General features: G+C 36.5%; 1 protein-coding gene across 9 annotated transcripts; it reads right to left on the bottom strand.

Moving 5' to 3' along the window:
• Positions 1–31,646: 31,646 nt before the first annotated feature.
• Positions 31,647–128,700, bottom strand: TANK (TRAF family member associated NFKB activator). Of its 9 annotated transcripts, none has more exons than XM_036857755.1 (8): positions 128,504–128,700; positions 86,389–86,536; positions 65,894–66,002; positions 64,651–64,769; positions 42,864–42,940; positions 42,103–42,218; positions 35,969–36,549; positions 31,647–32,507 (listed from the first exon to the last, which is right to left on the bottom strand). In XM_036857755.1, exons 2-8 carry the CDS (start codon positions 86,485–86,487, stop codon positions 32,331–32,333), a joined length of 1,278 nt encoding a protein of 425 aa, XP_036713650.1. In that variant the 5' UTR covers positions 86,488–86,536; positions 128,504–128,700; the 3' UTR covers positions 31,647–32,330. The 9 variants fall into 9 exon arrangements, with proteins under 9 accessions (XP_036713650.1, XP_036713646.1, XP_036713648.1 ...); XM_036857751.1 differs by having other exon boundaries at positions 65,894–66,005; positions 128,609–128,667; XM_036857753.1 differs by having other exon boundaries at positions 65,894–66,005; positions 128,504–128,522.
• Positions 128,701–144,179: the final 15,479 nt, after the last annotated feature.

The raw sequence follows: 144,179 nt of genomic DNA, 5'->3' as shown, positions 1-144,179 counted from the left end.
TCTGAATATAAAATTAAGAAACAGACATGTGAGATATTTTAGATGTAGAAGTTAGTAGGTTTTTGTACTCCTCAATATCTAGTCAATCAAGACATGTGAATGAAGCAAAAAAAGCAACCTTGTATTTGTGGAGACAAGCATTATTGAGGCTATTATAAAATTTCTGGTGAACTTTAAATCTCGTGATGAAATTTTAGCATTAGTGAGTGAGTGGTAAGGTAAATTAAGTGAACAGGTAAATATTTATGTAAATATAACATGACATAGCCATTACCCTAACACAACAAGAATCTAGTGTATAGTAGAAGTATCTTTATTTTTTTCATGTTAAAAAAATTGTGACCTGGTTCTATATCATAATATTAGTCTAATGACACTTCAGTGACCCTAACCTTAACATAATAACAGACCACCAGGTACCACAACCCCCCCCCCCTCAAATTACGTGACATTACCAAGCACTAGACACTTGAAACATAGAGAGTAGTGAGTGTGATATAAATAAATTTAAATATAACTATTTTTTAGTATGTATTATATTTCTAGCACTGTGCTAGGCCTGATCATATAGGTTATTTCATTTAATCCTCAATTGTATATATCTTCTACAGATGAAGCAATTGTAATTTATTCCTGACTTCTTCGTTTTCCTGTTCTCAATTATATATGCTCCAGCGGAAGTAAGCATTACCATCACTAGAATTATTAATGCTAAGGCTGTGTAAGTACTTGAAGAGATTAAGGCATCAAATGGGTGCTTGAACTGGATGAATTTAAAATTCATCCAACCCTAAGATTCTATAAATTTATGTAATACTGCTCTGTTTTAGCCTTAAAAACCATACAGCAGGGTTAAAAAACAGCAGGATAGTACAAATACGAGGAATCAACCATGTTCTGATGTTCATAGATAGGCCATATTCATGGCAATCTGTCCAGGAGAGTTTGGAGCTGATTATGCATACAAAATTAATCGTTTGTCCTTAATCGTCCACATCATAGTAAAACAATCACGTAATACATAAAACATGAGAAAGAATTGGTTAGAAAGGACTCCCCCACCCCAATGTTTTAAGCAGTCAGCTTTATACTCTCACCTACAGAATGAGCAGAGGTTAGAACATTCTAATTCTATTTCTCTGTAGGACACCAAAAATAGAAGCAGTTTGCATTGAAATAGTACTGTGACTAAGCCTAGCCTCACTGTTGCATGTTTCTAATTGCATGCACTTCAAGGTTTGAATTTTTTTAGAAATCTATTAAAAGTTAGGAAAGTAGGCCCTACAGTATGACTTATAGTTTACTTTTAAATATTTCAACTACTTAAAATTCATTAGTATTTAAGGCAGTGTTATTTTTTCACTTCTTTTAACTTCATTCCTTTTCATTTTTATAAATAGTCATACAGATAAGTTATATGCTTATGTGCATGGGCTTTAAAAAAATAACCTGGAAAAAAAAGATGGCCAGTTGTAAAAAATATAGAATAGGGACCAAAGAATATTTGATAAACTTTGTCTTACTTTAATATTATCTTTTGGCTATTTTACATGATAATTTGTGTTTGAATAAACTCCAATGGCAAAGAATTCTTAAGTGTTTGCTACAATGAATGGGGACGAAAAGTTTGGTTTTCCTGCTTTCATATATGTTTATATCTTTTCTGCAGTAAAATTGCTTTTTTGTTGGGCAAGTAGATTCTTAAGAGTCAGTCCCTAATTTCTAATTAGAGTCAATTTTAACCTCTACTTTTTTATTGTGGTAAAATACACATAACATAAAATTCACCATTTTAGCCATTTTTAAGTGTACAGTTCAGTAGCATTAAGTACATTCACGTTGTTGAACAGTCATCACCACCATCCATCTTCATCCGCCCATCCTGTTTTTTTTTTTAACCCTTATTGCTACAGATGCAGAATTGGACCATTGCTGCAGTTTTTCTGACCCCCATTTTCCCTTCCTTAGCTGGCTTCCACAAGATAAATTTGCCAAAGGCCTTCTAACCTAAAGGCTGCGTTTGTTTGTATTTACTATCAACAGATACTAGTAGCATGAGGTAGCTAAGGAAAGTGATTGCGTTAGCAAGTAGATGGGCCAACACAAATTATGAGGAGTAATAAGAATGTTTACAGGCTCCAAGATGTTTTGAACTTTCTGTAAAATTACAATCGTATATTTGAAATAAAGAATTTTTTAAAAAACTATAAAACTAAAAGCTCAAGTTTAAAGCTATGAAATCCTGTAGCACAGACTTTTCCCTCCAGAATATGAAATACAGCTCACAAGATATGAAATTATATGATATTGGGGATAAAATCTGTGAAAATGTCAATGCTTTGTACATTAATTATTTGTATATCTGAACATATTACCATAGATATTGAACCTCCAAAATAGCTTCATACAGCTGTTCTCAAAACATATGTGTAAGATAAGGCCAAACTCACTCTTCCAGTATATCTATTCATTCTATAATTTAGTTTTCAATTGAGCCTGAACATATATCAGGTGAAAATAAGATGATCCAGATCTGTCAGTATTGGTGTATATGTAGATGGTTCCTCTATTATAATTTGTGGAATGCTTGCAAGCGCTCTTGGTGAGCATTCTCACATGGAGAGAGATAAGAAAGATACACGATGGCAAAGGTCAGTCAAGTTGTGCAGTTTCGTGAAGTGATCAAGTACAATAAGTTTTAAACAAACAAGGCAAATTGTTGGCTTATTCAAAGGTGAGGTGCTATAGTACAGTATTTGAGTGCAAATTATTTGATATCTTAAAAGCTATTTCTTGTTATTTCTTTTCAGTCTAAAGTGACTGACAACACTTCTGAAATCACTTGCTACCATTTGAGTGGCATTTCATTAAAAATCCCAAGCTAGGATCCCTCTTATTCCTTTATTAAGTACTGCAGTCTACATCAAAACTGTCTACAACCATGAGTTGCTTGTGTTTATGTCTTTGCATTAACTCCCTTTCGATTATATTGAGAAAATCACTTTTGTTTTTCAATTACTTATTAGATTCCAAAAGAAACAGTTGTCAGAAATAAGCTTACAGTGGCGGATGGCTGCCTCAATAGGTGTAAAATCAGATTTTGTAATTTTTATTTAAGAAAAGGGACCTGCCATGCTATCCACTGTTCCTTTGCTTACCGAGTTTTGGTAGTGATGGTATACCTAATACCAAAGAGAAAATTTTGCTTTTTAAAAAACAAGATAGTGTACTTTACCAAGCATATCATGAGCTACCTTGACATTTTTCAGGAAATGAGCTTTTTTAAGCCTTCCTTCTTTATATGTCTTAATTTTCTCCCTGAAAGGATACGATCATCTCTTCATCCCACAAGTAAATCTATTTCAGAATCAAAGTGCACAGCAGAGAGCCAATGATTGAACATATTTAGTGTAAAAATGGAGACATGACAAAGACTGCAGAGAAAACTAAAGGTCCACCAATGCAAGTAGATGTTATGCTAAAATAAAGTTTATAATTTTGGGTCTTTTTACCCTTTACATTTCTCTTAAGGTCAACTTCTGCACTTCAAAATCAATGACTAAAGTAGCATAAGCAAGAACAGTAGGTAGATATGTTGTCTGATAGGGTTATGTTGCTGCCAATACTCATTTGAGGTAAAAGAACCACTGCTGATTTGCAAGTATGAAAACGAGGCCACAGAAGGCATTTAGGTTCTTGCTTAAACCCATCAAACCTTGCAATGAAATTGCCACGTGGAAGATTTTGATGCAAATAATGACTACAGAAGTATAGTGCTTGCAAATACTCAGAAGCGAATTTAAAATTACGAAAGGCAAAGAATGAACGGCCTGGCTTTGAAAACAAAACTGTTGCGTTGAAGTGTAGCCAACTAGGCAAAAACAAATGGTTGCTGGAGACCCCGTCAAGTGGATAAGTTATTTTGGGTGTACCTGCGGAGGGACAAAGATGAGAGAAGCCATTTCAGAGCAGTTCTGCTTTCTGCCTCTTTTGTTCTTGCCAGGGTGCCCATTTTTAAAGTGTTCAAACAAAGAACCACAAACCGCCAGTCACACCATAATACCAGCTTGTGTTTACATTTTCAGCTCTCCGGATCGTGATCCTATTCAGTGCACACAGAGCGAGTGCTCGTGTACACGCGCCCGTCCGCCATCAGGAGGACTGAAAATGTAAACACAAGCTGGTATTTTGGTGTGATCACGCTAATATGGCGGCTTGCGAGGTCAAGGGGTGGAAGGTGAATTATGGATCCAGAATTTCCTTGCTTTTGTCAGTTTAAGTCAGGCTGCTTACGTAGTAGCTGCTTTTCCAACTTGAATAACTCGGCTCCTTTAAAGAAATGAAGACCTACCTTAAATAATTAGAGGGACTGCACTGGAGAACTGTCTTCCCAGGAAAGTAGTGGAAGTGCCATTCCTCAGAACCTATAAAATTAGACCATGAAAGGCGTGTAACAGTCTAGTTCAGAACGTAACCGTGTGTTGGTCACGGCAAAAAGTGTTGGGTAAAATAATCCAATGTCTCCTAGAGAACGGCCTTGAGGACACGGGGAGGGGGAAGGGTAAGCTGGGACGAAGTGAGAGAGTGGCATGGACGTATACACACTACCAAATGTAAAATAGATAGCTAGTGGGAAGCAGCCGCATAGCACAGGGAGATCAGCTCGGTGCTTTGCGACCACCTAGAGGGGTGGGAAAAGGAGGGTGGGAGGGAGATGCAAGAGGGAGGGGATATGGGGCTATAAGTATGCATATAGCTGATTCACTTTGTTATACAGCAGAAACTAACACAACATTGTGAAGCAATTATACTCCAATAAAGATGTTAAAAAAAAATAATCCAATACCTCAATAGGACTTCATATCTCAAAAGAAAACCATTTAGGTGGCTTGTTTTACTGTGAGAAGTTCACTTAACCAAGAAGATTGGGGGGGAAAAGTTGTTTAATTGTTCAGTGTACCCTATAGAGAAATGGACCAAGTTTGAGATGTAACTCAGCATACTTTTCCCACCTTATTCTTGAACAAAAATTTATTTTTGCCATTCAGTTACAGGTAGATAATATATCCTTAACCAAAATTATGCTAGATGGGATCTTCAAGATTATTTGGATTTTGAAGTACTACAGAAGTATCGTCAGTACAAAAAATATCAGAAGGGTATCCCAACTCACCCCAACAAGGACAAGAAGAAAGATCATTAAGAGCAGATTTGTTGGAGCTCAATTCCTATAGAAACATATGCTAGCTAATAAATAGATAAAATTATTTTTATAGTCTCATTAATTTCTTCATACAGGTACAGGGAAATATAATCCTTTCAGTCTGTTATGTTTTTTTAAAGTATAAAATTACTAAAATCATCAATGTTAGAAAGATGAATGGTGGTTTCAATACATGGGATGCATTTATCTTGCTCTTGGCTCTTTTGAGTGAAGGTTACATGAGGACTGGTTATATTTTTAGTAAAACAATTTAAAATTTCCATTCCAGCTGACAACAGACATTTCTTTCAATGTGTATTATTTAGATTTGTGTGAAAAATAGTCCTAAAGTAGAATTCAGTTATCAAACTGTGTTTGTTTGTTGTCTATGTCTGTTGTGCATGTTTGTTGTTCTGTGTACAGAAATGGAAAACAGAAAATTTTCTTCTTTATATGTGAAGTTATTTCCAGTTTATTAGAAACAAAACTTTGAAAAAGAGCTCAAAGAAGGGAAATTTTTCATCTTAAGGTGAACAGGCCAATAATAATAATTGTATATAATAATTTTCTATATATTCAATATATATTTTTTAGTTGTTCCATAAGGAACAATCATTCCTGTGACAACACTGCAATTTCTAGAAGTAAAAAGTTCAGGTAGTCCTTTGGTCCATTATAATCTTAAAGCTTTCCATAAGCATGAAATTATCAGCCAACCGTATGTTGAGATATGTGGAGTTCCCTTCTCTTAAAACCCATTTCTGATTAATGCATAACAATTGTCCACTTCCTCCTTTCGTGTGCATGTGTTCATATGTAATAATATATGTAATGGATGTATATAAATAGCTATATAATAAGCAAACCTATAAAAATAACTAGAATAACTAAATAATCCATACTAGCTTATTTTAAGTAAATTCATTTTGGGCTTATCTTGTCTATCCTGTTACACCATCAACTGTTTCAAAATCTGAACTACATTTAAATGAAGGTTGTAGTTCCCACAGTATCATTTATTCTGCTGGCCTCAGTCAGTAATGATTAAAAATGGAGGTGGAAGGAGGTAAGAAAATAGGATGTAAGGAGAGGCCAACGTCCTGAAGGACTGTAAAGACCTCAGTAGGATTTTCCATATTTTTAGAAGTCATTAACATATCTCTTATTACTTGGTCTACAACAACATCTTCAGTTTTCCATTGATTGTAGACAACTGTTTTTTTTTTTTGGCCGTGCCTCACGGCAAGTGGGAACACCAGACAGAGAATTCCCGACATACAACTCTTTTAGGAGGAGAGGAGAGAGAATTAGATTTAAAGAATAAAGAAAATAATATGAATGATGAAAAACAAACAAAAAGCCACACTATTTCTTGCTGTATTTTCCTGCTTTAAGGGTTTTACCTGCCTCTTTCTTCCTTGGAATATTTTAATAGAAAAATGTATGAAAGTAGCTTATTTTCTACTTATTTAGTTAAAATTCTTCTCTTCTTGATAAAATGGGTGGCTACTTCTTAATTTGAATAGTTAGAGCAGAAGAGGGTAGCCATCATTAGATTTTGTATCATTTTACTACCTTAATGCCTTTTAATTTGAAAAACAGTGATAAGTTTTATGAAATGATTATTTGGCTAGTGGTTCTTCTACTGACTAGATCAGATTCTGTAGAGGCTAAGGGGACAGGTGATGCCTAAATTTGCTTCTTAATAATCTTATGTTAGAAGTCAGCTCAAAAGATCATTGAATGAGACAATCTCAGGCCTCAATCATGAAAAAATTTTCATCTTTTCAAGAAAGAAATCTGTTCAGATTAAGTTAGGCTTCAGAGAAAATAATGAGAGACTTGGTTTAGATATTAGAAGTTTTAAAAAGTGGAGATCAAAACCTGTAGCTGAAATCTAAGTGAGAGTTTACATAGAGCAAGCATAAGTTTAAGCATTTATAACGTTTAAAAAGTTTACCTTCTTTCAAAGGCAATTTCTCATTATATGTGAGAATTTCTCTTCCTTTTCATTATTTAAAATATTTCTCATATGATAATACAGAAATAGGAAAATAATTTTATAACAAAACATTAGATTGTATACAAGTATATGTAAAAGTAGAGAATAAGAAATGACAAGCGATAAGTAATGCTTTTGTATTTGAATTACAAAGGCATGGACAAGACTTAGTCTCAGCAATAAATACCATGTGTGAGGCAAATAAATAGGAAATAATATATCACAACGGAACATACATTAATAAATACTAATACCTAGTGGGATTAAAGCAATGTAAGATAGACTTAAAGAAAAATATTAATCTAGTCAGATATTAATCAATATAAGACAATCAGATAAAATCCTAACATGGGATGTATCTACTCGTTCAAAGAACTATTTAAGAACTATTCTATCTTTAAGTCTTGGTAGAAATGATCAGCTGCATCTCCCTAGAAGTTTACCAGGAGGGACCAACACTCCAGGTTCACAGTGGTCTCAACACCACATGTATGAATAGTATCCATTGTATTAAATAGAAATTTGTTATTTTGCCTCTAAACAAAGAGGGGGACATAATCTGTACAAGGCATTTTCTAGGCATATCTTGATTTATTTCTCTTTTTTATTTTTAAGAGATTTTTCTTTGTTTACTCTTTGTAGCCTTGTAATGGGTGGGATGTGTGAAAAGAGGAATGGCAGAAAAGACAGAGCTGTAGAGAATAATTATAAATACATCATACTTTAACCATTGTTTAAGAAGGAAAAGTTTCTTTGTATAAAAAAGTATTGTTTAAAAAAAATCACAGGTTTTATTTAATTATTGAATATACAAGTGCATGCTCGTTGTTAAAATTTAAAACAATGTACCAATACATTAGAGTAAAAAGTGAAAGCACTTCTCAGCACCTTTAAAACTTACCATTTTATTATCACTATACCTCCCTATCCCAGAGGGAAATAAGATTAAAAGTGTGGTGTCTATCATTTCAGAACATATTCTTATGCATTTGCATCACATAAATTGTTTGGAGAGTTTTATTTGTTTGGTTTTTTAACTCTCAACAATACATCTTGTAGATTTTTCCATGTACTTATATATAGATATACCTCCTTCTTTTAAAACTGCTGTGTAGTGTTCCAAAGTAAAGATGTACCCCCAATTTATTTAACCCTGCCAACGATGCACTTTCAGGTTCTTTCAAGTATTTTCTATAGAAAACAATGATTCAGTGAGTAGCCTTGTATACCTATCTTTGTGGCTATGCTTGAGTATTTTATAAGATAGATTCACAGAACTGGAAACGCTGGATCAAATGCATGTGTATTAAATTTTGATAAACACTGCCAATTGTTGACCATAATGAATGAAAATGCCAGCTAAACACTTTGAAACGGTAGCTTTAAAAACAACAAAGTTGTGTAGACGTTCAAAGAACCAAAGGGCCAGTTTTGACTATTATATTACATCGTTAGTTCATCCAAGCAACAAATATGTATTGAGTGCTGCCATACCTCAGGTGCAGGCTAGTGGCGGGACAGTAAGTTACAAGGCAGAATAAACATTATCTTCACCCTTAAGATCACAGTCAGTTCTGACAGTGGAGTCCTATGATGCAATTTTCCCTTTGTCTTACAAAAAAGGAATGAATGTTTGAATAAAATAGAAAATAATATAAAACTAAATTGATTTTTCAAATTGAAGTAGGCATCCTACATTATTTCCAACTTATGCATATATACATATGCATTGGCAATCTATGACCAAGAGAGAAAGGTTATCACTTTTGAACATACTGTCCTCCAAATGGGTTGATCTCTCTAGATCAAATGCAAAGAAAACTTTAAGGGATATTCAAAACTAACACAGACATCAACACACTTTGACAGCCTATTAGTTATGCAAATATGAAGTTATCAATAGTTGGAAAAATGCAGTGAAAAAAAACATGGAACCCACTGGAAGACTTTCAAGGACTGAAGGTTGTTTAATCAGACAGAGATGAGTAAAGTGGTAAAACATGAAAGCAGGCCTTCACTTGGGCCAGAATAAAATCATGGCAAATAATATCAGTAGTTTGGAAAGAATATTTTTAAAAAATTGAGCAAGATTAACTGACCCATTTATAATATGCAAATGCACTGCTTTCTTACACAAGGGTTGCACCACTGAGCTGAGACCTGGGAATAAACTAATATGCTTTCCATGTACATATACACGTTTCTCAGAATCATTGGCATATGATTAAATGAAAACAAAACAACTTTACTTCATTCTTGCTTTCTACCAAAACACATTTCTTATGATTGGATCTAAATTAATTGACAGGTTTGTGTTATAGTTTTGAAAAATGACATTTATTCTTCCTTAAAAATTCTCATCTCATATATATCACACACACACACACACACACACACACACACACAAGAAACAGTCAGTGCCTCATAAGACTAAAAGCAAAGGATGTTTCAGCTCCTCCCAATCGTCTTTTTACTGGGAATTTGTTGGGTTTTATATTACATGCCCCTTTTTAAATGCTTTGAAGATGCCCCCTTTCAAAATTCCGTATTTCAGAATTAGCAAATAACATTTAAGAGGGCATTTTATTTTCAAAACTTGGGTCTTTGGAGGACAACTTTGAATATATGGCTCTAAGCCTCAAAGTGATGCTTAAAAGTACATTTAAAACCATTAAATACATTTCTATGTTATAATCAAGAATGAATGGGTATAGTTTTAGCAGCATTTTATTGGATGCTTGTGTATAATAGCCCAAAATGATCCACATAGCATAACTGATGTATTTCTAATATACTCATTGCTATTTATTAAGAGGAAATAAGAGTAAATTAGACAACTGTGCTATTTTGTTTTATGTTCAAAATGTACATAAATGTGTCAGTTTATTGCTATGATGAAACCATATAATAAATATTTGCGTTAATTCATTAATGAATAATACAGATTAAAGTGTTAGGCAACTTGGGACTTCCCTGGTGGTCCAGTGGTTGAGACTCCGCGCTTCCAGTGCAGGGGGCACGGGTTCGATTCCTGGACGGGGAACTAAGATCCCACATGCCGTGCCATGTGGCCAAAAAAAAAAACCGAAAACAACAAAAACCTCTCAAATGACGTCTTGCTTTAAAAAAAAATCTTTCTCTTTAAAAAAAAAAAAGTGTTAGGCAACTTGAGATAAATTCATAGGCTCACACTGTCAGAAGAGTTCATTTGGTTTGTCACTGACCTTCGAATGACAGTTTTAACCAGACTGATAATTGCTTATTCTCTTACTTATAAAATAGAATATTTGTCTTTCCAGAAATAGAAATTTTTAAATCTTTCTTGGTATTTATCTGTAGTGTTTCCTTGACCTAACGAACAATACTTCCTTATAAAAGTCACATAAAACTGTCTGTTTTAATAAACATCTTTTTCTTATTTAGACATGAAGAACCCCTGCTCAGCATCTTTTCTCTGAAAATAAATCTTACAGTTGAATACCAAGCAAGTCACACCTTAGCCTTTTAAGACTGACTAATGGCAATTCCTTAGCTTTCCTGAAGGACCTGAATTAGATCTTCAGCTATTTTTTTTTGTTGTTATTCTTTTGACTCTCATAAATTTCTCCACATACTTTAAAAATGTGATTCAAAACAGGAAGTAATTTTCAAACAAAAGTATAAGTAATATTTGACAATAGGAGAAACTGTCCCTTGCTTATTTAAGATTATTTAGGAAATCATAAAAATTATGTTTGCTTTATCCCACATTGTTGACTATTTGTACTTTGTTGATTAACCTTAAAGTTCTTTCTTCTGTCCTTTTTGCCTAGACACTGTTGTATAATCATATACTGCACTGAACATTTATGGCCATTTGCTTCTTCTGAGTATCATTTGTTATATGATCATTATCCTAAATTCAATTTTATTTTTTCAGGATACTAACCACCACAATTAATTTAATATCATTTGAAAATTTGTGCAGTATAGTTTTGACTTTTTAGAATAAACAGAAAATACGTTGATTATTATGGGTCCCAAGAATAACCCCTCAGCCCTCTCTTGGTAAGGTCCTGAAACAACTTGCTCATCATTCTAAAAGTAGTATGATTGAGAAGATATTTTCCACAGTTATTAATGAGATGAATATATGTGATGGAATCAAAAGTCTGTTTATTCATTTGGAAAAAAATGGTAGAGAACAGTCAGAAAAATCCTGTAAAAGAAAGAGTGATGGGATAGGAGCTATTATGCTTTTCCACATATTAAAGTATCTTGCAGAGCTATAGTAAGTATACTGTGAAGAAGCAGATATACATTTTTTGAATTACCAGATGCCAGGTGCAATGTGTTTGACATTTATTGTCTATATCATTGAATCTTCACATTAACCACATTTTAACAGTGAGGAACCAGAGACTTAAAAAACATAACTAGCCCAATCCGGTAGATAGTATCATTTGTTTACAAGTCATCATTTTCCCCCAAGTTCTTGAGCTGTGAAGGCAATATACTTTCCTTTTCTACTCACTTAAAGCTTGGCCAGGTGATTTTTCTCAGACCAATGGAGTGTGGATGGAAAAGAGAATGTGCTGAGTTGAGATTTAAGAAGTGTGGCTGAGTTTTCACCAGCCTTCTTGAACTCCTGCCACTTAATCATGGGAAGAAAATGTTCTAGCGAGCTGTTGCTACTTCAGCTCAAAAAAAGAGGCACGTGAAAGTCATAAACCTGACTTGGAGCCAAGCAAAGTCCATTTGTGTCCAGCAGAACAATGCAATGTCACAGTTGGCCCAGATACCCATGAGAGAGGAATAAATGTTTGTTGTTGTAAGCCATAGAGATTTGGGGGAGTGTTTGTTACACAGCACTATTGCAGCAAAGCCCGAACAATATTCTCAGAATCTCACTAATACAGATCATGCTAATACAGATGAATAAAACAGAAGATAAAATCTGGACCTAGATTACAATATATCCAAGAACTTAGTGGAGAAAATGTAGGTTGCTCAAAAATGGTGTGGAAATATTAACTAACCATTTGGGAAAAAATATGGTTAGATCTCTACTTACATCTTGGAGAAGAAAGTCTAGATAGGTTAAAAATACAAGTGCAAAATATGAAAACATAAATATAGTTAGAGTAAAACACAGGAGAATTTTTTCTTACTAATGTTGTCATAGGAAATGTCTTTGATACCAAAGACATTGAATTCAGTGATACCTTGTAAATTTGATTACTTAAAAAAACTTTGGCAAAAATGACACAAACAAGGTAAAAAGACTAAAGACATACTGAAAGAAATACATTTCACAAACAAAAGATTAATATGTTCAATCTTTAAGGAACTAACTACTTACAAGTCAAAACAGTGAGATACATATACTCCAGAAGCAAAAGAGGAATCAGATAAGATAGTTAATTCACAAATATAGAAATAATAATAGACCATAAAACATATGAAAACACGATAAAATAGACCATAAATATATGAGAAAATGATAAACCTCATTGCTAATCAAATTCTGGAAATTAAAAGAACAATGAAATACCATTCCCCACCTATCAGATTATAAAAGATTTTTAAAATAATAATAACACTCAGTATTGGGAAGGATTGAGATAAAATCACTATGACTTTCTGGAGGAAAGAGAGGCAGTATGAAATCAAAAGTCTTAAAATTATGCAGACTCGTTGATCTAGTATTTCTGTTTCTTAAGGAAATAATGTGTCAAATGTAAAAAGATGTTTTAGAATGTTCATTGTAAAATACTGAAAACTTAACGTTGCTCAATAGAGGATTGATCAAATAAATTATGGAACGTCATGAAATAAAATACACATTTCAATGGTAACCACTGAGAATTATGAAGATCTGCATTTATGGACATTAAAAGGCAGCAGAGATTATACATTAAAAGAAAAAAAGAGGCTATAATACAGTAGGTATAGTGTGGTCTCATTTATAAATATATGAAATATATATGAATAGAATTAATTCTTGAAGAGTAGGCAAAATATTGACAGTAGTTTTCTTCTGGATGATAGGGTTATGGTTGATCTTCAAAAAAAGAAAGTATTTTTTCTATGATATTTGAATGTTTTTTACAATGAGAATATTAAATATTTATAGTCAGGAATAACAGGAATAAAATACTATACTTTTGAAAAGAAAAAATATAAAAAATAGCAGTATCTTCTACTACAAATATGGCAAAAAGTCTACAGGACTCAAAATAGGTCATATCTATTGTTTCTTCCTTGTCTAGGTTCTCATAAATTATTCCTAGAAATCCTATCTATACTCTAATAATCATTTTTGTTCATTACTCCTTTGCATTTCTTTCCAGAAAATGACAGGTATTATATTCTGCAGTCATTTATATTTCAAGGGATTCTTCATAATTGGTATTTTCTCAAGCCATGTTTCTATGACTCAAAAAATCATATAAATGAAAACAATTATATTAAGTAAAATTAGAATATTTCTACCTAAACCAATAATTTTAGCCTGAACTTGAACTGACTAATTACTTTAGGATTATTTTTAAAGTCAAGAAAATTAAAAATCAACCATTTCTTTCATTTAAAGAAAAAACAATTAGAAAATAGTCTTCCATGAGACAAATTAACTTTACAGTGGCAATTATGCAATATTATTTATGAAACATATCTTTATATTTCTATATATCAATCAATAGTTATAGATACATAATTTACATATAGTTATAGATATATAACTAATAAACTACAGGGCTAAACTAATAAACTACAGGGCTTGTGTAGTACCCATCTGAAGAAAATTACAACTAAATTAACTACAGGGCTTGTGTAGTACTCATCTGAAGAAAATTACAAAACTTTTACTGAGGAACATAAAATTTTTTGAAAAGTGTTCTTATATGGGAAAATGACGATATTATAAGGATGTCCGACTTCATTTATAAATTTAATGTATTATAATTCTGTTTAGAATTTCAGGTAAATTTTTGAATACAAACTGCTTAAAAAAGACTACTTTATAGTAAAAAACAAAAGTTCCGCTTTCCCACAGTGTCCATTCCCATTCGTCAAAGGTAATCACTGTTAACAATTCTTTTGTCTATTCTTCCAGAAATGTTGTACGTATCTATAAGGCATGTACTCACATACACATGGGCATGCAGACACACTTCTAGGCTCTTTCTTACTTTTTTTTTAATTCTAGGAGGGATAATACTATATACACTGTTCTACAACTTGCTTTTTTCACTTAATATATCCTGGGCATTTTTCCATAGCAAAACATATGTTCTCAAGTGAATTTTTTAACTTAATAAAGTAATTCTGAAGGATATAAAGAATAAATAGGCAAGGATGACAAAGAAAACTTTCGGGGAAAAAAAACCAAACTACTTAAGAGGGATCTGCAATTCCAGATGTAAAAATGTATAAAATATTGTGGAAATTCCCTGGCGGTCCAGTGGTTAAGGCTCTGTGCTTTCACTGTCATAGGCGTGGGTTCCATCCCTGGTCGGGGAACTAAGATCCTACAAGCTGCACGGTGTGGCCAAAAATAAATAAATAAATAAAATAAAGAAACATACTATTAAATACATCCACAGCACAATGTGGTCCCTCAGATAAAATAATCAAACAATACATACACACACACACACACACACACACACACACACACACACATACACACACATACACAAACAGTATGGTAAATTTAAAAAAATAAAATAAAATAAAATATTGTGATAAAAGTGGAAGATAATCAGTGGAGCAGAAATTAATCTAAGGATTGGACCCTAGAACATAAAAGCTTTCATCTTGATTCAAAAAGTCTTTTTAAATCAATAGATATCCAGAGACAATTTCTTAACAACTGGAAAAAAATGATCAAATGCTAACTTCACATGATAAACTAAAATAAATTGCAGATTGATTAAGCATTAAATGCATGAAATGAAAACAAAAAACAAAACAGAAATAAAACAAAGTAATCAAATGTTTCAGAGAAAAATATAAGTGAATAATCTTTGTGAGGAATATTATTTAAATGTAATAAGCAAGGATAGAAATTTTAATAAAAACATTTGAATGAGAATTTTAAAATAAAGTCAGTAACAAAATATGATATTAGCTTAGAAAACTACTTGTAAAATGTATGGAACAGGGTCAGTGTATCCTTATTATATGAAGAGCTATCATAAATTAATTTAAAAATATAAACATCCCAAGAGAACAAAAAATGGATGAGGTTTAGGAAAAAGCAAGCCGTAATGAAACAATATAAATGGCAAATAAACATATAAAATATATTAAATTTTTCAAGTAACCAAAGTAACAAAAACTAAAAGAACAAAATGTTTTTCAAACATTGAATTAAAGAAGATTAAAAACCTGGTAACATTTAGTGCTGGTGAAGGTATGGATAAGTGGACACTCTCATACATTTCCATTTTGAAGGACACTTTGAACTTAAGTATCAAAACTTGTAAAAAAAAAAAAAAACAAACTTTTTGACCCTGAAATTCTTCTTTGGGAAATTTATCTGTAGGAAATAATTATAGATGTATGCAAGTATTGTCTACAGACATGTTCATCATAGCATTGTTTATAATGCAGGAAAATTAGAAACCGCCAAGTACAGTGTCTGAGAACTTAGATAAATTATGGTGCACTAGACAGGCATTCAAAAAAACTGCTGACAAATATTTAATGACGTGGGAAAATATTTATGATATATTTTAAGTGAAAAGTGTAGCTCATGTATCCTAGTTATGTTAAACATATGTTAGTGCATAGGAAAATATGCAGTAAGGATATACTCTAAAAAATTAACAGTGGTTCTCTCTCTAACTGGCTAAGTTATGGGTGATTTTATTTCACTATATTAATTTTCCATAATTTCCAAAATAAACACTTATTAGTTTTATAATCAGAAGTAATGTTACAAAAATAAGATACGTTAAACAATTATTGAAGATGTAGACATTGAAATTTATGTTTTTCCTCAAGATACTGGTGGTTTTGGGTTGCTTTGTGTTGTTTAGGCATGATCCGAGTCCAGCTTCTAGGCATTTCATTGAAAAAAAAAATCAAATAAATCATTATAATAAAATTATATGTTGATTTTGTAAAAAATAGGAATCTTTTTTTCAGAGGTAAAATATATTTTCAAATTAGTATAATTAAAAGAATTCAATTAGCATTATATGCCTTTAAATAAAGATTAAATGGCTCTCCCTCAAATTATATTATGTAATTCAGCTTCATTTTTTAACTAGTGGGAACACAAATAAGTATAATTTTATAATTTGACAGTAGCAGATTTTTTAAATAAAAAATTTCTGAATATTTTTCCATATACTATCGCTAGAGAACAAGTCATACCATAAAATATGGCAAATAACTTCTAGGAAAAGTCTTCATTTGTTCTTTCTAGAAATTGCTGACAACTGATTTTGTGACAAGCATATGTACATATATTATACTGAAAATAAAATTAATGTAAACTTAATGAAATATTGAAATTATGAAGGGCAAAGCACTTGATAGTTAAAACTTCATAGTTAAAACGACCCATTCTTGCTCATATACCCTTTCATTTTCTATTTATGTTAATAAAACAAACTTTGCACAGTCCTCAAATGGCAAATTAATATAGACTCCCAAATAGCAAATACTGTGCATGATCTTCTTTTAGGATCTGATTTTTAGGTATGACTAATTTGACTGGCAGTATGATAAGCAACAACCTGAATGACAGGTAAATAGGAGGGGGTAAATTCCAAGCACTGTCTGAATGAGAAGTGCAACTCATTTTCCATATCCCAGACGCCTTTTTAACACATCAATGCATTCTCCATCTGAAAACTGGTGTTGGTCCCAAAGGAGAAAACACTGCCCTCCAGTGGTCTTCACTGGAAAAATGGAAATAGTTTCAGGTACCATGACTGCAGCATTTATGTAAAACATTGTGAGTATTTATCAAGTCTCATCTCTGGCTATATTTCTTAAGCTGAAGCCTATGTCTACAACCGAGCATAAGGACAAAACATCCAAAGTAAATTCTAATATATAGGTAGTTACTCTAGTTAAATAGAAATATTAACTAGGAGGAATGATTATGGCATATGATCGCCAAAGCTGACCATTTATTTGACTATCACAATTGGATTATGTTAGCCACCTATAGCTTCTCACTTCCCAGATAAGGGAGAAGAGATTTCATCTCTATGTTTGCCTTGTTGGCCAATTTTTTAGCTAAAAGACATTTAAAATTGTACAGCAGGCAGAACCCCAGGGGACCGAACAGTGTTCCAACATCCTTAAAGGCTTCCCATCACTTGAAAAACCAAATTCTTCCTCCTGTTTCTTAAACTAACCAAACTAGGCAAAAGCAATTTTAAAAAGTCTTTGTGTCTAGCATTGGAACTTTCTCGTATTTCACACCATTATATAAATGTCACTCTAACCTATATGTATCACAAATGCTACGCTAAATTAGGGCCAAATTTGCAACCTAGTTTAACTGGGTTTCCTCTTTTTGCAAATGCAGTTTTTGTGTCTGCATTTAGTAATGCATACAAAACTGTCCGTGTAGCTAACTGCTTCGAATTGCTAAATTTGAGGATGGATGTGTAGATCGCCTGAGTCTTTATGCATGTGCCAAAGCAATCCTGTTCCTAGTCATATAAAGACTTCCCAATCAGATGGACCTTGACTACACTGCTAAATTCTTGAACTACTTCATTGACTCTCTTTGATTTAGTAAAGGAAAAATGGAATTTTAAGAGGGGAGAGATGGTTTTCTAACCTCCATGCCTCTATCCTTCAGACATCAGAATAGAAGTGCCTTACATGATGAGAGTGCAGACGTCAGGGTTCCACGGCCATAGGGGCTCATCCACTACTAGCTATTTGATTTAAACTTAGCCTCATTTTCCTCATCAGTAAAATAATAATGCTTGTCTCATAAGGTGGTTATTACGATTGAATGAGGGAACGTATGTGAAGTACCTAGCACAGAGAACCAAGAAATTATTATTATTCTATCACCATCATTTCCTAGACTATTAATCCAATGGCCAAGTAGATTACCTAGAGGCATGATTTCCTAAAAATATTATTCTTTTAGCACGTTGAGTAAAGGCTCCTCATTCAATTTATTATAGAGTCCTCCAGATAAATTCTTCAAAACAAATACCCTGTGCTAAGATAAAATATTTTAGCATCATAGTGTTCAAATATAGCACCTTTAAATATGAATCAAGTTTTTCTTCCTTTCACTCCCACAAAAGGTGGTGTCTATTATATATTCACCTGGATTCACAAAGTGCTTTAGAGTTAAAAAAAAAAAGTCAAACGTAAAAATTATAATTATTATGAAGGTGGTATAGGAATTAGACATATCTGGGTATATTGTAGTGAATTATAAAGTTTCTGGGCTTGAGAATATAGAGTTCCACAACCACACCTGTTCTGGTTATTTAACTCAACTGAGAAAATATACACTTCAGAAAGAAATATTGCTTTCTTTCAGAGATTAATGCACTTTCCTTTAAGATGGAGAAAAACCTACAGACACATTTTAATAAGACTTCTCACTGGCTGTTGTAAAGAGTTTTTACTGAGCCGTGGTCCCACATCTCCCTCTCCTCCCACTGTGCACACCTGCAGCATTAGAAAACAGGATTTCTAGCTGGAGAAATTACTTGAGTGCTCTCCTCACTGTACATGACATCTCACCAATCATCTCATGATGCTCTGTCATACAACATAGAATTTTGATTAATCAATATAGCTCTTATAATGAAAATTGTTTATGATTTAAAATAGTAGGATATATTGAATGGAGAATACAGTGATTTAATAAATATTTTATATCTATCAAACTCAGAAAATTTTGAGATGAAGTTTCGTTTAAAGATGGAGCAAAGTAAGTACAGCTAGATATTGCAGTAGTGTATATGTGTTACACTGAAGCCCATATATAAGCTTGATCTGTATGTCAATAAATGCAAAGAAAATAAACTTTGGTTAAAACAGTTATAGCTAATCTAAATTAATCTCAAAATTCGACAATGAAACATATGAATTTGTGACAAACATCTTGAATTTTAAAAAATGCATCATATTTGTAACAGTATCAAAATAATCTAAAGTCAGAACACTTCTTCTGGGTATAATTATATAATTATTATAATTCTCTACCTTAACAGATGACAATTTTAGAAAACTCTAAGTACAGTTTCTAGTATATGTACTAAAATAAAATGTAACAGATAGACAAATCATCATAGTATAAGTAACACATTCAAATTTAGTAATTTATTTTCCAGGTGGAAACCAGGCTTCTTGGAAGACTTCAAACTATGCCAAATGGTCTGATTTTACCATAGAGGTACGCACTAAAGGACTAAATTTACTTCTGTGTAATTTTTGTTAACTACATTTTACATGCAAATGTCTATACAACCATGTTAATGAAGTTATGGAGAAGGAAAGAAAGTTGGCATTTCCATTGTTCTGTTTTATTCAAAAGCAACTTGTCAATTGACTATATATCATTTTAAACCAGTTTTCATTTAGTCATAAGAAAACAGAAAAGTCTAAGAATGCATTCTAACTGGATCACAAGTCAAGAAAAAATAATACTTATGAATAGAATTTAGGCTTGATAATTTTTCTCCTATACCTTATAATCTCCAGAACACAGGATACTTTTATTGGAATCAGACCAAAAAATTTCTGTTAATCATAAACATTTAGAAAAGTGCAATCTACCGACCCAGAGGAAAGGAGTTTTGTGCTTCTTATTAAGGGCTAAAAATTTCCTGTACCTCAAATGGGATTGGTTGTTTAATTGACTGTTATCCAAAATTTTTTTCCAAGTAGTATAAACAAACATATTTAAATTCTACATGAGTGAAGTTCCTATTAAAAATTTGATATTCAAACTTCCAAGCCCATATTGGCAATGAAAATGTACAGTATCCTTCTAACTGGAACGTTAATAATCCAAAACTTGCCTCAAATTATAAAAGAAGTGTTTCTAGGGTGTAAGAAAAAGAATGTTTTTAAGCTAAAGGCACACTTGATTTGCAATAAAACTGAAAGTACTAATGCCAGAAGCATAGGTGATAGAAGGAGAAAAAGGCAGAAATAATGGTCGCAATTCTGCGTTTATGGTAAATGTTACAGCTAGGACTGATACAATCTCACCCTGAGACATCTTGAAAATAAAGCAAAATAAAACCTACTTCACCCTTACACACTGAAGGGAATCAGGATCCTGACCCAAATTTCAAACTCCCGGAACTTGGAAATATCTGTAAGACCCCCAACACCAACATTTCTGAAACCTGCCACATCCCAGAAAGAGGCAGATCTTCAACCATGGAAATATGACTATTAAGAATTCACAGATTATCTGAAACATTTGCTAATCACCCCACCCCCGTGCTAGAGAGAAAGACTCAAAGCACTGGGAAAAGCCTGCTGTGAAAACGCCAGGCCCTTCTTGGGGTTTAGGTTGTCAACCTATTCCCAGCCACAGCTATTATATGACTGTATCAGGGGAAACAGAGTACTTGTGTGTGAGAATTGGGGTGCAGTGGGGGGACCAGAATGTTAAGAAATTTAACAAATTCATACGATTTTTTTTTTCTTTAAACATTTGAGAGTGTTGTGTTTATACATGCTGGGCAACATAAACCATAAATCTTGCTGGATTTCTGCAAACTGCTGCGTGAAGCCCACAAACGGCATTCCTGTCAATGGGAGGAAGAGACAGACAGAAATCAAGACACAGACAGGCAGCACCCCCAGGACGTGAAGTCTGCTCCTACTGCAAGCTGTAGTGGAAAGAGATGATGACATCCAGAACAAAATGTCTTTTCCATGAGGATGCTAAAGCTCTTGCTTTGTGTTCTCTGGGCAGAGAAAGAATGATCAGTGGAAAGGGCTTCATTTCCACCCTTTTTGGAATCAAAATATAAGGGGTTTTAGTTATTTTTAAACTTCTTCCTTTAGAGTCTATTGTTATGTTCCATGAAACAGACAAAACTCAGCAAGACACAAAGACTTGATCTGTAGGAGAAAAGGTAATGCAGAGCAAGTCCTCTCCAGAGGGTAATTAATCCTTAGTCATTCATCCTAGAAGCCCCAGTTACAGTTAAGGTTAATGTTCAGGTAGCTTCTTTCTATTTTCTTTAAAAAATTTTTTAAACATTTTTTTTTTTTTTTTTTTTGCAGAATGTTATACTATTAATTGCCAATTTGCATATGTGTGCAGCTGCTGTTTTGGCTCTGAACTCAATCCGATAAGCTTGCTGGAGGTATCGCAGAGCACTTGGCAGCTTTCCTATTTGAAAAGAAAGCCTCTCCCCACTACAGAACAGCTGATCGTCTATCAGCGATAGACCCTGATGGCGTGAATTACAATTACACTACTTTTCACACTAAATCTGGGTGATAGCTACTTGGAAAGAAGTTTCATCATTTTTTACCACAAACTGGAAAAAGAATTACATGGTCATGCTGTGCTTTTAAAGGCAGTTTGGTTCACTTTTGTCTATTTAACACCTAATTCCAAGAAGTCCATAGGCATCCAGAGATCTGAATGGCGCGTAATGAATTCACTGTTTAGATGGAAGATTTAAAAAATCTACCTCAAATTACATTTATTAACAAGGCGACCAGGAAGTGTTAAAGTTGTTAGACGCTTCATTTATTAAATAATTTGTGGGTATTTTCAGTTGTCATATCTAGAGTCATGGGGTTTGCTTATTTTTTTTTAATTAGCAATCCAAAACAATGCTACTGCAATTTAACAATTCATCACATAATCTTGGGCTCTTCAGTTCTGCTGTTAATGTTAGATAATTCAGATGGTTATTTTGATCTGTTTATAAATGATTGGGGTTGCACTGTGCTGTGAGGGGGCTGCAGCAGCCGAGGCAAGTCTTTCTCATCCTCCTTGCATTGCTCAGGGTAGCTGAGGGACCTTCCCCAAATGCGTTTGGGGAGTTTAGCATCTAGCAGGAGGAAACCAGGGATAGGGGCAGGGGACACTAAAATAACTGGATTTCTTATCATTACTAAACTTCTTTATTAATTTACATTCCCTGTCTGCTTGGAAAACTGAGGAAAGACCTCTTTGCCAAAGTGCGTCTTATCAGATGCAAAGTGCATGTCTCTCATTGCCTGGGAGGTCAGAAAGTACCTTCTTCCCTCTTCTTGCCAGAACAACCCAATCATCGGAAAATATAAGAAGCCCCCAAACATCCCTCTTCTTCTCAGTCTCCCCTCAAATCTCTTCCCCTCCCATCTGACATTTAACTCCATTTGTTTAAAGCAAACGCCCGCCCGCCCCCCAAAAAAGGAGTTAAACCCGCCTCAAGCAGCAGAAGTGGGGCACACTCATCCTGACGTCGTGAACCTAAGAGAAAAATAGATTTTGTTTTCCTTTTTTAGTCGCTCGCTTTATTAGATTTCTCACTCTCACAGATTATCCGAAGACTACCCATTGATTGATCGCCCGTAGAGCTGCATTTGGTGTAAAGAAAAAACTCACAGCTTTATTGGCTCCCAGGAGACAAAACAAACAGAACAAGATATTCATATTAATGCAAACAATGCAACAAATGAGGGGAAGAAACGCCCGGCTGAAGCGAGGCGTCGAGCGGCCGACCGGGCCGGGAAGGGCGGGGCGGGGGGGCCGAGGGTTCCGGCCTCCCCGGCGCCGGGCGCCCCCAGCCGTCGGTGCCCGCGTCGCCCGCCGCCCACAGGGGCCACGGGTCCAGGCGCCCGGCTCCAGGCCTCGAGGGCCCGCGCAGGCCCCGGGCGGCGAGAGAAGGCCTCCAGGCCGGGCCTCCGGAAGGGCCTGCGCGGGCCCTCACCCCTTCCCGGGGCGGGGCTGGAAGGACCTAGCGCTCCTGGCTCCTCTCCCTTCCCTTCTTCCCGACGCTTCCGGGGGCCCAATTCCCGAGTCTCAGTTTCCCTTGGCACCTGGGTCAGAGGTTGGAGTGAAGAATTCCCGCTGCGCCTCCTCGCCCACCTGGGCAGCCTGGAAGCAGAGGTTAGCAAGACTCCGGAGAACCCAGGGGGAGGGAGAAAGGCAGGCAATACGCGCCCTCTCTCCATTTGAAGAGCTCACATTATGTTGGAGGAGACTAGATCAACACACACACGTTTCGACACAACGCAAAACATTGTATAATCAAAAGCGAGGAGAGCAGTGTGTACAGCAAAGACTGAGAGCTATTTAAGAGGCACCGAGACTCTCCTTGTGGAATGAGAAAGGAAGAAAGAAAATTCCGGGCACAATAGGGGTATTTGCTCTACCCCTAATTCCCTACCCCCGACCATGCACAAAAAAGCAAAAAAGTACGGGAAAATCTGTTAGGTAAGACTTGACTTCATATCTTTTTAGTCAACAAGATATTACAAATAGGGGTGCATAGGGCATACTTACGGTAAAAAAATTATTTGTTGTTTATCTAAAATTCAGATTTAACTGGGCATCCTGTATTTTTATTTGCTAAACCGGGCAATCTTAACTAAAAAATACTTTACTGAGGAAAACTGTACGAGAAGCAAGGCTCTTTCTCCGATGTGTCTTAATCAGAATATTTGGGACATTTTTAATGGGACTTTGCCTTAGAGAGGAAATGAGTCATCCCCACAGCACACTTTCCCAAGCACATGGCGGGGTGGAAGAGGATGAAATGACTGAAACACTTGGAAACGTCCTTATATTTTGGAGGAAGTGGCAGAGTTTTTTGACTTTTGTTGACTCTTATCGGGACAATGGACCAGTGTCCCTTCCCTGAGGCTGGCTCCTTTCCAGGCCAGTCCAGGGTACCATAGCACCGTCTAGAAGTGGAGTGTCACTTACAATGGCACTCCCATATTGGGATCGTGTATTTTTTTCTAACTCTTACTATAGAGCCACATTACTCCTTGGTATTAATTGTATTTCGAAAGAAACTAAGTTGGGACTTGACAACTTTAAAGACGGCAGGGTGGAGCAAAATCTGCTTTGAAATTTATCAAGCACTCTAACCTACAAGTAGATCTTATCCAGGCCTTGCCTCGTAGATGCTGAAGGAAAAGACTTTCAAAATGCCAGTGGTAAAACCTCAGGATATTGCAGTGAGTGTGTGTGTGTGTGTGAGAGAGAGAGAGAATGTGTGTGTAAGTGTGTCACAAAGCTGCTTAGCAGAGGAAGCCTGCTGCTTGCATTTCTTCCTCAGTTCTGGTTGGAGAGAGCTTTTTCAAGGAAGCTTTATCACCCTTACTGATACTTCGGATTCCTAGTGAGCTTGCCTTCCTTTTAAGCCAGTTGCTTGAAGTTGTATGAATACACCCACACAGGATGCCCCTTTCTTGCTGGCGATTAGTGCTATTTAACAACTGCAAACGGAGAAACTATTTGTCTAATGAGAGCTGTTTTCAGTGTTGATTCACCAACACTCTAGGGAAGACAGTGTAAAGCTGAGACCTCCTGGTGAGTCTCGGGTCCATCGAGACAAGTGAAGGCCACCTCTTGAAGAAAATGAAGTCTCTGTTTGCTTCAGAGAATGTTTTAGTTCCAGATTAATAGTTTTAGAAAATATATAGGCTCACTTCCAGTTCATACTGGTTTACTTTTTTTTTTTTCTTTCCCATACAAACTATAACCTTTGATTTAGAATTTGGATTATTAAACGGTTAGCATTGTGGTCTGGGTGTCACGGTGAGGTTTTAACCCCATGCTTTAGAGGTACAAATCCTTTTTACCTTCTCTCCTACCTCAGATTGTGTCTCACGCTGCAAAATACATTCCAACACTTGCTGTTTGTTCATTGGAGCAGGCATGAGGTATCTCAACACTCAGTTCGCTAAGATGCTTCTTCTCCCAGCAGACACATTCTGGGGCCCTGTGTTAGGGTGGTGATAAATTGATAATCCCCCGGATAGTACACCCTATCCCATGGTCAGGGAATGTCAGGCTCCCTACTGTCTCTGTGGTTTAGCATAATGGTTAGTATCTTTGTGTACAAAAGATTCCAGATACAAGGTAATTTAAGCGTCCTATGAAGTCAAGTACAAAGCCAATGAAAAAGTATATCTTTTTTGAGGTAAAGGATTATTATGGGAAAAATAGTGGATTGAAATGCAGGAGAGCTTGAGTTGGGTTCTAGCTTTCTGAGTGGGTTTGAAGGACTCATTCATTCTCTTTAGACACAGCTTTGTTTTGCTGTTTTCTGGGTTGGTTTTTTTTCTTTTGGTCCACATAAAAAGAAAGTTGGATTAGGCAATCTATAAGATTTTATTTCTAAAACAATTATTGCTTGAATTAATAAGCAATAACTCATCTTTTGTACACTGTTTCCAAAAGATATAAGCAAGATATTTTAAAAATTTATTCATGATATAGCCCTAAACAACAAAGGAAGCATGGGCAGACTCCAGGTTATCCGGGCATTCCAGATCCCAAGGGGATATTCAAATGAGGGAGACCAGTTCAACATCAAGGGCTTGCATAATCAGGTGCAAATACTCTGGAAAAGTGTGAGTGACTTAAAGACAAACAACCCTGTACAGACAGGACAAAGGGATAACCTGTTTGAGAACTTATACTTCAGTCCTATTTGGGAACCTTGACCTCAGAAAGAAGAGAACTGCAATAAAGCAAAAGCTAAAGTTATTTACTAAATATATGCATCATCATCATTCCGAATATTCTAGTGCTCACTGCACTTTAAGTGTATGAATTCACTCTGAGACTGGAGGAGATTAGCAATCTAATTGTAACTGGTTCTAGAAACGACCTAAGAGACTTGCTTCCTTATATATTGTCAGTGTCATTAGGTGAAGTGTCTTTTAATTTGAGGCCCTCCTTGAACTGTAAGCTCCAACAAGCTTTTGCTAAACAGACTTCATTCACATTCTGAATCAGGTTTTTGTCTCACACATATTAACTTTTACAAAACAGAAAGAAACAATAGAGCTTATTAGGAAAAACTTGTTTTGAATAGTAAATTAAGCATAATGGAAATAGGCACATGTTTTAGCACGGTTCCCCCCGCCCCTTTTTACCAATTGAACATTTACATCTTTTTCAAAGTGCTGTGATTTCCCCCTTAAGTCTTAAGCTGGCACCACACACTTTCAATAAATGAGTCTTAACATCACTTGTATTTACTGAGAGTAATCATTGTAATACTGTGGATTCCAAATGCACAGCCTTCCGTAAAAAGAGTTTTAAGTAGTCACCCCTAAACTCTATTAATCAAGTCATTGTGGCATTCTAAGAATACAAAGAACTACCTAATTTCAAAGACAGTGTAAAATCAACTGTCAGTTTTGACTAGTTTCAAATGATGCCCCGTTCTTGAGACTGGACACCTGTACATTCAGAGGTACACCTGACTATATGGTTTGTTATTGAGAGATATGTCCCAGGTGGAAGCACTTTCAAAGCCAATATATTTTCTTTATAACTGGTGTCAAATTGATGTATATATTAAAAAATCTTGGAAAATGATCTCAAAAAGGAAGTAACAGCCCAATGAGCCATATGTTCAGGGAACCTAACAGGTTTCCATTGGGACCAAATTTCACTTCACCTTTTTGTCCTTATGTGCAAATAAAAACTTATCTGTAAATACACCATTAAAACAATCATGCAAATTTGTGAAGTCTATAGACTGAGAAGAAATTACACTAAATCCATAATAACCAAGTTGTTGGAAGGTAAAGGATTTGATTATATATTAGAAATACATAACACAACATGGAATTGAACTAAATTTATTTGAACTTTATAGGTTTACCGCATCAGAGAGAGACACTTTGCTTACACAGAATTGGTTAATGGAGAAAAGGCTGAGGAATAGTTAATAAATTGCTTAATTTTGATGCTGATGGAGCATCTGAATCTCCAAGTTTACATTAAGAAATGTAAAGTTAATTTTTTTTTCTGTTAGATAGGTTGATATTTAACAGACTGAGATGCCAGGGAATTTTCCAAATGCCAGATAATACTCTAGCACTAAAAAGTCTGTGATGTACTAAGGGCAGAGAGGCCTACTTAGTGGTTTTCCCAAGAGTGGAAACCAAAAAGCATTAACATTTATTTACCCACAATTCTTTATACAACTCTTTTTAAGAATTTTCAATTTTAAAACTTTTAAACATTCTGTATGATTTCCGTAGATCCTAACAATTTTGCATTCAGCTATTGTATTGGTATACCTGGGCATATTCTAAAAGGAAAAATTATTCACTCTGTGTGTTTGTGTAGTTTTTCATAGGACTAGGTCAGGGATGAAGATAGAAAATGCCAAAATTTACTCAGGTCATTTTATTTTTTGTGTTGTACTTTTGTTATGAAACATTTCAAACAGAGAAGGGTAGAGAGAGTAATATAAATGAAACAGTCATATATATATGACAGTTTTATCAAACTTTCACATTTTATATTGATTTTTTTAAACAAACAATTGTGTGTGAAGTTATGCAATGGTAAAGGTCAGCAGAACAAAAATGATTATCGTTCAACTGCTTTCCTTTTCCATGTCTGGCTTGAGGGAAGGAAGTTTTATTATGTTAATTTAGACACCTGGTTAACTAAATAGTACGGAACACATTAGAAGGAATTGCATTCTCCTTCAGTCCAAATTCCTACCAGTTCTCTGTAGCTGTGTTTCACTTAACCTACGTAAGCCATAAGAACGTCAATGTTTCAATGTTTTTTAATCTCTAAGGGTAGTTTATGTAAATCTGTAGTAGTAAAAACGTACGAGCTAAAGTGTATTTTAAGCAAAAGCTCAACAATCAGCTTTTAAATTCAAAAAGTAGACAGAACCTCAGGTCCTGGACCTGCCTCAACAGGTATAAGGAGACCTTTTCCAGCAGAGACTCAGGTTCTGGTGGATTATCTGTCCAGGGGCAGCCACGGCCCTGCGGTTTTGACCAGCTTTCCCAAGGCCAGAACGCGGAGCGGAACATTCAGGCGGGGAGCTGTGCTGCCGGAGATGCCCCGGCCCGGTCCTGCCTCTGGTCACCGCGGCGGAGGGCGCGGGTGGCCGGTTTCTCAAAGGCTTTCTGTCCCCCGCAACGACTGAATGGTATGATCTCCGGGGGTCCGGAAGCCCCTTAGTCTAGTCTTGGGGTCAGGAGGTCAAGCCTTGGAAGCACAACGAACGCTCAGGCCCTGTATTCGTCTTCCTCTCGGTGCTTACTAAACCGTGTAAGTCCAGTTGGGGCCTGGCTGGCGAGGGGAGGTTGCTGGGGTCTGCGGGGCTCGACCCGTGAGACTCTGCCGGCGGTGACCTCGCCCGCGGCCGGCGAGACTGTTCGGGGCGGCGGCGGCGGCGCTGGGGCCGAGTCGGCGGGCCTGCCGTCGGTCCGGGGGACCTTTTCCGCCTTCCTGGCTCCGACTCTCTTCCCACCCCTCGCCCTTCCTGACTTCGCCTGGCTTCCCACTCGCTGCCCACCGCGTTCAATTCACCAGCAGAAAGCGGTGGGCGCGAGAATGCAGGCTCCCCGGCCTCTCCTCCAAGACCCACTCTCAAGAGGCGCGCGGGGAGCGGGCCGGCCCTCGGAGCACCGCGCGGGGCAGCGCTCGCCAGCGGCTCGCCAGCGGCCCGGACCCCGGAGGGCGCCCGCGGGGGGCAGCGCGGAGGCTCCCGGGCCGCGGGGGACGCGGTGGCCCGGCCCGGGCTCCACTTGCCAGCGGCGGGAAGGACGCGCGGGAAAGAGAGGGAGCAGGAAGCGGGTGGCGGCGGCGGCGGCGGCGGGCCCGCTGGAAAGGAGGGAGCGCCGCAGGCGGGAGGGGGAGCGCGGAGGAGGGAGGCCGGGAGAAAGGAGGGAGCGCGGCAGGCAGGCGGAGGGAGGGCTGATTAGCATGCAGCAGCGCTCGCGCGCCCGGCTCCATTGTTTTAACACCTCCCCTCTCCTCCGCGCCAATCTGTCACCGTTCAGCAGGCGAACGCTGCTGCCTCAAATGCTGCTCTTCTCAAATGAGACGGATAATTAGTTGCCCCGCACGAATGCCGCACTCTTCTCACCCCTGATTGCTATCACCTTCTTGCTCCTGGCAGTTTTGACACCTCGTAATCAGCCTGCTGCTTTTCTCTTTTCTTCCCGACTTCTGCTTCCCTCCCCCCCCGCCCCCCCCCCCCCGCCTTTCCGTCCTAGTTTATTTATTTATTTATTTATTATTATTTTAAATGCAATCCTGGTTCCTATTTGGACGAGGCCTCTGCCGAGTTAACCTTCCGCGTATACATGTGTGCATATAGATGTATATACAAAATAGTGTGCGTGTGCATGAGTCGGGGGCGGGCTTGCAGTTTTGCGGGAAACACTGCTTCCACGCGGAGAGAATTCTCTTCCCCTAAAGATATTTTTGGGAAGGGAGGAGTTGGGGAGAGGAGAGGGACGGGGGTGGGGAGAGTTAGGGAGACCTCAATTAATGCTTTAAAGATCTCTTAGAAATTAACAAACTGGGGAGTCTCGGAATCTGCTGTCATAAGCGTGTTTCCCCCTCTCTCCTCTAACAAGCACTGACAGTCTAATTACTGTAGCTACAAGCAGCTGTCGAGGCAGCAGCCCGGGAGAGAAGGCGCCACCGGCTGAGCGCACCCGGCCTGCCCCTGCGCCCGGCGGAACCGCCGAAACCCGGGCCGCCTCCGGGGAGGCTGGAGAGGAGGGCAAGGCCCCGCACCCGAGAGCCCCGAGAGCAGAAGGCGGGCCTGGGAGCCAGCGGACACGCGTATCGTTTCATATTTATAAAGTCTTTACTTTGAAGGTTAAAAGATGTGAAGAAAAAAGGAGGGGACGTGGGGGAGTGGGAAGAACATCTCCCGAGCTTCCATCCACCCCTTCTCTACCTCCTCGAGCTCTCCCTCCCCCCGTGTTGGTAAAATAACCACGCAACCCGGGGCTGAGGGGGCGGGGTGAGCCAGGCTGGAGAGTAAGAAAGCAGATGTCCCCGCTGGCAGCAGCCTCAGCCTCCGGGGAAAGCTGCACCGGGGGGGCCCTCCCGAGGACATTCACCTCCCACTTCTCAGGCATCCCGCTCACAACTGCCTCGCCTCGGCGGGGGTGGTTTTTTCAGACTCAGCGTTTCGCGTGTGAAGCTTTTTTACCTGGGAGCTGTTCTTACCCGGCCACGCGTAGCAGATGCCAAGATGCAGCCCCTACACGACTCGGAACTACGAGACAGAGGGGAGACCCGGCGGGCGCCCAACTCCACTTTTCGAGCTACAGCCAGCACCACCTCTGTAGTGCGGGCCCGGAGCCTGTTCTCCAGGCTGCCTGTCCCTTGGCCCGAGAGGGCCTCTGTCCCTCGGAAGCCGGAGCTTGGGGTAGCACTGGAACCCAATAGAAAACAAGAGTTCCCCGCTTACTAAAAGTGGTGGAGGTGTCAAAAGGGTGGACTGGAGAAGAGGAGTCAGTGATCCACTTCGAGTCACTTTCTGGGCCACAATTTCCTTTGGTTGTCAGCAGGCTAGTAGATGTCAACTGTGTGAGAGGAACTCTTCCTCACCTAGAAAAGAGAAGGAAAAAGAATCCCCTTTCATGAGATAGGTACAGTGGTATATTCTGGCTGGAACACGCTGGGAAGTTTTTATGTTTAATTTTGCGTGTGTGTGGGAGGAGTGAGCGAGAGGGGAGGCTGGCTGGGCGGGAGGTAGGGGGGAAGGGAAGAGACTTGGATAATTGTCTAGGCATTTCCATTCAGCCCCAGCGGCAATGAAAGAAAGATGTACATGTCTCAGAACCCTTCACAGTGAATGCCTAATAATGGCTATGTCACCTTGGTGAGGAAGATGTCAGTGTGATGTGCTTGGCACCCTGAGAAGTCGAAGCACCACTCTCATTCTTCCACAAGTTAAGGCACTTCACTGTGGCACAGGTGATACCTGAACAAATTGTTCCAATCCCATATCTGAAACCCTCCAGCTTTCTACAACACTCTTTCCCAAGAAGGCTTAAATTTCTGTTTTGAGAGTTGCAAATCAGTGTTTACTTCATAAAATGGAAGCCATGCCTCGAACATTTTTAAAAATTAAGTGTGGGGTGGGGGAGGGAAGAGAAACCTAAAAGACAAGAATCACAGGGAAGAAAAATGAAAGGGAAGTCTCATTTTAAACAAAATTCTGCAGCCCTCTGAATTTGGTATCCTCTCTCTTAAATATCTTCCTCTCGTCATCAGGCAGGATGCTACCAATGAATTAACAAATTTCTCAACAAGAATGTGAACATTTCTAATATAAACTAATTAATATGGATAATCCTTACAGGGTTTTAGATTTGCTCCCATTAAAGACAAATGTTTTTCTTTAGTAAGTTTAGTTTGAAAAATAATTTTAAAATTCAAAGTGATCTACTAGTTATAATAAAATGTCACCAGATCTGGTATCACCCTTCTATCAGATTACTGGAAAGAAACATGAATTTTATGAATTTCCCCCAAATGTGATTTATTTATTTATTTAGGAACAAAGAACACATTAATTATCACAACATAAGTAACTCTTTTAATCATGTAACTAATTTCATCATGTTGCTCTACGTATAGTAAAAGTTAAAACCATGTCTATTATTTAAAAAAAAATAATAAAGTGTTTAAATAATCCTACCAGTGATCTTATCACTGAGCAACAAATGTCTTAGGTTTGGTATTTACTCAGATGTTTATCTTGTCTGCTATTCTCTATTATTGGTTTATTCAAAAAGAACACCCACAGCATAAATAATCTAATCTTTTAAATGAAAACAAGTGAAAAGAACCCTATAAACATTTGACATCACCAAATTCAATAGATCTAACTAGAAATCCAAGCAATAAGCTTAGACATTTGAAAAAAACATAAATTATTGTTATACAATTCCATAAGTCACATACATAATTTTGAATTATGGTAATAAACACTGTAAACATGAATACAATGAATTACAGTTTTGTACAGAATGATCTTTTAAAAGGTAATAAAAGAAAGTTACAATATAAGTTTAGAAAAAAATTCAAATAGCTGTGACACTGGATTTTTCAATAAATTATCTTGAGCTAAGTTTGCAATCAAGTACATAATATTACAAACCCAGAATCATCGCATAGAACTTGATATGTCTGTTTTCAAATGCGTCTTAAGTCTCCCCATTAAAGTGTGAATTAAGATGCCGGAGGAAATCCCCCCTGGATGTAATGGATGGTGGGAAAACTGCTTGACAGAATTCACATACTCGAGGTATATGCAGTTCTGAGCCTGTGCCACTTAGTACCGATAAGTCACTGTCTTGATTAGGAAAGGGCTTCCAAACGGGCTGCAGGAAACAAATAAAAACATCTTCTGTTATTTGTATTTAAAATCAACTTGCATTGAATTTCAAATTCAAATTTTTTGAACGGGTTATGTGCGTATATATGAAATTCCCTAATATGAAAGCGAATTACCTTTCCTTTAGAATTGGCATGAGGACATGACTCAATTCTCTTTTTCATAAAGGGCATAATTTAACTTTAGGAATCACTTAAAATACACATTCATGCACTTTATCTTCACACATTAAAACATCTTTCAGCTTTAACACCAGCATGTTTTAATACCCCTCATCCCAATGGGTTTTGGAGTTTTGGAACAACAGTCAATAATTGAGACTTTAAAAAAATTAAATTCTATCTTTTCTATTTTATATTGGAACTTTAAGTTATAGGACCTTTATTAATACACAGCACATTAGACATGATGTGTGTGTACATGCATTTTGATCAAGAGCAATGTAATTTCGCTACTATGTATAAGCAAATACACAATGAATAAATCATATAGAAATAAGTGTTCTAATTTTTGAAAATAATTTTTTTAAAGTATGAAACAAATTCTATTGATCAGTTGTTTTTTGAAACCTCAAATATTTAATCGTTTAACAAAGTCCAAAATTGGATGCATTCTTTTGACTTCTTATTTTGCTCCTGTTACAAGCGCATACTTTGGCCTTCTTACCCTTTCTTGTGGCTAACTAAAGTGAAGCCTGTCAACAGTTGCCAGTTAAAGGATTATGGGAAGCATAATTCTACAGAGCTACCTCCATTACTATAAGCAACACCTACATACTCTTAACTGTACTTATTATTAAAAAATGTCTAGAAGGGCCAGAAAAAGCATTTAGTTCAAGAGTAGGTGCTCAATATATGTTTGTTGACTGGAATATCTTATTTTCCTGAAATGTTGTAAACCAAATTATTTCTAAAATTTGCTTTCTTATCTTGACATATCTAAATTCTGGCACTTTGAGGAAAATCACCTCGAAATGCCAACTTAAAGAGACCCCTTTGTGTTCCTATTACTAATATGCTTTTAAAATAACAATCTAGTTCAACTCCTGACATAGTGTTAGTTTTCATTCCCTTAACCAATCTCTTTCATCCTAGTTAACCAATCATTACATAAACAGTATATTACTAACTGAAGCATTTGGGTTTCACGACATCACTGTCTTCTTATAAACATTTTACTGGACAGCTGTGTACAGTTGGTGTAAATATACAAAGTCTGTCTAAGCACCAAGATACATTCAAATATCAGTACAGAGGGTGTATAATAACACTGACAAATACTTTTGTGAGAAGTGGCAATTTTATTACAAAAAACAGTAATATTTAAAATACATATTTGAAATCTGGAGTAAAATAATTTCCTCTCTTCCATGATAAAAGAAAAGCAGTAATAATTGTGAGTATATAACAGAGTTAACTAGATTTAAATTTTAGTGTTGGCAGTTTAAACAAAAAGTACAATTGATTAATATGCACCACTCTAATGGGAAATTGATATGGATATAAATAAAAGATTATTATGTTAAAGATACTTTTAATTAAGATCTATAAAATAGTAATAGACTCAGAAGCAATTTAGCTTCTAAATTTGATGAGCCAATCTTCTACTGCCAATTTATTTTCAAAGTCCATACTTATCCTTCTCTATTAGGAGCTATTAGTTCGGATTTGAGCTTTTCACAGAATTCAGTTGTGACCCCAATCACTGACTCAGCAAAAGTAGGAAGAAAAGAAAATCACATAGAGCAAAAATAAGCAGATATATTTTAGACTTTATTATGATAGCTGAATGTATAAAAAAAGGTGTTAAGTAGTAATGATTGAGATAAAAGTAAAAATTTGAAATATGCAAACAAAATTTCACTTCCCTTTGTTATTATCGACAACTCAAGAATTTTGTATTTCTCATAGTAGCTTTATTAAAACAAATAAAACAACAAAATGTTTTAAAAAACCCATTTTAAGAAATATCCTTTGAATCCTAAACTGTAACATGGCCTTCAAAACAAACGAATTTCTTTGCCTTTTCTGCCAAAATATCAATTATCTAACCTTATGCCCCACGTCTTGTGACAGCTCAACACCAATTCTCCTGCATTTTTTAAGCTGAATACTTTTCCATCAAGTTGTAATCACATACCAGCTGTTTCCCTTGCTGTAGCATAGAAAGCAAATGCACAATGCAGGGTGCCATCTACTGAAACATGAATGCACAGACTAGTAAAAGAACAAGCAAGAGATGTAATGGAGAAAAAAATAACAAGCATTAGAACTGATGCACTTCACAGCTCCACAGGAATTCTACTTGCAATAAATGAAATTGTTTAATCTGTTTCATTAAGTAGTAACTATAACTGTGACTATGATGTGAAATAAGGTACAATGTAGAACATAAGTGAGTTTATAATTAAAGCTTATTGTCAGAGATGCCTAGTTTTCTCCACTACTAAAATATACCACAGCTTGACTATTGCCTTCTTTGTATGCTGATTTAAAAGTCTATAACCTATAAAAGTACTTATAAAGCCAAAGGGTATTAATCAAGTTGTTGGTGTTTTTTGGTTTTTGGTAAATTAAATATCTCAAGGCAAAGAGAAATCAAACAAACGTCTGCAAGTTATATTAGACACTTGTACCAATCTGCATTTTTTATGAGCTTCTGTTTATTGTAACAATTACATACTTTTCATTTGCCTTCAGGCATTAAACACCTTTTTTTTTTTTTTTTTAAACTTAAAGAATCATTTTGTAATAGAACCTGAATAAAAGGGAGGGTAGGAGTGGATTGGGGTGGGGGGCTGTAAGTAGTCTGCAAGCTTTAGAAACATGAAAGTATTTGATTAGAATCATACATATGTAGAGACTATTTAAAAAATATATTAGGCTGCAGATTAGAAACCAAAACCAAAACCAAAACCAAACCCTACAGATCTACGTACTGTATAACTGAGAATGTAATAGAAGTATTATTTGAAAGACAGTTCGCTTATTTTCAGAAATAGAAACATACAATGTGATTATTTACTTATAAAAAAAAATCATGCATTCTTGTAAAGGTAAGTATGATACACACAAACTTTTTGATAAAAAAATGCCACCTGCTTCACAGAATGGAATTTAATAAAGAATCCTATTATAACAATGATACTGAGTTAAAAGCTTTGAATAAGGGACTAAGTAAGAAAGTGACACACACTAGATATGGATGAGGTTTACATGTATTTTAAAATGTGCCGTAAATTTTAAGGTACTTTATAATGGAGCTTCATCATATTCATCTTTTAAATTTCATGTCATTTATTACAGGACTTGGATATTTTTAGAAAGCTTAACTTCGGCTAGTCATTAGTTTAAAAAAGATGTCTGATAATCTGAAAGATGCATATCTGTGCATGCATGGCAAAATGTGTGTTCACACTTAATATATTTGTTAATGCAAAACAGTTACCTGCTGTGGTCCTCGGATAGCTTTTCCTGGGGAATCGAGTGAAGGAAAAGGTGCATCAGATGGGTCCTGAAGTGGGAATGTATTTACATATAATGCATTATGGTCTCCAGGTGGCAAACACGGAGCTCTATCCAGAGTTGTCCTGATACAAGAATTTACAAGATTTGAGGGTTTTGTTTTGTCAGTTGTTTTAAGGTTTTGTATAGCTGAAGCTATGGGGTCAATTCCCTGAATTTCAAATAAAGTTTCTTCTGTTTTGACAAAGTTTCCCGGGTTGTCTCTGGGCTCCATATTAAATTGATCCTGGCACATAGCCTCACATGAGGCAGGACCAAGGACACTGGGTCTTTCTGGAGTGCTGTGTAAGAAAGTAGAGTCACTGTCCGTAGGTGGAAACTTGACATTGAATTTAGAAAGTGATTCAAAAGAGGTGTCTTCCTCATCTTGGCCCAATCCTCTTGGTGCGACAGATGTGATGCATGGTGCACCTCTATTTATATCATCTTTTGCCTGAGGCTTAAATAGCACTTCTTGTTTATCTGTTTTATCCGTACACTGTATAGGCACAGAGCACTGTGTCTCTGCAGGGGAAAAAAAACAAAAGGAAAACAGTCGCATTTCAATCCTTCTTAAAAATCTGAACGTTCAATTAGCTTTGGATAGATGAGTATTATTTTTTCTACTGGCTTTTACAGCAACTGAAGACAACTGGGAGTTTTTTACATTTGCTACCATCTTACACAGAAATATTAGCAGTCTCCAGCGGGTGAACTGGAACGTAGCTTATTAGTCACAGTTTAACTACTTTGTCTTTTCCTAGGTCCTTGTGCTGTAAGCCTTGCATCTTGTTCACAGTTATACTGCTCTACACTTAAAAAACATTTGCTTGTAGTGTATACATCTAAACATTTTGTCACTAATGGAAGCTGCAACTGTGAGCTTGCTTAGACAAATAAGTTATTAAAAGGGAAAACCCTTACCAGGCATATATATAGTATACAGGTTATGAATCTATATGAATTAGGTCATTTACTCCCCCTAATATCTCTGTGTGACAAAGTGTATCACCAATCAGCTTAGCCACTGTCTACTCTCTTAATACTATGTGAGGGCGTGGTGGTGGTGGGTGCTGGGAGAGAGAAGACTGGAGGCAAAAGAAGGATGAAATTTTAGGACACATGTTCAGAAAGCTCTATGTGAATATATGATTTTCTCATCTTATTAGAAAAAGGCCTCTGTAGATAACAGGTAGATATCAGGTAGATACCAGGACCTCTGTAGCTCATGTATCTAGAAGCCACTTATCCAACAGCTCTCTAGGACACAGGCAAAAGCTAGAAAGTAAATAGTGCTTTTGAGGAGTCAGGCTAAGAGCCACAAGGCCCACAGATGAATTTTGCTCTTATTCTCATTTTAGATTTATTCTAACAAGCTCGATGATGTCTCCCTAGTTCATAGCTGGTAACAAGCAGCAAACTACAAGGTATGGATATGAGCAGTTGAAAGCAGATATAGATATCAATAAGAGCTGAAAGCACGAGAGGAGACAAGAAAAACAAAAAAGCAGATATAAGAACTCAGAAAACACTACAGTCTAGTGTAGAGCCAACAAGGGCTACATTTTTCAATGCAAAAAAACAATGATCAAAGCACTCTCCATGTTGATGATACTGAGACATTAGAAAAAGCTAGATTATATTCCACAGTGTTACTTCAAGAAGACAGTGAGGGACTGTCCTGATGGTGCAGTGGTTAAGAATCCACCTACCAATGCAGGGGACATGGGTTCGAGCCCTGGTCCGGGAAGATCCCACATCCGTGGAGCAACTAAGCCTGTGTGCCACAACTACTAAGCCTGTGCTCTAGAGCCCTTGAGCCACAACTACTGAGCCCGCGTGCCCTAGAGCCTGTGTGCCGCAACTACTGAAGCCCACGCACTCTGGGGCCCACGTGCTGCAACTACTGAGCCCGCGTGCCAAAACTACTGAAGCCCATGCGCTTAGAGCCTGTGCTCTGCAACAAGAGAAGCCACTGCAATAAGAAGCCTGCGCACCACAACAAAGGGTAGCCCCCTCTCGCCGCAACTAGAGAAAGCCTGCGGGCAGCAACGAAGACCCAACACAGCCAAAAAAAAAAGAGAAAAAAAAAAGAAGACAGGTTGGAGGTTGGTAATGTGTATATTTTCATTAAATGGACAAAGGGTAAACATTTTATTTTAAACTAGCACTTTAAAAAAGTAGTCATCAGTGAAGTTGTACATTAACCAACGATGCCTATTTGAGCAGACACGTTATACAGAGCACTGCACACAGTGTCCAGATTCGTAGGCACTTAACAAATGTCAGTTCTTTTCCCTTCCTTTGGTCTTTGCAGTCTCGTGACACTTTTCTCTCTTTTGCCACAGCACATTCCAACACAGATGTTTTCTGTTTGGACATGATTGTAGTACAATGCCAACAGCTTCTTTGGTTCACCCTGTTATATGCCTACTAACCTCTCTTTAGTATGTACCATCTTCTCTTACTGGATTACAGCAGCCTTTGAACCACTTCCTTGCCTCTAAATTTTTCTCATATCCACTCTATTGTCTACACTGCTTTCCCCAACCCTCTCTTAGTTTTTCTAAAATACAAATCTGGTCGTGTTACCTTCTTAATAAAACCTTTTCATGGTTCTCCAAGACCTTCAGCCCTAAAACTCATATAAATCTGTGCATGATTGGCCCTCTGTCACCTCTCCATGCTGTCATCTTTCACATCTGCTCTACTCCTTACTCCAGCTATAATGAACTTTGGTACAGTTGTCCAAACAGCCATGCTCTCTTGTCTTTGGGCCGTTGCACATGCTGTGCAGACTGCCTGAACTTCCCCCTTCCATTACTCTTTGCCTGACTCTTATTTGTCCTTCATTTCTTGGCTTAGGCATTAATTTCTCTGGATGGTTCTCTCTGGTTTCCCAAGGCTGGTTTAGTCATGACTCTTGGGTGCCCTGAGGACTATACACTGCATTGTATTTGCAAATATACCTCTTTCTCCCATTAAAGTAGGTTTCTTGAGGTCCTAAACTATGTTTTATTTCCCACTTATCTCCAGTACCCTGCCCAGCGCCTGCACATAGTATGCCCTCAATAAATGCATTCTGAATGAATCTGTGTTCTCTTTCCCACAGAGCCTAGCATAATAATGTACATTTACTAGATAATCTGTCTGTAACTAGGAGTGGTACAGTAATTGAGACCAAGCTCAATTGCTGTCGTTTTTCCTGGTAGTAGACGTAAGAGTGGCAGGAAATTCTAGGAAACAGTACTTTCTTTGTAGATTACATTTAATAATTGCAAATAACAAATCACGAAAACCAACTGTTGATGTAACCAAGTTCTTTAACACCTGAGAAGGAGGAAACACTTATCAAAATGTTCTTCAGTAGAACAGGAGAATAAAGAATCTGCTGCTGCTGATAATGACAACTATTAACATATACAGCACTTCTATGTGCCACACACTTATAACCATTGTTTGTGCATTAATTTAGGGGTTAATTCCAGGGCTACACAGCTAATGAATGAGTGACAGATCTGGAACTGGAACCCAGGCAGCCTAGAGCCTGTGCTCTGAACCATTATGATAAATTGAACATGCTGGTTTCTACATTATAGAGAAGAGTCTCCAAAATGACAGAAATGTGCTTTGAATTTCTTTTCCAGTAGTAGATATCCCCTTTGTGAACAAAACATGGAAAACCCAAACAGGTGTAATAAAGCATATATTTTCTTTTAGTATAGCTAGCTGGCATACCTCAGCACATTAAGGTAATCTTTTGAATTAATCTGTTCAAGCAATGAGAGTTACTATTTACAAAAAAAAAATTTCTTTTTTAAACGTTAAGATTTCTAAGGTTACTAGAAATCCAAGCTTAGAAAACTTAAAAATCAAACAAGGTGCATGAAAGCACTTGTCATTCTGACACTATACTAAGAAACATGATCAGGTGAGCTAATTGTCTTTCTATTTTGTTTACTTCAAGACGTGTACTCCTGCAAGGAAAAAAAAGTAAAATGAGAAAATTTTTTAGGTTTCTAAATTTTAAGTATAGGTTGTCCATTTGGATGACTTTTCAGTTTAATTACCTTGTATATTGACAAAAGAAAAAGATCTGAGGGTTATTTTAACCTCTAGTCCTATATCCTTGTCTCCTGATCGCCACTGAAATATGATCCTACTTCATGGACCAAATAGTACTTTTTTTTGAAGCCACAATTACTTAAACATACATTTTACCTTTGTCCTTTCTCAAGGCTATTGTCATGTGGATGAGAAGCAAAAAAATAAAAAGAAAATGTACAATTCTACTAACTCAGCAATTTATGAATTATATCTGTTTACTTAAAAGTAAAAATCAAATTTTAACAAAAAAATAACACAGGGGACAATAATGTTAAATAAACTCTTTCCAGCTGTATTATGCAAATCACATTTAAAGTAGTTCCTTTCCATTTGTATTCAATGTAGTGTTCACTCTTAAAAAACCTGAATAGGCATCTTTTTCCAAAATATTTCTTTTTCTTTCTTTCCCCCTTTGATCTACTACTGTCAGAAGCATAATATTTGATATTGTGGTTTGTTTGGAGCCAGCAAAACTCCACTGGAGTCTGTAGCACAAAAGACCTAAAACATTTCAAGAATAATGTTGTATTTATTATTTGTGACACAGTTAATATAAAACATAAGAATAATGTTAGGAAGCAGTTTTAGTGGGAAGGAAATTGAAGTTAAACACTCAGTATTCTAGTTGACAGATACATACTCAGATTTAGACTTGTGCAATTTAAAAATGGTCAAAGTATTAAGCCATTGATAACGGGGTAGGTTCTTTGTGTAACAATGAATATGTCACCATTACAATGTTTTGATACTATGCTGATGTTCAAAAAAGCATGATTAATTCTAGGTACTACATCTCTATAGCTAGTAGATTTTAAATAAAGATAATTCTTTTATTGGTACTTCAGAAGTACCTAGTGTCTTTAGTCTGCACAAAAGATCAAATTCTCAAGAAAATGACAAAAATTAAGGTGGAAACATTAGAGTTCCTTTTGGGGAAGCAGAGGGAAGGGAGGGGAAGAAGTAAATTATGTTTGTCTACAAAGATTGTTTTGCTTCTCCAACAGCACACTGTGTACATTTTCTGAAAATAAAACGGTAGTAGTAAGCAAAAAGTGAATTTATACTATAAAATGATTTTTTAAATAGCCTAGCTATAAGAGCTGTAAGAAATGGAAAGTGATCTTTAATTAAAGGAGTGTTAGCACTGCTGCAACATCTTTCAGAGTAAAAACTGTAAATCACAGCTCTTGGGAATTGTAGGCAGAATATCTCAAATCACAAGGGTAAAGGAGAATTTATCATCATAAATGATCAGTTTACCTTCCTTTTGTTTACAGGGGTGCATGGTAGCCAGATTCAATCCCTGGTATTTTGCTATTCATATCGAACTACTGAGGCAAATACCAGGAAGCCGGTCTGGGGTTTTAGGGAAGGGTGGAGCTTTTAAAAAACACATTGCAATATATCTGTAAAACAGATATTCCTTTTAAGTTATATTTTATACTTAATTTGTACTTTGTACCTCCAACAGAACTGGCCTCATGAAATGTGAAATGTTTATTTCTTCAATCAAATTACAAGAATCTATCCATGGTGTCCAATTAACTTTCAGGCAGAAGTTAAAAACAAACCTAATATTATAATTTTACTTACCTCATATGTGATAGTGTAGCTTCAAGGTTGCTTACTAATATATCAATTAATGTTTAATAAGACCCCCAAATAGCAACTGAAGACTTTGAGAGATATATCCTATATTTATTTTTCCAAGGTGGGACTTCTCATTAAGATGATTAGTAATTATGTCATTCAGTTCAATCTACACAGTGCCACATAGAGAGGGAAAAGGCCAATAATTATATAATGCAATACATTACAGAATTTAAACAGTACTTACCCATTATAAGTGGTGAGAGGCACAAGTTATAGATCCTCAGCACTTAATAAGCATTTAGAAATATTTTCACAATCAAAAATAAATCAGTTTCAACCAATAAAATTAATATTACTGTACATTAAATCAAACCTTACCAGTTACAGTGGCTGGTACATTAAGTTTGCTTAAGTGGTCTTTTTGTGCTTTGGCTAGCATGCATATTCTATGAAATTCTTCTTTCAGATCCCAGAAAGTCTTCTCTATATAACCTCTAAAAATAAATCAACATTTTAAAATGTAAGGCTATATCTTCAAATTTTAAAAATCATGATTGAATTTACATAGCACTTTTTAATGCACCACAAAATAATTACTGAAAGGTTAAAGTTAAAAAAAAATCATTTTAAATTCCTAGAAAATGTTTCCTAAAACAACTTTAATATTTGGAGAGCCAGGTACAAAGTAAGTGATAAATTAAAGTTCTAATACATAAATGTAGCAAAGACTAGCATACCTACTTATTCATATATCACACTTATGCTGGCTGTCTCATTCTTACATTAGAAATTTCAGTGTATTGACTTTTTGTCCTCTGTGAACATCTTAAATAGAAAAAATTAAATATTCCTCACTTTGATAAGGTTAACATTAAGAGCCATCCATATAAAACAATGTGGCCATAGTACTTGTTCTATTGAAACAGGAGAACTTCAGAGAATTCAGTTTTTAGACCCATCTCTGCTATTAACTGTATGACTTATTTAGGTTATTTTAACATGGAGGAGCCTTGAGTTGTTCTCTTCTAGTTTTAAAAGGCTGCTTTTTCTTACAATTGCTAAAAATTTAAAATATGTACATAAAAATATATTTCAATATTTACAATTTGTAGGGTTGGCATAAAAGGATATAGAACTACCTTTCATGGAATAAAGGAATGCCAAGACTCCTTGGTGAAGTTTCTTTTCTTGGAGAAGAAACCTCTTGTCTTCTTACCTTAAAGATATAAAATGATTACCACTTTAAATTGCTTCTAAACTCAAATGAGAATGGGTTAACAGAAAACACAATAGAAAATTTATCTTCCTCAATGAAAAATAAGTTTAGTTAGCTTACAGATATATATATGGTACAATAGATTTTTTTTTTTCAACGAGAACATTCAGGGAAAAAGGAAAATGAAAGTAGAAAAATAAGATGAAGACATGAAGTATTTCTGGTAACTTCTTCAATTACTATTTCCAGTATTGCTAATTCAAGAAATTTCCTCAAATTCACATCTTGATGAAATTGCTACTCTGATCACCAAGCATCTGACATGACTAGAAACTTTAAGAAAAATATCCGTGTGAGTTTCCTTTTTTTCCCATTGTTGGCCTATACATTTAAATCAATGTCTTTGTATTTTGTTATAGATTCTTTGCTGAGAAATGCGGCTGTATTAGAGGAATAAAGAAAACCAAGCTACAGCTCCTTAGCATTTAACAAACATTTTAAAGATAGTGCAATTATGTATTTAAGCTCCTTTAACACAAGTTCCTGCCACCACCCTGTGGCTTACACTGGTATTACATTCATCATGACACAAAAGTCAACATTTAGATTTTTAAAAAATCTTCAGTCATACCTAGAGAACTTTGTGTACCTTTTAAAACTACAAATTGATAAATCCAAATATTTGAAGAAGTCCTAATATTATTCAATCATTTATAATTTGGCCAAAACTGTATAGGGTCTTATTTAAGTTCAAATTCAAACCAGTGTTTTATATTAGGTGACTTTTTAGATTTTATTCAATTAAGGTCATTGTAGCTCTTACTAAAATGGATGATTTTACTTCATTGTTTCTTATCATCTGAGTACATCTCCCTTATAATCTTGCTTTTCAAAAGGTTCTTTCAATTTCTTAAGAGTCTTATTTGTTCTTTAGGGAAAAAACCTGATTCCAGTTTGTTTCTCTTAAAATTAGTATCTTCTCCAGTTTCTTCAGTTTATTGCTCTACTTTTTCAGCTTTTTCTAAATACTAGTGTTTGCTTACCATTTCTAAAATAGTATATTACTTTACAGTAATTAGCAAAATATAATCTTAGCAACCCAAACAATTTTTTTTATATATTATGTCATTAGACTTAGGTAAAATAAAGATCATTTGCTGCTGCATACTTTTTGTCTGACAAATATTTAGGCCATGTCTTCTTCTGGATTAAAACTGCTTTACTGAGCTTTATAAAGTAGTCATATCAAAAGACATTTTCACATTCACAGTTTGTTTTTAAAAGTGGTAGACAAGGCTTTAGTGTTATGTGCAATTAGAACACTCAATGGATTTTAGTGTGGACTAGAAAAAAAGGCAACATTTTAAAGCTAACCAATCATTCAGGACGCTACAAGTATAAAAACAAACTCTTAAAAGGTTATATTATATTAAATCTATAGCAACAAAATCAGAGAAGAGGTAATATTAAGAGAATAGAAACATTTGACAATTTAAGATATTAAATAAATAATAAAACAAGTGATTAATAGAGTAATTAGCCTCCTTTTAAAACTTACTATTTGAAATTCTCAACATGAAATAAAAATATTCTATTAGGAGCTAGAAAGAACCAAAAAGAAGTGCTTCTGTAATTTTAGTCTGAAAATGAAGGTAGTTACAGAAAACAGTAATGAAGACTACTCTGATTTTCAAAGTACTGAATTTGACATAAAGTAGGAATGATTGCTTCTGAAGTTAAAGAAGCCTAAAAACTAAGGGGTGGGGGTGGGGGTGGGAAAAATGTGAAGGAAAAGGCAGGAGAAGAATGATACATTTTAGCTGGCTCGCCAAATAACTGGTGTTGACTTACTTCTGCGATGTTTAGATTTGATAACTGGTGTGGGTGAATTTATCTGGAAAAGATTTCTTGCTTGTGTTGGCAGGGGGTAAAAGGAGGACTGACTTATTGAGGAATTTCTATGAAGTATCTAAACTAAGGACTTCAAGCTTCTTTGGGGTTAGGAACAGTTCTGCTTACTATCATTTTTGTTATCGTTATTGAAGAGACGTATTACTGATTGTACTGAGCAACGCATTGCACCTTCTATCATTTGCACCAAATAAGTCTATTGATATATTTCAAATGAAAGTTTTATGTCCCCACATCCTAAGAAAAAATTTCGAAAGAGACCATAACGTGTTAGTTCAAAAAAAAGCAAAGCAGTTCTCTGACATTTTGAAGTAGGGTTTATCTAAAATGGGTATAGAATGTTAATATTATTTTCCACTGTAGCAATCGAACGCAACTTTCTGAAAAAGATCATTTATTTTTTCAAAGGATTTAGGATTAGTATAGCTAACAGCAACTCCAACACTTATCCCCAGAAACTCAGACTTTCTTTTAAATGCTAAATGATCTTACCTAATGAAGACTACTCAGTTTGCTGAACATCCCAGTGAGTAAGTAAACATTAAAAGAGATAATTTGTATTTTTCTATTTTCAAATATTATCCAGGTGGACCCCGCACTGCAGGAAGTTGAAGTTATTACAACTTCAAATAAGAAAGCAAGAGAATTCTGAACATTATATTTTAGGAGATTTTAACATTAAATCATTCAACAAATGAATTTATTTTGAGGTACTAAAACTTAAAATACTTAACATTACAAACTGTTCCAAGTACTAGTTTGGAAATGGCGAACTTGTGGAATGAATACTGAAATAAGAGTTTTACACGTCGTACTTTTCATTTACACTTCCAGTATGGCACTGGATAAGTCATTCAACTAAATCATTAAGATAAACCCATTTGAAGCAGTTGGAAGACGTTGTGAAATGATTCCTTAAATTTCCTCTTATGTAAATTGGGAGAATTTGTTTTAGTGTAAATCAATTTAAGCTTCTCATAGATGTGTATTATATATAAAAAATGTTCTGTTCAAGACTTAGTTGAATATGCAATGATATTTAAGAAGGAGAAAATACAAGAAGTGGCTAATATTTAATTAGTCCAAAACCTTCTTATTCTTAATGCAGCGATAATGGGAAATCTTTTTGTGTTGGAATCCAAGATCTGTTAGATACCAACATTTCAAAGAAAGAAATGTATATTTTCCTCAATACCTGCCTTTTTAATATTTGGTACTAAAAGTGAAAGTTTTTTTTTTTTTTTTATAAATCAATGTGAAAAATACAGAAATGATTCACAATAGCCAAGATATAAATTCAATCTAAGTGTCAATTGATGATGGATGAGTAAAGAAAACGTGGTATATATACAATAGAATATTGTGTGTGTATACACACACACACACACGCGCACACACACACACACATTTTAAGGCCGAACACATCAGCTTTAAAAAAGAAGGAAATCCTGTCATTCGAGACAATATGGATGAACCTGGAGGACATTATGTTATGTAAAATAAGATAAGGCAGGCACAGAAAAACAAATATAGCATGATCTCACTTATATGTGGAACCTAAAAAAGTCAAACTCATGGAAGCAGAGTAGAACGGTGGTTGCCAGGGTTTGGGGGGTAGGGGAAGTGGGAAGATGTTGAGTACAAAGTTTCAGTCACGCAGATGGATAAATTCTGGAGATCTAGTGCATAGCATGGCAACTATAGTTAATACTACTGTATTGTATACTTGAAATTTGCTAAGAGTATAAATCTTAAATGTTTTTACCACAATAAAAAAGAAAAATAACCATGTGAAGTGATGGATATGTTAATTAGATTGACTGTGGTAATCATCTCATAATGTATACATATATCAAAACATCATGCTATACATTGTAAATATATAAAATTTTTATTTGTCAATTTATAGCTCCAAAAAGCTAGGGGAGAAGAAGAAATGCAATAAAAATTTTTAATCAGTATCATGTTTTTTCTTAAAAATTTTAAGCAACTAAAGTCAGCAAAATTAAATTGAGTTATGGAACTTTTAAAGATAATTCAATTCAAACTCATTAATACCTCTCATATGGAAGGAATCTAAACTTTATTTATTTATTTATTTTGACATTGTACCAATTTATTTGATTGCCTGAAGCCATATACTTCAAAAGGAAATTAAAACCAGAAACGTTCTCTTCTTTATGGTATATAAAACAACCTCTTAGTTATTTTTTCCATTTTTTTTTTCCGGAATCTAAACTTTAAAAGGCTAATACTGAATAAAGGTGGTAAGTCTTCAATGATACATATTTAACTTATAGCAATGACTATCGCTTTATTCCAGGGTTCATATCAAAGATTCTCTCTAAAATTTAGTTGGGATCCTTCCATGCAAAAGGAATATTTATTTTCAGGTGGCTCAGGCAACTGAGTGTAGCCAATATTTGATTTCATTTCTGAGATTATGCTTTTAAAACAGAAAAGAGCTATGTTCTTACTTGGAACAATGTCAGCCAAGAAGTTAGCCCAGGTGAGATGGGATGGATTAGTAAAGGGAATATAAACTGTGGAATAGTTATAAATACTAACTTAATAAAATTTACTACAGGAAAAGAAAAAATGAGTAGTGGAAAAAGAAAGTGAAAATAAGGATTCACTTATCACTTAGATTTTTGAAACTAAGAATGAAATGTTAAAGGAGAAACTGAGGTTGAATTTACCAGTTTTAGATATATTGAGACAAAAATGTTATGGTGAAGTCAAGCACTGAATATGGCTGAATTAGGGAGAAAGTGAAAAAAGGGCTGAGAAAGTGAAGAGCTTAAGGTAGAAAATAGGAACAGAAAAAAGTTACAAGAGATTTGATAAGAATATAAAAGCATATTAAAAAAGAAGTTTGAGGACAAAAGATAATTTAAAAAAATACATAGAAATTGTATTTATAAGAACTTATGGCCATGTGAAATCTGTGGTTCTCTCACCCTCAATAATATTACTGAAAATCTAGAAAAGCAAGAGGAACACAAATCCTAGGAGCCTTGTCTGTTCCGCATGACACAGTGTGCTAGGCAAATCCACTGCCAGTGCGGGAACAATTCCAGGGCAAAATGGGATCCATCCCAGAGTTCTGAAGGAAGAGGCAAGAAAATAAACAATATAAAAATAAAATTAAATATCCCAATTACTTCCAAGTTCTTTACAAGGTTTTGATTTAACGTAAGTCCCCCAAAACTTCTATCAATTCAATGTTACAATAAAACATTAAAAAAAAGTTATCTTTCTGAATTAATTTGCTTAATAGGAAGAAATATCTAATTGTGGGAATGCCTTTTTATGCAAAATAGAAAAATAACTTAAGTGACTAATTTTAAAAAGTAAGGTTTCCCATACTTCCTTCACCCCTTCTCTGAACACTACTTTAAAATGAAATGATTTGGGAAAATCCTTTTCATTAACTACTACTTTTTTGTCATACCACTACCATGGTGAGCAGAAAATATCTTCATGAAAATAGTTGTTATTTAAGCAATTTGCATATATTATTTAACTAAATCCACATAATCTTGTGAATTAAGTACTTTAATTTGATTTTAAAGTTCCTATAGTTACTAAGGCTCTGGAGAGATCAACTATTTGTCTACAGTCTAGTAGGTGGAGTAGCTGCAATTGGAACCCAAGCCTTACCGCCCCAGGCTCTTAACCTCTCAGTTTACAGGTCCCGACTGCTAGAGAAGTGAAGTAGTAGGGTTATTATCTAGCATGGTGAGGAAGATATAGAAGGGTAACATTTACAAAGTGCACCAATGCAAACTACTTTTAAGACTCTAAAACCTGTCTGTCATACAACAAATATATTTCTCAGTGAGGCATAGTTATAAGCCAAGTTTTGATGTTTAAATACTGCCTGGGGAAAAAACCTTTGGTATGGCCCTTTTTGTGCTCAAGAATGTCCAAGAAGAAATTTACACCCCACAATCACCCTAGATAGACTTACTCAAGTTCTGCCAAACCAGTTTACGTGTTAACAGAGGCGATTTGGCAATAGCTTCTTAACCAGCATTTCACAGTTCAAGTATTTCTCAAACTTGTCATTAAAAGTTAACCATTTGACAAGGCATGACAGTGGAGTACCTTTCTGTTAAATGCTATCCTCTCAAAACCTTAATTCTCTTCCTGCCTTCCTAACTACCTCCTAATAGATGACTGGGCATAGTTATAGCAGCTGACTTAAAATCCTTGTCTGATAATCTTAATATCTGCATCATCTCAGGGTTGGTATCTGTTCCCTTGAAATTGGGTCATATTTTCTTGACTCGCCATATGTTGAATAATTTTGGACTGTACCCAGAACATTGTGAATATTATGTTGGGGAGATATTCTGTTATATGGTGCCAAAGAGTGTTGATGTTTTTGTTTTTGCAGGAAATTAAGTTGGTTAGACTCAGACTCCAAACTGTCACTCCTCTGAAGAGCAGCAGCTCAGATCTCAGTTCATTCCTTTATGCTTCAGCTGCAAACTGCTTTCAGTTTGCCCCCACATCATTGGTTTTAGGGAGAGCCAGAGACGGGCTGAGTTTAAACACAGAACTTCAGGTTTACTTTCTCTCCTTTATGGGGCTCCTTCCTTCTCTGGTGACTGTGGTTATTCTGGGCTCATCTTCCTTTCTGGTTCTTCCAGCCAGAATGGTGGTGGGCTTTCAATTGGAATTTTAGCCACTGGGATGTGGCCACCCTCAGGACAAAACCACAGAAAACTGGGAATTTCACATTAGTGACAGTATTTCACACTAGCGAGCAGCTCCTCCTTCTTGATACCTTTTTGGCTACCAGTATAATATTTAGGTTTGCTTTTTAAGTTTTGCTGTTTTCATTGGTCCCTGTTCTTAGACTAAAAATGTGGGCATTCTCTAAGGTTCACACATGGGTACACTGTTCTTCCCTCATTATACACCTTTCTTATTGTTCATTCTCGTGTTAAGTCTATTGAGTATTCATTTCCTAAAATCTGTATCTTCAGGCCCACCCTCTCTTTTTTTTTTAAATTAATTAATTAATTAATTAATTAATTAATTAATTTATGGCTGTGTTGGGTCTTCGTTTCTGTGCGAGGGCTTTCCCCAGCCGCGGCAAGCGGGGGCCACCCTTCATCGCGGTGCGCGGGCCTCCCACTATCACGGCCCCTCCCGTTGCGGAGCACAGGCCCCAGATGCACAGGCTCCAGATGCACAGGCTCAGCAACTGTGGCTCACGGGCCCAGTCGCTCCGCAGCATGTGGGATCCTCCCAGACCAGGGCCCGAACCCGCGTCTCCCGCATTGGCAGGCAGACCCTCAACCACTGTGCCACCAGGGAAGCCCCAACCACCCTCTCTCTTGATAGCCACTCTCAATTCTCTTTCAATCCAATATATTTTCACTTGTTCTGCTGTCTACTGTAGAGCACCACATTTTAAAATATAACATAATCAGGGGCTTCCCTGGTGGTCCAGTGGTAAAGAATCCGCCTTACACTGCAGGGGATGTGGGTTCGATCCCTGGTCAGGGAACTAAGATCCCACGTGCTGCGGGGCAACTAGCCCACGCGCCACAACTACTGAGCTCATGCGCCTCAACTAGAGAGCCTGCGTGATGAAAGCTATGGAGCCCACGCGCCCTGGAGCCTGCGCGCCACAACTAGAGAGAAGCCCACGCGCTGCAACAAAGAGCCCGCGCCACAACAAAGACCCGATGCAGCCATAAATAAATAAATTTTAATAAATAAATCTTAAAAAAAAAAACAAAAAAAACCCATAATCACCTTTTCCTCAAATCTGGTTCACACTTCTAATCTTCATTTTCCTTTGTTAATGCAAGGTCATTCTCCTTAAAATAAAAAAATCTTAGGGAAAGATAAAAGCTTAAAGAAACTGAGATTAAGCATTCCTAGAACAGCAAAATTCAAAACAAAACTAGGGGTCTGATAAAGGGCTACCAACTTTTTACTTTGCCAAGAAAAAACTTAGTAAAAACAACTAACTATAAAGATCTATTATCTTCTTCATGTAAAAGAGAAATGGACATTTATCAAAAAAGTAGAAGGGAGAGTTTTAGATTCAGCTTTATTAAAAAGTTTTCACTCTGTCCTCAGGACAAGATGAGAAACAAGAGCCGGGGACAAGAACAGGGATTCTGTGGCTGCAGCATGTGGAAAGAGGAGGAAGAGAAAATGTTCAATCAGCAGCAGCAAGAAGGAAAGCAACATCTACTGTGGCCACAGGCCATCCAGCAGGAATACATTCTAGATGACACTTTCAGGGAATCTGGACAAGTCAGTGACCTCCTGCACATCATTATTTGGATGAAATGTAGAGGGAAACATGCTGCCTTAATGTTAAATAGTGAAGAGCAATTAGAGGTAGAAATAACGGTGGGTAAACCCATCCAATAAGGAATATAAAAATCACACCACTACTGATAAGCACAACAGGAGAGAGAAAACAAAAGATACCCATCTCGGAATTATTTGGTTTTCCAAAAGGAACTTATCAGGAAAGAAAAAAAAAATCATAGTTTAATGACTTACAGAATGCCTGGGAACTACTTTACAATAGTTTTATCAGGATTCTAGGATCTATCTATTTATCTTAGAGCCAAGTATCAAGTGTATGGAAAGATGTCTAATTGGCAAAGAAAAAAAATCTTTCAGGGAAAAAGCTTTCGTAACATGGCAAGAGTGCCTTAAGCAAGCAACAAAGACACTGAAAGAACATAGCATATTAGGTGCAAATGATAAATTAGGTGTGCCCTCCCCATCTCTCCCCCATCAAATTCTAGCAATATCTTAAAGGGGACTACAAATTCAATAAGAGTTGTTAAAATACAATATTGGGAAAAGTGCTAGCTAGAGATTCTATGGTAAAATGAAGCTAAGTAGTTTTCTTTTTTTTTTAAAACTTTTTTTTTTTTTCTTTTTGGCCACGTTACATAGGTTGCAGTATCTTAGTTCCCCAACCAGGATTGAACCTGGGCCCTCAGCAGTGAAAGTGTGGAGTCCTAACCACTGGACCACCAGGGAATTCCCGCTAAGTAGTTTTCTTACTGTTGATTTTGGATCCTATAATACATTCCTGTGCCTTTAAAAATTACCCCGAAGAATACATGCTATGCAACATTTCACAGGTCTAGCGTTCTGTGGAATAGCTCAAGAAATGCATCAGGCACCACACCATCTTTTAACAGCATAATGCAACCCTTTGCATGTGCAGGCATCCACCTGGGTCCACCTTGTGTCCCCCACCATGAGACCAATGCAAATATAATGCTCTAGCTGCTTGCTGTTCTATAAATAACAGAGACCTTTTTTTCTCTGATCCAGGAGTCTCATGTCTTCTTCCAGCATCCATGAAGTTGTAACTTATTAGCTTGTAGGTAGGGTAAAATCAAACCCCAGACCCTGAAACTCATGGGGTCAACAATTGTCACAATAGTATTAAATATTATTTGCCTTTTTTACTGTGTTGGCATTTATACTGATGATACAAAAGCAATGGTGAGTAAAACTGCTGGTGCCTGAGTATGACCAAGGCCATGTTACCAAACTGTACTCATTGTATTCTTCAATGCCGTATACTCAATCAAAAAGGAAGCCATTTTCACCTAAGAATATCCTTGATGATGACACAGTAAAAACTATTAATTTTATTGAATTTTGATCCCAAGCTAACATTTTTTAGTATTCTGTGTGACAAAATGGGAAATATACACAAAGGACTTCTATTTCATACTGAAGTACAGGGGGAAAAGCACTTGTGCAAGTGTTGGAGCTGCAAGCTGAACTAGTCACTTTTTTAATGGAATGCCATTTTCACTTGAAAGAATGATTATCATGCAAGCTATGGTTATTCAGACATTTTCTCAAAAGCAAATGAGCTAGCTTCCCACTTTAAGGAAAACAACTGAAAAGATTTGTTGTTTATGAAAAAATTTAAGTTTTCAAGTGCAAATTTTGGAAAACTTCTGTTATAGTTATCTTGACAGCTGCCCAGTAAAAAGACTTTTCTGATGAGATCAGTGATGATGTTAAATGTGAGTTAAAATATTATATCATGAAATAAGTCAATATTTGGAAGTTGTGCATAGCTCCCTGAACCGGTATTTTCCAAATGACCAATTCATGATGCTACAAAATCATACCTAAGTAAAAGATACATTCAAAGTACAAGACAGACCAATGGCTTTTAATGTACCAGAAGAGTTCACTGGTTTCAGCTTTCATACTGCAACTAACATTAAGAAATTACCACTTGCCAAGTTTTGGTATAGTATCAAAGGAAAATATCTACAATTTCTAAAAAGGTTATTAAAATACTCTTCCCTTTCCCAACTACATATCTGTGTGAAGCTGGATTTTCTTCATGTAATTCAACCAAACAAACAAACAAAAAAACCCCACAACCACCCCCCCAAACCACCCACCACAACATATCACAACAGATCAAATGCAAAAAGCATTTCTAACTAAAAAACAAATATATATATATATTTTTTGGCCACGCCACGCAGCATGTGGGATCTTAGTTTCCTGACCAGGGATCAAAATTTCACCGCCGGCATTGGAAGCGCAGAGTCTTAACCACTGGACCGCCAGGGAAGTATGAAGAAACAAATATCTTTAAAACAGATTTTGAGAACTTTTAGAATGACAGACTATAATATATTAATAAGAGAAACTAGATTGTTTTGGAGGGCTAGCCCCAACCTACTGAGGTTGAAAAAACAGCCTTTCAGGCCTTGGTCAAGATAAATCAGGGAAGAAGAGAATACAGTAACTCTGTTTAGTGGGCTCTGGAGAAGAGTAGAAAAAAGAAAAATGGGAAATGTGAGAAAGGGTACAAAAAGGGGAAATATACAATATTAGAGCTATTTAAATCTGCTTAGAAGCCAGGGAAGAGGATTTAAAACGTGATATGCCACTTCTCAGTTTCTTCTCCCCTCAAAAATTATTTCTAGTATAATAACAAAGCAAAAACTAAAATTATGTATTAAATTAAGAAACAGAGACTCACCAAGATTAACACACAGAAATCTGTTACATTTCTTTACACTAACAATGAAGTATCAGAAATGGAAAGTAAAAGAACAATCCCTTTTAAAATCCCATCAAGAGGACTTGCCTGGTGGCGCAGTGGTTAAGAATCCACCTGCCAATGCAAGGGACATGGGTTCGAGCCCTGGTCTGGGAAGATCCCACGTGCCATGGAGCAACTAAGCCCATGTGCCACAATTACTGAGCCTGCACTCTAGAGCCCACGAGCCACAACTACTGAGCCCGCATGTCACAACTACTGCAGCCTGCGTGCCTAGAGCCTGTGCTCTGCAACAAAGAGAAGCCACTGCAATGAGAAGCCCACACACCGCAACAAAGAGTAGCCCCCGCTCGCCGCAACTAGAGAAAGCCCACGCACAGCAACGAAGACCCAACACAGCCAATAAATAAATAAATAAATTTATTTAAAAAAAAAATTGCATCAAAAAATAAATAAAATACTTAGAAATAAATCTGAGCAAGGAGGTGAAAAGACTTATAGCTGAGAACTACAAAACACTGATAAAGGACACTGTAGATGATTCAAGGAAATGGAAAGATATTCCATGCTCTTGGATTAGAAGAATTAATATTGTTAAAATGGCCATACTACTCAAAGCAATCTACAGATTTAATGTGATCCCTATCAAATTACCCATGATATTTTTCACAGAACTAGAACAAACAATCCTAAAATTTATATGGAAACATACAAGACCCAGAATTGCCAACACAATCCTGAGGAAAAAGACCAAACCTGGAGGTATAACCCTCCCAGACTTCAGACAATACTACAAAGCTACAGTAATTAAAACAGCATGGTATTGGCACAAAAACAGACATATGGAACAGAACAGAGAGCCCAGAAATAAACCCACACACTACAGTCAATTAATCTTTGACAAGGGAGGCAAGAATATACAATGGAGAAAAGGCAGTTTCTTCAGCAAGTGGTGTTGGGAAAGCTAGATAGAAATCAATGAAATTAGAACACACCCTCACACCATACACAAAAATAAACTCAAAATGGCTTAAAGACTTAAATATAAGACATGACACCATAAAACTCCTAGAAGAGAACATAGGTAAAACATTCTCCAACATAAATCATACCAATGTTTTCTTAGGTCAGTCTCCCAAGTAAATAGAAATAAGAGCAAAAATAAACAAATGGGGCCTAATCAAACTTATAAGCTTTTGCACAGCAAAGGAAAGCATAAATAAAAAATGAAAAGACAACCTACAGACTGGGAGAAAATCTTTGCAAATGATGTGACCAACAAGGGCTTAATTTCCAAAATATATGAACAGCTCATACAACTCATTAACAGAAAAAAAAAAAAAAACCCAATCAAACTATGGGCAGAAGACCTAAATAGACATTTCACCAAAGAAGACGTAAGATGGCCACCAGGCACATGAAAAGATGCTCAACGTTGCTAATTATTAGAGAAATGCAATTCAAAACTACAGTGAGGTACCACCTCAAACTGATGAGAATGGCCATCATTAAAAAGTCTACAAATAACAAATGCTGGAGAGGCTGTGGAGAAAAGGGAACCCTTTTACACTGTTGGCGGGAATGTAAATTGCTGCAGCCACTATGGAAAACAGTATGGAGGTTCCTTAAAAACCTAAAAAGAGAGATGCCATATGATCCAGCCATCCCACTCCTGGGCATATATCCGGAGAGAACCATAATTCGAAAAGATACATGCACCCCAATGTTCACTGTGGCACTATTTACAATAGCCAAGACATGGAAGCAACCTAAATGTCCATCAACAGATGAATGGATAAAGAAAATGTGGTATATATACACAATGGAATACTACTCAGCCATAAAAAAGAATGAAATAATGCCATTTGCAGCAACATGGATGGACCTAGAGATTATCATACTAAGTGAAGTAAGTCTGAAAGAGAAACACAAATACCATGTATCATTTATATGTGGAATCTAAAATATGACACAAATGAACTTATTTATGAAACAGACTCACAGACACAGAAAACAAACTTATGGTTACCAAAGGGGAGAGGGGGTGGGGGAGGGATAAATTAGGTATTTGGGATTAACAGATACAAATTACTATATAAAAAATAGATAAATAACAAAGTCCTACTGTATAGCACAGGGAACTATATTCAATATCCTGTAATAAACCATAATGGAAAAGAACATGAAAAAGAATATGTATATATATGTATAACTGAATCACTTTGCTATGCACCAGAAACTAACACAACACTGTAAATCAACAATACTTCAATAAAAAAAACAAAAACAAAACCAGAGACTCAGAACAGGAAAGAGTTAGGATGAATTAATAATTCAGATTTGGAAACAATTTCTACAATGGAAGTTTCAATGTAAACATTAAAATGATTTGGATATCAATTTTCTTAGAGTTTGTGATATATTTATTATGACACCTTGGGAAAAACTATGAACTTTAATGAATAAACTTGTTGAATAACTTTTTTCCTTCTAATTATTATTCTACCAGAGAGTCTATAAACAAAGACTAATCTCCAGAGAAAAGTAATATAGAAGTGTTACATATAAAAAGAAGGTATATTTGATCCAATCTCTAAAAACAAAACCAGGGGGAATGGGACATTTGCTCTGATGAAGAAGGTAAGTTGCTACGTACACACATTTTCTCCAATCCTCTGTAATCCCCAGGCTAGGCTGTCATGTGCCATTGTATAATGGGCATTTCTATCTAATAAGAGATGATGAAAAGAAAGAATCAAGCCTTAAAGGAATACAGGGATAAATTTTTTTTTTTTTTTTTTTACAAAGGTGAGTAATACAAAGGTGAGAACATAAGCAGTCATATTTTTTTTAAAGTTCCTCTCTCAGGAAAGGTACTATGTGTTTTGATAATGTAAACCATATTTTACTTTGCCAAGGAAGTCAGTTGATAGTTACATATCTTGACTAATGATATAATTTCTAACTTCTGTTCAAATAATAAAAACATATTTAAGAACAGGTGTTTTTATCATATACCTGTATACAATACTCTATTTTAAAGCATTTACGATATGTATAAAACCAGGTACCTGACAATAAACCTAACCTACAAATAAATATAGTTTAAGAGACTTGCAATAGAGAAAGTATCTAGATGTTGAGAGAAGCTATGGGGGCCTGAAACTCAGATGGAGATCCCTAAGTGGGTGGTGCACCTGAAGTCCAGAGTATATGAGATATGAACAGTTTAAGGATGGAGAGGTCATCCAAGACCTAGACTTGTGAGGCTAGGATTTTATAAGCTACAGAAGGCCAGACAGCAGAACAAGTTAAAGTTCATACAGTGTCTGCCAAAACTGTCATATATAATAACTGGAGGAATACACCATGGGCAAATGCCTTTCACTGAAGAACCGTCTACAGAATAAAGAAACAAAAATAAAGAATAAGGAAACAAAAAGAAGCACTCTCTCCTCTGAAGTCATGATTACGTAATTTTAAAAAGTTATAGTAAATGAAATTGCTCTTTCAAAACCCTCAGTTTTAGCTTTCAGTTTATTTAATGTTCTCCAAAGTAGCCTGGAATAATATGGGTTCTTGCCTAGAGATTATTCTTTTTCTATTAAAATGCTGCACAAAATTTAAGTTTACATATCTATGCACATACTACCACATAAGCAAGTTAAGAATTTGTTTTCTTTCCCCTACTTAAACTAAATGTTGAGTGCCTGATCAAGCCTACCTTCAGCTCACTGGGAATTTTTATTTTTAAATTAAGGTCCTATATGTTTTATCTGTACCATAAAATGATAATTAGGATTTCATTTTGTCATGTAATCTGGACTTCACATTGTCTTTTAATTTGCTTGCTAATTGCTTTGGGTCTCCAAATCTTTGTTTCCCCAACCAGATTGTAGCTCCTTAAAGGGGAAAGATCTTACTCTTTTTTTTTTTTTGTATTCCTATCAAGGACTACCAAGACTGGGAAAATAGGAGGAGTTCAATAAATACTTCTGTCCACTCAGCCATAAAAAGAAACGAAATTGAGTTATTTGTAGTGAGGTGGATGGACCTAGAGTCTGTCATACAGAGTGAAGTAAGTCAGAAAAAGAAAAACAAATACCACATGCTAACACATATATATGGAATCTAAAAAAAAAAAAAAAAAATGGTTCTGAAGAACCTAGGGGCAGGACAGGAATAAAGACGCAGACCTAGTAGAGAATGGACTTGAGGACACGGGGAGGGGGAAGGGTAAGCTGGGACGAAGTGAGAGGAGAGTGGCATGGATATATATACACTACCAAATGTAAAATAGATAGCTAGTGGGAAGCAGCTGCATAGCACAGGGAGATCAGCTCGGTGCTTTGTGACCACCTAGAGGGGTGGGATAGGGAGGGTGGGAGGGAGACGCAAGAGGGAGGAGATATGGGGATATATGTATATGTATAGCTGATTCACTTTGTTATAAAGCAGAAACTAACACACCATTGTAAAGCAATTATACTCCAATAAAGATGTTTAAAAAAAAAAACACTTCTTGTCTAACTGATTGACAAGTGAATTTTTAGACATCAGCTTTCTTCAAACATGTCAGAGCTTCTATGTTTACTTGCAATTGCCAGGTACAGCACATCCTACTTTCTTAATGTTAGCACTGATGGCAGCTCCACAGCTCCATCACTGTTTTACTGTTCTAAACCTATAAAATCTTTCCTGCTCCTCAAAGCTACCAAGTATCTGCTGATCTAATCACAATGATAGCTACATTAGAAATCTGCCAACTGTCTAACTGGCATCTTTCAGTAACAACTGCATTCTTTGTATTTTTAAACTTTTGTTTAAAGCATATAACTTAGATGAAAAAAGATGTATAAAGAATAAATTATATATAGAAAATCAGAAATAAAGCATAAAAACATTTCTATACACATGAACACATGGTCTCTAAATAATTAAAAGTTCAAATAAACTCATATAATATATACTTTGTATCTCGGATCCTAAAATCTGAAAAAACTTTGCAACATTCAATAATGTCTATTTTGGTTATTAAAACAGGACTTTAAGTCAGAGGGCAGTTTAGAGTTATTGAATGAGTGAGTGAAGAAAATTTACCAACATCACTAAATTCTTTTATGCATTCTACATTTTTGCTCTCTATATTTTCTTGTGTCAAAACACTCTAGACTTTTGTATAACCTCCACAAAAAAAAAAAAAGGGATAGAAAGATGACAAAATCTTTTGTCACACCCTACACACCTAGGGTAGCATTTAGTTTGCAACTGAAGTGGTTCCCAGAGCCGTATTATAAAAAAATCTCGTTTCCAAGATCATAAAAATGATCCAGGGGAACTCCCTGGAGGTCCAGTGGTTAGGAGTCTGCGCTTCCACTGCAGGGGGCCTGGGTTCGATCCCTGCTCAGAATTTGTATTTATATTAAAATATAAAATTTGCTAAATAATAACTGCTATCATGACATATGTTACTATGTCTGACAATGGTGTCCTGCAAACAAGATAGTAGTCTTTGCCAAGAATAAGTGTATGCATTTTTGTGTTACTTGATTTCTTACAATTTTTAACTTTTAAAGTAATAACATGCGACAGTTTCTTGGTTCTCTAAAGCACTGCTCAGCTAATCTCCTCTGGAAAGTCTATATTCATATTAGAATTTTTGAAATTATTCTCAGGATAATAAGCTATGATTATTTCTTTCCTCTGAGATGAATAACAATAGGATTCAGGAGAGTCAAATTCATTATTAAATTCTGCCAGGTTCCTTTAACTCTCATTAATATTTATCATATGGTAAATGATATACTATGCTGCCCCCACACACACCCTTGATCTTTTGGTACCCTCTTCTGTATACCACAATCTACAATCCCTGTGATGCTTTTATTTTTATTTTTAAAAATATTTATTTATTTACTTATTTAGGCTGCGCTGGGTCTTAGTTGTGGCACGCGGGCTCTTTTAGTTGTGGCATGTGGGATCTAGTTCCCTGACCAGGGATCGAACCCGGGCCCCCTGTATTGGGAGTGGGGAGTCTTTTTTTTTTTTTTGATTTATTTATTTATTTTATTTTTTAAAATGGAAGCTTATTTATTTATTTATTTTTGGCTGTGTTGGGTCTTCGTTTCTGTGCGAGGGCTTTCTCTAGTTGCAGCGAGCGGGGGCCACTCTTCATCGCGGTGCGTGGGCCTCTCACTGTCGCGGCCTCTCTTGTTGCGGAGCACAGGCTCCAGACGCGCAGGCTCAGTAGTTGTGGCACACGGGCCTAGTTGCTCCGCGGCATTTGGGATCTTCCCAGACCAGGGCTCGAACCCGTGTCCCGTGCATTGGCAGGCAGACTCTCAACCACTGCGCCGCCAGGGAAGCCCTTGATTTATTTTTAATTATTTATTTTTGGCTGTGTTGGGTCTTCGTTGCTGCGTGCAGGCTTCTCTCTAGTTGCGGCGAGCGGGGGCCACTCTTCATTGCGGTGTGAGGGCCTCTCATTGCGGTGGCTTCTCTTGTTGCGGAGCATGGGCTCAAGGCGCATGGGCTCCAGTGATTGTGGCACGCAGGCTCAGTAGTTGTGGCTCGCGGGCTCAGTAGTTGTGGCTCGCGGGCTCCAGAGCGCAGGCTCAGTAGTTATGGTGCACGGGCCCAGTTGCTCCGCAGCATGTGGGATCTTCCTGGACCAGGGCTCGAACCCGTGTCCCCTGCATTGGCAGGCGGACTCCCAACCACTGCGCCACCAGGGAAGCCCAAGGGAGCGCAGAGTCTTAACCACTGGACCACCAGGGAAGTCCCCCTGTGATGCTTTTAAATACAGTATGTCTACAAAATCTTTGATAATCTTTTTTTTCAAGAAGAAGAACTTATTTTCTTATCTCTGGAGCACTTAGTGACTTGCTTCTAATGAACAGAATAAAGTGGAAGCAAAGGTGTGATTTTAGAGACTAGCTTGTAGAAAGCACTGTGGCTTCCTCCTTGCTCTCTTGGACCTCTTTCTTTCTTACTCTGAGGAAGATAGCTGGCACACTGTGATGAGAGGCCCATGTGGTGAGGTATCTTGCCAACAGCCATCTTGGAAGTGGATCCTCCAACCACCGTTAAGCTTTCAGGTGACTGGAGACCCTTGGCCACATTCTGACTTCAATCACATAAGATCCTGAATCAGAACTACCCAGCTAAGTCACTCCTGAATTTCTGACCCACAAAAAGTGATTAATAAATAGTTGTTGCTATATATTGGGGTAAATTTGGGGTACTTTGTTACATGATAGATAATACAATGAATCCTATCTCAACAAGAAATACTGTACAAACTACAGTGGTGTACAAGAGATGAAACTCAAGTTTTCCATTAAATTGAGTACTTCTCCTCTAATGTCGCTAAACTATAAGCAGAATACTAAGGGTCATCCAATGATACAGGTTCTGTGACCTTGACTTTTTTATGTCCTTTTAGAAATCAAAGGACTCTTGCATGCTCTTTGTGTAGGATTTCTATGAACAGACTAAACTATAAATTTCATGTTTCTCAAATACAATTTTCTAAAAGGTCCTCTTTTCCCTCAACGTATTCCTTTTTCCTACACTCTATGTGTCTCATTTTCCAAGGCAGCCATAGTTGCCATTTGCCATAATGTCTGGGGGTCTTTCCCTTTTCAAATATCCTAACCAAGTCCTAAACAAGGTAAACAGTCCTCAAACTACCCACCAAATAGGAGGAGGAAAGGACTGTGAGTGGTTAGCAGTAGCTTCCTTCTGTTGTTGGTTCAAAACATTTCTATTAAGTCACTAATTCATTACAGAGGCTAGGCCAACTGATTGGGAATGTAATTTCTAAAATCAGTTAAGTTTTTCATGACACAGAGAACTATATTCAGTATGATAAACCATAATGGAAAAGAATGTACATATATGTATAACTGAGTCACTTTGCTGTACAACAGAAATTAACACAATGTTGTAAATTAACTATACTTCAGTAAAAAAAATAAAATCAATTAGTTTTTGAGAAGGCTAATAAAATAAAAGCATACTGAAAACAGAAAATTGTACCATTATCTTAGCCATTTCTGCATACTACCTTCTAGGTTTTGTCTTGTGTATACATGTATACTTTGACAAAATTGCAAGCAACCAATATGGAATTTTTTCATTTTTGAAAAACCTTAATGATATCCATACCAATCAAACTCCTTCAGGAAAGGCTTTCACTTGTATTACCTAAAAGTGTATTTAATTATAACTTAATTAGCTCAGATCAACATATATGCCAATGGAAAAGATTTTAATTTCAACTGGCCAGTATTTTTCTAAATTAGGACTAATTTTTGCACGCATATATAGCCAGCTCTTAAATATTCAACAAATCCAATTTATCCATTCTTTTAGAATACATTTCTTCTCTTTAACCCTTTATATGTTTAGTGCTCATTAGCACTTTGGCTCTAGATATATAAAGGAAGATGAGAAAACTGAAATATAAAACTGCTAATTTTTATTAAAGTACAAGAAGATTGAGTTGATGAGCTATTCAAAGAGTTAAATACGTAGCTGTCAAATAAATCTTTCCCCTGTTAGTAAAGATAAGTAAGAGAACTCACTGAATTTAGATTTATTTCCTACTTGGAGCTTTGTATTTTTCCCTCTTATGGTCTGTCCACAAATAAGGTTATAATTGATGCAACATTATTAATTTTTTGGAAATAAGCTACCTTTGACATGATTTCTGTTACTTACACTTAATCTCAGCGCAGCTGTTCAGATATATATATATATTTGAGACATAAAGACATCTTACAAAATTAAAACAAACATAATTTAAAAAACAAATCTGTTTGAAGGTTCTCTTTGAACACTAATTGACAAACTCTAAAACTTTCATAATGACAAATTATCCAAATTCAAAATAAACTAAATTATTAATATATCTTAGAGCCTTTCACATTATCCCCTTTGTTCTAATCAAGACTGCTACTTTCAAAAATACTTTCTATGTACTTGAACTGGAGATATTTTATTATTTTCAGAGAAATGTTATAATTGGAATAATATAAGAATTTTGACTAAAAATTGATGATAAATCATGACATTTAGAAGTCTTTGAAACAGGAAAATGGTCTGCAAATATTATTTACTTAAGCACTAAATTTATGTCAGCATTTTATAGTAGTTCAATGATTTTAAAATGTACTATAATGGGCTCTATCACAAAATTGTATTCTAAAAGTCAGAATCACTATTTCTGAATTTTGTCTTTTGCAAAATAAACCTGAACATGTTCCAGTGGCACAGTTTCTTGTGTTTACTAGCAGTTTTAGATAAACGGAAATTGGAGTGGGGGTGAAGAGAGCTGAATGATTCAAATAAAAAAACCAATAACGATTCTAAACAAAGAAATATGAACTGGGAGATACTGTAGGGAAGTTTTCATTCTAAAATTTTTATTTATAGGGAACTGTCAAACTGGATTTCTCAGATTTGATGTTAAATAAAAACAAGTTAAGATAGTCTTAGTTATGGGATAAGTAACTGAATAACCTTGACACACAAAGTTAACATCTCCTACCTGATTTAGAAGGAAATAAATAAATAAATATAGCACTCTTGACTTAATTGTCTTGTGGTTGTTAAGTGTCCTCATTTGTTAGGAGATATTATTTCACTCAAGAGCTGTTTCATCTCACTAAAACCCAACTCATCTAATTAAAAAAATTCATTTTTAAACATAAAATTCCAATGATTCAGAAAAGCATGGAGAATAATACAATATACATCTATATCTCGACCACCCTGATTTAACAAGCATTAAGATTCTGCCATATTTGCTTCAGAACTTTTCTTTAAAAACAGAAAAGTTACAGATATACCTGAAGCCCTCTTTATTCCTTTCCCAGAATCAGTCTCTTTTCTCCCCACCTTCATTTTTCTAAAGAATATCCTTCCTGCATATGTTTTTATACTCCTACTACACATTTATATTTTTATAAATGATGTCATAATGTTTTATATTTTTAAAAAATCTAAATAAATTATTCCCATTTTTTCATTTTGTAATTTCCATTTTTTACTCAACACTGCTTTTGAAATCTAGGTATATTAATATATAAATACTTAGTTTAATTTTTCTAAAATGTTTAATTGTAAAGATGTACCATTCTGCTACTGACAAATGTTTAGGTTGTTTCTAACCAATGTACCATTAACATCTTTGTACACATCTCTCTGCAGATATGCAATATTCCTTTTTATATTGCTTCAATGAAGACTTTTGCTTAAGCTAGTTAGGCGGATTTTGTTTTTTAATTAAGCACAGGCAAATGAAAAAACTAGAATGCTATTTTCTAGCCCAGAATCATCTCTGTCTTACTATCTTATTTCTTTCTGTGTAAAATCTTTTATTCCTCTGGTAAACACCTGTGAGACAGAAAAGAGAATACTAGGAAACAGGAAATTTAAGTCTTTATTTTACTTGGAAATACTGCTTCAAATATATTTAGGAACATGTAAGTTACTTGTTTGTATATAAATAACTTCTGTTTAGAATTCCAGTGGTGGATCCATTTCAGGAAAATAAAATGGGGAAAATGTGTTATGTACCACCATTTAAATTTTGATTCTTGCAATAGCAGTGTTAGGGTTGAAAAGAATCTTATCCACTTTCTCCACCATTCCTGCCCATCTCAAATGTGATAGAATACTGACTAAATAATTCAAGAAGCCCGACTTCTCATTTATTTCCTTTAGGGAATAAACCGGCAGCGCAGTCTACCTTTGATTCTTTTTCTTTTGGTATTCGTGATTTTACTTTATCATGTGGCTGATCAAGAGTCAAATTATTCTTCCTTGCTTCACTGTCTTCAAGCAGGGGAACACAGCCATAACTGTTATCTGTAAGACAAAAACCTCTTAGGAATAAGTGGGAAATCCTTGTTTTTGGTACCACCTGGAAAAGTAAAAAGAATACAAACCCAAACCCTTAATTTTAGAGTAGAGATTTTAAACTATGAATTTTAAAAATTCTTTAGATAATAGTTACTTTGACAATTTAGATTTGCCCATTTAGATTTTGGCATATTTGATTAATATTTTTTTACTTTCATTCCCACTAAACACACAAAACCCCTACTCTTCCAATATCAGTAGTATATAAAATATGTAGAATTTAGAAAACTAGAAGTATGTTCTTTGTATGTTATCATCAGCAATGTAATTAAACTTTTATTTAAGTCATATTTTCAGGTATGCATTTCTTGTTTATGATAATTATTTGCATAATACTCTATGCTTATTATTAAAAAATTAGAAAATGCAGACATGCTGAAAAGAATAAAAAAAATAAAAGCTACCCACAGTTTTTATTATCTATGAATTATTCCTGTTAACATTTTGGTTTATATTTTATCAGAATTTTTCTTTTCCAATACACATAAATTCACAAAAGAACCTTTTTTTTTTTTGCATAGATAAAATTACATTTATTTTTTATCTTGCTTTGCTCAGTTTGCTATATATCATGAATATGTCTCATGTTTATAACTGAACACCTGTTATCACTTTTCTTGGCTACATAGCTGTTCACTACACAAATGACTGTAATTTAACTGTTGAACATTTATTTATTTCTAGTTTTCCATTATTAGAAATTATACTGTGATGAGCATCCTTGCATATATACCTTGAGTACTTAAAGAAATATTTTCTTATGATATATTCTTAGGACTTGAATTTTTGGTTTAAAAGGCACAGACATTTTAAAAGCTTTTGCTATTTATTGACAAACTGTCTTCTAGGAAGTTTTATCAACTTAAGAGTTCCACCAGATAATATATGTGAATGTCCATTTTCCCATTTCCTGCAACTGTTCATTTCTTAAATAAACGTAACTGTACCACAGTTATTAAAATATCAGAACTACTGAGAAACAATGGAGAAATAAAATAGAAAAACTTCACTTCCATCTTTCTTTTCTCCCAGAGGTTTAAGAAATAAATAAAAATTTAACATGAACATACCTCGACTGGAATTCACAAGAAGTAACTGTGATTTTAGCTTGTCAATAATAGTTTGTTGAAGGGACAGCTGTTCCTGTTGCTCACGTATTCTCTGCTCATAGTTCTCAGTCTGCTGACATAAAAACCAGTTAGCCTGATATTTACTGACAGACATGTACATATATTTACTGTCCCTTAATAATTACATATAGATATGAGTTACCCATATTGCCATTTCCCAGGTACTGGAGCATTTATTTATGAGCTAAAAATAGGATCCAATAATGCATTTATAATCATTACAAACATAAGTGATTTAAAATGCTTTAAACACTGTAAAATTTAAAAAATCTTCTTAATTAAAGAAATTTCAGTTAAGAGTTCAATGTATAGTTTCTTGGATAAAAATTATAATTTAGAATTTAATCCTTAATAATAAAAAAAAGCATGAATGACAAAATGGATATTATATTAAAGTTATTCTATAAAAATACCCACTAACTTTAAAAAGTGAAGATTTCATGTCTTTTAAATAAACACACTTTTGAATTTACTTTTAGAGTACAAAAACACAAAGGAAGTAGCTATAGCTAAAACACTATGAAAATCAAAGGGACATGTACAAATTATAAAATTACATTGATCAGAAACTTCTAAGATTAAGTTTTAAGAAGTCAAGAGAACACATGGTTAATCTCTAGTGGATATCTTAAATACTTCAATTTCCCTTATATTTTTAATCCATTCACCTCACTATTTCATTGCAGTGGCTGTGAGAATTAAGCAATGAAAGAAGACACGAGTTTGCATTAGAGAATACAAATGCTGCAAACCCGAAATTTGAAAACGTTCCATTACAATTATCAAATTAGCACAAAGTCTGAAAAATATATGACCAAAAAATAATAGAGAATTCTTTAACAATTTCTATCACTAGAAGAACATATAAATGACTAAATTGTAAATTCCTTGAAATATGAAATGGGGTTCTAATAATCTTGGACTGTCCTTCAATAGATACTAAATATTCGATTTTGAATTGATACTTAATCAAAGTTCAAAATTAATGAAGCTCTATTATTTTCAGAGATCTATAAACCTAAAGTTCTTTATAAATTACACAGCTGTTCCTAGATTCCCAAAGTAAATTAGCTTAAGAAATGAAAGCAAAATACCACATTTTCCCAAATAAAAGGTGAAATTTTGTTAAGTATTACACTTCAAACATGAGTAACTGACAAAGCTGGTAAATAACCCAAGTGGTGTGTTGTCTTTGCATGTTGCCTGAGGGTAGTATCATATAACTTGATACTCCCATAGAACTCTGCAAAGTAACTTACACATAGGAGGAATTCAGTACATGCTTATTGAAAAAATAAAATAAAGAATCCAATTAAAAGAAAATCCGAGTAAATTTTATTATTATGAATAAAAGAATGAGTCTTTTGAATCTGTCTGAACCATATGTCCTATGACTAGGAGTCTGAGAACAGAACCTTGGATACCAAATTCCAGTCGAGGGCCAGGCTTCCCCAAATAAGACTTCTTATTCCTACATAAACTTACATCCAAGCCCCTAGAAAGAGTGGGTAGGTTGACTGTAAGAAGGGTTTAAACCTCTAATGCAAATTCTGTAATACTTTAAATTTACCTGACTACACAGAGCCACCGGGGCTGAGGAATCAGCAAACACACTAATATCACAGTCTGTACTATCTACTTCTGTGTATTTAGAACTTTCTCTAAAGAACTCAAAGCTTTTCATAAATATCAACGAAAAATTACCCATTCTTTCACTATTCTTTGAGAGCTACATATATTCTACTATCCAGCATTAAGTAACCAGTACAAAAAACTTAGAGACGGGCCCAGAATAAATGTATAAGTTATGCAAGCCTCAGTCCATTCTCCATGTACTATATATTTTTCCCCAACCTTACTGAAAAAACAAATGACTTGTATTTTCTTTTGGAACCAACTCAGAAAGCCTCTGCCAGGTAATTTTCATCTTCTAGTTTCTGGCTTAAAAACATACTTTAGCACATCTGCATATAACATAATACAATAAATGAATAATGCTGAAAATGTTTTCATTAGCTGGAAAAAAAAATCTATAGATCAACAATAATTTCAAGTTGAAGTTTTGAACTATTTCTTAAACAACTTAACAAAGTACTTTATAAACTTAAGCAAATTCTGTAATAATTTAGAAACCAATACTCTGGAAGTATAGCAGGGGAAATAGAACAGCAATGACCCATGTTCTTTTACTGTTCTTTCCACATACTTACATTATATCAATTACAGTAGTCTAGCCTAAATGTTTATACGTATGATTTCCCTTTAGACTATGACCTCCTCAAGGGCAGAGACTATTTTCTCCTGAGTACCCCATCTCCAGAGCACAGCAGAGTACCTGGCACACACTGAGACGCTCAATATTAGTCGAATAAATAAACTAATTAAGTTTTATAAGGAAATATAAGAGAAATAGATATGCCTTCAGAAGTAACCTGAAGGAATGGAGATAAGGTTTTGCTTACATTTCTATAAGGAAAATAGGAAAAATAGAGACAGTAGGTCAGTAGGTAAATAAGACAAAAGGAAATTAAGTTTCAGAAGACGGATGCAAAAAAAATAGGCCGTGTCTGAAGATTTTCTTTTTCTTTTTTTGGAAAAAAAGGGAAGCTTATACTATCAGAAAAAAACGTACTAATTCAAGAAGAGAAAATACATATTTAGAGAATAGTATAAAGCTTCTGACCACAAGACTATGAGAGGGGAAGTCCAGAAGAGGATACTGTATCAAACTGGCAAATAACCAGCAGAATTCAGTCTACTTGCTATGTTTGGAAACTAACAGGAACAAGAAGTTTGGGTTTTTTTTCCTTTTTAGTAAATGCTTTTATTCACTGAACAGATGTTAACAAACTTACTATCTGAAAAGTCCTTTTAAAAGGTCAGATAACTGTGGCACTGTCACAGTATTTTTAAAAAAACCAGTACAATTACAAAGCAAGTACGTTCCAGCTCTACCAAAGACCCCACAAAACAGAAAAATCACTAACAAGCACGTTGAAAATGTACAACAGCAACGTCTTGTCAACACTTCTGTACAGAGCACAGACATGACCGCTAAAACAGACAGAAGAGAAGAAGCTTTTGACAGCCAGTGTGTGTGAACGAGTCTGAGTCAGATGGCAGCAACAAGTTACCAGCTAGGAGTTCTGCATGGCAACTAACCATCCATCTGTATCAAACACCATCTGGCCGAGATGACTCTGGCTTCTGTGTATTTGACACTCCTTCCAGTTCCAAAGACTAGCAAAACAAGTGGTCTACCAGCATCTAAAGAGGTAAACAGGTACTTAGGTACTTGGTGCCAGAATGTACTTCGTATTCTTTCTCAGTGTTCAAAAGCAAAACTTAAAACAATGGTGATTAAATACAGTACACATCTTGAATTTACTAAAAATGGTTGTCCATACATACTCTCGACTATCATAAATAAAGCAAAAAGCTTATCTTAAGAAATGTTCCTTTATCCAGGCAAAATTTCAATCCATCTTCAAAACTAAGGCAGCCGGCTTCCCTGGTGGCGCAGTGGTTGAGAATCTGCCTGCCAATGCAGGGGACACGGGTTCGAGCCCTGGTCTGGTCTGGGAAGATCCCATATGCCGCAAAGCGGCTGGGCCCGTGAGCCACAACTACTGAGCCTGCGCGTCTGGAGCCTGTGCTCCGCAACGGGAGAGGCCGCGACAGTGAGAGGCCCGCGCACCGCAATGAAGAGTGGCCCTCGCTCGCCGCAACTGGAGAAAGCCCTCGCACAGAAACGAAGACCCAACACAGCCAAAAATAAATAAATAAATAAATAAATTTATTAAAAAAAAAAAAAAAAAAAACTAAGGTAGCATAGTCTCTATAAGTTTGGACATACAGCTGCTCAAGTTTTCATGGGTTTCATAAATATTAATATAGAGTTCTATAAATTGAATTTTTTTCTACTGCTGATACTAAAAATTCTCATTTTTCATATTTTCCAAAGCACGTATTTCCTAAATGGCAAAAAAAGTTCAAGTGTCCTTAAGTCATCCATAATTCTCTAAATAGGTCAAACATTATCTCTTCTCATCCTCAAGAACTAATCCCAATATTCAGAAATACCATTCTTTTCCTCTAAGTATAAAAAGAGTAAAAATTTTAGTAAATATTGAATGGATTAAAAGAAAAAGCCTTGGTTTAAAAACCTTTCAAACTGTTCCAAGATTAACAAAGAGAACAAAAGCTTTATTGAAGGATTTGCTTGGCTACCACAAAAGCTCTCAATAGGAAGCTCCACAGTTCATGAAGGAAGATAATTAAATATTAATTATTCCAATACATAACACTTCAGACACAAACTAATTGTCTTATCTTGAAACTTTGGTAAACTAAAAACCAACTTCAATTTTAGGTTAAAAAAAAAAAAGAGACAGTATAGGATTAGCAACTCGGAGATCTGGTTTACACAGCTCATTGCTAAACCATTCTCTGCTATATTCTCCTATAACTAGGGAGTTATAAACCCTGCCCTCTCCCACCTTCCTGATACCAAGACTTACCTAGGAGATCTGCAATTTGACAGATCAGATTATCAATCTGATTATCTACTATTAAGTGACAGTGCTGTCACCAATTTCTCTGCATGCCAAATGGTAAACTATTTTTATTTTACAGTATTGCACTTTGGTCCTGTTTAATTTATTCAGCTTCTTTGAGCCTTGGTTTCTTTCACTTTGAAATGAAAATAATACTTACTTACAGAATTGAAGGAGATTGCTTACTATGGCACATAATAAGCTCTCTGCAAACATTAGTTACTTTCCTGTAATAATGAATAACGTTTCCACATAATATGTATTACTATAGCATGTAGTGCATATGTCCATTAACTAAAGCTCTGATTATCACTGTACATAGGCAATTTGTCACCAGACTTACCACACAACCACCCCATGCTCTAAGCCAGTTTCTCAGTCCTTCTAGTTCACTGTAATCTAGGACTCAGAAGCTTCTCTTCAAGAAATCAGTGTGGTATCTCCATTGAATCAAAAACATTCTGTCAAGCAAAAAAACAAACTCTGGTTGTTCAAAGTTTACAAAGAGACAAAATAGGCTCAGAAATAATTAAGAAACAAAATTGTCGTTAAAAACTACAAAAGTAGCACATTAGTTGAAAACAATGCAAAAAACAACAAAATGTCCACCATCACCACCATAACAAAACCCCAGATATGTACAAAGTAAAAGTGACAGTCTCTTCCTTTACTTTGCTCTCCTTTCCTCCTCAGAGGTAATTACTACTGACACTTCGGCATTTGCCCTTTCAAAACTTCTGTGTACATGTGTATGTATCTTCTTTTAAAAATGTGAACTGTTCTGCAACCAAATTTTTCATCAACACATTATCATCATATGATCATTTCACTATTTACTATGCTCCAGAAATTAGAGAGCTTTATTTTCTCTATCTCACTTAATCCTTAAACTAACCTTCTGAGATTATTTCCCACATGTTATAGATGAGAAAACTGAGGCACAAAGAGTTACAAAATAACCTGCTCAAGGTTTCTCAGTAGGTAGTAGGTAGTAGAGCTGGGATTTGAATACAGGTTTGCCTGACCACAATGCCCAAGTCCCTAAATAAGCACCATGGCTAGACTCATGTGAGTCTATCTAGCTCTACCAAGGTCCTCTTTTGCTATATATTCTCCCTTCAGGCAATCTCATTCCCAGTGGTTGGTTATTTCCCAGACTTTCAAATTCTCCTTCTAGCAGAACCCTCCTTTGAACTCTATATCTATGCGGCTAAGTGCTACTGAAAAAGTATTTCAAATTTTACTTACTCAAATTCGATGATCTCCTCCCTCCAACTAACCCCCTCAAACCCCCCGCAACCCCACCAAATCAGTCCTTTTCTAGTATTCCTTCTCTCAATACATGGCACCGCTATTTATCCAGAAAGCTATAACCATCCTTGACATTTACTTGTTCTATTGCCAATCCACCACCAAGTGTCAATTTTAATCTTAAATACTCTCAAATCTATCCACTTGTTCATTTCCAATGTAGACGTAACAGTTCAAGCAGCAAACATTAATGAACTACTGCAACAGCCTAACTGCTCTTTACAATCACTTCATAAAAATTGTCTTCTCTAAATTAGGTCAAATTCCTAATAGATATTTTAAAAGCAGTTTACTTTTCTTCCTAATACTTATCAGAGTTTGAAGCTTTACATTTACAGGATTGTTTGACTAGTCTCTGCCTAACTAGTCTGTGCCACCATTTCATGAAGTAGGGAGCATTTCTGCTGCTCATTGTAGACCCAGTAACTTAGAGCAGTTCCTGATACAATACATTGAGTAGGTGCTCAAAATAATCTTTGAATGGGTATCATAATCTAAATGTTCCTAATTATTAATGAATCTTCTTGAATATATATCCTAGCATACCTGCCTAAAAGTTTTGACAGGACATATTTCTGAAAATTAAGACCTGGAACAAAGGATACAAACATTTTAAATTCTAATAGGTGGAAAACAAATGTATGGCAAAGTACTCACAATGTACAATAGAAGAAATAAGGCTTCGATCAGAAACAGCCAGAAGCACCTTTATTCTAATACCAGTAGCTTCAGTAGAAAAAAAAAAGAGTGAACTACTTTATTCCTACCGACACTTTACACCAAGATAAATGCTTTGAGGAGCAAAGAAAGGAAAAAAGGAAGAGCAGTACACAATAATGAGGCCATTCACATCTTAAGTGAAAGTAAAGACATTTTAAAATAAAGTAGTACATAAAATAAAGGCATGTTACGCCTTTATGCATTCCTTTAAAACATGTTTTACAAGCTTTTATAGGTAACAAGCCTTGAGAGTTTACATTTCACATGGGTCAAGACTAGCTCTAGAATAAAGGAATCTGACAACACAATCCTTATGGCTTTACATTTATTGTCAGAAAAACATTTAGATCTGTAATTTATGGTAAAAAGACGGCATAAATTTAGTCTTATTTGAGGTTTTCACCTTATACCCACTGGTTAGTCAATAAGGCTCTTTGCTTAGCACACAGGATGATTTGAAATATTTTATATCCTTCACCTTACTTATCAGTACATAGAAAAAGCAGTTTATAGCACAGCATCTGAACTATTTTAGAATTAAGAAAATTTCTTCCTTTCTATACAAGTTATTGTAGATTTTTCTCTTTTAATCAAGAACTGGGCAAGAAGAGACAAATACTTCTTTTCTCAACAAGCAGATATTTTCTGATTACATAATACAAAGGCTCTGGGGACAAGCAGATCAAATGCAGGAAGGTTTCTGTAACAATCATTTATGAATATGGTAATCTGACTTTTAAATTGGCAATCAGTTTTTAAATTTTCAGATGTTTTTATTACTTTATTACTGATTCTTCTCTTGGTCAAAGAAACAATAGAGGGTACTTACGTCTTTTAAAAATATATTTGGTTTCTCCCACAAGACACTGGCAGAAATGAGTGACAAGCCACTTGGTATAATAAAACTGATTTAATATTTAATTCCACACTGTGGAATCTTGTGATATTTGAAACTCCCTAGGCAACTTAACTAGTCAGTCACAAGATATGGCAAAGACTGCTAATTATTACCACATATGCATTCTCATTCTTTCTTTTAGTAATATAGACTTTTAAGTGGGCACATGATCATCCAGCTAGAGAATATATTTACTGGCCTTCCCCACTACTAGGTGTGACCATGTAACTAAGTTCTGGCTAACAGGGTATGAACAGAAGTGACCTGTCCAAATTCTGGACTACATCATTAAAAGGAAGTTGTTTGCTCTTCCCCACTTCTCTCTCTTCTTACTGGCAGGGAAATGATAACAAGTAGAGCAGCCACTGTGATTCCAGAGAGGGAAACTGTAATTTAGGGGTGAATGAGCTGCCTGACTAGCCCTGGCTACTCACTTCTGGACTGTTACATGAGAGAGAAATAAACTTCTATCTTATTTAAGCATGGTATTTCCTGATCTCTTTGTAACAATAGCTTATTCTATCTGCACAAAATTCAGGGGCCAAGCCAACTCTACCACTGCCCTATATAATAATCTCTTCTCTTATTCTTTAAGCACATTAAAAGTTGTTTATGTCAGGGGCTACTGTGATTAAAATATTCCTCTACTTTGCAACAGTCAGAAGACCTTTTAGTCTGGGTATACCTAAGTGCTTATACAAAGCAAGAAACAGAATAAGCCATATTAGACTGTGAATCCTTTAAAAGGTACATTTTATGTTTTATGTATCTTTGAATCCCTAGCATTTATTATGTTCCTGAAACATCATAAATTATTTGTAGGATGAATAAAAGAAATATGAATGGCAAACTTTATACTCTAGCCTCTCTTAGTAAGAGATGTATAAATCACAAAGTAAGGATTTATCCAAGGATAGGGAAGATTATATTTGGTTATTTATAGCAATGGGAAGAAAACAGTTTGAAAACTTGGAATGGGCTGTGATTTAACTAGGTTAGTATAATGAATATGGACTTTTGAGTCAGATAAACTGTTTCAGTATAGATTCTGCCACTTATGTTAAAAAATTAACTTATTTCTGAGAGTCTCAGTTTCTTCATTTAAAAACAGGGTTAACAATGCCAACTTTGTAGGGCTGGGAGTATTTACATATAAAGTATGTGACTCTTGTAAAATATGCTCATTCATAAAAAGTTAATTCTCCTTTCTGCTTTCTGAAGTAATATGAATTTAAGGATTGAAGGAGGGAAAAGGATACAATTCGTTCAGTATTTTCTGGGATTACCTGACATTTTTTTTATGGTCTAGAATAAAGGCTATCCTATAAGGAAGAGCTAAAAATATTCACGTTTTCTTATAGACGAGAGGTTCTAAGACAAACAATTTAATGTCATGGTGGTAGGTGTGCCTAGATGTAACAATGGAAAATTTGGTATAGAGAAGAACACCTCTTAGGGGCCAGGGAAAGTAAATATACTTGATGATCAATAGTAGGGTATTAGTAGCAGTATGAAGGATCATCCTTTGAAATTTAAGTGAGGTAATTTAGGATAAAAGGCAGTATTATTCCACACAGTACCTTATAAAACTCATTACTCTATTAATATGGTATAGGTGGGAAAAAAATAGTGGATATATAAGTTCAGGTCTGACATTCAGCTTAATGTGCCTTCCAAGTGACAATAAGATATATGGGTCTAGAGCTCAGAGGGTAAATCTGGAGTAGGGAGATAAATTTAGGAGTCACTGTCATAGGTATTTGAAGCCACAGGAGAAGATGAAATAGCTCATACAAGAATATAAAGTAAGATGCAAAGAAGGCCTTGAATAAGTCTAATGTTTAGTGACCTGGTAGTAGAGAATAAACCTACAGAGAAGAATGAGGAAATGCAACCCAAAAAGGAATGAGAAAAATCAAATATGGTGTCTGAAATGTTAAAGAAAAACAGTGCTTTAAGTAAGAGGTAGTACAAGAGATATGATCAGTTATTAGATGGAATGAGGTAGTTCTGTATGTGTGAACTTGAAAGACTATGGATGATTTTAGGCAAAGAAGTCATAGACATGAAATCTGTGGTCAAGCAATTTTTTTTTTTTCAAATCATAGTTCTACTACTTATTAGTGATGTGGTTATGGGCAAGTTATTTCACCCTTTTTGTACTTCAGTTTCCTCATATGAAAGATAATTCTTCCTCATAAGAGCTGTATAATGATTAAATCAGATGACTGTAAAGCACTTTGGCAAACGTAAGCCTCAATAAATCTTAGTGATGATGATGGTGAAGATAAAGACATTTTAAAAAATTTAAAACCTTTTTCAAATTAGCATAACTCCACTTTTGAAAAAACATGATTCACATATTCTGGAAGGATATACATATATTACTAACAGTGACTACCTCTGGGAAGTGAGGGAGAGGACCATCACTTTATATTCTGTGTATCTTGGATTATTTGCATTTTTTTCAATAAGATGTGCTGCTTTTGTAATTTTGGCCAATAGTATTAAAAAAAATCACTTACCTGCCTTATTTGTCTTTGTCTCCTTTATTGATTTGGAATACTCAGATGTCTTTGCTTGACAGAATGTTCTTAAATGGATGTAGCACACTGACTTTTCAAAGAGGAGCTTCTGAGTCTTAAACTGCAGTGAACTAGAAGAAATGCTGTGAGAAGAACTGACTTGGAGTATGGACAGCTAAGTGGTAAAAGGCAGGCGAATCTGTACAAACTGATGAATGACAGGTGAACAGCAATAAAACATTGATAGTAGGAGAATCTAGGCTACACTGATTTTTGTTTTTTGGTAATAGATTTTTTGAAAGTTGTGGTAAAATATATGTAACATAAAATTTGCCATTTTAACCATTTTTAAGTGTACAGTTCTGTGGCGTTAAGTACACTTACATTGTTGTGCAACCATCACACCATCCATCTCCAGAATTTTTTCATCTTCCCCAACTGAAAATCTGTCCTTTTAAACACTAATTCCCCACTCCCTTCCCCCAGTCTCTAGGAACCACCCTACTACTTTCTGTCTCTCTGAATCCAACTAGTCTATCCATTGTATGTATATACCACATTTTGTTTATCTATTCATCCATTGAGGGGCACTTGGGTTGTTTCCACCTTTTGGCCTCTAAATAAGGCTGCTATGAACATGGGCATACAAATATCTCTTTGAATTCCTGCTTTCAGTTCATTTGGGTACATACCCAGAAGTGGAATTGCTAGATTATATGGTAATCCTATGTTTTGTTTTGAAGAAACATCATTTATTTTCCACAGTGGATACACTATTCTACATTCCCATCAGCAATGTACGAGAGTTCTAATTTCCCCACATCCTCACCAATACTGATTTTGGTTTTTTTTTAAAATTTTATTTTTTATAATAGCCATCTCAATGGGTACAAAGTGGTGTCTTACTGTGGTTTTAACTTGCATTTCCCCAATGATGTCGAGCATCTTTTCATGTGCTTATTGGTCATTTGTTTTAACTTCTTTGGAGAATGTCTATTCAAGTCCTTTGCCTATTTTTTAATCACGTTGTTTTTTGTTGTTGAGAGTAGGAGTTCTTTATATATTCTAAATATCAATCCTTTATCAGATAAATGATTTGCAATTATCTTCGCCCATCACTTGGGTTGCCTTTCACTCTGTTGACAGCGTCCTTTGATGCACAGAAGTTTTAATTTTAATGAAGTCCAACTTATCTAATTTTTCTTTTGTTGTCTGTGCTTTTGGTGTCATATCTAAGAAGTCATTGCCAAACCCAATGTCATGAAGCTCTCCCTCTATGATTTCTTCTAAGAGTTTTATGGTAGCTCTTGCATTTAGGTCTTTGATCAGGTTTAAGTTAATTTGTATATGGTGAAAGGTAAGGGTCCAACCAAGAGCACAGACTTTCCCCCATATGTTTCTACTTTTATTTTTTTTTTTCTTCTGGCTGCTCTGTGCAGCTTGCAGGATCTCAGTTCCCCGACCAGGGATTGAACCGGGCCCCTGCAGTGAAAGCCTGGAATCCTAACAACTAAGCCACCAGGGAACTCCCTCTTCTTTTAATTTCTTTCAGCAACATTTTGTAGTTTTCAGTAAGTCTGTCGCCTACTTGGTTAAGTTTATTCTTAAGTATATTATTCATTTTGATACTATTTTAAATTGAATTTTCTTAATTTCCTGTTCAGTTTGTTTAATGTTAATGATTTCTGAGTGTTGACTTTGTACCCTACAACTTTGCTGAATTTGTTTATTAGTTCTACTAGTTTATTTGATGGAATCTTTCGGGTTTTCTACATACAGGATCAAGTAATCTGCAAACAAATGGAGATAATTTTTCTTCTCCCTTTCCAATTTGGATATTGCTTTTCTTGCCTAATTGCTTTGGGTAGGACTTACAGTCCTATGTTGAATAGAAGTAGTGAAAGTGGGCATCCTTGTCTTGTTCCTGATCTCAGAGAAAAAGCTTTCAGTCTTTCGCCATGGAGTATTATATTAGCTGTGGGTTTTTCATATATGGCCTTTATTACGTTGCAATAGTTTCCTTCTAGTCCTAGTTTGTTGAGCGCTTTTATTAAAAAAAAGGTGTTATCAATTCTCCTGCATCAATTGCGATGATCGTGTGGTTTTTGTCCCCCTCTTCATTCTGTTAAAGTGGTGTATTACATTGACTGATTTTGATTACATTGATTGACTTGACCATCCTTGCATTGCAGGAATAAATCGCACTCGGTCAAGGTGTATAATCCTTTTAAAATGCTGTTGAATTTCGTTTGCTAGTATTTTGTTGAGGATTTTTGTATTAATATTCATAAGACATATCAGCCTGTAGTTTTCTTGTAGTGCCTTTGTCTGGCTTTGGGATTAGGGTTGCTGGCTTCATAGAACTGAGTTAGGAAAGTGTTCTATCTTGATCAATATTTTGGAAGAGTGTGGGAAGGTTTGGTGTTAACTCTTCTTTGAATGTTTGGTAGAAATCACCAGGGAAGCCATTAAGTTCTGGGCTTTCTTTGTTGTAAACTTTTTGGTTACTGTTTCAACCTCTTTACTAGATATAGGTCTATTCAGATTTTCTATTTCTCAATGTTCCAGTCTTGGTAGGTTGTGTGTTTCTAGGAATTTGTCGATTTTATCTAGGTTATCTAATTTGTTGGTGTACAATTGTTCATAGTACTTTTGGAATTCTTTTTATTTCTGTAAAATTGGTAGTATCGTCCCCTATTTCATTTCTGATTTTAGTTATTTGAGTCTTCTTTTTCTTAATCAATTTGGCTAAAGATTTGTCAATTTTGTTGATCTTTTAGAAGAACCGATTCTTGGTTTCATTGGCTTTATTAGTTTCTAGTCTCTATTTTGTTTATCATTGCTCTAATCTTTACTATTTCCTTCTTTCTGGTAGCTTTGGGTTTATTTTGTTCTTTTTTTAGTTTCTTAAGGTGTAAAGTTAGGTTACTGATTTGTGATCTTTCTTCACCCTTTCAGCACTGCTTTCACTGCATCCCATAAGTTTTGGTATGTTGTGCTTTCATTTTCATTTGTCTCCAAGATATTTTCTAATTTCCCTTATGATTTTTTCTCTGACCCATTGGTTATTTAAGAGTGTGTTATTTAATTTCCACATACTTGTGAATTTCTTAGTTTTCCTTCTGCCATTGATTTCTAGTTTCATTCCACTGTGATTAGAAAAGACACTTTGTATGATTTCAATCTTTTTAAATTTATGTGCCTTTTTAATGGCTTAAAATATGGTCTTAGAGAATGTTTCATGTTAACTTGAAAAACATGTGAATTCTACTACTGCTGGGTGGAATATTCTGTATATGTCTGCTATTTCCAATTGGTCCATGATGTTGTTCAAGTCTTCTATTTCCTTATTGATCATCTTTGTCTGGTTGTTCTATCCATTAATGGAAGTGTTGAAAGTGAGATATTGAAGCCGCCTACTGTTACTGTAGAGTCATCTATTTCTTCCCTTAAATACTATAAATGTGTGCTTCGTATATTTTTGAGTTTTGATGTTCAGTGCATATATGTTTATAACTGTTATATCTTCTTGATACCGTGATCCTTTTATCACTATGTAATGTCCCTCCTTTTTTTTGTAACAATTTTTGACATAAAGTCTACTTTGTCTGATATTAGTATAGCCACATTGCTCTCTTTTGGTTACTATTTGCATGGAGTCTTTTCCCATCCTTTCATTTTCAATCTATGCATGTTTTAAATTCTAAAGTGAGTCTTACAGACAGCACATAGTGGAATCCTGTTTTTTTTAATCCATTATGCTAATCTATGTCTTTTGAGTAGGGTGTGACCCATTTACACTTAAAGTAATTACCCATAGGGAAGTACTTACTTTTGTCATTTTGTTCTTTATTTTTTGTATGTCTTATAGCATTTTGTTCCTCATTTATTCTGCTACTGCCTTCCTCTGTATTTAGTTGGTCTTTTGTAGTGACACACTTTGATTCCCTTCTCCTTTCCTTTTGTGCATATTTTATATTTTCTTTGTGGTTATCACTGAGATTACATATAATATCCTGAAGTTATGACAATCTATCTCAAATCGACAACAACTTAACTTCAGTTGCATACAAAAACCTTATGCCTTGGGGCTTCCCTGGTGGCGCAGTGGTTGAGAATCTGCCTGCCAATGCAGGGGACACGGGTTCGAGCCCTGGTCTGGGAGGATCCCACATGCCACGGAGCAACTGGGCCCGTGAGCCACAATTACTGAGCCTGCGCGTCTGGAGCCTGTGCTCCGCAACAAGAGAGGCCGCGATGGTGAGAGGCCCGCGCACCGCGATGAAGAGTGGTCCCCACTTGCCGCAACTAGAGAAAGCCCTCACACAGAAACGAAGACTCAACACAGTCATAAATAAATAAATAAAAGAACGTGAATTTCTTTAAAAAAAAAAAAAAAAAAAACCTTATGCCTTTACAGCTCTGCCCCCCACTTTGTTATTGATGTCACAAATTTCACTTTTATATACTGTGTACCCATTAATATAGACTTAAAATTATTTTTTATACATCTGTCTTTTAAATCCTATAGAAAATAAAAAGCAGAGTTACAAACCAAAATTACAATAATACTGATTTTTATATTTGTCTATGTATTTACCTTTCCCAGAGGACTTTATATTTTTACTTGGCTTCAAGTTACTCTCTAGCACTCTTTCACTTCAACTTGGACATTCCTTAGCACTTCTTGTAAGTCAGGTCTAGGGGTAATGAACTCCTTCCACTTTTGTTTGTCTGGGAATATTTTAATTTCTCCCTCATTTCTGAAGGACAGTTTTGCCAGATATAAAATTCTTGGTTAACAGTTTTTTTTCTTCAATACTTTAAATACATCATCCCATTGTCTTCTGGTCTGCAAGGTTTTTGCTGAGAAATCCACTGACAGCCTTACTGGGGCTCCCTTGTACATGATGAATCACTTTCCTCCTGCTGCTTTCCAGATTCTACCTTTGTCTTTCAACAGTTTGATTATAATTTGTCTTGATGTAGGACTCTTGGATTTATCCTACATGAAGTGTGTTGAGCTTCCTGGATTTGTATATCCATGTTATTCCTCAAACTTGAGAAGTTTTATTATTTATTCAAATAATCTATTTCTTCAAAAGAATTTCTCTCTTCTCCTTCTCCCATGATGCATATATTGCTGCACTTGATAGTGTCCTATAAGTCCCTTAGGTTCTGTTGACTTTTCTTTCTTTTTTCTTTTTGTACCTCAGGCTCCATTTTTTCAAATGACCTGTCTTTAAGTTCATTGATTCTTTCCTCTGCCTGTTCAAGTGTATTCTTGAACCCCTCTAGTAAAATTTTTATTTTGTTCATATTATTGCTTTCCTGATTTCCTTTAGTTCTTTGAGTCTGGCTTCCTTCAGCTCTTTGAGCATATTTACAACAGTTATTTTAAAGTCTTTGTCTACTAAGTCTGATGCATGTGTTTCTTCAGGGGCTGTTTCTGGAAATTTATTTTGTTCTTTTGAAAGGGCCATGTTACTTCCCTGGTGGTCCAGTGGTTAAGTGGTTAAGAATGTGCATTTCAGCAAGCCTGGCATCTCACATTAAAATGGGAATAATTATGCTGTCTCTTGAGGATACAGATGCCTCTGTAACCCCCTCATATGAAGCTGTCTAGTGTCATATCAAACCACAGGGGTTGGGTGATGGAGTTAGATGTGGGAGAACAAAAAGATAAGTATGATCTTGCTTCATTATTGCCACTTCTGGGCCATTACTCGTTTAAACTTAAGCAAAAGACCATTCACAAGGCATCCAATTATACCAGTCTCTCCTCAAAACAGTTATCTTCCAAGATACTAGTCATTTCCTCACATTCAAGAATTTTTGCTCTTCCTTTCACAACAGTCCCTCTAAATGCTCCTAAACCTACCACCATTCTAGGAGAATTGCCCTAGTCTTAGAGTTTCTTGAATTCCTCAATCTCATTCCAGCTACCCACTTTTATGACTCATTATGAAGATAGAAGATCATAAACATCAATATTTACTCATTGACAATAACCTATCCTTTGAACTCTCACATTCTTCTACTCCCTCTGTATCTGTTCTCTCACTTCATGAACACTTCAGCCATAAACCCTCTTTTTGTTCTTAGTCTGTTAGATTCCTCCTAGATTAGCTTCTTTCTGATTTTAGCTTATATCGCAAAGCACATATTTCAATTGCTTTAGTACGCACTTTCTGGCCACCTAACCAGAAATTCTTCTACTCTTAACTCTACAATCTCTTAATCCTGAATTTGGCCACCCACTTGTTCTACTTCTATATCAAGAAACTTGCTGAAAAAATAACCAGCAAACATGGATTGACACCACCAAAAATTCATGGTAAAGGCTGGATGCAAAATTTTTCTTCTTTCTTTTCTTAACTGAAGCTTTAAGTCTTTATTACAACTTTCAGAATATCCTAAAGTCATTTCACTCAGTAGATGACCTTATCTTGTATTTCACAGGAAAAAAATGGACTCTCTTATGATAACCCTACTATTTTTTGTTTATTTGATTTTTTAAATTGAATAAATTTGACATGTAACATTTTGTAAGTTTAAGGTGTACAGTGTGTTACTTTGATACATTTATATATTGTAATAGGATTGTTGTAGTCAGATTTATCACATTAAATAATTATAGTACAATACTATTATCTATATTCGTTATACTGTGCATTGGATCTCTATGGCTTATTTACTACTTGTTACAAATTTAAATACCATCAGTCTTATCTGCCCCCCTCCAATTCCTTAGTAACCACCATTTTACTCTCTGTTTTTCACAGGTTTGACTTTTTTTGGATTCCAGATATAAGTGATTCATGATAACCCTTTTAACTTCCTGCCACCTCCACCTCTTATCTGCAAACTTATTTTCATTTGCAGCTATTTCTCTCTCTTGCTCCCTCCAATTCTTAGAGGAATGGGTGTTTCTCCTCTTGTTCATAGTAAATTCCTTAACCTATTTCTGAATCTCCAGCGACCAACTGGTTTTCCTTATTTTCTTCCTCTTACCCTCCTGTCCTTCATATATTCCTTCACCCCACACATATAACTCAGAAATGTTGTAAACATTCAAGGCTATGATGAAATCTGTTGTTCTATAACCTATATCTATAATCTCCAATTCAGAACTCTACCTAGGCTTTTAGGTCCATATTTGCAACCATCCATTGGACATTTTCACCTGCATGTCCCATAGGTAACCAAACCTAATAACTAAAATCTAATTATACATCTTATTTCCCAATCCCTTAAATCTGAACCTTCTTCTCCATTCTTGGTTTCAGTTCATCAGCACCACGATTAATCCGGTCTTCTCTTCCAGATACATGGGTATCATCTTAGAATCTATGCCATCACCCTCAGAAGTGGCCTACATTCAGATGCCACCTGCTTTTCATTCTATCTCCTAAATAAATCTTAGGTTTCTTCCCAAATTTATTCCCAATGCTTAATTTAAGTGCTCATTTTGATCGCTTGAAATGATTGCATTCATTCTTTCTTTTGTAAATTGAAGCATATGTACATACGTATTTAATATATGTATATTAATAGAAATATAATTTTATATATATATATATTAAAATGCAACTTGATGGTTGCCACTTATTTTTATATTCCTGGATCTTACACCATTGCTTAGCATCAATATATGTTTGTTGAGTGAATTCCAGACTATTCTCTATCCTATTTATCCTCTATCCCACTGTCAGGAAGACTTTTCTAAAGCATATATTAAATCCTTCAATAAATTTTGAATGAATAAGAATACAGTACAAACTACATAGTCATAATCATCGAGATAGGGCTCTAATCTACCTTCACAGCTTCTTTTCCTATACTGCCCTATAGTTCCTTTTGGAGCCACAGGATCACCTTATGGTACATAAAACATACCATACATTCCCTCATTTCCAAGATTTTATTATATACTATTCTCTCTCAGCTTGCAGGATCCGTCTTCCCTAATTTACCCAACTCCTCCTAATCTTAGCTAAAGGGTTGGGCTTAGTAGTGGGCTTATGACCCGATCCTTCCAGACTGAGACAGATGCCTCTTCTCTGTGCTCACATATTATCCTGCACAGATCTCTACTGTAGCACTTAGTATGCTATGGTAATAACTTGATTTTCCTTTTTTACTTATTGAAAGTTCCTTAAGGACATAAACTATATTTTATTTCAGTATTCTCAGAGCCTCATTAAGGACCCAGTACACAGCAGACACTCAATCATGTTTCTTAAATAAATCAGGATATTTAGAGTTTAACATATAAGAATATATAGTATACATTTTTTCTTCCCCTGTTCTTGAGAAATGTAAAAAAATATTTCCCTTTCCCCTCTTTAAGATAATTGCTGCTGTGAGTGAAGGGTTCTTCCATGGCAGATAAGAGATTAAATTACAAAAGTTTTCAATTGCTTACCACTGGCCAGTGCAGAAAGAGGAGGAGACAGAGAAATTCCTGTGTCTGCCTTAACCCAAGAATATCTCAATACTCCTTTTCCCTAATTCTGTGTTTCCTAACTTTCCTAGAACAAGTACAGCATTGTTGAAGTTTCTTAATGAACCTAATGGGAAAATAAGAAGAATAAAAGCTGGGAGTTTTTGTTTTGTTTTTTAAAAAGTGATTATGCCTTATACATGAACTGGAAAGGAAAAGAAATCCAAACTTCATTTCAATAATCGAGAAAGTGCCTGTCATTATCCCATCTCTGTTTCTCTTATGCACCCCTAATGAAGACCTCTAGCCCATTAAGTTTACCTGTATAACTGTGAGTATTCTTTTGTAAATCAAAAGGAGAATCACAAAGAATAATGATAATTTCTGAGGAATGCAGTGAAGTATGTATAACAGCTAGCTTTATAGTAGATGTATCAAATGGAAAGGAGGAAGGGAATTGTGTAGTTCCTAAATTTATGGAAGAAACTAAGAACCGCATGGCTAGCATATTTCTTAGACTTCAGAATTTCACAGGCTAGTAAATTTTTTTTTTAATTGAGGGAACCAACATAAGATCCTCCACTTTCAACTGCCTGTGCAGGAATAATTTAACATAGCAGGCCTTAGGCTGTTTATCTTCAGAAAGGCCTATTTGCAAGGCTGGCCCTTGATGGCATCTGGGAACTTGATTTTTGAAAACATTTAAGTGATAAGATTCTAAATGCTGTGCCAGCCTACTTAGACTATACCATGAGATTTATGGTGAATAACTACTTTCTTTCTGAGAATCTGAAATTTTGGTTGACAGAGGGTGCCTATGTAACCAGCCCTTAAAAAAAAACCCAAGCTCTTGAGTCTCAAATGGAGTTCCCCATGCCAAAACACTGCAAGTGTGTTGAGTGAATTTTTGAAGCTGCAGAGAGGGTGCACTCTGTGTGACCTCTCACAGGAGGGAAAGAGCGTAGAAAGCCTGCGCACAGATTCCTCTAGACTCCACCTTATGTCTTTTTCCATTAGTGATCTGGCTGTGTATCTTTACAATGTCTCTGTAATAAATCTTAGCTCTGAGTATGACAGTATACTAAGTCCTGTGAGTCCTTCTAGAGAATCGCAGAATGTGTGGGTGGTATTGGGGACCCCCAAAACACTAAGTAATGATATTAAACAAGCGAACAAAAAACTCTATGATCATCATTCAATGAATATATATGTTAATAAAATTTTGCTCTTTATTCTGACAGTACAGAAACATGGAAACAGTATCAGAATAAAGAACAGAATTTTAAACGGAACAAATTCAGCATTGTAAGAAGTTCATTACATTATTCTCATTTTTCTCATTTTGCTGTAGATCAGTGAAAACCTTATAATGGACCAATAACAGACATGTGCCTGGTAACGACTAGACCAAGTAATTTTTGCCTGGGTATACCTTTCTTCCAATTTACTTTCTTTTGAAACTAAAAGCACTAAACAGAAGTTTTATGTGTACAGGAGTAATTTTAAAAAGCTGAACATTCTGGTAAGCCACTAAAGACTTCACTGAAATAGTTGATTTTTAACTGTTACATTTAAAGAATGGAAGACTATTATAAATTAATAACAAATTTAGTTCCAGGATATTTTAAGATTTGTACAGTCCTCTCACCAGCCAAATAACAATGTAAAAAAAAACCCAAAAAATAAAACTAGCTGAGATAGTAATACTTCTGACTTTCAGTTTGTCATTTTACTTAAAAATTATTTATGGAAGATAACATTCTTATCTTTCCTCAATACAATCACCTTAAAATGAATTCTTCCCACAGGTCACAATGGTTTTAAAAAAGATAGCAAATAAAAATCTCAAATTTCATCCATTAATATATCACTGTGTTTTAGTTCTTCAAGGCACTTTCTAACAATATAATATTTTCCATTGCACAAGACTCAAATTCCATTTACCAGGGTAAATAACTTTCAAAACCAAAACCACATACCTTTTGCTGTAGTTCTTTTACTGCTGAATCTCTATCCATGCATGCCTGTCGAAAGGCTTCATAAGCTTTATTGAGTTGCTCGCCAATGTTTTTATCCATTCCTCTCCGTCCTGTAGCATCACTATAAATGATGGAGTAAATGACAGGTCTGGAAAATAATTGAAAAATTTAGATAGCTATTAAGTTATATAAATCTCATTTAAAAAATGTACCTCAAAGACAGTTCTATATGGTTTATCATGAACATTATAGCACCAAGTACTATAAAGTTTTATAAAGGCAAAAAAGCCTCATTTAAAATCCTGATCAGAAAATTGTAAAGCCTTAACTTCTACAATTTTTAAATATTCTTTACTAATGTTTAAGGAGCAATTAGGGTTCCAGTTCATAAAGATGTTACTTTGTAAATGGTATTCTATAAATGCAAGCTAAAAATGGAAAAATATAAAAGGCCATTTGTTATTAATCTTTATTACAGAAATGCACAACAGGATTAGCAATGTGAGAAGGGACTTCTTTTTACTAAACGGACAGTTACTCCCACTTACAAGGTAAATGCTTGCTACACCGAAATTAGAGCAAAATTAAGTAGATAAATGTTTGTGGATGGAGTTCACACTGTTGTTATCACAGAGCAATTAAAATGTGTGAAAATGCTCTTATTTTAGCACAAAATCTAGGGAGAGCTGCCGTTGGACTGTACATTAAAAAAGAAAAATCACATCCCATCAGTCCTACCCCTATGCTCTATTAGTTTTCCAACTTTTTTGCTATTTCTGAACTACAGGTGATTTACTCAGTGGAGGTAATTCACTTTTATTGTCTCAACTTGCATAACAGCTCTAACGACATTCCCTGACTCTGAGCAGAGGGTCATCCAATGACTGATTCTTCCTGTCAAGCTGTAAAAACCACACCACAGAGCCTTTCTCTTAATCCTCTGAAAGCCACAGAGTAGACAAAGTTCTCTATCAGTCATAGGGGATTTGGGGGGTACCAAATTATTTCACTCCCTTATGATTGGAAATCCTTCATAACAGTCTCTAACCTTTTATAACACCTTTATTTTATCTTCGGGTATACATGCTTTAAAAAACTTTCAGTATTTTACATTAAGATGTTCATATAACATAAATTCACCATTCTAAAGTATACACTTCTGTGGTTTTCAGTATATTCACAATGTTGTGTAACCATCACCAATATCTAATCACAGAACATTTTTATCACCTCAGAAAGAAACCCTGTACCTATTAGCAGTTAGTCCCAATTCACATCTCCCTTCTATCCCCTGACAACCACTAATCTACTTTCTGACTCTATGGATTTGCCTACTGTGGACGTTTGGAGTCATAAAATACATGGCCTTTGTGTCTGGCTTTTTTCATGTAGCATAATATTTCCAACCTTTATCCATGTTGTAGCATGTAACAGTACTTCATTGTTTTTTATGTCTGAATAATATTTCATTTTATGAATATACTACATTTTGTTTATTCATTTCTCAGTTAATGGACATTTGGGTTGTTTCCACTTTTTGGTTATTTTGAATAAAGCTACAATTTGTGTGTACATATCTGTGTGAACATATGTTTTTAAGCTCTTAGATATATGCCTGGGAGCAGAATTCCTGGGACAGATGACAATTATGTTTAACTTTTTGAGGAACTGCCACAAAAGTTCCAGACATTTCCACAGAAGGTGTACCATTTTATATTTCCACTAGCAATGTACAAGAGTTCCAATTTCTCCACATCTTCACCAATAATTGTTGCCCATTTTAAAATTATATGCTACGATCCTAGGGGGTATGAAGTGATACCTCATCAGTTTTGATGTTGAGCATCTTTACAGTGCTTATTGGTCATTTGTGTATCTTCTTTGGAGAAATGTCTAGTCAAGTCCTTTGCCCACTTGTCATATATACATACATATATATATAATTTGTAATATTTTCTCCCATTCTATAGATTATCTTTTCATTTCTTTGATAGTGTCCTTTGACAAAGTTTTTAGTTTGATGAAGTCCAATTTATCTATTTTTTTTTTGTTCTTGTGCTTTGCTTTTCATATCATATCTAAGAAACCATTGCCTAACCCAAGATCACATGGATTTTCACCTGCATTTCCTTTTAGAAATTTTATAATTTTAGCTTTTACATTTAGATCTTTGATCCATATTGCGTTAATTTGTATAATATGGTATGAGGTAGGGCTCCAGATTCATTCCTCTGCATGTGGCTAGCCAGTTGTCCTGGTATCATTTGTTGAAAAGGCTATTCTTTTCCCACTGAATGCCCTTGGCAGCCTTGGTGAAAATCAGTTGACCATAAATCACAATGCCCTTTTGAATACCTAGGTAACATTTCAATCCCATCAGCCAGTCTTTCACTTTAAGATACTAAATACACTCCTAAGTTATTTTCTAGGCTTGATAAAAACAATTTCAAGAATTTTATTATGGGGATTACAGTGTCTTTACCTTGTGAAGCAATGAAAGAATGATATATTTTTTAGGCACTCCACTTGAAATTTGTTTTTACTGCTACCTCTGATAGATGGAAAAGATGAAATACTGTTAGGATAATTAACATTGCCAGGATCTCTGACATACCATAGACACTATGGAAACATGAGTAATTAGCATGAACACAAAGCATCACTTTGAGTATTTATTTCGATACTATTATCATTCAAAAAAGTGATTTAGGGTGGCTTAAAAAAACACACAAGATTAAAAATAAGTATATAAGCAGGAAAAGAAAAATAAGGGTAGGTAGCTACAGGGACTATAGTATACTGTAATATGCTCATGCAGAAATTAGATGATTTAATTAGCTAAGTGGCTAGGTTGTCTATCACTGTCTTAATAAGCTGCAGATGTCATAACAAATTGTCAATGTAAACCACACCTATATTTATCTGGGACAAACAAGAGGCTTGAATTGGGAACCTATCTAGTTTCTTGTTTTGTTCTATCACTGACTGACCCTGTGAGCTTAGTTCAGGGCCACTAAATCTTTTTGGACTCAAGTTTCTATCTCTTCAAAACAAAAAAAGAGTGGAGATTAACCAAGATGGCGGAGTAGAAGGACGTGCTCTCACTCCCTCTTGCGAGAGCACCAGAATCACAACTGGCTGCTGGACAATCATTGACAGGAAGTCCCTGGACTTCACCAAGGAGGATACCCCACGTCCAAAGACAGAGGAGAAGCCACAGTGAGACGGTAGGAGGGGCGCAATCAGAGTAAAATCAAATCCCATAACTGCTGGGTGGGTGGCTCACAGACTGGCGAACACTTATACCACAGAATTCCACCCACTGGAGTGAAGGTTCTGAGCCCCACGTCAGGCTTCCGAACCTGGGGGTCCGGCAACGGGAGGAGGAATTCCTAGAGAATCAGACTTTGAAGCCTAGTGGGAATTGATTGCAGGACTTTGACAGGACTGGGGGAAACAGAGACCCCACTCTTGGAGGGCACACACAAAGTAATGTGTGCATCGGGACCCAGGGGAAGGAGCAGTGACCCTGGGGGAGACTGAACCAGACCTACCTGCTGGTGTTGGGGGGTCTCCTGCAGAGGCGAGTGGTGGCTCTGTTTCACCGTGGGGATAAGGACACTGGCAGCAGAGGTTCTGGGAAGTTCTCCTTGGCGTGAGCCCTCCCAGAGACTGCCATTAACCCCACCAAAGAGCACGGGTAGGCTCCAGTGTTGGATTGCCTCAGGCAAAACAACCAACAGGGAGGGAACCCAGCCCCACCCATCAACAGTCAAGTGGATTAAGGTTTTACTGAGCTCTGACCGCCACAGCAACAGGGAGGGAACCCAGCCCCACCCATCAACAGTCAAGTGGATTAAGGTTTTACTGAGCTCTGACCGCCACAGCAACAGTCAGCTCTACCCACCACCAGAGCCTCCCATCAAGCCTCTTAGATAGCCTCAACCACCAGAGGGCAGACAGCAGAAGCAAGAAAAACTACAATCCTGCAGCCTGTGGACCAAAAACCACAGTTACAGAAAGATAGAGAAGATGAAAAGGCAGAGGGCTATGTACCAGATGAAGGAACAAGAAAAAAACCCCAGAAAAACAACTAAATGAAGTGGAGATAGGCAACCTTTCAGAAAAAGAATTCAGAATAATGATAGTGAAGATGATCCAGGACCTCGGAATAAGAATGGAGGCAAAGATTGAGAAGATGCAAGAAATGATTAACAAAGACCTAGAAGAATTAAAGAACAAACAAACAGAGATGATCAATACAATAACTGAAATGAAAACTACACTAGAAGGAATCAATAGCAGAATAACTGAGGCAGAAGAACAGATAAGTGACCTGGAAGACAGAATGGTGGAATTCACTGCCATGGAAGAGAATAAAGAAAAAAGAATGAAAAGAAATGAAGACAGCCTAAGAGACCTCTGGGACAACATTAAACACAACAACATTCGCATTATAGGGGTCCCAGAAGGAGAAGAGAGAGAGAAAGGACCAGAGAAAATATTTGAAGAGATTATAGTCGAAAACTTCCCTAACATGGGAAAGGAAATAGCCACCCAAGTCCAGGGAGCGCAGAGAGTCCCATACAGAATAAACCCAAGGAGAAACACGCCGAGACACATAGTAATCAAAGTGGCAAAAATTAAAGACAAAGAAAAATTATTGAAAGCAGCAAGGGAAAAACGACAAATAACATACAAGGGAACTCCCACAAGGTTAACAGCTGATTTCTCAGCAGAAACTCTGCAAGCCAGAAGGGAGTGGCATGATATACTTAAGTGATGAAAGGGAAGAACCGACAACCAAGATTACTCTACCCGGCAAGGATCTCATTTAGATTTGATGGAGAAATCAAAAGCTTTACAGACAAGCAAAAGCTAAGAGAATTCAGCACCACCAAACCAGCTCTACAACAAATGCTAAAGGAACTTCTCTAAGTGGGAAACACAAGAGAAGAAAAGGACCTACAAAAACAAACCCAAAACAATTAGGAAAATGGTCATAGGAACATACATATTAATAATTACCTTAAACGTGAATGGATTAAATGCCCCAACCAAAAGACATAGACTGGCTGAATGGATACAAAAACAAGACCCATATATATGTTGTCTACAAGAGACCCACTTTAGACCTAGGGACACATACAGACTGAAAGTGAGGGGATGGAAAAAGATATTCCATGCAAATGGAAATCAAAAGAAAGCTGGAGTAGCTATACTCATATCAGATAAAATAGACTTTAAAATAAAGAATGTTAAAAGAGACAAGGAAGGACACTACATAATGATCCAGGGATCAATCCATGAAGAAGATATAACAATTATAAATATATATGCACCCAACATAGGAGCACCTCAATACATAAGGCAACTGCTAACAGCTATAAAAGAGGAAATCGACAGTAACACAATAATAGTGGGGACTTTAACACTCCACTTACACCAATGGACAGATCATCCAAAATGAAAATAAATAAGGAAACAGAGCTTTAAATGACACAATAGACCAGATAGATTTAATTGATATATATAGGACATTCCATCCAAAAACAGCAGATTACACGTTCTTCTCAAGTGCGCACGGAACATTCTCCAGGATAGATCACATCTTGGGTCACAAATCAAGCCTCAGTAAATTTAAGAAAATTGAAATCATATCAAGCATCTTTCTGACCACAACGCTATGAGATTAGAATGAATTACAGGGAAAAAAACGTAAAAAAGACAAACACATGGAGGCTAAACAATACGTTTACTAAATAACCAAGAGATCACTGAAGAAATCAAAGAGGAAATAAAAAAATACCTAGACAAATGACAATGAAAACACAACGACCCAAAACCTATGGGATGCAGCAAAAGCGGTTCTAAGAGGGAAGTTTATAGCTATACAAGCCTACCTAAAGAAACAAGAAAAATCTCAAGTAAACAATCTAACCTTACACCTAAAGAAACTAGAGAAAGAAGAACAAACAAAACCCAAAGTTAGCAGAAGGAAAGAAATCATAAAGATCAGAGCAGAAATAAATGAAATAGAAACAAAGAAAACAATAGCAAAGATCAATAAAACTAAAAGTTGGTTCGAGAAGATAAACAAAATTGATAAGCCATTAGCCAGACTCATCAAGAAAAAGAGGGAGAGGACTCAAATCAATAAAATCAGAAATGAAAAAGGAGAAGTTACAACAGACACCGCAGAAATACAAAGCATCCTAAGAGACTACTACAAGCAACTTTATGCCAATAAAATGGACAACCTAGAAGAAATGGACAAATTCTTAGAAAGGTATAACCTTCCAAGACTGAATCAGGAAGAAACAGAAAATATGAACAGACCAATCACAAGTAATGAAATTGAAACTGTGATTAAAAATCTTCCAACAAACAAAAGTCCAGGACCAGATGGCTTCACAGGTGAATTCTATCAAACATTTAGAGAAGAGCTAACACCCATCCTTCTCAAACTCTTCCAAAAAATTGCAGAGGAAGGAACACTCCCAAACTCATTCTATGAGGCCACCATCACCCATTCTTCAATATACGCAAATCAATCAATGTGATACACCATATTAACAAATTGAAGAATAAAAACCATATGATCATCTCAATAGATGCAGAAAAAGCTTTTGACAAAATTCAACACCCATTTCTGATAAAAACTCTCCAGAAAGTGGGCATAGAGGGAACCTACCTCAACATAATAAAGGCCATATATGACAAACCCACAGCAAACATCATTCTCAATGGTGAAAAACTGAAAGCATTTCCTCTAAGATCAGGAACGAGACAAGGATGTCCACTCTCACCACTATTATTCAACATAGTTCTGGAAGTCCTAGCCACGGCAATCAGAGAAGAAATAAAAGGAATACAAATTGGAAAGGAAGAAGTAAAACTGTCACTGTTTGCGGATGACATGATACTATACATAGAGAATCCTAAAACTGCCACCAGAAAACTGCTAGAGCTAATTAATGAATATGGTAAAGTTGCAGGATACAAAATTAATGCACAGAAATCTCTTGCATTCCTATACACTAATGATGAAAAATCTGAAAGAGAAATTATGGAAACACTCCCATTTACCATTGCAACAAAAAGAATAAAATACCTAGGAATAAACCTACCTAGGGAGACAAAAGACCTGTATGCAGAAAACTATAAGACACTGATGAAAGAAATTAAAGATGATACCAACAGATGGAGAGATATACCATGTTCTTGGACTGGAAGAATCAACATTGTGAAAATGAGTATACTACCCAAAGCAATCTACAGATTCAATGCAATCCCTATCAAATTACCAATGGCATTTTTTACGGAGCTAGAACAAATCATCTTAAAATTTGTATGGAGACAAAAAAGACCCCGAATAGCCAAAGCAGTCTTGAGGCAAAAAAATGGAGCTGGAGGAATCAGACTCCCAGACTTCAGACTATACTACAAAGCTACAGTAATCAAGACAATATGGTACTGGCACAAAAACAGAAACATAGATCAATGGAACAAGATAGAAAGCCCAGAGATTAACCCACGCACCTATGGTCAACTAATCTATGACAAAGGAGGCAAAGATATACAATGGAGAAAAGACAGTCTCTTCAATAAGTGGTGCTGGGAAAACTGGACAGCTACATGTAAAAGAATGAAATTAGAATACTCCCTAACACCATACACAAAAAATAAACTCAAAATGGATTAGAGACCTAAATATAAGACTGGACACTATAAAACTCTTAGAGGAAAACATAGGAAGAACACTCTTTGACATAAATCATAGCAAGATCTTTTTTGATCCACCTCCTAGAGTAATGGAAATAAAAACAAAAATAAACAAGTGGGACCTAATGAAACTTCAAAGCTTTTGCACAGCAAAGGAAACCATAAACAAGACGAAAAGACAACCCTCAGAATGGGAGAAAATATTTGCAAATGAATCAACGGACAAAGGATTAATCTCCAAAATATATAAACAGCTCATTCAGCTCAATATCAAAGAAACAAACACCCCAATCCAAAAATGGGCAGAAGACCTAAGTAGACATTTCTCCAAAGAAGACATACAGACGGCCACGAAGCACATGAAAAGATGCTCAACATCACTAATTATTAGAGAAATGCAAATCAAAACTACAATGAGGTATCACCTCACTCCTGTTAGAATGGGCATCATCAGAAAATCTACAAACAACAAATGTTGGAGAGGGTGTGGAGAAAAGGGAACCCTCTTGCACTGTTGGTGGGAATGTAAATTGATACAGCCACTATGGAGAACAATATGGAGGTTCCTTAAAAAACTAAAAATAGAATTACCATACGACCCAGCAATCCCACTACTGGGCATATACCCAGAGAAAACCGTAACTCAAAAAGACACATGCACCCGAATGTTCATTGCAGCACTATTTACAATAGCCAGGTCATGGAAGCAACCTAAATGCCCATCAACAGACGAATGGATAAAGAAGTTGTGGTACATATATACAATGGAATATTACTCAGCCATAAAAAGGAACGAAATTGAGTCATTTGTTGAGACGTGGATGGATCTAGAGACTGTCATACAGAGTGAAGTAAGTCAGAAAGAGAAAAACAAATATCGTATATTAATGCATGTATGTGGAACCTAGAAAAATGGTACAGATGAGCCAGTTTGCAGGGCAGAAGTTGAGACACAGATGTAGAGAATGGACATATGGACACCAAGGGCGGAAAACTGCGGTGGGGTGGGGATGGTGGTGTGCTGAATTGGGCGATTGGGACTGACATGTATACACTGATGTGTATAAAATTGATGCCTAATAAGAACCTGCAGTATAAAAAAACAAACAAAACAACTAATACTAAACTTTCATTGGGTTATTTGTATGGAAATATGTTAATATAAATGTTTCAGACATTACATGAAATTTCTAAAAATCTTATATTTGTATTTGTATGGAAATATGTTAATATAAATGTTTCAGACATTACATGAAATTTCTAAAAATCTTATATTTGTATTTGTATGGAAATATGTTAATATAAATGTTTCAGACATTACATGAAATTTCTAAAAATCTTATATTTGTATTTGTATGGAAATATGTATGGAAATACGTTAATATAAATGTTTCAGACATTGCATGAAATTTCTAAAAATCTTATATGTTCTGGTGTAATGTTATAAGTAATAATCCTAGTTATTACTTTAAAATGTACATCTCAGAAATAACTAATTTTCTTGTCAACTGCATTATTATGAACTTTCATCAAATCTTTAACCGTGGTCATTTTTAAGTCTTTTGTCATTTACAGACAGTTCTGGGTGTACTCTGATGATTTTGCAAATATGTTCCTATAAAAGGGTTTCATCTTCAAGAAATTCATGGAAAAGACTCTGACAAGTACAGGTTTCTGGTAACTGACTGTACTGCTGAACTGAATGAATAAGCATTTTCAGAACTCTAATGAAAAACTGATGAACTCATAAAAGTGCTAACAAAAGATCAAGATGAAAAAAAAAATTAATTACATGGGACTGAGTGAACTGATGAGGATGAGTATAATTTGTGTGACTTTCTGTCTGAATTAAAAAAAAAAAAAAATCCCACAAGGACTCAGAGGCAAAGAATATACAAATCAATTTTCACTGCAAAGTAAAGGAGCTGTTACAGTGAAGGATTACTGGACTGAATGTCAATATTATGACATAGTATGAGTGTGTTTCATGTTTGGTAATTGCAATCATTGTTGCTTTTGTTGTGGTCATCCATGTACAATGCTTGGTGTCAGTCTATTTATCTCTTGTAAAAATAAAATACAGTGTGTGTGTGTGAAAAACAAAAAAAAACAAAAAAAAAAAAACAAAAAAAAAACCAAAAAAAGATGTCTGGATTCAATTTCTAAGAAACTTCTTTGTTCTACAGTTCTTGAGTCTGTGAATCTAAAAATGTATGTCTGTTCCATCAAGAAGGTGCATTCTTGTTTTTAAAAATGTAAATACAGTACTAAAAACAGCTGCATCATATGCAAGTAAATCATGTGCAGCCTTCATTTCAGTTCCTTGAATTAGATCACACAAATGTCACTAGGAAGAGTTACTGAGTAAATTCCACATGGATGCATCCTATTTCCTGAAATAAGAATGTATGCTGGGGAGATATGATTCAGGTCAATACAACTAAATAAATGATACATTTAATTCCTATCTCACAACCAAGAAAATTGGGTGTTAGATCAGTGACACTGACCAGAGAAAAAGGAAACAGTCTCTGGGACCCAGCTAATTAAATTGGACAGATTTCAAATATTAACACCCTGAACTTTAAAGCCACTTGGTTCCTCTATTTTTTAAAGCATTTGTTAAGTGTAAAATTAATTTCACAATTTAAGAGGCAGTCACAATTCAATTACATTTTGGTATGCCTTCTGCAAAACTTGCCAGGCTCCAGGGAAATGGTTTTATTTATAATAAACATGCTCAAACTCAAATCAAATGGCCACTCTCATCCCCTAAACCCAGGAGGTCCAAGCTAGAGCCAGCTCTGCCTTGGAAACATTCTTCTAGTTATGGCTTCACTCTTTTAAATGTATTTTAAGGAAAGCCTTCAGTGGTAATTTCTTTATTTCTGGGTTTGATTTACTGGTTTCCTCCACAAGGAAAAACTTAACTCACTGATGCCCAAGACAGTAGCTGGGTGGGCAGAATACAAAGCATCCCACCCCCAGGGTAATCCTGGCTTCAGGATAGTCCTGTCACACCCACCTCTATTCCTCTGACAGAAGTTCCTTTTTTCCTTTGGGTTGTTCCTGTAAGATGGAAAATGGAGGGTGGCAAGTTCCTATTCTGCCTCCCAGGTCCAGCATGTGCTTGCACAGGAAGAAGTACTAAGAAAATCCCTGGGCATCAGGCTGCTTCTTCTTTCATTGATCCTTGGTTCATAATGAAACTGTTCTAGGATAGGAGAATCAGCCTGCATTAGGGCAATAATTTTATTTTCCCTTGGTAAAATTTCCCAGCTCCAACAAAGGTGTGTCAACTACTAGGGCCAAACTTTGACTTCAATAACATATATGCCATTATGATTCAATTAAATTAGAAAAACTGAAGTACTTGTTCGCTTAATACATGTAAGGCACTATGTGGGATGCAGCAAGGGGCTTTAGGGATAGTGCCACCTTAATGTTGTGTTCCTTTTACAAAGTTTTTCACCAGCTCTTCATTTCCTGTTACTCGTATTCCAATCTGACTGATAAGGCTCAGAGGAGTTAAATGACTTGCATACAGCTACAAGGCTATAAGCAAGTGACTGGGACTAAATCTTTGAAACTCTTAGTTCAAGAATTGTTTATTAAAGCCAGCTGCAAAGTATTCTCCTAGAATGCCATGATGGATATTTCATTCCATAAAACACTTACTGAGTGCCAACAAAAAACAAAGCCTGGGCTGGGCGCCACTGATGTAGTGAAAACAAAACAGACATGAAACCTACCCTGACCAAGGCACCATTAGCTGTAACTTAAAGAATATATATGAGTACCTGGAGATATTTAAAGGCTAGAGTTTGGAAAGGGAAGTGCTCACATCTATTTACAAGGTTTAGGAAAGGCTTTGAGAGGTAGATGGCATTTGACTTGGGTTTTGAATTATGGGTAGGGATGACCTCACCCATTCCTTTTATTTGACTGTCAAATAGCAGTCATCCTTTCTAAAACAGGTTCCTGACAGCTATAAAGATGTTTTTTTGTGCTAGATAATATCCATTCTTCACCAAAACAGCCCAGGATTACATACATTTCTTATGCATCGTTCAGTTTGAACTTCCAGATCAGGACAACTCTGCAAACCTGAGACAATTCTTAAGTATAACAATTACGGTTACTTATAAAAGTGATTAATTAGGCTAGTGCTTGTCCATGATGCTTGAAAAGAAGCAAGGGTAGTAATGAAATAAAGGACAAGTCCTATATCTGCTCTGGACCTCGATTTTCCTTGCTTTTAAAATGAAGGGGTTACAAGACATAATCTCCTTCAACTTTATGATTAGACAGCATTTCTAAACAAATACAGAGTATAGAAGCTTTTGCTTGGCAAATATAGTGATTTATTTTTCCTCATAAATGATATCATGGATTTAAAAGTTACAAGCCAGTTGATATGGTAATTCATTTAAAGATAGTGAGAAGTATGGAATAAAGTTATATGGGATGTCCTAGAAGAGATATGATACTGTGAAAATATGTGATATGAAAATACATGATGTAACTGTGAAAATTAATGACTTTATTTAATAACAATTATATAGTCCCTCCTAACACTTTACTAGGTAGAATGAAAAAAAAAGTACAGGCTTTGAATTCAGATCTCAGATCTGCAGTTTTCTAGCCATTTACTTAGCTTCTCTGAGTATTAGTTTTCTTATACATAGTTTGTAGGTTTATTGTGAAGATTGAGATCATATATGAAGCAATATCTGTTAACTGTTCCTCAATATCCATTCTCTCCTCTTCTAGTATTCCTGATTTTTAGCTGATGTGGTCATGTGACTGTGTTCTGGTCATCGGCTAGTAAGTGTAACTTCCAAGACAAGCTCTCTTCTTTTTCCCTTTCCCAGTTGGATGGAATATTGTGGTTAGTCACCCGAAACACTGTGGTGAGGGCAACACTTCCAGGATGGTGGAACAAGGAGATGTGGAACAAGAAGAATGAAGATGCCCAGGTCCTTGACACTGTGGAGCTGCCAGATCAGCTCTGGACATCTTATACTTTGAATTCTAATACGTGAGAGAAATAAAATATCTGTCTTATTTGTTTAAGCCACTGTCTTTGGGGCTGAGCTGTATCCTAAATGAGAGGAGCTGAGCTGTACCCTAACTGGTACAATATTCAAGACTGGTTCAGTGCTGAACACACAGTAGGGGAAAGACACAAACTCACAGTCTTTGCCTTTTAAGCTCTAATTAGAGCTTAAAATTTAGTAAGGCAGAAACACATGGAAGTGATTAACCATATTAGCAGGTCAATTATAAATGTGTAAAAATGTATAAGCGTATCTTGATAGGTATCTGGGAAACACAGGTAGAAGCATTTGTAGGAACTGACCCAAAGGATCACTCAAGATTTGTACATTTCATTGTATTTAAGTTTTATCTCAAAAGAAGAAGAAAAGAAAGAACTGTTAAATAAAGAGTATAAGCAGGAAAAAGGCTCAATAGAAGGAACAATTAACATGAGAGGAACTGTGGAAGGCTTCACAGAGGATCTGACGCTTATACTGGGCCCTGAAATATGAGAAGGATTTCAACAAGTAGAGAATGAGAGGGGAAAGAACATTCACTCAGAAAGAGCAGAGGCTCTGAGAAATCACTAGTATAGTGCATTTAGGGACTGGTGGTGAGTATTGTATTTATGAAAGTAAGGTGTATGTACAGAGAGGATGGAGAGGTCAGGGTGCTAAGACAGGTGCATAGTCAAGGCCACCATGTGTGATTGTGCTGCACTGAAAGAACCCTATGGGTACCATTCATGTAGGCCATAATAGGAAAGAGTTACACCCTAGAGTTACAGAGTGCACTAACTACTTAAGCTATACACAGCAGATTTAGATACGGCCAGATTGCAGTAGACCTTGAATGTCACTCTAAGAAATTTAGACTTTAACTTGCTAACATTAAGGAATAATGGAGGATTGTCAAGCAGGAGATGGATATGTTTTAGAAAGATTAACTGGATACCAGCAGGGAATATAAACTAATGAGGGAGACAAAGTGAGTATATCCATAAGAAACTACTGCTGTATTCTGGGTGAAAGATGAGGGCTTAAACTAGAGTAGGGAAAATGAAAGATGAATGGATTCAAGACACATTTTAAAGGCAGAATCAACAGGATTTGTTGGCCAACTGGATCTGTACAACAGACAAGAAGGAAGCATTCAGGGCCCAGCAATTCTGAATCAGTTGGCCTGGGAAGGAGTCCTATAATCTATATTTTAATAAGTAAAGTAACCAGGTTATTTTGTTAAAGATAGTTTACCAGCCATATTTTTCAAAAATTAGGCAAACAGTGATGCTAGTCAGCCACAGAGAAACAGGAAGAAATACTGAGGGGGAGAGGAGAGGATATTGAATTCAATTTTGAACAAAAGTGCTAACAGAGACATAATTAACAACAGTCAGGAAAAATGTACCAATTGAGTGATAATGGAATCTAAAGGAAGAAATGATGGCTAAGTATGCCTTCCCTCCTGCTTATATTCTTAAAGTTTTTAATGTCCTCTGATACTGGTTGACAGTCAACCAGGCCAACATCTTTTTACCAAAAAAGAAACAAACAAAACCCTTACATTTTTAAAAAGAACACAGTGGAGAGAGAAAGAAGCAATACTTGTTATTGTACCACTTTGTGTCACAAGATGTACACTTTTTTTCTCCCAAATATAAACCAAAAAAGAGGATAGGCCCACTGGACAATGTCAGAAGGAAAACTAGGATATGCATAAAATAGTAAGGCATTTTAGTATAAGTCTGTTACCTTATATGAAGACATTATTAGCCAAACAGGTAGGAATGTTATCTAACGTTCTGTTCTGTTAACCTTTATACAGTGTTAAATAACAAGAAAAATAACTTTCTGGTAGAGTGTTTGAATGTGTTATTTTTCTTAAGTCTCTCTCTTCTACTCTACCAAATTTATGATAATGAAATAGTATTATTAATGATCTTTCACAAGAGTAGAACGTTAGTACCTATCTTCTGGTTTTAATTTAAAAAGTGTGAAAAAATATTTTCAGTAATCTTAAAAAGTTCCCCCCAACCAGAAGAGATGACACAGGTTGCACCAGATTCATAAAGGGCAAAGTTGTTTTTGAAAAAGAAGTAGTTAAAATCTCATGAGTTAACAGATTAGGGGCCCCTCCAGCATCTCTGAGTCATTTACTAAATCATAACCACTACGAAAGGAGAGAGCTCTTCTATGAAAAGAGAATGAAACTTCGGGAGACAGAGGACCTTTTCACAAAAAGGCCTATTTTCTCTTAAATCGCAGTTGAAATTGCTGAGCAGTCATTTAGCCTTGAGAATATTACCAATGATAAATGGGAACAGGCAAAAGCCTACATAATTATAAGCTGTACTCTGTGCTCTTAATTACCAGCACAGAACTCTACAGCTCTTCATACCCCTGCTTTTAATTTCCCTGAGGACACCTAGAGGCTGCTGGGCAAATGTTTGCAAGTCACAACTTGTCTTATTAGAAGTAACTGAGAGAACTCCAGTGAGAAAATAAATAAGGTTTCAGAGATATCCAGATCTCCATTCATAGTCATTCCCAAGATGTTTAGGTTGTGACTTTAAATGTATAATATGATAAAAGTTTAAAACCAGATACAACATTTTTATACCATGCAACACACTTTCTTACTCCTACTGTTGAATACTCTTGAAGACAGGACTAAAAATCCCCGGGTAGCCTGACAAACCAACTTCTCAAACCTGCCTCTGTGCCAAAATTACGCAAATCTCTACTCTTTTGAGGGCCACTCCAGTTTTCCTCAAATGTGAATATTCAGATCTAGTTAAGTCCCAACACTTGTTATGCTACCCTACTGTGGAGGAGCAAGAGTTTATTAAAAAATTTGATTCTCTGTTTCATTTCCTTTTGCATCTGGAAAAAATTAAAAGATGCTATAAAATAAAGATTCCAAATCTTATTTTTAACTGAGACCACATCTTGTGTAAAATGTGTTAATTTCTCTCTTAATACAAGTCAGAGAATAAAAATTAAAAAGCCTAGTCAACCAAAGATAAAATCAGAGTTGAAGTGCAGAAAACATGTCCAGTCTAGATATGCTTGTTGATGGGTGAGAGTGAATAAGCTGTTACCTTTCTGTGGACCTCAGTTCCCTCATCTGCCCCAGTTTAGAATGTCTGGGGTACAGCATGCTGTAGGACATGGGTTCCCAACCTGTCAGTACATTAGAATAATCCAGGGCAGTTTCAAAAAACACATCAGCCATACCTGTCCAAGACTTCTTGGATCATAATTTTTTTTGGTGGGGGGAGGGTGGTGAGAGGAGGAAGAGGGAGAAGCAAGTGTGAGAGATTTAGAATCACTGCCATAGGGGATCAAGTCATAACTGGGAAAGCACTGTACTCTGTAAAACACTACACAAATATGCACCAAGGCAGGGAAATAGGCTTTCATAAAGTGTCCTTTTGTTCCACAGTGATCTGCTTTATGAACTGTTCCAAAAGAAGGGTATAGAATTGAGAAACAAAAATAGCAGTTGCTAAGGTAGATGTTCTTAAAAAAAAAAAAAAAGGAATTTTGATACTTTGGCAGATGGTCCAGAGCAACAGCACTCTTGTTGATCTTGGTTCCATGAAATTTCCACAATTCATCAGTCTATGTGACAACTGTTTTCTCTATTAATGGAAGAGACACCATTAATGGCATTTGCACTGAAGTTCATGCTGAAAGAGAAATCTGAGTGTGACCAGAGCTCTTCTCCCACCAAGCAGTCCTTATAACTTGATTCTACCCCTACCAATACTCTAAATCATCTCAATTCTATTTAAATTATCTAACTATCTACAGATAGTTTAGAAAGAACATAGATCCCAGTGCCATGCCTTCAATCTGAATAGGCACACAGCTATGAACCAGAAGGACCATCTTAGTCTTATAATTGAATGGGAAGCTTCCCAACAGTGGTGGTGGTTCCCTATTTCCTCCTGGGAAACATTAGGGACAGGGGTAGAGACTGACACCTGCTGAGGTAAAAATTGCTTGCTGCTTTACATAAACTACCTTATTTTAATGTTCCCTTTCCAGGTAAGGAAACTGAGCTCCAAAAGGTTAAATACGTTGCCTGAGGTCAACAAATTAGAAAATGGAAGACCAAGATAAATCCAGGTCTCTTTGATGTGAGAGTCCAACATCCTAGCTCTTTTCACCCTAATTTAGTTTTTATTTTATTTTTAATCAAAGCATAACATATCTACATTTTAATGAGTAAAATAACTTTATAAGGTTTAAGAAAAACAGTAGTACCTTACTCTCCTCCCTTCCCATTTCCTGCTTCACCCTGGCAACAATTTTCAGTTCTTTTGGTTGATTCCTCTTTTTTTTTTAAAATAAATTTATTTTTATTTTATTTTTAATTTTTGGCTGCATCAGCTCTTCGTTGCTGCACACGGGCTTTCTCTAGTTGCAGCGAGCGGGGGCTACTCTTCGTTGCGGTGCACGGGCTTCTCATTGCAGTGGCTTCTCTTGTTGCGGAGCACAGGCTCTAGGCGTGTGGGCTTCAGTAGTTGTGGCACACAGGCTCTAGAGCGCAGGCTCAGCAGTTGTGGCACACAGGCTTAGTTGCTCCGCAGCATGTGGGATCTTCCCTGACCAGGGCTCGAACCCGTGTCCCCTGCATTGGCAGGCGGATTCTTAACACTGCGCCACCAGCGAAGTCCCTTTTAGTTGATTCTTTTTGGTATTATCTCTGTATCTCTAAATAACATGCTAATATTGCCACTACTGATTTTTCAGTTTTACTTGTCTTCCCACTCTGCAAAACAAGGATTCAGCTCTCTTTAAAATCTCCCCTCCCTTTATATCCTCCCCATTATCCTCATATAGTTATATCCTATTTTTTGGTTAGATTTGCATTCTACTTTAACTTTTTTATGACTACGTAATGCTATTCACTGCTGAGCCATATAATATACTATGGCTCCTTTTCCTTTCCTGAAAAACATTTTTCCTGAAAAAACTTCTTGTTTCTTTTATTTCTTATTATCATTACTACAACTCCTCAATCCATTGAGACACTTCAATTATTCTATCAATTTCATCTACTTAGAAGAATCTCTCCTTGAGCTTTCTGACTTGCTCGAGACTAGATTTGTTGATTTCTATGCCTAGAGGAAAGTCTTCATCTTGAGACCCTCTTTCAACTTGAATTTGATGATTCCCTTTATTCACCTCTCTCTCTAGCTGAATCCCTCATTTTCAGCATCCCAAATCTTCATCCTTCTTGTTTTACTCCCCAATTTGGTGGAGTAAACCCTCTAGTAGCTTCCTGATAAAGTGCCTGCAAAGTAAATTTTTTGAGACCCTGTATAACTGAAAATATCTTTACCCTCAGATTTAACTGATAGTTTGCCAGGTTAAGAGTTCTAGGTTGGAAGTAATTTTTCCTCAGAATTTTGTAAGTTTTACTATGCTCCCTTTTGTTTTTGTTGAAGTCCAGAGCCATTCTAATTTCTGATCTTGTACTTAACCCATGTGGAAGTTCATCCTTCAGTCCTTGCTAATTTTCTTGAATAACTTTTTGGGCAATTTCATTCTTTCTGTGTCCCTTTCTGGGACTCCTACTATCTGGATGTTAAATTTTCTGAAGTGGTACTCTAACTCCTCCCACCCTCCTTCTTCTTTATTTGTTTGTTTATTTATTTATTTTTAGCTGCATTGGGTCTTCATTGCTGCGCGCAGGCTTTCTCTAGCTGTGGCGAGCGGGGGCTACTCTTCGTTGAGGTGCACAGGCTTCTCATTGTGGTGGCTTCTCTTGTTGTGGAGCATGGGCTCTAGGTGCTCGGGCTTCAGTAGTTGTGGCATGTGGGCTCAGTAGTTGTGGCTCGTGGGCTCTAGAGCACAGGCTCAGTAGTTGTGGCACATGGGCTTAGTTGCTCTGCGGCATGTGGGATTTTCCTGGACCAGGGCTCGAACCCATGTCCCCTGCATTGGCAGGCGGATTCTTAAGCACTGTGCCACCAGGAAAGTCCTCCTCCTTCTTTTTAAACAAACATTTCTTCCCTTATTTTATAGATAAAAATATCTTAAGCCTGTTGTCTTTGACAACCAGCATTATGATACCAAATGATATCTAACCAATCCTGAATAAAAAGTAATAATCAAAGAAAGTAGTGGTGTTTTTGGAGCTCCACTGAGGCTGTAGGTGTATGAGCCAAACAATGTTCTACCACCAATTGCCCAGTTCAACCAGAGCAGCTCAACTGTGATTAGTTATATACATTGGGATTTCAAGTTTGAAAAGAATCACAGGCCTAAAGGTAGATTTCCACCACCTCCACCCCTAAAATGATTTATAAATCTTTAACAAGTCAACTTTTTGGGGACAAGTAGAGACAAGCGTGGGTGATTTAGTAAGTAGAAAAAGGTCCTCTGCTGGGTTTCCCCCACTGCTGAGACTATTCTGCTTCTGAGTAAGTGTTCTACCAGGGTTCACACTTGTGGTAAGAGGTCAGTTTAAATCTACAGAAGCTTCAGGATGGGGGAAGGATCCCATAGAGTAACTATGACGTCTTCCACTCTGCCCTAGAAAAGAAAGTCACCTGCTTTTCCCAACCCCTCAGGGTATGAATAATAATAAGAGTTCATATTCTATTTCAGAAAAGTTGCCATCGTAGCAAACGAAGAGGTGAATAAGTGAGATACATCCTGTCTTTTCTCTGTCTTAGCTCTATGTTTGCCTCCTCACTCACAAAAAGCAACAGAAGCAAAAAGTAGAAAATAAGTCAATAATGTAGTATATACACATAAATAAAATAACATCCTCTGTCTTAGATGGTTAAGGTAAACTTTTAAAGACACTAAAAAGTATGTGTGTTTTCCTTGCTTGAAGAAAGGAAATGGAAGAGAAAAACTGTCACTCCTGACATTTACTTACGATCATTTCCCACTTTTAAGAGAGTTCCATAACACAAGCAGCCAATTCCCCAAAATGACAGCTTGCATTTCTGTTCTCACTTTCCAGGTTGTAAACTTCGGTTATGGATATACCCATAGCACACTGCACTACACTGTTACTGTGTTCCAATCAGGCAGCTAAAATAATAGAAACTTAAATATCATAGATCCAGCGATGTCAGAATTTGGATTTTGTATTTTTTTCATAAGCTGGATTGCTAAATGCATCAGGATAAACAAGGTAAGACAATCCCACGGATCAAACCAAAAGCTCCCCAGACCAGGTTCTCCACTTTGCTGGATGTTAAGACTTGGTGAAACTTTTTGTGTTATCTTCTAAGAGTTAAAAGAAGACTTTACAGCCAAAGACCACACCCATGAGTCTCAGCTTTGCCTCATTTCCTTTTTTATCTCCAGTAGGACCTCTCTCAAACTGTTTATCAAATTCTATGGGTTGAAGTGCAAAACTAAATAGTATTAACACCAAAAAGGAAATTAGGCATGTGATGTTCTACCCATCTGAGGTAAACATAAACACTGCATTGCTCAGTTAGCTTGCTCAGCCCATGTAAGGGGTATCCTCTTCTTCTGAGTAGGGGCCATGTTAGAATCTGGAGATGGGGGAGGGGGAGTTATCAGTTTAAAATGGCTATTTAATATTAAAAATCTGTTTTCATAAATCGTATAAAGAAAGGCTCTACAGAATATTCTTGGATGGGGAAAACTGCAAGAGAAAGTTTATATTCAGTATGAGGAGGTGTAAGAGAGGACTTCGTGGGAAGGAAGGGCACATATCTCCTAGGATTTGTGGTATTTTAATGTTTATAAAAAAGGAAATATGGATTTTAAAAGGTTGAAAAACATCGATATCAAGGGAAAGGCATTTCTAGTTTAGGGATAGCAAATATATAAAATCATGAAATTACATTAAAGTAAAAGCCACATATTTATTAACTATAAATAGTAAAACCACTTAAATATCCCACAGGAACAGTTGATTTTCTTCAAGCAATTTACAATAGTATATTATCTTGAAGGGACCTGAGTCCCTGATTTCTGTCCTTAGAGCAAGTCATTCTCCACAGCAAAATTACCTGAGTGCGTTTATTCTGCTGCTCAAGAGAACAATTCTCCATACCTCATTCTACTGCAAATATCTCAAGCATTCTTATAACTTCAACTAAGTAACCATCAAAATGGAACACATATTATTTTTCTTAGTCCACTCAATTTCCTATAATTCCTTACAGCAATGACTTGAAAGACAGACTGTTTTCACTGTTAACGACCTATTTTCAATAGACCCTTCTTTTTCGCAAAGAAAAAGTATTGGTGGTAAGTGAAAGCTATTACAGATCATTGGTGCTCAAACTGTTTACTCTCATAATTTAGTAATGATAATTACCATCACAGAGAGTGTATCTCTGAAGGTAAAAGGAGGAAAACTCAGGTTACTGTCCAGGACATTTCCCCCATGAGACAAATAATTATCATTGTTATTTACTTCCCAAACTTTTTTCTTAAAAAAAAGTAAGTCTCTTAGGGATGTTTTTCTTGCTTGTACAATACCACAATGTGAATACATTCAACACTACTTAAAAATGGCTAAGGTGGTAAATTTCACAATTTAAAAAAATGTTTTTATAGACTAGGGATTGAAAACCTATAACATATGCATTACATAGGTCCCAAAGGCTTGTTTTCAGTTGCAAAGGCTCTGGTACCACTGCCTGTTCCAATCCTCCTCAACTTTTTTGAACAGCTGTCAAACACTGCATGTAGTTCAAAAGACTGTACACTAATTAGTCACCCACCCACAAGGGAGTTCAATACATATTCTCTCTTATCCTTTTTTGAAAATGATTCAGAATCTTGGTCCTGGACCAAAAAGAAATTTGGTTACCTATTCTCGGTAATAGTCTCCTCTTTCCCTCTACCCATGACTGAAAACCAAAGCGGCAAGCATAAAAGATAGCATGGGAGGAATGGCAGCCACAACATAAATCCAATAGAAAATAGAAACTAAAATTTGGCTTGACATAATTAAACACAACCAACTTGAAATTGAACAGTAATATTTATTCATGCTTAGAAAGGTGTTAGAAAACAAAAGGATAAATAGTAGGAAGAGCTAATCAGCTAAAGCATAAGAATACGGTTGGCTCTTGAACAACAAAGGTTTGAACTGCACAGGCCTACCTATCCACGGATATTTTCAAGAGTAAATACTACAGTACTATATGATTTGTGGTTGGTTGAATCCCTGGATGTGGAACTCCCAGTATGGTGGAACCACAGATACGGAGGAACCTTGGATACAGAAGGTTGACTGTAAAATATATGCAGATTTTCAAATGAGCAAAGGGTTGGCATGCCTAACCCCTGTGTTGTTCAAGGATCTACTGTCGTTAGAATAGTGAAGTTTTACATCAACAGGCTATCTATTTTTTACCATTTCCTCAAGATAATAGGTATGCTTTCAAAAAACATGCAAGTCCTTATTTATTTAGGGCACGCCCCCCAAATTATGCCAATAATTATTTGTTCTAGATTAATAGATAATAATTTAAGATACTCAAATATCCAAGCATTGACATAATGCCTGTATTCTTCTGTAAATAACATTTACGAGTGTCTTGAAGTCTCCTCTACAGTTCACAGATGTATACTGCTAAACTGCATTATCTAAGGTAATAGTCTTGAAAGTAACCAAAAAGTATTTGAAATAATCATTTATAAAAGTTAATAACTCTACCAAAGATTACATAATACAGTACTATCCACATATTAACAGTAAACCGTTAGCTGAGTAAAACGGTGGGCTTTGGTTGGATGGTTTGTATTCCTTAGAAGCCAGCCCTGTTCTTATGTGTGTGCACAGGCCATGTACATACCTAGACTGTGCTACTGATTTTCACTTCATATTAAATAAGTAAAAGCATGCTGAGCTTGCATATTTTCTTAACCACTCATTTTGAAACTCCTCTATGGGATTTGGCTAGAGTAGAATGTCAGCTTGGTTACTACCTCTAAGGCAAGAAATTTCCTGGCAAAATTGGGAAGCTGATGACAACAAAGTGAAACTGATGCTTTCTCAGTTGAGTTTCCCTCTTGGTTTCTTTCAGGGCATAGAAGAGCTTGCCCATGTAGAAGCAACACTCTTTCCTTCATAAACTGGAGTAGAGAAGAGAAAAAACAGTAAAACACTTTATTATCAGCCTCAGTCTACCTACAGCATTTTCCCAGAACAGGGGGAAAAAAAAAAAAAAAGATGGGGGACAAAAATAACCAGGATCAGTACAGCAGTTCTTCTTTCTTGACATTATTGGTGTTTCACACCCTTTCTTTTATAAGGATTTACTCTAAGGAGTTTTTGTTTGTTCACCTTTTAAAGTTCTGGACCTTTTTGCTGAACATTATTGCTGTTTTTAAGAAAAATGTACAATTGACCCTTGAACAACATGGGTTTTAAGTGCATGGATACACTTACAGGTGAATTTTTTTCCCACTAAAAATATACTACAGTACTATACTATCTGCAGTTGGTTGAATCTGAGGATGCAGAACCTCGGACATGGAGGGCTGACTATAAATTACATGCAGATTTTCAACTGCTGGTAGGCTCGGCACCCCTAACCCCCAAGTGTTATTCAAGGGTCCACTGTACTTTCAGATGGGTTCATGAGTGAACCCATCAAATAGATGGGTTCAAATAGAGAGCTCTTAAGACTGTATTTAAACTACCTCAGAGCAGAGAAAGAAGGAAATCTTCTCAATTCTTTTTACAAAATCAGCATAGCCTTGACATCAAACTGTGCCAAAGATAACAGTAAAAAGATAACTACAGATGAAACTCAATTACTGATTTTAAATAAAAATGTGACCGAAAAGAAACCTATATGCTTGAATATTACACAATGACCAAGTGTAAGGTTGGTTCAAAAACTAGAAATTGGGCTTCCCTGGTGGCGCAGTGGTTGGGAGTCTGCCTGCCAATGCGGGGGACGCGGGTTCGAGCCCTGGTCTGGGAGGATCCGACATGCCGCAGAGCGACTAGGCCCGTGAGCCACAATTGCTGAGTCTGCGCGTCTGGAGCCTGTGCTCCGCAACAGGAGAGGCCGCGATAGTGAGAGGCCCACGCACTGCGATGAGGAGTGGCCTCCGCTCGCCGCAACTAGGGAAAGCCCTCGCACAGAAACGAAGACCCAACACAGCCATAAATAAATAAATAAATAAATAAAAATTAAAAACAAAACAAAACAAAACTAGAAATCAAGGGTAAAAATGAACTTATTTACAAAACAGAAGTAGAGTCACAGATGTAGAAAACAAACTTACCAAGGGGGAAAGTGGGGGAGGGATAAATTGGGAGATTGGGATTGACATATACACACTACTATATATAAAATAGATAACTAATAAGAACTTGCTGTATAGCACAGGGAACTCTACTCAATACTCTGTAATGGCCCATATGGGAAAAGAATCTAAAAAAAAAAAAAGTGGATGTATGTATATGTATAACTGATTCACTTTGCTGTACACCTGAAGCTAACATAACATTGTAAATCAACTATACGCCAATAAAAATTTTAAAAACCACAAAAAACAAACAAAACAACAAAAACCCTAAAAATCTACTAAAACAATTTGCCATTCTAACAGGTCAAGGAAGAAAAGCACATGATAGGCCATGATAGATGCCAAAATGCCGTATGACAAAACTCAACTTCTACTCCTGATAAAAATGTTTAGTTAAGTAGTAATGAAAAGACATCATCTTGACAACAAGAAATATACAGACCAAATGAACACTCAACATCTGTTAGTTAAAACTGCTCTCCAAGTGCTAGCCAATGCAAACAGACCAAAAGAAAAAACAAAAACAGAAAAACCCAACTTTAGACACAATCCAAAATCCATTCCCTGCAAAAATCCCAGTAGCTAGAAATATTAAAGATACTTCCTTGATAAATATAATTATTTGAAATTTACTCTAAAATTCATATTTAATGATGACACAGTAAAAACATCCACAAACTAAGAAATATGATAAGGATGGCCTGAATCAATGTTATTATATATCACTGTTCTGGAGAAGCTAGAAATTTATTAAACCAAAGAAAGAAAGAAGTATAAAGAAGGAGATAAGATTATATTTAGATGACTGTTTTCCTAGAAAATTCAAGAGAAAAAATTTATTACAACTAATAAGTTTAGAAAGTTGGCCAGATATATAAATTATCTACATACCAGTCACAAAATATTAGTGGATGGCTAAAACCCCCCCAAAAGTTATGTTTTAATGAAACATAAACAGTTTACTTTAAATTTTACCTGAGAAGAGAACACAATCACCAAGGATATTTTGAAAGAGGCAAATGAAGATGGACTTGCTTTATGAATTACTAAGAAGTGCCTAATCAAAGAGATTGGTATTTGTATAGGAAGAGGCAAATAGAACACAGCAACAGAAGAATCCAAAAAAAAAAAAGACTCATATACAGGTGGAAATTTACTATATTAAGGTAGTATTTCTAGTCAGTTGGGAAAGAATTGATTTCAGCAAATGACTTCAGGAAAAATGGCTAAACCCTATCTTATACAATGTACAAAAATAATTTTCATACGTTTTAATGAGTAAAGCATACAAAACTATAAAAAGAATTAACAGACAATACAGGAAAATATTTTAATAATTTTTGAGTAAGGACAGCATTCTTAAGCGATACAAAACCTGGGCATTTAAACCAAAGACGGATCGTTCTTGAAAATATTTGCCATATAATTCACAGAGGATTAATATGTCTGTATCCTAATGAAGTACAGATAATTTTGTAGAACAAGGGCAAAATATACAGACAGGCCATATCAAGAAGCGGTTAACTACATATGGTACATCCAGGCAAAGGAATACCATGCTGACATTAAGATAAAGTAGAGCTACATGTGGCAAGATTTCCACCATATATTTTTCATCTGAAAAACCATATAATAGGACTGTATGCGTATATAATCTCATTTTCATAAGAAAGCGAAACAACATGTTTACGTACACATAAGAGAGATGTGGAAGGCGTTGGAGTACCTGTGGTTGGGGAGAGGGCTGTGAAAGAGTTACATTTTCTGCTTTATGCATGACTATCACTTTAGGGTTCTCCTCCCCTCCCTAATGAGAGGGGCAAAATAATTTTTCAGCAGAATACAGAGCTTGCTTCTCTGCTACCTCTCGTCTGAAATGTGTATTCCAACCGTGGTAGGGAAGCAGATCACGTTATTTTCCCTCACTTTCATGTCATTTCACTTCCTTTACTACCGTTTCTCTCTTCAGATATAGCTTGTCAAAAGAATCTGTGAGATAAATGACACTTTACATAGAAAAGGCTGCACTACTTCTGCTTGTTACAGCATAATAAGAGACACAAAGACTCTTTGGTTTGAGTGTCTTCCCCCTTCTTTCTTCACTTCGTGACAAGCACAGCTTGTGACACCCGTAACTCGTCGCTAGTCAGTTTACGCCGCACTGGGGATTCCACCTAACGCCCGGTTCCCACTGGGGGCAGGGTTTGCTTCTGCTCTTTCCGCCTCAGCCATCTATTCTCTCCGTGACCCTCGGGGAAGTTACCCAACTTCTCATTGACAAGGCTATGATGCCACCCCACAGGAAAGCTGAGAGCGGAACTGTGCAATAATCTTGGGGAAAAAACAACAGAAAGAACCGACGAAGTTTTCGGAAGAGTAACAACGATAGTACTAGCTTCTGGAAGGCAGCCCGCATCCTCAAAGGAGGCTGGGACCTCCAGGCGGGGTCCACTGCTCACCCTGACATCGCAAGCCCTGCCTCCCCGGTGGCTAGCCAAGAAGTCAAATCACCGAGAGCAGCCGACGCGGAGTCGGGCAGGATCCCTCGCCTGCCGCCGTCGCAGCGGGGGCCGTCGTTGCTGCGCTGACGTCGCGGGCCCGGAAAGCCCCTCCCGGGTCCGCTAGGGGATGGGGACCCAGGTGGTTTTCTCTCGCACAAAGTCCCTCCCCACTCAGAACTGCTTGTCTCTGCAGCTCCTCGGCTTCTCTCCCTGCGGCTCCCATACGGCCAGCGTATCCCTCTCGCTCACACACACAAGTTCTCCGTCGCCGTGCCCGACGGCTTCGGACACACCAACTAGCTCGCGAAGTTTCTTACTCACAGTTCAGGGCTTCCGCGGCAGTCTCTCACGCCTAGGGTCGCCGGCGCCCGGCGGAGTGACTCCAACCGGAAGTTGTTTTCCGTTCCAGTTCAGAGGGCAGCGCCTGCGCGCGGAGCATTAACCCTTCACCCTCCACCTCTCCAGGCCTGACCTCTCCGGCCCCGCCCCTCCCCGCCCCGCCCACTCTCGCCCCTGTCCCGCTCATCCAAGCGAAGCCCCGCTCATCCAAGCCCCACCCAGCGCAGCCCCGCCCCTCCTCGCAGGGAAAACCACAGCCACGGAAAGGCATACAATGTCAAGTTTCAAGGTCACCTGAGTGTGTTGGCTAGCTTTTTGCCAAACCACAAATAACAGGGTCTAGCATCACCCAGTGTGTGAGCTGAGAATCACCTGAGAATTACGCAAGAATCACCTGAGAGGCTTGTTAAAGATGTAGATTCACCCCCTAGAGATTCCCAGAGTTCAGAGCAACTGGGGTGAAGCCCAGGAACCCGAATTTTCAACATATCCCTATATGAATGTGATTAAGGTGATTAAGCTCCACACTCTGAGAAAAATTACACACACACACACACACCCATTTGTTTTTCCCCCAACTAGTAACACCTTTCATTAAAAGTACTTGCTAAAGTTGAATGATTGCTACATGCAAGTAGACCTTTAACATTTCCCATGACTTAACGATTCCCCATTATTCCATTTCCTAGCCATGCTTGAATATTCTCCAAGAGAGAAAGCTTAGACAGATACCTCAAGAAAAGTTTTAGCTCGGATACCTACTACCTCAGGCAAGTTGCTTAACCTAATGAACACTGGTATTCTAAAATCTGACAAATGACAATGATAACCTACTGCACTGGATGGATGGTTGCAGAATCAATCGATAATGTAAGCAAAAGTCGTGGTAAAGTTCAGAATGCTCTGTAAATGAAAGGTGTCGTCTGGAGTCACTCATGTCATGCTGGCTCCTTCCCACCACCAAGGACTCCTTGGTCCCTAGGAGTCCCTAGGACTCCTTTCAGGAAAAGAGCAGTCAAATCCACAGCACATGTGGAAGCTTCCTGAGAGCACTGAAGGCTGGGACTCTCCACATGGACTGGAGCATAACTGTATCTGGCTGAATGCATGTAGCACTTCCAGAAGCTTCCATGGTGATGACCTACTATTTATTTAATTAAACATTATTTTTAAAACTCACTATTTTTGCATATATCTGACAAGGGTTAATGGTGTTTGAAAAAGACTTTATCACCAAGCACAAGCATACTAAGGGTGCTGAAATAGTGATTTCATAGCAAAGATTAAAATGACCATGAGTACTATATATTGTTGTCAGGCAGAGCCTGCTCTAGAACATAGCTCTATATCCATAGACTTGATGAAATTTCCAAAGTTGGGAACTCTCCTGTCCTAGTGATCTTGGCTAAGCCATACCTGGACAGGTCTTCAGTCCATCCAAGAATCTTTATTCATCCTGAGAGTTGCAAGCCTAGCCCTGGGATCTTGAGCTCCTTTTTTTTCTAGTCATGCTGTCCCATATAACTTAGAAGCTGCTATCTCCCCAGGGGAGTCCAGGATCTTGCTGCTCCTAGGATAGTATCTTTTCTCTGTTAGAGCAGAAGGATGGGGTTCTGACTGCCTCAGTTTCTCCCTGCACTTCTGAATCATGGACGTTTATACTTCTTTCCTTAGGCCAGTAAGTCCAAGAATTTAAAAACTTGCCAAATTGCAGTGTATTCTACTTGGTTAACTTGAATATTGGGCTTATTTTTTAAAGTCAAAGCCAAAACATAATTTAAAAAACATTTTCTTTTTTTAAAACAGAAACTTCTTGTGTATAGCATTGTGACCAGTTGAACAGTTTTCTTGTAATAAGTAATTGAGTTAAACATGACAGTACAGCACATTTTTAAAAAGAATTTTTAAGAGTAATTTTAAGTTCACAGTAAATGTGAGAGGAAGATACAGAGATTTACCACATACTCCCTACCCTGAAACATGCATAAGACTCTTTCACCATCAACACTTCCTATCAGGGTGATACGTTTGTCACAGTTGATGAACCTACATTGACATACTATTATCATTCAAAGTCCATAGTTTCCATTAGGGTTCACTCTTGGTGTTGTACATTTGATGGGTGTGGACAGAGGCATAATGCCATGTATCTATCATTATAGTATTATACTACAATATACTGGAGGATACTAGTATACTCTATACACTCTGACGTGTATCCATCATTATAGTATCATACTATACAAGAATAATTTCATTGCCTTAAAAATCCTCTGTGCTCCACCTATTCATCTCTTCCTCCCCCTAATCTCTGACAACCACTGATCTTTTTACTGTCTCCATAGTTTTGCCTTTTCCAGATTGTCATATTGTTGGAACCATACAGTAGCTAGCCTTTTCAGATTGGCTTCTTTCACTTAGTAATATGCATTTGAGTTTCCTCCATGCCTTTTCATGGCTTGATAGATCATTTCTTTTTAGCACTGAATAATATTCCATTGTCTGGATGGACCACAGTTTATTTATCCATTTGCCTACTGAAGGACACCTTGGTTGCTTCAACTTTTGGCAATTATGAATAAAGCTGCTATAAACATTAGTGCACAGGTTTTTGTGTGCACATGTTTTCAACTACTTTGGGTAAATACCAAGAAGCGTGATTGTTGGGCTGTAGAGCAAGAGTATGTTTAGTTTTGTAACAAGCTGCCAAAGTGTATTCCAAAGTGGCTGTACCATTTTGCATTCCCACCAGCAATGAATGAGAGTTCCTTTTGCTCCACATCCTCATCAGCATTTGGTGATGTTAGTGTTCTGGATTTAGACCATTTGAATAGGAGTGAAGTGGTATCTCATTGTGTTTTAATTTTCATTTCCCTGATGACATATAATGTGGAGCATCTATTCACATGGTTATTTGCAATCTGTATATCTTCTTTTGTGAACTATCTGTTAAGGTATTTGGCCTATTTTAAAATTGGGTTGTTTGTTTTCTTATTGTTGAATTTTAAGAGTTCTTTGTATGTTTTGTATAACAGTCCTTTATCAGATGTATCTTTTGAAAATATTTTCTCCCAGTCTGTGGCTTGTCTTTTCATTCTTTTTACAGTGTCTTTTGCGGAGCAGAAAAATTTAATTTTAACAAAGTCTAACTTATCCAGCACTGTTTTTGAGCAAATTGAAGGAGCTGCTTTGACTATTTCTAATTTAAATAGTAGAATTTAATAATACACTCAGAATCTAAAACTGAATTCATGAGCATTTTGAAATATGAAAGTGCTAAACACTTTAAATAAGGAAAGAAAAAATTAAACACACATTTCTTAACTATATATTTTTATCTCTTTCCACTCCCATGATGTTGTAGTCATGAAGAGAAGTGGCTGCATACTGCTCCAGTGTCTGAAACATGCATAAATGTTGGGGTAAGTGGATGAGTTTTGTGCTAAAACGGTGTCAAACATTTTCCTTTTTTTATAATGATGATGAATTTTTTTAGAATTGACATACGATATGTTTTATTAAGGTTAGGAATTGAGTTGAGATATTCATTTGAGGAATAATTCTTTAAAAATTATATAATTTCACTCTAATTTTCCTTATATTATTATATACCTCAGGTTAACAAGTAGTACTGGAGGGTAGGGTGGAATGAAAATGAGAACTGCAGCTTTATTAAAACTGTTTCAGGACCTGTTTTCAAAACTGCTTAATATTTTATTGAGAGTTCTGAATATAAATCTAGAAACAAGGAAAGCTGCCAGTATAAACACTTACTACAACTAACTTGGAATGCCAGGTATGCATCAATGATCTTAGTCAAATCTTTGATGTGAAATATCACTATTAATAGAATCTGGTTGACTTCTGATTTAGAATGACATCTGGACTAGCTGTTTTTGTCTCAGACTCTCTGAATTAAATGCCTAATGAAAAATCAGAAAAATATGAGAACTCATAATAGCATCAAAAGGCAGGATTGATGACCAGACCCAGCACATATGGCTGAGAGGCTGTGCCCTGTACAGGGCACTTGGCTGAAATAGGTGCTCACTTGCCAAGCCTTGCTACCTTGGCCTTGAGTCTTCCAGAGTTGCTATAACCCCGCTGATAAGCATCCTACTGACAGAATTTGACAAGATTTTCCACCGTTTGCAAGAACTGTAGGGCTGAAATGGACATGAACTTTGTTGTTTGAAGGTGAGCAAACCTGTGACCCTGAAGGATACTAAGAAAGCTATCTGCTTCATGGCACCTACTAGTGAATTAGACAGTAACCCCGCTACTACGTGTTACCTGCAAGTACTATGTTACATCTTGTTGCCCCATTGTCTCCCATTAGTACTTTTTTTTATTATCTATTGATATTTTGGAGCTCTGGTTTGGAGTATACAAACATGATCCCAATGGGAGTGGACAGATGTGATACTCTGTATCTAAGGATATGTGAAGCAAATAATGGAAGGGCCTGGGCAGACAGAGCTGTGTGTTTGACTCTCTGGGAGTTTAGTTTTTCATACATGGCTCCTATCAAGGAAAAGACCATTGATTTTTTTCTGATTAACCAGGAATTCTCTTCTTCATATTAAAACAACTAGGCAATAAGGGTGAGGGATCTTGCCTCGGGCCAGTACTCATAGTGACAAAGTTGGTAAATGTTAGCTTTAGGTCCAAAAGTTAGCTGTGAACTATGCATGTCTTTATGTCTCCCAGCTCAAGATCTGTGCTGGGGAGCTAGTAGAAATCAGGCAGATAATGAGAAGAACCAAATAAAATCCACACATCTGGTTAGTAAGGGCTACACAAACCTTGGAATGAGTTTAATACAAGATATAATATACTTGTATTAATGAGTGTAATACAAGATAAAGCATCCCTTTGAAAAGACTGTGCTGCATAAAGGAAGAAGAGCAAAGTCTCCCCAAATCCTGAGAAAGTGAACACTTTAGAAAATGGTTTGCCAGAAGCATAAGTAAGTGGAAAGAATCCAATTTGTATTTCCTGTGATACAAGAGTTGAAATCTAAGACATGATATTGAACTAAGATTAGAAGGGAGAAATAAAAACAAAGTTGGGTAAGTTAAGGCTGTAAGGACACAGAACATGCAACATCAAAATTCAAATATTATTTGAACATAATAAAAAAGGGAATCCATACTGCAGAATGTTAAATCAATGATTAGAGAAAAAGCTTGAAAAACTCTCTCAAAATGTGAATGGAAAGGATAAATAGACAAAAACCATTAAACGTAATAGTGGAAAATATTGCTCCAACTTCTGAAAAAGAGATCCGAGTAAATGGAACAGAAATAGCAACTAAAGATATATCAGGGCTTCCCTGGTGGTGCAGCGGTTGAGAATCTGCCTGCCAATGCAGGAGACACGGGTTCGAGCCCTGGTCTGGGAAGATCCCACATGCCATGGAGCAACTGGGCCCATGAGCCACAATTACTGAGCCTGCGCGTCTGGAGCCTGTGCTCCGCAGCAAGAGAGGCCGCGATAGTGAGAGGCCCGCGCACCGCGATGAAGAGAGGCCCCCGCTTGTCACAACTAGAGAAAGCCCTCGCACAGAAAACGAAGACCACAATACAGCAAAAATAATAAATAAATTAATTAATTAAAAAAAAATAAAAGATATATCAGAATATATTCGAAGTAATACTTTGATATAAGACAATCAGAGATGAAAAGAACTCAGTGAGTTTTGAAATGTATTAATGAAAAGAGCCCAACATTTTGACCCATCCTGATAAAAATTGTAATGTTAAATGATGTATCAATTCATTCATTTATTCAGGAACTATTTTGTGAGTGCTTGCTATATGTTAAAAGTTAGGACTACTAAGTTACCAAGACACAGTTCTACCTTGAAAGAACTTAGTGTCTATTGTGGATGATATACATACAAGAAACAGGCAATTGCTATACAATGTGGTATTATACCATAACAATAAGGGTAAGAATAGAGTACTCAAAAAACACATTGGAGAGGCCTTAGTCTAATCATGAGGGGGTGAGAGAAAGCTTTCTGAATCTAAAGTATGGAAAAAATTCAATAAGAATACAGATTAAAAAATGAAACTATTTTCAAAGGAAGAAAAAAAACAAAAAATAGACTTAACTTCAACATTAAACTTCAGAAGCTGAATAGAATAACACGTACAGCAGCCTGAGAAAGATTTGAGTTACAAAGTCTATACCCACTCGAATTATCATTTGCATAGGAAAGGAAAACTAAGACATTCTTAGATACCTTATAGTTCAGAGATATTTCACCTATGTCCTGAAATAACTGGACATACACTTCAGTTAGTCAGGAAGGGAATCAAGGTGCAAAAACTAAGAAAGGTGAAATTCTGATATAAAAGAAATATCTGTAAATATTTGAAAAAATGTAAATATCGGATTAGGTAAAGACTTGTTGCAAATATAATAAGAATATTAAAAGTAATCTTTAAGATATAAGGTCCAAGTATAATAAATAGTTAGTAATAATTTGTTCTAAATTTCCTGATTATAGCAACAAAAACTCAAGTGGGTAGAAGAGAGGTGGCAGGAAGGAGAAAGTTCTAATTTACTCATTTTCTTATCTTCTATATGTGAAAACAAGGAAATGATAGGCTCTCATTCTAACAATAATATTATAATGGAACATATATTATTTTAGGTTTTAAAAAAAATATAAAGGTAAATAACTACAAGTAGAATTAAAGCAATTATACTCCAATAAAGCCATTAAAAAATTATATGCTTATTGTTTATGTTTATTTTTTTGGCCGCACCTCATGGCTTGTGGGATCTTAGTTCCCCCACCAGGGATTGAACCCTGGCCCTTGGCAGTGAGAGCGAGGAGTCCTAACCATTGGACCACCATAGAATTCCCCATTTTTTCATGCTCCTCAATAGAGGAGAAAGAAAGGAAAACATTGCTCATGTAATGAAGATGTAAAACTCTTCCTTTCCAGCATTTTATCAATCATCTGATAAGGTAACTCTTGTGAGCACTCCTCTGCAACATTTTTTTTGCATGCATATACTCTGTCCTCATTGTCAACTCTGTCCTCACTGTCACACTCTGACTCTATTGACACCCCTTGTTCAGGCCATCATCAAATTCATATTTACCATACAATCTCCTAACTATTCTCCTAACTTTTTCTCTTGTCAAATTCTAAATTTTATTATGTTCCTTTAGCACCTAAAGTCATTTCCTATTAACCTTAGAATAAAATCCAAACTCTAAACATAGTATGAGGTCTCTTCTTACTTCTCTAGACTCATATCCTGCCTCTTCTTCTGGCTTCTTTCAACACCTCAAATGCTCCCTGTTCTGTCTTTTTCAGGTGTTTGCTAGTGTGTTTTCCTCATCCTAGAACACGTTTCCCTCACATTTTGCTTGGTCTGTTAAGGCCTCAGCTGAATGGTCTAATTCAAAGCAGGGCCCCACTTGACTTCTCTTCCAGGTTAGAACTATGGGCTCCTATTTCACCCTGTCCTTCCCCCTTTATGACATGCCTCACACTTGAAATTCCAAGACACATATTTGGATGTTTTTGAAGTTAGGAAGGCTATTACAACTGATATTAAAGAAACTTGTAACACAGTCTGAGGCCTAGATGGTCATTACCCTCACAAAGGCAAACTCAAGCTGACATAGGCTAATGCAAGCAGGCTATAAATGAGAATTCTCATTAAAATTGCCCCAGTTATATGTTGGTATTGCCATTTACTAACCGTATGACCAACCCTGAGCTTCAGTTTCTTCTCCTGTCAAGCATAGATTATAATAATACTGTATGTTAAAGTTGTGTGTGTATGTGTGTATGTACAGTGAGATAATATACGAACAGGGCCTGGATTATAGGAGGAACTCAATAAATATTAGCTAATACAGTTGACATTTGAACAATGAGAGGGTTGGGGCACCAACCCCCCTATGCAGTTGAAAATCCACATATAATTTTACAGGCAGCCCTCTGTATCCATGGTTCTGTAACTGCAGATTCAACCAACTGCAGATTGTGTAGTACATGTTTATTGAAAAAAATCCACGTATTAGTGGACCCATGCAGTTCAAACCCATGTTGTATAGATAATATCTGTAACTTAAGTAGGTGGTTCTGCATGCAGTTGATTTCTAATTTAAGTAAGTAGTCAGAATTATCATTTAAAATGTCTTTAAAAGTTCACCCTAAGGAAGTGTAGAGATTGTACTTACTAGAAAAATCTGTTACTCTAAATCAATTGTCTTACATATGCCCAAAAAGCCAAAGGAAACTGTGGACCAAAAAACCAAAGGAAATTAGAAAATGATGTATGAACAAGATGAGATTATCAATAAAGAGATAGAAATTGTAAAAAGGAACCAAATAGAAATTCTGGAGCTGAACAGTACAATAAGTGAAATGAAAAATTCACTAGAGGGGCAACAGATTTGAGCAGGCAGAAGACGTCAGTGAATGTGATGATAAGACAATTGAAACTATCTAGATAGAGGAACAGAAAGAAAAAAAGAATAAAGAAAAGTGCATAGAGCCTAAGAGGCCTATGAAACATCATCTTGTAAGCCAAAATATGCTTTATGGAAGTTCTGAAGGAGAGGTGAGAGAAAAGGAGCAGAAAATAGATTTAAAGTAATAATGGCTGAAAACTTCCCAATTTGATGAAAGACTGAATCTGCACACTCAAGAAGTTCAATGAACTCAAGTAGGCTAAACTCAGATTCACACTGAGACACATTATAATCAAACTGTTGAAAGCCAGAGACAATGAGAGAATCTTGAAAGCAGCGAGAGAGAAGCAACGCTTTATTTACAAGGGATCCTCTGTAAGATTAACAGCCAATTTCACTTTGGAATCATGGAGGCCAGAAGGCAGTGGGATGACATATTTAAAATGCTGGGAAAAAAAAAAGAAATAGGTGCCAACCAAGAATTCTATATCTGGCAAAACCATTCTTCAAAAATGAAGGAGAAATTAAGACATTCTGAATTTATGAAAAACCCACAGCTAACATCATACTCAATGGTGAAAGACTGAAAGATTTGTCCCTAAGATCAGGAACAAGACAAGGGTGCTTTTTTTCACTACTGCTATTCAACATTGTCATGGTAGTTCTAGCAAGAGCAATTAAACAAGAAAAAGAAAAGGCATCTAAATTAAAAAGGAAGAAGTAAAACTATATCTGCAAATGACATTATCCTACATGTAGAAAATCCCAAACAATCCACAGGAAAGCTACTAGAGCTAATAAATGAATTTAACAAAGTTGCAGGATACAAGATCAACACTCAGAAATCAGTTGTGTTTCAATATGTTATCAATGAACAATTCAAAAAGAAAATTAAGGAAACAATTTAATTTATAATAGCATCCAAAAGAATGAAATATCTAAGAATAAATTTAACCAAAGAGGCAAAGGACTTGTACACTGAAAACTACAAAATATTGCTGAAAAAAATGAAAGAAGACCTAAACAAATGGGAAGACATTCTGTGTTCATGAATTGGAAGATTTAAAATTGTTAAAATGGCAATACTCCCCAAATGATCTACAGATTTAATGTAATCTGTATCAAAATTCCAATGGCTTTTTTTCAGAAATGAAAAAGCCAATCCTCAGTTTCATGTAGAATTGCAAGGAGCCCTAAATAGCCAAGGAATATTGAAAAAATTAAAAGAGTTGGAGGACTCACACTTCCCCATTTCAAAACTCATTACAAAGCTACAGTAATCAAAACAGTGTGATAAGAGTATAAAGACAGACATATAGACCACAGGAATAGAACTGAGAGTCCAGAAATAAACCCTTACCTCTATGGCCAGTTGATTTTGAGCAGGGTACAAAGACCATTTAATGGAGAAAGAATAGTCTTTTCAACAAATGATGTTGGAGCAACTGATATCCATAATGAAAATAACAAAACTGGACCCCTATCTTACACTATATACAAAAACTAACTCAAAGTGAAAAAGTAATCTAAATATAAGAGCTAAAACTATAAAACTTAGAAAAGACATAAATCATTGTGACCTTGAATTTGGCAATGGATTCTTAGGTATGATACCAAAATCAAAAACAAAAAAATACAATCAAGAAAAAAATAAATTGAACTCTCTAAAAAATTTTGAAAATAAACTTTTGTGCATTGAAAGACATTATCAAAAGACAATCTGTAGAATGGGAGAAAATGTTTGCAAATTATGTATTTCATAAGAGTCTTGTATCCAGAATATTTAAAGAACTCTTTATATATTAGCCTAACAACAGAAGGACAACTCAATTAAAAAATGGGTAAAGGACTTGAAGACATTTTTCCAAGGAGACTATACAGATGGCCAACAAGCACATGAAAGGATGTTTGACATCATTAGTCATTAGGGTAATGCAAATCAAAACCACAATGAGGTATCATGTAACATCCATTAGGATGACTATAATAATAATAACTTAAAAAACAGAAAGCGGACTTCCCTGGTTAAGAATCCGCCTGCCAATGCAGGGAATGTGGGTTCAATACTTGGTCTGGGAAGATCCCACATGCTGTGGAGAAACTAAGTCTGTGCGCCACAACTACTGAGCTTGCGCTCTAGAACCTGTGAGCCACAACTACTGAGCCCATGCGTTGCAACTGCTGAAGCCCGCATGCTCCAGGGCCCACCTGCCACAACTACTGAGCCTGCGTGCTGCAACTACTGAGCCTGCATGCTGCAACTACTGAAGCCCACGCGCCTAGAGCCTGTGCTCCACAGCAAGAGAAGCCACCGCAATGAGAAGCCTGCGTACTGCAACGAAGAGTAGCCCCTGCTTGCCACAACTAGAGAAAAGCCCGCACATGGCAACAAAGACCCAACGTAGCTAAAAACAAAAAAACAAAAAACAAAACAAAACAAAAAAACCCAGAACATTACAAGTGTTGGCAAAAATGTGGAGAAACTGGAACTTTCATGCATTGCTGGTGGGAATGTAAAATGGTTCAGTCATTGTGGAAAACAATTTGGCAGTTACTTAAAAAGTTAAACATAGAATTAGCCCACAATATGACCCCACAATTCCACTGTGAGGTATATACTTAAAAGAATTGAAAATAGGTAATCATACAATGTAAATGCATGGTCATAGCAGCACTGTTTACAATAGCCAAAAAGTGAAAACAGCCCAACTATCCTGTCCATCAGTAGATGAATGGATAAACAAATGGTGTATACACAGACAACAGAATATTATTTGGCCATAAAAGGAATGAAGTACTGACATATGCTACAACATGGGTATATCTTGAAAATACTATGCTAAGTGAAAAAAAACCAGACAGAAAAAGTCACAGATTATATGATTTCATTTATATGAAATATCCAGAATAGGTATATTCATATAGACAGAACACAGATTGGTGGTTGCCAGGGATTGAGGAGAGCAGGAAATGCAGAGCAACTGCTTAATGGGTAAAGGGTTTCCTTTCGGGGTGATAAAAATGTTTTGAAGCTAGATAGAAGTGGTGGTTGCACAACGTTGTGAGTGGACTAAATACCACTAAATTGTTCACTTTATAATGTTTAACTTTGTTATGTGAATTTTACCTCAATTTTTTTAAAAGGAAAAAATAAGGAAATTTGAATAAATTATAAACTGAGTTAATAAAAATGTATCAATATTGTTCCTCAATTGTCACAAATGTACCATACACTAATAGGTTAATAACAGGGGAAATTATGTTGGGGAGCAGGGGTAGGGGGGAAGAGGCAGGGTGGTACATGGGAACTCTCTGTAGTGTTTACTCATTTTTTCTCTAAATCTAAAACTGTTCTAAAAAAATAAATTCCGTTAGGTAAAAAAAATCCAAAAAACAAGAAAAACCTTTATTGTCCTAAATAACTCTTGGATCAGAGAGGAAATAAAACTGCAATTAGAAAAACATAAAATAATAATGAAATAATGTGAAAATGATATAAACATGTAAGAACAGTTAAAATGGTACTCAGAAAATTCCTAGCCTTAAATACTTTCATTACAAAATAAGAAGGAAAAAAAATAAACGAACTAAGCATCCAAATCTAAAACTGAGGAAAGGAAAAGCAAAATAATCTAAAAGGAAGGAAAGGCAGTAAGAAATAGTAATAAAGATAAAAGCAAAAACTAATTATTAAAAAAGAGCTAACCATAAATGAGATACATCCAAGCGATTAACCCTTTGACATGTCCAATCAGGAAAAAAAGAGAGAGAAAACATAACGAAAAGGGTTATCCATATGGTTATGGAGATGGTAAAAATTACAATACCATGTATACTAATACATTTGAAAAATTTGATAAAATTTTATTTATAAACAACAAATAACCTAAACTGTGGGAAAAAATGGCATAAAACCTGAATAGATCAATAACAATAGAAAACGTTGAAAAGCTTTTAAAGAATTACTTCCAAAAGTGCGTGCCAAGGACAGAGTGCTAAGATATGCTCTTTAAACATTTCAAGGAGCCGATAAGTCCCACGAAATTTTTTTAGAACATGGAGAGTTTTGGTATTTTTATCAGAAAATAAAAATACAGATGAATTTCACTTATGAATAGGAATGCAAAAATTCTCATTAATTCTTTTTCAGTATGTATTTTCTTAATATAAATTGGTGTAAGATAAATCAATTTGGACACACATTTTGCACGCCACTGTTGGTTGTAACTGAATTGTGGTCTGCAGCTAGCACTGTTAAAATAGGGAGAAAGCTTTTTGCACAATGTGTAGGAACAGCTGCTTTGTTTGAGTATTGGTTGCTCTGCCTTGATAGGGTTCCTTGGCTATGCCACATTGTTTTCATTCTTTTCTGTTAATTTGAGTTGTGAACTGAATTGTGAAGCCAAAATAATAGGGGAGAGGCGTTTAAGCATGTGGATTGAAGAGAAAATGAGGAAATGTGTAGGTTTGGTTTGTTTTGATCAACCAATTTATTATCTTAACCAGGGCAATAACAAAATATACTTTATAATTATAAACCTACTTTTATTACTGAGGGATGATTTTTAACAACATGTAATTTTTAAAAAATGCAATTACTGTATTGTGTAACAACAGGGCACTATATAAAGTAGAAAAACCGTACAGCTGTCTCTGATGATATCAAAAAGACAATGAATATAGTTTAACATGAAGTCTTGATACACTTTTAGCAAGCTAGGGTTAGACGCATATTTGGTAGTTATTTGGTCTTTATGATTAATGTGTTTATCTCAAACCAACAGCCTACGTCATTCTTAATGTTAACCACTAGGGAAATTCCCACTGAGATGAGAACATGTTGAGGTTGGCTGCTATCTCCTCTGTTATTAAACACTGTTCTAGAAGTTCTGGCCAGTGTCACCACCAGAAGAAAAAAAGAAGACAAAAGTAAATTCTTCCTATCTAGGCTTTGCATGTGAATTACCTAAAATAATTTAGAATAATTTAGAAATAAATAAAATATCAATATAATGCCTGGACGCAAGATAAAATTATGATATCAAGAACTTTCCTAAATGTCAGCAGTAATTAGTTAGAAAATATAGTGGGAAGAGTACCCCTATCAAGATAGCATCCCTGGTGGTGCAGTGGTTGGGAATCTGCCTGCCAATGCAGGGGACACGGGTTCGAGCCCTGGTCCAGGAAGATCCCACATGCCGCGGAGCAACTAAGCCCGTGAGCCACAGCTACTGAGCCTGCGCGTCTGGAGCCTGTGCTCCGCAACAAGAGAGGCCGCGATAGTGAGAGGTCCGCGCACCGCGATGAAGAGTGGCCCCCACTCGCCGCAACTGGAGAAAGCCCTTGCACAGAAACGAAGACCCAACACAGCCGAAAATAAAAATAAAAATAAATAAATAAATTTATAAAAAAAAAAGATAGCATCCCTATGACACACATGAAGAAGATAAAATATATTGGAATACATTTTATAATAAACAAACAACCTATGTTTCCTGAGGCTTTAACGCATGGAGAGAAAGAATGTTTGCAGACAGTAAGGTTCTCTCCTGTAAGGATGATTATTGTCTTCAAATTAGTGCATAAGTTTCATGAAGTTCCAGCCAGCTCTTTTGGGGAGGAATTTAACATATTTATTTTAAATCTTGCAGTTGGCCATCTCTTTCATTGTCATAAGTGTTTAAGAGAAATAATTGGATGTTGCTCTAGTTGGCTGCTAGCAGGAGCTTCAGTCAGGTTAGACCTGGTATAGAGCCCTAGGTACCCCCTCCTGCAGGGAGGCAGACTAATGTGTGCACCTGTGCCCAGGTGGAAGTGAGCCCTGGAGGGAGTGAGGAGATGGGGTGGGCAAGTGAGGACAAGGAAGACCTAGGAATGAATTCTAAGCTTCTATGAATGACTTGGCTTCTCTGTGATCTTGGCCAAGTATTGTCCTTTTCCCCCCGTCCGTTTGCAGTTTGGATAAGATAACTCAAAATACTTTTTCAGTATAGTAAGAAGGTAGGGCAGTGGTAACAGAGAGCCATGGAAAAAGAAATCATGTGGATTTATGGTTAAGCTCTGGCTCTACCACTTACTAGCTGGAAGATCCTGTGACCATTTCCCTGTAGCAGACACTCAATAATGGCAGCTATTAATATAACAATAGTGATGATCCTTGAGGTTTAATCTTTTTGAACTATCTATTTATTCTTAAGAATATACTATACAATCTTTAATATTCACTTTTTGTGAAAATAAAGGCCAATTGGTAATAGAATAAGACTGGATTGCTATTATTGTGTAAATTTAAATGTTCGAAGATAGGAAATGCAAAGTTTTCTATAAGGTTAATACTTTACTGTAAAGAAATATTCATAAACATGTGTTTCTTAGAAGATAGAAAAACAGTAAATGTGAGTTAATGTTTGAATGAACACACTGGATCAGGCCAGAATTGATCTTTAAAAATTTAACCAAAAAAAGTATGAATATATACAGTATTTACTTTTCAACCTAGTAAGCGGTATACAACTTAACTTATGCTAAATATATATCTTCTAAGTCTTATGTTATAAAAACCACTCACTGGAGAAGGCTATATTCCAGATATAAACTTAAAAAAAGTCATTTCAAATAAAGACTTAAATTCTACCTTAAAAGTTGAGAAGAATGCAAAAAGATCACAGTTTAAAAAAATTTCCTTTAGTCTTGGCTAGGGACCCCATTTTTAAAAGGCCGAATTTCCAACTGTGGCAATGAATAAAAGGCATTACTGAATCACGTCATAAATTACTCACTTAACAGAAGGAAATTGTACAGCAAATCTGCAACACTTCAGTTTAAGGCATCCAGGCCACCTTGCTAGTTTGAGAATCGGTAGGAACTACTAAAGTTTTGATTACCTCTTCTCCAGGTTACAAGGCTTCCTTCATAGACTATTGCCCTTAAAGAAGTAGGCAGTTACAGAGTCTGCAAGTGCCGCCCAAACTGTTCTGAGATTTCCCTTGTGTTAAACTGGGAACTTCCACTGAGAAATCCCCCGCCTTGAAGACTTCCTTTTTTGTAACTTTCAACAGCCAATCGTGACAAGATACTGAAATGAAGCAAAGACTACCAGAAAATGTTCTGTAAACCACCGTGGCTGTAGCTTTGACTTCCTTTTGAAGCAAAGATACTTTACTTGAAGAGCTAGGACGTTTTAACAAAAATCCAGAAATTGTAAACCCCAAATTATATTTGGATTAAGCACATTTTCATGTAAAAAAATTTTAAAGTAAGCTTATTTGATAAATGGCTTTTTTTAGGTTTTAAGAAGTCACTTTTTGACCTGAGCAGTATATTTATAAACAGTAGGTGAAGACTAGATTTGAGTATAGTTGTCCTTGCTTCATGGCCTACAGAGATCACTAGGATGAAGCCTAGTAATATTAAAGTTTATGCTGGATTCCAGAGCCTGACCTCATGTACTTAGAAGAGAGGTGAAACATAAAAGGCTCTTAAGAGCTTTTCTCCCTGGGACCTAAGATTCTCTCTTCACGTGGATAAGTGTATATGCCAGCACACTGGGGAAATGCTTTACAAATACGTATATTCTTCTCAGGCTACTTGGAGCAAAACATCAAGTTCTACATGCAAATGGAAGGCGGCATATGCACCCCAGACATTTTTCTTTGTTATAATATTTTAGAGCTGGAAATGTCCTTAGACACCATCTGTTCCATTTCCTTTTTATTACAGATGAGGAAACAGGAGAGGGTAAATGCTCAAAGTCACCAAGAAAGTTAGAGGCAGCACTCAGATTAAAATCTGTCTTTTGAATCTCAGTGTATTTTTCTCAGTGTAGCAAGTTATTGAACAGGAAAAGGACTATAGCGATTGAGCAGTCTCCTTGTTCAACTCCTGCATTTTATAGATGAGGAGTTTGAGACCTTACCCAAAGGTTCACAGTTAGCAAAAGAACTAGAATTTAGAACTTTGGATTCTTGGTGTAGTTTCTTTTCCACTTTAAAACACCACCTCTGTTAAATTAGATGTTAAATAAACCTGAGTTATTTCTATTCCTGAAGAAATTATTCTATAAAAAGGAAATAATTCTGAATTAATCTAAAGTGATGAATAAGCTTATGACTAAAAACATTCCATTTACTCATCTAACGTATCATGAGGTATTAATTTCCTTTAGCACCTTACATTTTATAATTAGCCTACTGATATCAGACATTAAACTTTCTTGTGTGTAATGGGAAAATAAAACCTATCTAATACTGTAAATACAGCAAATCAAAACAAAAAGGTGAGATAGCCATTGGTGGAAGGAAAACTTTTTTTGTCAAGAATTTACACTTTTGAATTGGATTTTAAAAACATAGGTTTTTAAAAAATTTTTAATTTTTATTATTATTTTTTAAAGCAGTGCTGATGTCTTAACTGGGAAATGCCCCTTTGATCTCTTTATTCTGTGCCCCCTCCCTCTTCTATTTACTTTGGCATGTGAGCTTGGCATGAGCCCAAGCCCCAGCAGAACTGGCTAATCCAGGGTAATTGGTCTCAACCTGGCGGGGCACTGTTTGCAAGAAGATCCTGAGGCCAAGACAGAGAAGCTATAGTTAGAGACGCTTGTGGAGGAAATTTTGGCTGCGTGCATGGAATTTAGAACCTCTGTCACGGACTGGTTCTGGCTCTAGGCAAAACATGTGAGGCGGATGGAAGTTTTTATCTTTGTTGTCTCTAGTGGTTCCTTTTCCTATTCCCTCCCCCTCCTTTTTTCCTCTCAGGGTCATAAACCATGTGACCGGAGCAGATAGAAATGCAGAGATTCCTGCAGGGGAGGAAGGAGCAAATTGGTGCTGAGGGATTGGCAAGGATTAGGGTCCAATGATTAGAAGAGAAGGGGATTCAGAGGGTGGGGAGCTCCAAGCCCAAATTAGACGATTGGAGGCACAAGTCAGGTTCCCATTCAGGCAGAGGTGAATGGCCAAGGGTTTGCTAATCAAAGAATGAAGAAATCACCACCAAGGGACAACAAGTTTCTCTAGGCAGGTCTGGGTGAAAGACCTCCCGAAGAAGAATCCCTGGAAAGCAGAGTCTTCCCTGGGGATAGCGGAAGGCACAGAAGCCTGTGTTCTTCATTGCTGACTGGGATTCAGAGATAGACTTCCTCCTTCAGGACGGGACCCAGGTGCCTGTAACTCTGGCCAAGAAGTTAGTTAGGCAGCTGGGCTGCATGAGGTAGGTGTTTAATTGGGAAACTTCGTTCAGACTATTACAAGGACACCTGCAGTATAAATCCATGTTCCAGGCATGGTATTTGTGGGAGGAAAAGAATTTTCTAGCCTCTACTTGCTGGTGAGCTGATGCTACAGGATTTCATTGGCCCATGGCCGCAGCAGGGCTGGGATCTGCAGGGATGATGGATACTCTCTTTTGCTACCTCCTCAGTCTCTATAAAGTGCCCCGTGGGGAGTAGTTGGTATCACTACTTTGCAACTTAACGTAAATTTATTCCAAAGTATTGCTCCAGTGGGGATACTTACATTTTCTGTCTTAGAGACTTGTAGAATTAAAATGTCCTTATTTAACTGAATTTCTGGTCATAGTGAACAGGGGAAGGGGATTTGGTGGAAGGAGGGAGGAGGTAGGGAAGGGGAAATGTCCTTACTTCTTACAATTCTTCTACTTAAGCTGTAACCTAAGTTAATGACGGGCCTCGTATCAGTAGGTACATGCGTTTAGCATGCTTATTCAATAAACATGTATTATCTATTATGTGTTAGGTTCCATGCTGGGTGTAGGAATTATTAAAATGCTTTTTCTTGCCTTTGAGGAGCTCATGATCTTAAGAAAGAGACAGACAGGCAAACAACATTTTCCTCCGCCCATTGCCAAAATGAGAGCAGAGATACGTACAAGGTGCCGTGTGGGCAGAGAGGCAGTTCTCAGAGCTAGAGCAACTCATGAGGAGATGCCTAGACATCCAGGAACTGAGCAAGCAAAAGATCAAGGGTTAAAAATCAATTTTGTACCTTTCTGCATATTCTCAGTAAATTCATTCTGATTTCTTTTAGGCTAACCTTGTGGCTTTTTGCTCACTTCCATAGCTTTATAAGTAAAAATTTTCTAAAATCTAAATTTGGTTTTTAACATTCTAGAGGATTATTTACAGTCTTGATGATAGGTAGATACCATTTTAGTGTTTTGGGTAACTCTCGTTACAAAACAAAGCTGCGAAGTACACAGATAGCCTGAGCAGTTAAGAAGTATGTTAGGCCTGTTATTTTTGAGACTAGGAATAAAAATACAACCCTGGTTTCCACAGTACTCTGTCATCCTCATTGTATGATGGCTACATATTCTTGACTATCGAAAGGAAGAGGACACTTCGTGATGTATGATGAAATGAAGGTTGATAAAACTAAAATCCAAAAATATCTTGACAAACTCATGTTGTAGGCTGCTGCCACATGAAATATAACAGGAGTAATCACTACTCTCACTTACAGCCTACATCACCCTACAACCATCCACCATCCTACAAACAAAAAACACGAAAAAATTGCATAAGGCCAGAAAGGGATGGTGAGATGCAGTTTGTAGCAGTCATACAAAAATGACTTAAGAGTTTCATTTGAGGTGGTAATACGGGGATGCTAAAAAAATTCCAAAATGAATAGGACCTTTGAATTCCCTCTAGAATGAGGGAAGCACTAGTTCTGCTTTCAGACACATCTTTCCAGGTACCATGCTTTAAAAAGACCATAGACAAACTAGTTATTAAATACTCATCCATATTATATATGTATGATTGCAGGAATGGAAGATATTTAGCTTAAAGAAAATGAGAAGGAAATAACCGTATTTATACCTGAATTAAATTCTTCTATAGAGCTCCAAGGTAAACCTCAGACCAGTACGTAGCAGCTAAAAGGAAAACAAATTTTGGTTCACTGTAGAAAGATCAACATTACAATAGTAAGAACAATAGTAAGTTACCTTGGGAGATAATGAGTTCCATGTTCTGGGGAAAAATCAAGCATAGGATAAATGACCGCTGCTTGGGAATATTGAAAGGTTATTAAAATCTCAGATGAGATAATAATGAGTGCTATACCTATATAGCATTTCCTGTGGTCCTGGCACAATTCTAAGTGCTTTACACGTATCACCTCATTTAATCCTTAGAAGTATCCTATGAGGAAGGTGCTCTTTTATAGATACAAAAACTGAGGCATAAAGAAAGTTAACTAATTTATCCAAGTGCATGTAGCTATTAAGTGGAAACCCAGACATCTGTCTCCAAAGTCCATGCTCTTAAGAACTTCACTATAGTGCAGCTGGGATGTCCATTATAATGCACTTTATTGAATACAGATTCCTTCATTTACTGAGGGCACATTTTAGAGGCAGTGAAAAGAAATTCAGATGTTTTCTCTGTCACTTTTTATTCCTCCTTATGTCCAGTTTTGAAAGCTTCCAGCCTGCCAAGAAGTAAATGAACTGAGCATATGCCACCTCCAATCCCTGCCCAACATCTACCAGTTTGGTCTTAGGATAGGCATGTAAGAATGGTATAACTGGAGACAACAAGGTGATGGGAAAGGAAAAGGAGGGTGGGGCAGAAGTTGGGCTCCTGTGGAGAAGTGGAGGAGGTATTAGACTTGCTGCCTTTTCTCAAGTGTCAATTTAGAAAAAAAGGGCAGCCTTGGAGCAGATTCAATGCCATTAGTTAAGGAAGATGACAGTGCACATTTTGTTTCTGCAGATTTACTTAACCTTAAATTTTTTTCCTTTCTAATCTGTTATGGATTGCTAAGTAAATCTCATTAAAAAAAATCCATGATACTTTCTACAGGATACAAGGTGAACTATCTAGGTCTCCATAAAAAAATCTCTATAAGTTGACAGAATTTCATCAGGGAATGAAGGTACCTCACCACGAAAAGGTTTGTTTCAGGTATTATATATTCTACTTTCTCTTTTAGTGGCCAAGGTAGCAATAGTTTATTGCCAAATGGCCCTTTCATTTTGATCTATGTACTGGGATTTCTCTTGTCTGAGGTTAATGAGAATTACCAACCAAAAGAATGAGTCTCATAGGCACTTTCTTTCTAAGCTGAGAAACCCAGAAAATGATTTAGCTATTAGAATAGAGAAAATAGAAGTTACCTGGATCCTTCACAAAGGCCCAGAATTTATGAATGGTGCTTTTGCATTACCTGAAACATATTTATTTTGGATTTATAAATTTATGAAATTGAAATTGCCGTGAGGTGCTTAAGGTCATCAATAATTTTCTATGCGAGCACACAGTACAGTAATTTAGTCCTGGTATAGTTTCTAACATTAGCAGGATTAATAGTTCCAATTTGTAATTCTATATAAATAAGGAGATAAAAAACATGTTAGCCCATCTATAGCCTCTACAACACAACGCAGTGAGAGAAGAGAAAAGAGGGAGAGACAGGAAGGATAATCCTTAAAATCTGGGTTTTTCTATGGCTTTAATAAAATTTGTCAGTCTTTCAAAGATCTGACCTTTGAAAACGACTGGCTTGACTCCAGGGGGATGTTGGGAGGATTAACCAGCTGAATCTTGCAGAGAGATTTCAAGATTTCTTGTGTGTTATTTATTCTTTGGTTTACCAGTTAAGTTCCTTTTTAGTTTGATCATATTTGGAGGGATGCCAGAGGCATGATGGAAGATTTAATAAACATGGGTTCCAAGTAAAATCACAAGCTATTGTTTGAGGGGGAAAAATTGAGGTAGTGCTAGAAGTGTAGGAGTAATTGTGTGTGTGTGTGTGTGTGTGTATGTGTGTACATGCTGTTCTTTAGATAACCTTGTTGTATTCCTTTACTTCACAGGGGAAGAATCTGAGACTCAGATTGATTTTCTCAATTGATGGTGTTGACAGCTTTCTAATCTTTGGAATTAGAGATCCTAGATCCAAGATCATCTCTGACTTTACAATTTGAGGATGCTGTTAAGGTTTGGAAGCTGAATGGAATGTGACTGAAGAACTTCAGATTACTCTGTTGGTGAATGGCTTATGTGCTCTGTCTCTTGTCATTGGGTTTCAGGTTTTAAAATATTGTTTGAATGGAAAAAAAAAAAACTTTCTAGAACACCTCCTTCCCAAGTCATTCATTTACTCATTAGTCCTTCATTCATCAATTGCTCTGTGCTGATCACCCCTAAACAGAGGGCACCATAGAACCAAGCTCCATAACATTTCTGTAGCACACCAGAAGAATTAAATATCACCGCTTTGTTGAGAGACAGTCTAACGGAAGGGTTAGGCACACAGTTTCTGGAGCCTTAGTGTCTAAGTTTCAAATCCTGATTCCATTCTTGGATAGCTCCTTGCCTAAATCTTGTGGTAGTTTTGAGGACTGAATGAAGGAGTATATCTAAAGCATTTAAAACACTGAGCGCATGATGAGACTATGTGAGATTTTTGTTGTTGTTTATTCTTTGTTATATTTGTATTCACTATCCCTATAAAATCATAATGTGAATTTATACAAGCTTTACAGGAACAATAGACAAGGGAAATTAAATTATTTAAGCAGGATCTTTTTATTTTTCTATGCAACATCCATATTGCTTTTTCTTTTTCCCCCTTATAGCCTAGGTGCAGTTTGGGAAAACACCCCTGATTTCACGGGTAAGCTAGGATTGGCTTAAGCCAGTCAGCACATTACATTTCTCTGAACTTTGCTATTGGGGTGAGCATCTGACCCAAGCCAATCTAATCCGAGTGAATTTCAGGACTCTGCTTTGGAATACATAGCTCACTTTCCCTTCGCCTCTTGACTTTCCTATTATGTAGTCCCCAAAGCACTTTTTTTATTGTTTAAGCTAATTTGGGTTGGATTTTCTGTTACTAGCAACTGAAATCTTCTTGCTATAATACTCAATATAGTAAAAAAGAAGTCATGAATAAAGCAATAACCGCAAAAAATAGACTTTTGGGGAAGTTGCTAGGCCGCAAGCACTGTCCTAGGTACTGATCTTTATAATAACTCCATGAGACAGGTATTATGATTCTCATTCTCTGTGAGTCAAAGAGTGAAACTCTGAACACCATGTGCAAAGTATCATGACTGCAGACCTTATACTTCCAGCAGGTCCTGTTTGTGGCATATTTTTGTGCTAATATTTTTACACAAATGTAAAAGTCTAATTAGTCAGGCTTCCTCTTCCTTGATCTCCCAGATAATTTTTTATACTAAATATAGAAGATAATCATTTGGGCACAGCAATACTGAAACTTGACAATTAAGGCCCTTGTGTACTGAGGTTTTAATTTTTAATTTTGTTTGTTCATTTAGCTTTATTTTATTGCAGGTTTAATATGAAAATCGTTTTTTTTCTAAAATTTGAATGTTCACTGCCTTTTCTTCTATCTCATTTGTTGTAATCAAGATATTGGGCTCACTTGCAATAGATTACTCTGGCAGAAAGTCAAACTATCTTTCTGGTTCTTTGCATTCTTTGGGTTTTTAAACAAATGCTTTGAAGGTTTATTCCTCAGGAATGAAGTTCATTTCTCCCCTCTCTTATATCAATGAGAGGCCAATCAGGAAACAGACACCACAGAGTAATTTAAACAGGGTAAGTTTTATATCAAGAATAATTAACTGTAACAGATGGTGATCTATGAAGGGTAAAGATAACTCAAAAGAATACTCTAGGGCTCAGGAGGGTACCCAAGGAGGGAACAAATGTGGAAAAGATCTCTCTTCCCCAAGGCTGAGATTAAGGAAGGCCACATTGGAAAAGGTGTGGCTGTGGACCACTGGATTGCAGAGAATTTTGCAATCCAGTTGCCCAGACTAGGACTGATCCATAGATACTGGACAAGCAGGAACCACTCCTCCAAAGTGCAGCTGGGCCAAGGCTGGGAAACTGGCTTCTGGGATACCTGTGAGACTCATTGGGAAGCTGTCAATCAAGATGCTACTGAAACTTGATGACAAGCTATCTGCACATGTGCCACAGAAACTTGATGAGGGTGAGTGCCACTGGAGGAAACCCAAGCATGAAGCTGGCAGCCATGAGATAGGAACAAGAAGCAAATGGAAGATACCGGAACCAGTAGGAGAAGTCCTGTTCCTCTTGTAGTGTCTCTCCAGTTGTCTTACTGACAAAGCTTAACATTGTGCTCATTGCAAAGAAGAAATATTCCAACATTCCAGCTCCATTTCTTTAGGGCAGACAACAAAGGTGGCTTTGGAACTAGGAGGCAATACAGTTTTAGCTGGAACACTTTTAAAATTTATTTTATTTATTTATTTATGGCTGTGTTGGGTCTTCGTTTCTGTGCGAGGGCTTTCTCTAGTTGTGGCAAGCGGGGGCCACTCTTCATCGCGGTGCACGGGCCTCTCACCATCGTGGCCTCACTTGTTGCGGACCACAGGCTCCAGACGCGCAGGCTCAGTAACTGTGGCTCACAGGCCCAGCTGCTCTGCGGCATGTGGGATCTTCCCAGACCAGGGCTCGAACCCATGTCCCCTGCATTGGCAGGCAGACTCTCAACCACTGCGCCACCAGGGAAGCCCAGCTGGAACACTTTTGATGTAGGGGATTCGTTTTCATTTTACGCTGTTATGTCAGTATTCAATGGTAGCTTTTATTTAAGTATATCATCTATATTACTTGAAGGTAGGTAAAACAGGTCTCTTATAAAATGTCTCTTCCGGTCCTCACCAAAGTCTTGGGGCTCCCCAAATCCTCCTTGACTAACGTCCAAAATAGGTTAGACTTTTATTTGTAATATAAGACTTTGACCCCAATTAAAATGTAACTACCTCATGAAAGAGAACTGTTATACTGTTATGGGCCATTAAACCTTAGGGTGACTGAAGACTCTAATGATAACCATTGATAAGGGAAATGAGAAATTTTTGAGGAACTAGGATGGGGGTGGTCACTGAAGAGGAACATGGGCTAAGAACGAAGAGGCTAGGAGTACAAAAGACAGTTTTGTCCATTTCTCAGTTTTGTCTAAACCGATCACATAGAGAAAAGGCAGGGAATAAGACTCTTAAGGATAAGGGAGATTTAACAGTAAATACAGTTACTGGGAACTTTGTATATGATAGGATGGCTTAGATAGTTTTGAAGGTAAATAATGAATAACTGAACAATAGTAGGAGATGGAAAGTCCTCAACTGCATAGAGTGGATGAAGGGGAGGGTAGTCTATGATGTCTAAGATGCCATCTGGCTCCAACACGTCAATAATTTGTCATTCTATTCCTTGGCATGATCGAATTTCTAACACACAGCTTGTTTATGAGGGGAAAGGACACAGGAGAAAATTGAGAAGAAAAGAAGGTGGAGTGGAGGTAAAGGTGGGGAGTGAAAGTGTGTGCCAGGATGGTTGCAGGCAGGTGGGCTCCAGAGATGACTCTTGCCCAGTGTGCAAGGCTGAAGGTGGGGTTCTTGAGAAGAAAAATGAAACTATCCAACTTGGAACAAATATAGTGAATTTAGTATTTGATGGTACATTCATTGTGGACATTCCGTTCTTGAATTAGAAGTCTTTTTTTTTGCCCTAAGCTGAAACTTTCCCCTATCGTTAGGGAAACTTTCCTGTCTCTTCTGAACTTTTCTAAGCAACAAGATTCTGAAACACACAGTTTAGCTATATCTTACATATTCCTTCATTGTTCTAGAATTATTCCGCGTATTTTGAAAGTAGAGGCCATGACTTGCACATAATTTATACTCTCACGGCACCTAGAAGTGCTATGAGGTTAATGACATGTTTCAGTTATGATATATTATGAGTTAATGATATAGTCAAAGGAAGAATTTCCTATTTGGCATTACATGTTAAGAAAAACTTCCTATAGCAACAAGACTCTTATTCACAGAAACAAAAGGCTAAAGGCTTTGGGCATTCACTCTTTTCTTTAATTGAGTCCCACCCAGAAACTTAAGGAAACCACCCAATTGAATACCTTGGTCCTGCCCATTTATAAGAATTATGGTCCAAATAAAACAAAGAAACTTTATGACAATGCTCAGTACGAGCTAAAGTCATGGCTGGCAGGATTCCAAGCTTTTTTCCAAGATCCTCAAAATAATTCAAGGTATAAGATGAGAGAGCCAAAAATAAATATTAATAAAAAAGATAAAGAAACATATTTATTAAGTAACTTCATTGTGCCAGGTGCCATACTATCTTAATGACTCATCTCAACCACACTAGTAAGTAGATTTTGTTCTCACTCTGCAGATGAGAAAACAGAGATGGCAGGGTCACACAGTCACTGACGTGGAACCGGGATTTGGATTGAGGCCTGTCTAACTCTGGAGCCCAGGCTCGTTCTACCACATGACATAGTCTCTCTTGAGAAGAGAATCTATAATCATCAGAATGAGTGGGAAATTCACTTACTTAGTTTAGGTGCATGACCTGGGTCTCCTCTAAAAGCAGAAAACATTTCCATGAGGATTAGGTTTGTAGCTTTGAATGAAATTGGCTAGAATGAAGTGGGGCTTGTCAGGGAAGCTGCCTAGACAAGGACCACAGTTTTAATCCAATTGGTGGCCCAGCAGGGCAGGGGTGTGACGGGGAAGATTTTTTCCATTTGCCAAAATGAGGGGGCATGATCTGGAAACAGGTAGTACCACAGATGGGATAGCTTTGGAGTCTTGTAAATTTTTGAAGCTAAAAGTACCTCAAATATTTATTTGTTGGGATTTCCCATTACACTTTTAAAATTTCTGTCATCTAGAGGAGACAGCTTTTGTATATACACATTCTCTTTCTGAGGAAACGGTTATTTAATAGCTGAAAGCTCTGAGTAGAATAAATTACTTTGTACTAGTATATGGGATACAGAGAGGTATAAAACATTATAATCTAATTTAATGAAGAGAAGAGAGATTAGAGGTGGGGAGATCAGTTAGGAATGATTATTTGACTGTACAATTGGCAGAATATGGGGACTGATTAAATGTGGGAAACCAAGGAAAGGCAGTTGTTGACGATGCTACTGGGTTTCTAAGTAGATGACTGGAAAGTTGGTAATGCCAGTGCCTGAGTGCTGAATGCTGTGCCAGACACCATTCTAGATGCTGCATGAAAATATCTCATTTCACTGGATCTTCATAATCGCGCTAGAACCTAGATGAAGGATGTAGAGAGAACAGGACCATGGTGGTGGAGAAGAGTTGTTCACTTTTATGGAAATTGATATTCAGGAGGCAATCGAGCATTCATGTGGAGATATCTTAGCCAGGATTTATATTCACTCATAAAGTATTAAGGTGGTAAATCCTGCCAAGAGTCTGAGGAGACTGGAATTGAAGTTCTGTATCTCAATCATTATTCCCCATTTCCCCACAATTTTACTGAGAAATAATTGACATACACCACTGTTTAAGTTTAAGGTACATGGCATGATGGTTTGATTTACAAATATTGTGAAATAATTACCGTACTAGGTTTAATTAACATTCATCATTTCTTAAAGATAAAATAAAAGGAAAAAAAAAAACTCCTTGTGATGAGAACTCTTAGGATCTACTCTCTTAACTGTCCTATCTATCATGTAGCAGTGTTAACTCTAGTCATCATGTTGTACATTATATCCCTCTTACTTATTTATAACTGGAAGTTTGTGTCTTTTGACCACCTTCCTTCAATTCCCCCTTCTCCTCCCCTCTGCCTCTGGTAACCACAAATCTGATCTCTTTTTCAACGAGTTTGGTGTATTTATTTGTTTGTGTGGATTTTTATTAGATTCTACCTATAAGTAAGATCTTATTCCTTCTTTGTCTTACTTATTTCAGTTAGCATAATTCCTTCAAGGTCCATCCATGCTGTCACAAATGGTAGGATTTCCTCGTGTTTTTGTATGGGTGAATAATATAATATGTATATATCTCACAACTTCTTTATCCATTCATCCACTGATGGACACTTCGGTTGCTTCCATGTCTTGGCTATTGTAAATAATGCTGCTATGAACATGGGGAGGCAGATATCTTTTCGAGTTAGTGTTTTCATTTCCTTTAGATATATTCCCAGAAGTGGAATTGCTGGATCATATAGTAGTTCTATTTTTGATTTTTTGAGGAAGCTCCATACTGTTTTCCATGGTGGCTGTACCAATTTACAGTCTCACTAACAGTGCACAAGTGTTCCCTTTTCTCTACATCCACACCAGCATTTATCTTTTGTCTTTTTGTTACCATTCCCTTTTGAAACTTCTTGACAAATAATTACTCTCTCTGAACAATTCCTGTCCCCAAACCCCCCAACCCAAACTCCACTCCCTGGGCCAGCTATAATCTTGTCAGGATGCATCACCTTGCCTCTTTTTATTTTTGGGGTTGAGTTTCTGGGTTAGCTTTTTTGGTGACCCCTGAGCAGATGTACAGATAATGTGGGCTCTTAACACTGTTCTCTGCTCTTGGGCTTCAGAGAGGGTATGGAGAAAATGGAACCCTCCTACACTGTTGGTGGGAACGTAAACTGGTGCAGCCACTATGGAGAACAGTATGGAGGTTTCTCAAGAAACTAAAAATAGAGCTACCATATGATCCAGCAATCCCACTCCTGGGCATATACCCAGAGAAAAACATGGTTTGAAAGGATACATGTACCCCAATGTTCATTGCAGTGCTGTTTACAATAGTCAAGACATGGAAGCAAGCTAAAAGTCTATCAACAGATGAATGGATAAAGAAGATTTGGTACATATATGCAATGCAATGGAATATTACTCAGCCATTTAAAAGAATAAAATAATGCCATTTGCAGCAACACGGATGGACATGGAGATTATCATACTAAGTGAAGCAAGACAAAGACAAGTATCATATGCTATTGCTTATATGCAGAACCTAAAAAAAATGGTACAAATGAACTAATTTACAAAACAGAAACAGACTCACAGACTTCGGGAACGAAATTTTGGGTACCGGGGTTGGGGGTGGGGGAGGGATAGATTGGGAGTTTAGGATTGACATGTAAAATCCACACTGCTATATTTAAAATAGATAATCAACAAGGACCTACTGTATAGCACAGGGAATGGTTCTCAGTATTCTGTAATAATCTAAATGGGAAAAGAATTTGAAAAAGAATAGATACATGTATATGTATAACTGAATCACATTCTTGTACACCTGAAACGAACACAACATTGTTAATCAACTATGCTCCAATATAAAATAAAAATTTAAAAAAAACATGAAAAAAAAAAAAAGAAAATCAGAGGCAACAGGAACAAGTCTACTTATACTGCTACACACATCAGTAATTTTACTATTGAGACAATTTAAACACAAAGTGTAGATTTGGGCTATATCTATCAACAAGACAATGGCTTAATTTATAGACTTATTTGAAGTACTGCTTCAGTCAATATGGCTGAACCCAGTTTGGTGCGTAGAATTAGCCTCAGAGGCTTTCATCACTCTTTCAGGGTGGTTCCCACAGACAGGCAATGAATAGACTGAACAAATGAGAGTTATTTTGTTAGGCTAGAGCCAACAGAGGAGCAGATTTCCAAAACGTCTATTTAAGGTCTTTTAGGCCTTCTTTCCCAGAAAGCCTGAATCAAGGGGCGTCACTTAGTATCCATCTACCTCTGGTCTTTTACATTCCTGATCCTCAAATTATGATCCAATTCTGATCTATTGTGTTCCTAATTTCGGCATGATCAACAGACTCAAACAGCCTGTGACCTGTGCTATTTCTAAACTTTACTCTTGATTTCAATAATCATATTTCCAATCTTGAAATTACAATCTTGGCCTGATTCCTGCTTCTCCCTTGCTAGAGTTCTGGTTTCTGTGGCCTTGAATTTGCTTGGGTATGAATCATCCCATTGTTGTGACTCATCAGGAAAGATCCTGCCACTGCTTTCACAGCTTGCCTGCTAGTAAAGATTTAAGAAGTTAACATATCTCTAATCCCCCAAATCTTTTCTTTGATTTCATCTTTACTGTCATTGAGGTCAGTTTAAGACTGGGAGAAAACATAATTGCTTTGCCTTCTCTTCAAAGCCAACATAACTTCTTAAAAGTAATGACAGAATTAAAACCTGACAGAGACTTGGAGACCTGTTCCTCTTCTAAGTACTTACACTGTGTGGGCTGCCTCATAAATGCAGCCCACACAGTGTAAAACAGTCTGTGGCAACTTGATAGAAATCAGAGATTCACATTCTGGAATAAGTGAAGACAGGACAAGATTGTTTTGTCTATAACCTGGCGTTTCCTCAGTAGATAGGAGAGAGGCTTGCCATACTTCGACATGATAGAACCTATCAATATGAACAAGCAGGTGAGGGAAAGAAGCTGAGATGGGAAAGATGGATACAGAACTGCCCTTCCAGGGACGACTGGGTGTCCTCCACACAGAGCAGAACAAGCATGATCTGCACAGGGCTGGTTTTGGCAGGTACTGATTTTCTAGCCTGGTTCAAAAAGAGCCAATTCATTCCCTGAGCAAAAGAAGACCCTAGTCCTTGCTGTTGATGAGGAAAACATTACCTGCTGCCCAGAGTTCAGTTACTTAAGCCTGTAGTACCCAAAGAACAGTATATGGACTGTTGTCTATTATCAGACCACATGAAATGAGGAGGATAATGTAGTGGTTTTTCCTCTAAAGCTAAATTTAGTCACTTTAAAGAACTGCTTTGGGGCTTCCCTGGTGGCGCAGTGGTTGAGAATCTGCTTGCCAATGCAGGGGACACGGGTTTGAGCCCTGGTCTGGGAAGATCCCACATGCCGCGGAGCAACTAGGCCCGTGAGCCACAACTACTGAGCCTGCGCGTCTGGAGCCTGTGCTCCGCAACAAGAGAGGCAACGATAGTGAGAGGCCCGCGCACCGCGATGAAGAGTGGCCCCCGCTCGCCGCAACTAGAGAAAGCCCTAGCACAGAAACGAAGACCCAACATAACAATCACTCAATCAATCAATAAATATATCTTTAAAAAAAAAAAAAAAGAACTGCTTTTTAGTCTGAGATTTGTTCCCTCCTACTTAATTTTTTTTGGTATTAATATGTGCTTTTAAAAAATAAAACAACAGTGTTAGTGGATGGTCATTATTGGTTTTTATATCTTTGCTTAGCAAATTAAAGATGAACAACCTTATATTAGTCTCCAAAATATTTTTTGAAAATATTACTAGTTCATAAAATCCAAACATTTTGGAAGTTCTGATGTAAGCCACACACTCTCCAGATATATACCAACTGACAAGGAAACAGGAAACCTAATCAGGGAGAGACCATGCTTTTTGCATGGTAGCAAACGGAGTGTGGAACAAAAGTGGCATCGAATTCCAGACACAATTCTCCAAGTCAGCAGTAGGAGCTGCTGACCATCCTAAATGTCATCTATGGGTTTTCTGTCAAAGCTATTTTTGAGTACCATTTGAAATTATTGCTGTTGTTTGGTTATTATTGATAGTAAATCAGGAAGATGAAAATCAAGGATTTCA

This window comes from Balaenoptera musculus, chromosome 7 (genome assembly GCF_009873245.2).
Source record: "Balaenoptera musculus isolate JJ_BM4_2016_0621 chromosome 7, mBalMus1.pri.v3, whole genome shotgun sequence".
NCBI lineage: Eukaryota > Metazoa > Chordata > Mammalia > Artiodactyla > Balaenopteridae > Balaenoptera > Balaenoptera musculus.
The sequence above is the reverse complement of the archived record's forward strand: the minus strand, read 5'-3'. Positions and strand labels throughout refer to the sequence as shown.

What these genes read in the sequence shown, in the direction of transcription:
- TANK (XM_036857751.1), bottom strand. Translation starts at nt 86,487, where the DNA reads ATGGATAAAAACATTGGCGAGCAACTCAATAAAGCTTATGAAGCCTTT. An exon ending in TAAAAGAACTACAGCAAAAG is followed by an intron (nt 66,006 to 86,388) that starts GTATGTGGTTTT and finishes TTTTTATGTCAG; the next exon opens with CAGACTGAGAACTATGAGCA. An exon ending in CTATCCGAGGACCACAGCAG is followed by an intron (nt 32,508 to 35,968) that starts GTAACTGTTTTG and finishes TGTTTCCTGCAG; the next exon opens with CCCGTTTGGAAGCCCTTTCC.